The sequence below is a fragment of the Rhineura floridana genome, chromosome 10 (assembly GCF_030035675.1).
Source record: "Rhineura floridana isolate rRhiFlo1 chromosome 10, rRhiFlo1.hap2, whole genome shotgun sequence".
Classification (NCBI taxonomy): Eukaryota; Metazoa; Chordata; class Lepidosauria; order Squamata; family Rhineuridae; genus Rhineura; species Rhineura floridana.
In genome coordinates this window covers 64,180,922-64,298,318 of record NC_084489.1, presented here as the reverse complement: position 1 = coordinate 64,298,318, position 117,397 = coordinate 64,180,922, and the positions used below count along the sequence as shown (strand labels likewise).

The 117,397-nt window shown below is 41.3% G+C and overlaps 3 protein-coding genes across 9 annotated transcripts in view; 2 read left to right on the top strand and 1 right to left on the bottom strand.

The window, feature by feature from the left end:
- The first annotated feature begins 2,417 nt into the window (after positions 1–2,417).
- On the top strand, positions 2,418–31,503 carry MASTL (microtubule associated serine/threonine kinase like). The gene is made up of 12 exons (XM_061587566.1): positions 2,418–2,692; positions 7,875–8,012; positions 8,459–8,598; positions 9,553–9,641; positions 11,215–11,321; positions 11,777–11,921; positions 12,917–13,089; positions 14,807–16,048; positions 24,812–24,947; positions 28,601–28,714; positions 28,796–28,897; positions 29,708–31,503. The coding sequence occupies exons 1-12, from the start codon at positions 2,483–2,485 to the stop codon at positions 29,863–29,865; spliced, it is 2,754 nt and encodes a 917-aa protein (XP_061443550.1). The 5' UTR covers positions 2,418–2,482; the 3' UTR covers positions 29,866–31,503.
- A 604-nt stretch (positions 31,504–32,107) lies between these two features.
- ACBD5 (acyl-CoA binding domain containing 5) lies at positions 32,108–83,991 on the bottom strand. 4 transcript variants are annotated; one of them, XM_061587567.1, is made up of 14 exons: positions 83,904–83,991; positions 81,960–82,134; positions 75,901–76,021; positions 74,813–74,885; positions 71,079–71,190; positions 51,258–51,308; positions 49,910–50,035; positions 48,428–48,640; positions 47,249–47,343; positions 45,113–45,365; positions 44,780–44,979; positions 40,347–40,397; positions 38,763–38,872; positions 32,108–37,101 (listed from the first exon to the last, which is right to left on the bottom strand). In XM_061587567.1, exons 2-14 carry the CDS (start codon positions 82,048–82,050, stop codon positions 37,089–37,091), a joined length of 1,509 nt encoding a protein of 502 aa, XP_061443551.1. In that variant the 5' UTR covers positions 82,051–82,134; positions 83,904–83,991; the 3' UTR covers positions 32,108–37,088. The 4 variants fall into 4 exon arrangements, with proteins under 4 accessions (XP_061443551.1, XP_061443552.1, XP_061443554.1 ...); XM_061587568.1 differs by lacking the exon at positions 51,258–51,308; XM_061587570.1 differs by lacking the exon at positions 81,960–82,134 and having other exon boundaries at positions 83,904–83,966.
- Positions 83,992–109,002: 25,011 nt separating this feature from the next.
- The window catches only part of ABI1 (abl interactor 1), a 127,863-nt gene continuing 119,468 nt past the window's right edge, over positions 109,003–117,397 (top strand). For 2 of the 4 annotated variants that reach the window (XM_061585719.1, XM_061585718.1), the window contains exon 1: positions 109,004–109,319. In XM_061585719.1, coding sequence (XP_061441703.1) covers positions 109,203–109,319 — 117 coding nt within the window. In that variant the 5' untranslated portion in view covers positions 109,004–109,202. Of the gene's footprint in view, positions 109,320–117,397 lie in introns of all 4 variants that reach the window. The other 2 variants (XM_061585720.1, XM_061585717.1) reach the window with 2 other exon arrangements.

The following is a 117,397-nucleotide window of genomic DNA, read 5'->3' as shown; positions in this document are numbered from 1 at the left end:
GCACAGGAGTAAATTGCATTAAACTGAATAAGAATGCAAATAATCAAACCTGCCCTGCCCTGCTCTCTCCCTCCAGCCTTTCCTCTCCCTCCCTCTCCCTCATGGTCAGTTTCACCTATTCTAAGCAAGATTGCAGGGGAGTATATCCCACTGAATGCAATAAGCATGCAAATGATTGATCAATTCTCAGCAAATTTGCAGAGGATCCTATTTCTTACCTCCCAGATTAAAAAGCAGAGAAATTCACTAATAAACCCTTGCAGTTTAAGAACTTACCTATAACCAAATAAATATTTCTGTCAAACTTCAAAAAGCAGGGAAATTGAGAGGCTATAGTGAATGAACCAGGAGAGCAGGAAACCTGACCTCCTCTCTAAGATATTATACTGTCTTACAAGTTTGTAAAAATGCAAACACAATTTGTGTTGGTCTTTCACATTCCAAACCGCTTCCTATGTAGCTTGGAAGAATTTAGTAACATGTGTCTCTGAGCATATGGCGAGTGATGGTAACACCTGCAATCAGGGCTGCATCTCAAAAAATGGTGAATTACATTTTTTGTATGCTAGTTGGTGTTCTTACTTTTGTTCTTCCCTGTGTTACTACTGTTTCTACAGAGAAACTAACCTAGAAAATTATATTTCTCTCATCATTCATCCAAGAAATCTGTCAATTTAATTTTTATTAATTTCAAGGTCCTTTTATTGGTCAACGTTGTATTATTGTGAATACAGCCTTTTGTGTTTCAAACTGGAAGTTATATTCTATTTCTATTTTGGGTTGAATCTGAAACTACAGTTCTCATGTAAAATCCAACTGATTACAATATATTGCTACTTAAACAATGAATCTAGCTGTTGGAAAAAACAAACTTGGCCTGCCCAAGATGCATGTGTTCAGCCTGCTATGCTTAAACCACTCCACTGAAAGAAAGGTGGACAGGGATAATTAGAAACATAGAGCACACCTATAAATTTGCTAGAGTATATTTCACCTTCCACTGTTTTATCTTATGCAAACTGACATTCCTCATGTCCACTGGAGACTATTCTGCAGAATAGTCAGTGCTATTATTCCACAATTGTTCTTGGAGTTTTTTTTTACTGTAAATTATGCAAAATGTTGCAGTACTTCACATATTCACAAAAACATAAGCAAAAGAAAAATAATTTACCATAGGAAACGTCACTAAAATTGTGAAGTAAATCAAACATATTTAAACTATCAACTGTCTTAATGTTGTTGCTTCCTCCCTGCTAAAACAAGATCAGCATAGCACATGTCTTGTTTATGTTATTTGGGCTGATTGCAGGTCTCCTGCTCCCCTGGTGCATTTAACTATAGCTGCTCAATTTTCCTGCTTTTTAAAGTTTGATAGAAATATCTGTTGGCTTATAAGTACATTCTTAAACCATAAGGGTTTTTTTGCCTATTAGTGAATCATTATTAAAAGAGCCTGTCACAACAGGGTCTTTTCAAACTTTAATGACTAGGCTACAATCTGAAATCTGAGAATAAACCACATTTTGACCTGAACTCAATGGGACATTCTGAGTAACGAAGGACATAGCAAATGACACTGTTTATAAATGCCAAAACTTTATAAACAGATTTTATTTATGTAGCACACTCTGCAACTCATTTATTCTGTTATAACTTTTGTTGACTGCCGTTCACTTCGCATGAGATACCCTACAACGTTATCCTCATTTGGCAGGTATAGCGGTAAACAGTGAAGCTAAATGGTAATAGAATACAAGTAGTATATTCTGCAACAACTGCATTTCAGATTTGTTTACTACCAGATTGTTATTTTTACATTTCATTTCCATTTAACCGCACCCTTTACACTTTATAAAAACTTATACAAGTAGAAAATATGTTTCCAACAAGCTACCCCCGCTCCAGATTTCTTAACCTTTAACAAGCCCAGGTCAAACAGCAATTCAACAGGTTTCATTTAACTTAATGGTGGCATAAGACACCAGCATCTATTTAATTTCTACCTGTCGCGAACCCTTAAAGATAAAGGACGCCCACGGGAAGGAGGAAATCCTATTTCCACACACACACACCCCTTTGTTAACCATTCAGTCTGATGAAAAGTTCTGGAGAACTCCAAAGCTCGCATCTTATGATTTTAGCTAGACTTGTTTTCCTTCTCTTTGAATAAAGAGAGATAAGAATAAACAAACAAGCACATCCTGAAAAACTACATCCTTTGCTTTGGAAGTTAAACGGGGTGATAGCTGTGGGGGAAGAAGTCGATACTGAGCCGGAAGTGGTAGAGAAAACTACCGAGGATACGTGTGATTCCAGCCTATCTCTACGAGTTGGCCGGGAGTCAGGCTCGTGATGCGTTCCTTTCGGTTGACGTCTGGCGTCATCCGTACGCGGAGGCGGAGCTTAGTTTTGAATTCTCGCGGGGCGAAGCCGCTGCTGGGGTTACACAGGGCGGGGGGACGGGAGAGGGAGAAGGGCGATGGGGAAGATGGAAGCGGCGGCGCCCCAGGACAGCCTGGATGGAGACCCAGTGGCGGAGGGTGAGGAGAGGGGCCCCACTCAGGTCAGGCGCGTCGCTGTGCCCCGGCCGCCCTCCATCGAGGAGTTCGCCATTGTCAAGCCCATCAGCCGCGGCGCCTTCGGGAAGGTCTACCTGGGCCGTAAAGGAGAAAAGCTATACGCCGTCAAGGTGAGCGGCCCGCCGACTCAGCACTGCTGGCCTCCTTCCTGATTCCAGAGAGCGCGAGCGCGCGCGTTTTCTGTGGTGGCTCCTCGCCTTTACAATGCCTTCGCCAAGGACACACACACGAGATGTCACCTGCTATCGTTTAGGCGCCAGGCAAAAATAGTTTCCATTTCCCAAGGCTTTTAAGGACTTCTGATTTTCTTTAACTGCTGCAGTTTCTTTAGCTTGCTTTTCCCCACCTGCAGCCATTATATTAGTGCAAATATTCGTAGATTCGTGGTGACAGTTCTCTAAACCATCATCATATTGAATAGGCATATGAAGGTGGGCTTTCCATGATCTCATGTAGATGTGCTTTCCAGTTCTGTTCTCCGGGAAATTGCTTTTGAATGGAGATGCCAGTGTCTGAACCCAGAACCTTCTGCATGCAGAGCATGTTCTACACCAGGGATGGGAAACTGTGGCTCACCAGGAGGTGAGCCTGTGTGGCTGATGGTCAGGGATGATGGGAGCTGTAGCCCGAAAACATCAGTAGGACAGCAGAACCCCCATCCCTGTAATATACTATGGAGCCCCTCCTCACCTGGGGAGCTGCTGTGAGTTATCCAAAACGTGTTCTCTTACCCTGAACACTGACACTTTTCAAATCTATTGTATTCCATGTTAACTACTTTTCAAGATAAAGCCACTAATAGGCTAGGATGTCTAAAGTAGAAGTATGCATACCTGAACATCTCCATCTAATATATGTAAGGATTATATGTAAGAAAAACTACAGGTCTAATGGCTTAGATAAGTTAAAGAACACTTTTGGACTTGAAATGTTACCTGGAAAATGGAAAAGTATTGACTTCCGGGAAGGGTGACTTAGCCTGTGCCTGCTTTTGGGACGGGCTCCCGCCGCAAAAGAAGCTTATTCAGATATAAATCAGTCAAAACATTTTTTTTTTGACTGATGAAACTTCTCCCGGGCAGGGAGAAACGAAGAGATTAACCTCAAAGCCTATTTTTGTTGGGAGGACTAGATTTCATTGATTTATGAGACGAGGTCCAGCCAACAAGGAAGGACGGATTTTCAACAAGCTCTATCTGATAAAGCGACACGTTCATCTTTTCTTTAGAGAGAGAACGGACTAACAGGCAAGCACCCTTCTTTCTATATTTTTTTACTTGACTTAAACTGTTGCAGTAAAAGGAGATTTGCCAGATGGATCGGCTTTGGACATCTTTTCGGTGAGCTATAACTCTTCTCTGCTATGCACTAATTAACAGCTTATCTCTGTTTTTGTTGCAAAAAGCTGTCCTGGATTTGCATTCTAAAGATATACACAGAAGAGAGATTTCTATTCCTGATTTCTATTCTGAAGAATATTATATTGTCTGAGATTACTCTCTTTTTGGTTTATTTTATTTTGACGAATCTGTTTCCTGACGACGCCATTAATTGTTTCGATCCTGGGAACTACATTTTGTTTTCCTAAGCATAGTGAGATAAGGCTGGCTGTTCTGTTTATACTGTGATGTCATCAAGTTTGGAGTATTAACCCAATTGTTGCTGAAATAAGAAGTGGTTCTCTTATATTTTTCTTTTAAAATGGCAATCAAGAAAGTGGCTGAGAATCTGGAAGTAACTAGGTTTCAGAAAATAATGGATGAGATTGAGATAACGAAACGAACCCTGCGACAGGGTTGTAAGGAGCTGAAAATTGAATTGTGCAAAATGATCCAGGAGTTTAAAGAAATAGGGGTCCCTGTGAGAGAGGAGACCCTGGAGCCTGGAACAAACGTGGAACAGGAAAAAGATTTGGAATTTATGGATTTTAGAAATAAAATCTACTGTTTGGAATTCAATGTTATCTCTGAAGAAATTAATGAAGATATTGGAGATAAGGTTGTCAATGGCATGGATAATCTTCTGGACTGGAATGATGTGATGGAGCCTAATATGGAGAAGACCTATGGAATTAACTGCAGCCATGTGACAAGGGAAAAACTTTCAAGAGATGAGCCAGTACATTTTGTAAAAAAGAACAGAGATATGTTTTTACTGCAGTATTCCAGCAACCTATTCAGAATGGATGGCAAGAAAATATTTGGGATAGAGGAAATTCCCATTAGACTCTTACTATATGACTATGGTTATGACAGCAAGATTATTACGGAATACTGATAATGGAAGATTGGACACTGAAATTACTGGAGTTAACAAGACTATTGAAGATGGAAGATGGAAGATGGAACTAATAGGGATAATAGAATAATGGCTATTGAAATTATTGAACCTAATAGACTCTGATGAGGTGGATTAATCGAAATGTTTATTCTGACTATGGTTATGACAATAAGATTATTATAATTATTAATGAGATGGATTAATCGACATGCTTATCTGGAGAAAAATTGATAGATATATTTCTTAAAGAATTGAAACCTCTCTTTGACTTTTTGTGGAAAGAATAAAGTAATGTTTATGAGATTTGATGATTAAGTAAGATAACTACTGGAGGAAAGTGATTTTATAATATGATTTAAGAGACAGGATTGTTATACATTGTAGACTTATAACTGATTTGATCTGTGACAAATGGGAAGTTAATATTTCTATGGTTATGACAGCAAGATTATTACGGAATACTGATAATGGAAGATTGGACACTGAAATTACTGGACTTAACAAGACTATTGAAGATGGAAGATGGAAGATGGAACTAATAGGGATAATAGAATAATGGCTATTGAAATTATTGAACCTAACAGATTCTGATGAGATGGATTAATCGAAATGTTTATTTTGACTATGGTTATGACAATAAGATTATTATAATTATTAATGAGATGGATTAATCGACATGCTTTTCTGGAGAAAAATTGATAGATATATTTCTTAAAGAATTGAAACCTCTCTTTGACTTTTTGTGGAAAGAATAAAGTAATGTTTATGAGATTTGATGATTAAGTAAGATAACTACTGGAGGAAAGTGATTTTATAATATGATTTAAGAGACAGGATTGTTATACATTGTAGACCTATAACTGATTTGATCTGTGACAAATGGGAAGTCAATATTTTACTTTTTATTTTTTTTTGTCTAACTATTTTTGATTTTGTTTTTTGTCTTTGAATGTTTTATGGTTTTGTTTTGTATGTTTTATGAAAATCTGAATAAAAATTATTGTAAAAAAAAAAAGGAAAATGGAAAAGTATTTAGTATCTGTATTCCAAATTAAGTATGGTTTGGTGTTAAAAGTATGAATTGTCACAGTAGGTCTTGCTAAGCAGGAGCACCATTGTTAATGCTGTCACTGGGGTTTGCTGAGAATTCATAAAGCTAATGAGAACTGGACAACTGGAATATGAAAGAGACATTTTATCTTTCTCAGAGGGCTGCTATTTTTCCATAGTTCAGAGAATGAGGAACTAGGTTGTAGCTAGATAAACTGAAAGTAGTATTTTTGAATAGGAATTTGAGAACTACATGCATTATTTTTGACCATGTCCTCAAGACTTCTAACATTTATCCATGTCATAAAACAATGTCAAGTACTCTCAAAGCAGCTCATGTGCATTGTTACAACAACCCTGTAAGGTAGGTCAATACGATTGTTTCCATATTGCACATAGGGGTATTAGGCTGAGAGAATAGTGGCTTGCCTAAGACGGGTGGAGAACTTTTTGCCTGCAGGCTTAATTAGGTCTGGCACAGGCCCCAATTTGGCCTGTGAGGCCATTTCCCCCAAAACATGACCACTTGCTGTCATACATAATGTCAGGTGAGGAACCGGTGGAGATGTGACTACTAATGCACAATTGGGAGCCTTAAAGTGTACTCCCAATTGTGCAATGGCAGGGGAGGCTTTCTTGCACTGTCAACCATCTGATTGGTGTTGAGAGCAAGCCAGCTGGGATTGGCTGCAGTACTGAATTCCCATTGGCTCTTAGTCAATCAGTGCCAGCAGAAAAGTGGAGCTTGAAATCAGTGCCCATCCAGCTGTTAGGCACTAACTTCAAGTTTGCTGGGACCAGCTGCGCTGCCCCTGAAGAAAATTGAACTTGAAGTCAGTGTTGATCCATGAACTTCAAGCCCTACTTGACTGGCCTTGGATTTTCTTTTCTAGCTCAGTTTCCATCAGCATTTGAGAGAGTGTCACCACAGTAGTAATTACAGGAGTAAAGGCTTTGATAACACAGTGTGTTGTGCTAATGGGCCCATAATTCATTATTATTATAACACTTTTCAAATGAATATTCTATGCTAGCTTTCTAAGAGAGATCTTGAAAATGGCAAGGTACTTTAATGCTTGAATCAATTACAGGAATCTAAATAAACAACTGACAATATCAGAGTTAGATAGATTTTCAATGACTGGATTTTTAATCCAGATATTGAGTTTAATAACAGATTTTTGAGAGTTGGGGTGCTTTTGAGACCTGTATTCTAGTGAAATGGTCAAAGAAGAGTTTCTCAGGAATGTTCAACTTATTGGTCAGGTGGTTGTTGTTGTTATGTGCCTCCAAGTCGGCTACGACTTATGGCGACCCTATGAATCAGCGACCTCCAAGAGCGTCTGTCATGAACCACCCTGTTCAGATCTTGTAAGTTCAGGTGTGTGGCTTCCTTTATGGAATCAATCCATCTCTTGTTTGGCCTTCCTCTTTTTCTACTCCCTTCTGCTTTTCCCAGCATTATTATCTTTGAGAGCCTAATTGGCTGGATTGCCAGGTTGTGAGTGGTGGAAACCACATAATGGGATTTATTTTATTTATTTATTTATTACGTTTATATACCGCCCCATAGCCGAAGCTCTCTGGGCGGTTTACAGCAACTAAAACCATTAAAAACAAATATACCAATTGTAAAACACAAAAATACAATTTAAAAACACAATTTAAAACATTTAAAAACAACTTAAAAACTATAAACAAGGGTTGGTGGGTGATTTTCGTTAGGGTTAGACTCAGTGTGGAATTATGCTTGTACCTCTGGTGGTGGGGTTAAACACGGATAATATTCTGTGACCGATATTCATCTTGAGAAGATATGTACCACTGGTACAGAAAAATGATTATTTTTATAATAAGCTTGCTTATTTTTCTTCATATGTACCCTTTGAAATTAGTATTGGTAGAGAAAACTATTTCTCCCCCCCTCCTGGTGTATAATCCTATGTATGTATTGCTTTACAGGTGGTAAAAAAAGCTGATATGATCAATAAAAATATGGTCCATCAGGTGCAGGCAGAGAGAGATGCCTTGGCTCTCAGTAAAAGTCCATTCATTGTCCACTTGTACTATTCACTTCAGTCTGCCAACAATATCTATTTGGTGAGTAAACTGCTTTTAGCGCCTTAATGTAGCTTCCAAAATATGTACCTAGCCAGTTTTAGAAAAGCCTTTCTTCTTTAAAATATAGCTTTGCAGTTACTGGTTATTGTAGTCCTGTTCAGGTTGTTTTTCCTTTCCTGCTCTCTTTTTGACTACCACCTTTGACTTTTTCTTCAGATAGCCAGCTTGAGAAAGTCATACAGAGACCTCGTATCCCTCTGAGGGTAGCATTGATTTGGGTCCATTATTTTAAAGCTGTGTTGAATTTCTATTTCTGCCTGTATCATGACTTCTGGCATAGTTTCTCAAAAGCATTTTGCACATATTACAGACAAATACATGAAGAGGATCAGGAATTTCAACCAAACCCCAAGCATGGTATTATGCTGGATGCTTAAACCAAGATGGCAATGAATATGTTTTACAGTGATATTTGTCGCTGACAGGTCATGGAGTATCTGATTGGTGGAGATGTTAAATCTCTTCTTCACATATATGGTTATTTTGATGAAGAAATGGCAGTGAAGTATATCTCTGAAGGGGCGCTGGCTCTCGATTACCTTCACAGGCATGGGATAATCCATAGGTAAAATTGGTTTATGCTCTCTGTCCTGCTGCATTCCATCCGACTTTCAGTTTAGCCTAGGGGGGACTGCTAAAGTTTAAACAAGGCAACATTTATTTCCCCTCTCGCATCCTTCATGTCATTTAACATCAGTCCAGCTGCTCCCTTTGCGGTTCACCACAGCTCCTCAAGGATTCAGATATTATGTCTCTTGGCTTGACAAATTAAGCCTGTAGTCCTAATTGAACTCTGTTTTCTGGCAAGTGATTTAAACACAAACGCAAAACCTCACCAAAAGAGGAAAAAAATCCTATGCAACTTTTGGGGCATCTTAATTGAACACACTACAGTAGGGCCCTACTCATATGGTGGGTTACGTTCCGGACCCCCACTGTAAAGCAAAAACCGCTGTAAAACGGAACCCATTGAATAGAATGGTGTGCAATGCCCGAAAACCGCTGTAAAAGCGGAACAAGTGCCGTATGAGTGGGGCTTTAGTCTAATTGCGTCTAATTGAGACTGCCTTATTAGTGAACTGCTGTAAAGCGAATCGCTGTAAAGCGGGGCCCTACTGTACCTCCTTTTTCTTTGTATTGCAATTTGGAATGACATTTCAGGTGTCCAGGGAGGAAGCTGAGCAATAACCAATGCACCACTCTCAAATACAAAGTTGCATTGTAAAAAAAGGGGGTGGGGTAATGCTTTTTAAGAGCTGCTGCTACCATAGAACAAAGGTGCTCTCTTCCTTTGAAGCATCAGGAATTGTGCCTTTTGCATGCAGACCTAGTAGACAGGCCCATTTAACTGTATCCCAGCCATAGTGTGAGAAACCACTGACCAAGCATAGATGCATGTTCATTATATAGTATAAAACTGGTGGGAAGGGAGTAGTGACCTCTGTAAATGGTGCTTCAGCTTACAATAAGCCACCTATATCTGTACAGCTATTTTATTTTATTTTATTTATACCTGCAGAGACCTGAAGCCAGACAATATGCTGATATCTAATGAGGGTCACATTAAGTTGACAGACTTTGGGCTGTCCAGAGTTACTCTGAACAGAGGTGAGACATGCATACAACCCCAGCCCATATATGCATACATACAGTATGTGAGTGCGCACACACACGTGTATATATATGTACATATACATACATATGTCCACAACATATATATGCACACACATGTATGTGTGTGATGTATGCATGTATTATTTAATAGCTTTCCACATATTTTTCAAGCCAATGGGTATCAAACAGCTGCCTGGGATTCTTCCAAATACAGGTTAATGATTAGCATTAGTTTAGACTTGCAAATCTTCATCGTTAACAAGTCATTGCCTAGTCACCTGTGGTGTGTAATGATCACCTGCATCACTAAGGTGATCAGACTGTGAAATTTTTAAAGTTGCAGTTTGTTCTTTTTTCCTTCAGATTGCCTATGCCTAGCACTGCAGTTCTATAGACCATCTTTCCAGAACCTGATGTTCCCCACATATTGTGGACTATAACTTCTTTCATTTCTGACCATTGGCCCTAATGGGTGGGGCTGATAGGAGTTGTAGTCCAAAATGCCAGGTTGTGAAGGCTGCTGTATGCACTTGCAAGGGGCTGAGATCACTTAAATAGTGGAATCTGCTTCTTGATAAACAAGCACAGGAATGTGCTGTAAGTTAAGTATGTGTGAGCACATGTACAAGTCAATCATTTTTGCATATTAATAACTCTTATTGAAATATTTGCAATGTGTTTTAAGCATTTTTATGCATTTTCAGTATAACTGCCTTTTTTCTGTATGACTTCAGACTGGTTTACATATGATATTTTTCATACTCAATAGCAATCCTGACCTTCCCTAGGTGGATGTTCTCTCTGTAGGACACTGCCATTAGATCAAAATAAATTCCTTCAACTGTGATTTTTCCAATAGCCACAGTATGAGAATGGCTGCCAACTATATAAAAACAAACCTGTTTAATACATTATATTTTTTCATATTTGATTCAATATTTGGAGAAGATTGAGACTGTCTATGAAATGTGAATCAAGTAATATTTTGGGTCACAGTGACCTCTACTGGCTTGTGTAGATATAAATAGCTAAATAATGTGCTTAGATTTGCACCTTTTGATTAAATGATCCCCAGGGCATCTTATACAGGTTATAACAATTCAGTTCAATACAGTTAACTCATCTCTTTGGCAGACAAGAAAAACGGCAAGGGTGGGTGGAGGAAGGACTTGGATATAGAGCTGATTCACATATAACACTAAGCCAAACAAAGGCTTAGCATGAATGCATGCGCTTGAGAGCTCCTGGAGATTGTGGCTACTGTGCTCCTCCTCTGATCCTCTTGCTGCTGCACTGCCATGAGCTAAGCCACAGTTTGGCTTCAAATGTCACCTGCACCTGGGTTTGTGGTTTATCACTAAGCTTGGCTTAGTGCTGTATGTGAACCAGTGCATGATGTTAAAGCCTCTTCAAGCTTTCTGATGTTCTTATTGCATTTCTTTTGTCTTTATGGGGCTTACTGTAAGCCCCAGGAGAATCACGAGGGCTGAATATTTTCTTTGAGTGCACTTTAAAAAAAATTAATCAAATGACAATGTAGACCTTAATATTCTTACTGTTTTCTTAGAATTAAATATGATAGATATCCTCACTACACCATCCATGTCTAAACCCACGCAAGACTATTCACGCACTCCTGGACAAGTGTTGTCTCTCATCAGCTCCCTAGGTTTTGTAAGTAGTCAAAATAATTTACCATCTTCCAAATGATTAAAACATAGGCAGCTGCCTTATACCATTTAGCTCAGTACTGTCTACAGCGACTGGCAGCAGCCATCCAGACGGAGACAGAATGCCAGGGATTGACCCTGGGACTTTCTGCATGCAAAGCATGTTCTCCAGTAGTGAGCACCAATTCTTTCCCAATTCTGTTTAATTCCTGGAGAAAGTTCTTTATCTTTTGGGGAATTAGGCAGCCCCTATGTCTCATCTGACTCTGGTCTATACCTTGAGGTGTGTGATGTTCACTTTAAGGAATATTTTGCAGTCAGCTTGTTCCTTTCTCCCTGTAAAGCATGTTACAGGAACCTTTTGTTGCAAAGGTCCAGTTGTACCAAGTATGTGTGTGATCTGAAATCATAAAATGTTATAAAACGTGTATGTTTTACGAACTTTTCTCATTTTGGCAGCATACTCCAGTTGGAGGGATAGTGCATGCACCTAGTCCAAGCCCTCTTTGTCCAAAGACATCTCATTTTTCGCAAGGATTTGTTTCCCCCCTATCTATAAGCCACAAAGACTACAGTTCTACATCAAACAAGCTACTGAGAGCATGTAAGTATATAAAAAAGATCATGTATCTTCCTGTCCTATATGTGAAGATTCTTTCCAGAGGTCATATTGTGAGTGCCCTCACCATCAGAGATTTGGCAAGTGGTGATTGGGGAAAGGGCCTTCTTGGTGGTGGTGTCCACACCAAGGTTTGTTCAGTGTCTATTGTGATCTCATTCCACTTACAGAGCCTTTTAACTGTGAACTTTTAATCCCTGCTTGGTTTTAAGCTGCTGCTTGTGCAGCTTTGAGATAGGTGTGTAGTGGTGTTATATAACAATAATAATACTTTATTTCTGTATTGTTAGCTGCCCTGCAAAGGTTTCTGAAGGCTGAACCCAAAGAAATGCACATTTCCTGAATTAGGGTTCACATTGTTTTATTGACATAGCCTTTTAAACTATTAAACAGTGCTTTAGGGTAGTGGCTCATTGTTTCTGTATAAACCGGCAAAGCCAAATTGTTGTGTTGCTAGTGCAGTTTTACTTACCTGGATAGATAGGTGGGTGTTCTGCCTTGGTTTGTCTTATTTCTTTCCCTTTCATGATATATATGTATTGAGATGGTTTCTTTCCTCCAGATAAATGTTTAACCTTAGAGCCAATGCGATTTAGCAGCCACATGTTCTTCAACAGGAGAAACTCATGTTCACAGCCTTTACTTAGGGAAGTACTACATGTTACACACTAGTCCCATTTTCCCTTTCTTCTCTTGTGATCATATTTGAGTATGTTTTATAGTACTTGAAAGCAGACTTTGCCGTATTGAACTTGTTTTGCTTTACTGTCACTTAATTTACATTTATTGTATTCACATAGTATGCTGCAGTAAAATAATAAGGGCTTTTTTGAAATTGTGAGGGGGAAAAAACTTCTAAGACAGCAACTGACAGTCACATATTACATCTTGTCTTCCCTAATTTCCAGTGTTGATCATGTGGCCTGAAGCTGGTTACTCTTTATGTGCTTTCATAAAAACATGATCTGTTCTTTCTGAAGGCCTTGATTCTGTGGCAGTAACACCTGGAATGCCTGTGAAGAGTCTGACCCCAACTCTGCTTCAGTCCAGGAAAAGGTATGGGACCTCCAGTGCCAGTAGCCATTCCCGCACCCAGTTGTCCAGCATGGAATCAGAATGCTGCAGCAGCCCCAGGTGGGAAAAAGACATGCAGGTCAGGATTACTTTTTTTCTGATGGTTTTTCCTCTTCCTGACTTTCCATACATGAATGATTCAAATCTGCCCAGGAGTGTGTTTGTGTGCACGCATAACACTTCAAAATCTAGCAAAATTCTGCAAGATCTGGATACAATTTACTGATGAGGGGATGTACTTTTCTCTATTTTTTTCTCTGTTCTTGACTCTCCAGATGTCATGGGCTTTTCTATACAGGCACAAGCAGTTTCCGAAGTAGGAACGCAATAGTCCTAGGACTAGTTCAAATGATGGGAAAATGAGTCTCTGGGCTCGTCCAAACGACTGTTTAATCAGCGATATGATCGCTTTGTGTCTTTATTAATTTTCCATGGTCCATACGACGTTGCCCATTTTCACAGATGTTATAGCGTTTACATCTGCATCTGCAGTATCACAAAAAAAGCGATTTCCTTTTTTTAAACTTGGAATCACCCGCTTCAACATAGCGCTAGGATGCAATACCCCAGACTTTAGCGATGTAGGCGGTTCATGGGGGGTCCTTGGCTCTTTCCCCACACCCCTTCCATCATTCCTGTCCAATCACTTTTGCGCATGTGCGCAAATGTCCGCGGGGAAAAGCCTGGGAAAAGTGAACCAATCAGGAGCGGAGCTGGGAAAAAGCGAGAAGACGTACGGGTCCTCCCTGCTGTGTGTGCAGGTGCAAAAAAAGCATTGTTTTTATATCAGGAAAGAGCGAACAAACAGGCTAGTGGGGATTGTCAGATGACAAAGCGCATATGGAAAACATGGATTATCAAGGTCAGTTAGGACGAGCCCTCTGACATATCCTCCTCACATCTATGCTGCTGTATATAGAAGACAACTCTCCTGAACTAGGAGAAACCATGTTTGTTTGGACACAAGATCTTGGGCCAACAATTCAAGTTCTGCTTTCACATAGGGTCTAGACAGCAAGATTATGGTGCTCTTGTATTCAAATAAATGTGGTAAGTCTCAATGCAAGCAAGGTCCAAGTATAAGAATGAACAAACCTTAGATCCACTCCTGAACTTATTATGCATGAAAATTCTAGGGTGGGGGAAAAGGAGTATTCATCGGAACAGGCAAGACCTCTTTGCTCTACGATTTCACAACTCTTTCTTTCAAATGTGATGAAGTATGTATAACAGAGAGCATTGTTTGTGGAGTGTTTTATTTCAGCTTTTAAGTTTTCAGTATGGTGGATATGATTTTATGCATGGCTGTAAAAATGCACATTGGAAACCAGCATGATTAAGAACTGCTGGTTTCCATACAAACCTTGGGCACTCAAGTCAATAATGGGAAGCCCTGTTCTTTCTCTCTCCCCCCACCTCCCCAGTAGCCTTTCTGAAATATGGTGGATAGGTCACAAGACAGAACTTACTCAGTCATGCCTAGATTATGGAATATTCTTCCTAGAGAAGCCTGTTTGCCTTTTGGCAAGCAGCAAAGACCAAACACTTTCAGCTAGCTTTCCGATTAGAGGAAAACACATTTTTGTTGCTGTTCTATTCCTTTTAGTTGTGTGTGATTTTGTATTTTTGTTGCAGCCTATTTTATTTTATTCTATTGTGAATTTGATTGTTAGATTCTGTGTTAAGCTGTCTCGGAGAGAGGTCTTTGAACTGAAAGATGGGATAGGGAATAGTGTAATAAGGTCATATAATGGTTTAAAGATTTTCATAAACACTTGAAAGTACTTGATTTTCAGGAAGCAGAAGACATACTCTTCTCTGCTCCAGGCAAAGTGAATGAACCACAGAAGACCAAGAATACAGATTTGCTGCTTGTTAATGGTACTAAAGGCTTAAAGCGAAAGATGCTGGAGTCTGCCATCTCCCCTATTAGCAGCAATGATTCTGGGAACAGGCATGAAGGAAGAATTGAACATTTTGACCCCTGTGATACTTCTATAAGGATCTGTGATATGAAAGACTTGGTCCGAAAATGTCTTTCAGAATATAAAGAATGGGAAGAAAAGCTCTGTACAGAGCAATCTGCTCTGGCTAAGGAGGTAGCCAAATCTTCTAGTTGCCCCCTGCCCACTTTGGTCTTGGACAATCTTGTGAAAGAAAAGAAAGAGGAGGCAATGTTAGAGGTGCCAGGTGTCAAAAGATGCTTTGAATTAGTTGACACCAGCCCTTCTCAAGATCTGATCCTTGTAAAAAAAAGCAATGCAGTGTATAAGCGTGGCTGTAAAATCACTGAGATTCCGGAAAAACAAAGCACAGGTTTAACAACTGAAATCTGTTGCTTAAAACTTGATGGATGTCTGCAAGAGACCTGTACAAATGAAGATCAAGCAAAAGATTCCAGTTGCACTGAACAAAACAGGGGTGACAAACCAGCCACTCCTTTAATAGCAAAGAATCTTATGCACGATCTAGATGCAGACTGTGAAAAGGATGGGAAAAAGGAGCACATTAATTCCAGTTTCTTATGCATTGACGATGAAAAGCCTTTAGCAAGCATGAGTGTGGACTCTGATCTATCCCTTCCAGAAGTGTCTGCTGCAGGGAGTCACTTAGAAAAGCACTTTTCTGATTTAGACGGGAGTATTAAAGATGTCACCTTTGAGGAGCTAAAAACAGAGAATACATCAACAACTTCACCTTGTTGCCCAGATGCCTTGCCAAGACATGAGGAGGTTGCTGCTGTCCAGGAGAGCAAACCACTGTATCACAATCAGGACAAAAACTTGAAAGGTGTAGCTGAAATGCACACTGATATTCACTCTTGTTCATCTGCGGAGATGGTGAAGGCACTGCAACTCTTAAAGAAAAATGTGGTTGCTTTTCGGAGTTACAACAGTCAAATCAGTATGTCTAATACATCTGAACCATCAAGAATTAGCATGATGTCTGTAGAAGGAATGGATATCTCTGCTTGTAGTGGCTCCTATCCTATGACTGTTACACCTGCACAAAAGGGAACTCCATACAGAGTATATCAGGTAGGTACTAAACAGGTACATTTAGCATTTCAGTGCAAGGGCCCCTTGACATAAAAGGAATTATCTTACAGGGACAGAAGAGCTGGAGCTGCCTTTTCAGTTAACATTGCATTAAGCAGCATTAATGTTATTTAAGTAGATACAATGGTGTAAGACAACCTTAATGCTTGGTTATAAAGCAAGTATCTGAAATAAATTAGGAGAAATTAAATTTTCCCCAGTACTTTCCAATATGAAACTTTTTGGCCACACTCTTGAGACACATGAAAAATAGTTAAAGAATCATCCATGATCTTTTCTGGCAGAAGGAACAGGCTCTGGACCACTTCACATCACACTTATTTCCTACACATACGTAGAAGCTGTGTGTATCTTGTTATGTATTTAGGTGCAAACTTGGACAGTTGTTTTGCTACATAAACATACCATCAGGCATTTACTGCCAATCGATGATCTTCGCTATGTGGTGGCACAGATTCTGTGCATGCTTCTTGTATACCATTAATGCGAATAATTTCTTACACAGGAATGTCATTGTGAGTGACATGCGTGCAGGCTTGCTCTCTTCCAAAGGAAAAAAAGCCTTCTGATAGAGGAAGTTAAGCTGAAGAAAACTGGTCCAAATGTCTTCTTTTTGTTTCAAGAAAATTCAGTCCTTGCACCCAATCATTTGCACTGTAGACAGTTGGATTCAGACTAAGTTAATTGAATTTAGATCTCATTGACATGAATGGCATAAATTAGTTATGACTTAAGTACCATTGAAATCAGTGGGACAAGTGCAAGTCCTCTTTAAGCATATGAACATATAAAGGGACTCTCATGGAGAAGTGGGCTTATGCACACAATGGCCAAACCGCTAGCCATTTGGAGTGTAAATATATAGTGCTCTTTCTATGGGAACATGGACCCTGGCCATTCCAAATTTATGTCCCTGTGGAGGGAATCATATGCAGTTACATCCATGCATACATAGGGCCCGCTTCAGACTGATGTCAGTTGTGCATTGACTGTGGTAGTGATGCATGTCAACCATGCATGCCGGTATCTAGAAGGTGGGGTAGCCCATCTATGCATGAAAGCTGATTTGCATATTTGTACTGAATGCCTCAAGAGGGCTTTAGTCTGAATCCATTCCATTGTTTTTTTGACAGTCAAACTGTCTGCATTTTCTTCAGTATTGTTTTACAAAGATTATTGTTCTCTCTAAATCAACACAGTGCATCTTCATGAAATGGTACAGTTTAGCCTTAATGACACTTTTTTTAAAAATTGGAAAGTTTCTGCTGTCTGGATATGGGACAACAACCTAAACAGTGCCTATCAGATGTTTTAATGGATTGACTATAGTTACTGCTAAGAGCTGTGTATAAAACTGATCCATAGAGGGCAATGTTGAAACATACATCACTGCATTAAGGCTGGTAAATAAAAGTTGCTGATGGAACTATAGAAGAAGGTTAGAAGTTCCTAGGGAAGATCTTATATGGGGGGATGGAGGACACCCAGAGACACCTTTGTGTTTTCATTGAGTGTATCTCATTTATAGCTTCAGGGCTGCCCTTGAGAAAATGGACCATTGGTCTCACCTGAAGGGTGATTTTCATAGGAGAATGCCATCATGCTGGATTATAGCTCGTCCTATCGTCCAAAGGCAAGAATGTTTCTGAAGTCAAGACTAGGGCATCAGGCCCCTCCCACTCTCCAGTTCATTCGCAGCGAGTCCAAAGAGATATATCTAAACATGCAGGAAAAAAGGCCAACGGGCCTAGCAGCAAGAACATAACATAATAATAGTAACATTAACTAACCTAGCGAAAACAGTAATAGAAGTCTTGACTTCACTAGAGAATTAAAATTTAATGTAATATAATATAATATAATGACGAACTGTAATATATAAACCATCCCAAAAATTATGTAGTTATCCTCCAACTGGGAGGGTCATGATGGCATTCTCCTATGAAAATCACCCTTCAGGTGAGACCAATGGTCCATTTTCCATAGGAGGAATGCCATCATGCTGGATGTACCAAAGCAGCCCATAACCGGGAGGGACCACCCACATACTAGTCGTCATTAAGAACCTGTTGCAAAACTCGTCTGCCAAATGAGGCATCGGCAGAGGCATAACGATCTATTTTATAATGCCTTATGAACGAGTGTGGAGTAGACCAAACAGCAGCTCTAGAAATATCGGCAACAGGAGCGTTAGTAGCAAAAGCAGCCGAAGTGGCTGCTGATCTAGTGGAATGAGCTGTTATACTAGGCGGAACTGGAATCTTAAGGGACTCATAGGCTAAGGTAATACATGCACGCAACCAGCAGGATAAGGTGGAATTAGTTACTTTATGCCCCATAGACCTTGGATGAAAGGATACAAACAAAGACTCAGTCTGTCGTATATCCTGGGTCCTGGACAGGTAGGTCTTGAGAGCCCTCCGAACATCCAACGAATGCCAAGCCTTCTTGAGCGGATGAGTAGGATTCGGACAAAATGAAGGTAGAACAATGTCCTGGTTGCAATGGAAAACTGAATTGACCTTGGGACAGAATGAAGGATCAGTTTTCAGCACAACAGAATCCTTGTGAAAGACACAGAGGTGGCGAGCAGAAGACAATGCGCCCAGTTCCGAGACTCTTCTCGCCGATATAATCGCAATCAGGAACAGGACCTTGAAAGACAACAGACGTAAAGGCACAGTCCTGAGTGGCTCAAACGGAGGACGTTGTAAGGCCTGTAGAACCTTTGACAAACTCCATGATGGAAAACGGTGAGCTACAGCCGGCGAGCGTAGAGCAGTGCCTCTAAGGAAGCGTTTGATAAACGGATGTGAGGCAATAGGGGTGTCAGTGGAAGATACTGAAAGAATGGACGACAGGGTGGACGCATGTCGACGTAATGTGTTGGGTCTAAGTCCCAACATGAGGCCCCTATGAAGATATTGCAGCACTTGTACTGTAGCCTTGGAAGGATCGATGTGTTGAGACTGACACCACCTGGAGAACGCTACCCAAGTATGCTGATATATACGAGTGGTGGATGGTCTTCTCGAGGCCAAAATAATGTCAATAACAGCGTCTGACAGGCCGGCCGATCTCAAATGTCCCCGTTCAAATGCCACGCTGTTAGGTTGAGCCACTTGGGGTCCTGATGCCATACTGGGCCTTGTGATAAGAGATCTGGCCTGACTGGGAGTGGCCAGGGATCCGTCACCGACAGTGCCAGGAGATCCGAGAACCACGGTCGACGGGGCCAATATGGTGCTATCAGAACCAGCTGTGCCCTCTTGCGGCGTACCTTCCGCAAGGTTTTGGCTAATAGTTGTATTGGAGGGAAGGCGTATAATAGTCACTCCGGCCACGGCAATGACAGAGCATCCACCGCTTCCGCTGTCGTGTCCAGGTATCGAGCGAAGTACCTGGGTAGCTGGCAATTGCGACTGGAAGCAAAGAGGTCAACTGAGAAGGGGCCGAATCGACGCTGGAGAAGATGGAACACAGTCGGATGAAGTTTCCATTCTCCCGGAAAGACTTCTTGTCTGCTGAGCCAGTCTGCTGTGAAATTCCAAATTCCTCTGAGATGTTCTGCTTTGAGGGATTGCAGATGTTGTTCTGCCCAGTCGAATATGATGGAAGCTAGGCTCTGTAGAGGTCTGGACCTGGTACCTCCCTGTCTGTTTAAATGAGATTTGGCACACGTGTTGTCCGTTCGAATGAGGACATGGTCCAAGTGGAAGAGAGACTGAAAATGAAGCAGAGCTAAGTGGACAGCCTTTAGTTCCAGCCAGTTGATGTTTTGAGTTTGTTCTGCTGTGTTCCAAACTCCCTGAACGAACTGGGAGTTGCAGTGCGCTCCCCAACCCAGGAGACTGGCATCGGTGGTAATGACAGTCCGGTGGGGTTCTCTGAACGGAGTGCCTTGGGTGAGATGTTGTACCCTTGTCCACCAGCGGAAAGACAAGCGCAGTGTGGGACTCAGGGGGATTGCTCGATGGTTTGAGTTGGCAATGTCGTGTTGGAATGGCAACAGGGCCCACTGTAGCTGGCGCGTATGTGCCCGAGCCCATGGCACAATATGGATGGTGGATACCAACATTCCAAGAGCCCTGGCTAGAAGCATGACATCTGCAGAAGATTTGTGCATCAGAGACCTTGCGATGTCTGTGATAGCGGTGATGCGATCTGGGGACAGGAATACAGTCGCTTGCAGTGTGTCTAACATTGCCCCTAGATGCTGCAGGCGTTGGGTTGGTTGTAGATGGCTTTTGTCGAAGTTGACTAGCCAGCCTTGGGCCTGTAAGATATGGAGCGTGAGTGTTAGATGACGATGAGTAAGCTCCCTAGACCTTGCGCGTATTAGGAGATCGTCCAGATAGGGGTAGATATGGACCCCTTGAAGCCTGAGGTAAGCCGCTAGGGTAAGTAGCACCTTGGTAAATACTCTCGGGGCAGACGAGAGTCCGAACGGCATTGCTCGATATTGGAAGTGCTGGGAGCCAAAGGCAAAACGAAGGAATTTCCTGTGGGCTGTGCAAACAGGGACATGGAGATACGCTTCCTTTAGGTCGATAGAGACAAGGAAGTCACCTTCTTGCAGGCTGTCTGTAATGGAGTGGAGGGATTCCATTTTGAACCTGCGATACGTTACGAAACGGTTAATGAACTTGAGGTTCAAAACCGCCCTCCATGAGAGATCGCGTTTGGGCACAGCAAATAGGAGGGAGTACACCCCTTCCGACCTCTCTGCATTGGGGACTGGCTCTATCGCCTCTATGTCCAAAAGGTGCTGTATCGCAGTCTGCATGATGCAGCGCCTGTCTAGTGCCCTGGGACAAGGGGAAGGATGAAAATTGTTTGGAGGTATTGCCCAAAACTCAATTGCATATCCATAACAAAAGAGGTCTCTGATCCATGGGACCTGAGTCAGAGGTAGCCAAAGTTCGGCAAATAGAATCAATCTGCCCCCAACTGGTATTGCCTTAGTATTGTCTGCGTTGGCGAGACCCTCCCCTGTATGAGGACATTGAGTAGCCTCTGCGGCCCCGGTACTGACCTCTACTGGGGAAATGTCTATTCCAGCCTCCTCTGGTGGAGCGGAAGTCAAATGCTGGGAAGTCACGGCCTCGTCCCCCGGGCCGGGTTCCCCAAAAGGGCTGAGATGTGCGATATGAAGCGAAACGCCTAAAGGGTCTGCGCTTGACGTTTTTGATGGTGGCCAAGACAGGCTTTCGAGTGTCCTTAGAGTCGACAAGCACTGCCCTTAATGCCTCTTCCCCGAAAAGTAATGAGCCTGCATAAGGTGCTCATGAAAGATTAACTCTGGCAGTAGAGTCAGCCTGCCAGTGACGAAGCCAGAGGGTCTGTCTGGCAACGATCTGAGCCGCCAGGGCGCGTGCTGCTAGTTGATTCGCGTCCAAGGTGGCGTCGGCCACGAAAGCAGCTGTTTTACGCAGTTTTAGTAGCGATCTGCGCAGGGAGGCAGGATCTGGATTGTGGTCCTCGATGAGGCCGTCTAACCACATCATCACTGCCCTGGTGAAAATAGAGGCAGATGTGGATGCACGCATGGAAAAGGCAATGGCCTCATGGGTCTTGCGTAAAGCAAAGTCCAGTCTCCGTTCAGTGGCATCCTTTAGATGAGAGTCCCCTTCCCTCGGCAAGAGGGACCTGGAAACTAAACTGGAAATAGGCTCGTCGATGTTAGGGACAGCCAGTCTGGTAGAAAAGTCCGGGGCCAAAGGATAAAGTCTGTCCGCAATGTTATTAAATCGGCGTGCCTGTAAGGGGTGGGACCATTCGTCCTTGGCCAGTATAGCGATGGGGTCTGGGACAGGGAGGAAGTTTTCAGCTGGCGTAGGGGATTTCAAGACCCTGGCCCCTTTTAAAGCGGGAGTGGAAGCTGCAGTTGGAGTGGATTGAAGACCAAGGGCGTTCAAGACTCTGCGCGCCAGGGGCTGGTAATCTGAAGAGTCGAAGAGGCGATAGGAGGTTTCTGGCTCTGGTTCCGAATGGTCACTCCACTCGTCCGCTTGGTCTTGCAGCGCGAATGCGGACTCTGCATCAAAAGAGGCGTCATCAACGAACCTGCCCCTGGTAACGTCAAATGGGTCTGGAGAACCTGATGGGTTTGTCTCACTGTGTACACTTTGAACCCCGCTGTGTTGAGGGATAGCGGGAGGTTGTGAAGATGATTGACTCTGAGTAAAAAAGGACAGCATGTCCTGAAGTTGTGTAATGAACTCGTGGGAAAGCTGTAGTCCCGGAGATGTAGATGGTTGCTCTTGGATAGGCGGAACTGTAGACGGCCCCACAGGTAGTGAAGAAGAGCAAGCTCTGGGTTGGCTGGACGTTGGCTGTACAGGAAATCCAGGAAAGTCCTCCTCATCAGAGGAAGCCGCAGGAGAATGAAAGAGAGTAGTTAACTGTGCATGATTTGAGTCCTCTGGCACTGGAACAGAGACATAACGGGGCCGCTTGATTGTGCTGTGGCTAAGATGTTTGGTTTTGGCAACCGCTTTAGAGTGCTTATGTTTGACCGCCTTAGGAGGTTTAGGCTTGGTCATCTGGTTTGTCACAGTCTGTTGTATCGGCTTGGTTGCCTGGGTTGTCTCTGGCTGTTCTGCCATCATATAGATAATAAGGGTAGCTGTACACGGCACACGACTGGGGCAGAATGCACAGACCCGGGCAGGCACAGTACACGGCACACGACTGGGGCAGAATGCACTGGTAGATGGCAAAGTACACTGCCACGATGGGGCAGAATGTACGCTATGAACAGTCTTAGAACATGCACAGTACACGGCACACGACTGGGGCAGAATGCACTGGCTGATGGTAGGTACACTGTCACGATGGGGCAGAATGTACACTTGGAGGAAAGGTGATATTGCACAACTTGCACAGTATAGTCCAAATAGCTTTGTATATTTTCAATAGTCTTGCGCACTAACAGGTGGCCTGGTGCACTGTTATGGCAGTATTAGTAAATTTGATGAAAAGTCACATGTGCACAGTAGTTGCAGTGATTGTAGAAAGCCACAGTAACCCAGTGGTTGCCAGGGTCAGCCTCAGAGATGGGGTTGGTAAAGGAACTTATGTAGAGGTAAAAATCCTATCTGCAGCACATAAACAGGGAGCAGATCACACAGAGGGAGCTGACAAGAACCTGGGCTCTGCAAACCCCAACCCGTGAAGGAAAAAATCCCCTTTTGTAATACTAGTGGGTTCTCAAAAGGAACGGGAAAAAACGGCCACTAAAATGGCGCCCGTAAAAAGAGCGGGAAAATTCGAACAAAAATGACGGATACTTTGCCCAGCAACAACCGTTGTATGAAGAAATGAGCAAGGTGGGAAAAAATTTTAACTGTAAAAATGGAACCGCCCATGGTAGAAATACAGCCGCGGGACTAAGAAGGTAATCGCGGCTGAAAAAATTAGCCTGGAAAAAGACTTCGTGAAGGAGGCAGGACAGCTAGTGGACTTCCCGAAGCCGAAGAGAATCGGCCAACAGGCAAGCCGCAGCCGCGGGCTGAAGGGACTGACTCCGCGAGGAACCAAGCGCTGCAGATGATCGAGAGAGACAAGGCAGCCCAAACAAGAGAAGTCGCTAAAAAGGGGAAGGCAAAGAGCCGCAGACACCGGCTCCTGACGGGCGAATGAAGCGCCGCCCGTAAAAATGAACGACGAAGGGAGCCGCAGCCTCAGGCTCCCGATCGTCAAGGCACAAGGGGAAATGGCAAAAAGGACCGGAGAAAATAAAGTACGAAAGAAGCCGCAGCCACGGGGTCCTAATTGTCAGGGCACAAAAGGAGGATCGGTAGAACAAAAAAGGGGGGGGCGGAGGCTGCCGCCGCAGCTCCTGGCCCCGCTGAGGAAAGAGACCGCAGCCGAGGTCTCTGTAGTTTGGGAGTAAAAAACACACCCCCGGGAAAACAAGAAATTGACAAGGAAATTGACACACAACACACAAACCGTGGTAAGGGATGAGACAAAGGGAAGGAACGAGACGAAACAACGTACACAAAACTCCACCCTCTATCACACAAAGACAAAAAACTTATCTAGTCACTAGCTAAAGATCTTGCAGGAACGAAAGGCAAGAATGAACTGGAGAGTGGGAGGGGCCTGACGCCCTAGTCTTGACTTCAGAAACATTCTTGCCTTTGGACGATAGGACAAGCTATAATCCAGCATGATGGCATTCCTCCTATGGAAAATCCAGCAACATAGTGATTGGTCTAGCTCAGACTTTCCCAACCTTTAGGTTCCTGGATGTTGTTGGACTACAATCCCCACCATTCTTGACTGTTGGCTGATAGGAGTTGTAGTCTAACAGCATCTGGGGACCCAAAGGTGGATAACGACTTCACAATAGACTATAGAACTAAAGATTCAGAACCTCTCACTCCTTTCAGACTCACCACTTGTGTAGCAACAGGCACTGAGGTCTTCAAAATTCAAACATAATTTATTATTTAAAACAAAATATTTAAAACAGTAATATTCAAGGAATGCATTTTTAAGGGGATATGTGGAAGTTCTGACACAGAAGGGAGACAATCAGAAAAGCCTTTTGTTTGATAAGTCCTCATTAGAAAGAGATAGAAATGAACATTTTGGATTCATGGGAGGTTTACCGAATGCTTTTTCAGTTCCGTAACTCAAGTATCTGAGCCTACAACCTACAACCAGTCTGAAAGAAAAAACCTTTACCTTGTTTGATACTTGTCTGACATAATATCTATTCTTTGATGTCAGACCCCCCAGGGAAACACTGGTACACCCTACAGGACCCCCAAGAGTGTCCGAAGAGGAGCTGCCCCAGTAGAGGGAGAGCGCATTTTAGGAACCCCTGACTATTTGGCCCCTGAGCTCCTCTTAGCACAGGCTCATGGTAAGCAGATTAATTGCAGTATAATTTCATATATCTTTTGTACACATTTTCTTAGCTTTACAATGACATCTGACTCTGTTTAAGAGGACTTTGTTGTTTGACATTACTGAAGCCATGTTTTAATCTTATATAGTTAGTGGTATTTTTCTTCGTTATGTGTTTCCATTTCACTATTCAATTTTTCCCCTAAATTCAGTGTTCTCCTTGATAGGAGATAGAATGAGTGGGCCTTATGAGGATGAAAATTGGGAGGGGGATTTGAAGGTGCACTGCAGGTGATGGAAGAAATTGTGGCTATTGCAGCTTTTTTCAAAACATTAGCATTTATTTTCTTTGTTTTATATACCAAAACAAAGTGCTAATAACAACAAAACAATCTTAGTTGTGTTTCAAATATTCCAGAACTGGGGAAAGATCTTGAAAAACTGTTAGTATATAGACACAAGTTAGGTGATGTGATATTGTGGGTTATTGTTTTTGTTTCTGGAAAAAAAAGAGTGGGGAAATGAGTCCATGCTGATGAAGTTCATCATCATGAGCTTGTATGCAAAAAAGGGGTAAATTCTCTTCTTTCAGGGCTGGCACCAGACTGCAGCAGGCCCTTGAAGATGGTGGCAGTGATGTGGTGGCTTTACCACTGCCGCCACCTGAAATAGGCTTGGCCATGTCAGTGCACTGTGCGCACACCTACCATCAACCAAGATGTCAAGCATGTGCACACTGATGCAGTGATGCGGGAAGTGGTGTGGCCAGCCCGCACTGGTGGCAGGGGGGTGTTACCTACAAGGGCAGCTCCTACTCCGCAACCTGATGTCAGCATGAATCACGGTTTGATAGCCTGGTTTGTTTGCTGCCCTGGCTAGCTCTTCTTGGAGGGAAATCATATCACTGAATGGTCCTCTATGGTAAAATACTTTCTTCATATAAAAACATCTGAAAAGAAGGTTCTCCTTGGCATACTTTTTTTGTAAGCAGTTAGCTGTTTTATGCTGGTGCATTCAATTATGCAACCCTCAAATTGCATCCTGAAGCAGTATAGTTCACAAGTATTACCATTTGATTCCGCAGAATTTAGAAACTCTGTTAATCTCTGTTGGTAAGCGATGAATAGACAATGTAGCAAGCAATTGTGTGTTTATATAAATAAATTAACCATATTAAAGAAGGACAAGAGAGGATAGGTGGTATTCAATACTGCTCATAGTAGATGCACTGAAGTTAATTGACATGACTAACTTAGGTTCATTAATACCAATAGGATTTTTTTGAGTAGAACTTAGTTAAATACAATCTAATTAATACTTGTATTTGGAAAGATACCATTTGCTGGTGAATTTGCATGCAAAGTAATGTCATACATTTTTATACAGACATACCAAAATGTTTACCTGATTTTTTTTACAGGAATTCAGACTGCTGGTAAGTTTGATTATAGCACTTGACAGAACAGTTAATGTATAATTTAATCACACTGCTTAAGATAAAAGGTGAGGGTAAAAAAGCAGAGTGAGAGATCCACATAGGTTGGAATATACTTCCAAAGTGATAGCTGTACTAGCTTCTGTTGCAGCAAAACCAGTAACTTGTAGCATCTTAAATACTAACAAATGTAGTATGCCATAACACCCATCCCATGGAGGATCTTGGATTGCACTGTTCTTTCCAGAGCATGTTTGCCATAAACACAACATTGCTTCATCCTTCCTTTCTTTCTTACAAATCCCATGGTGTAATCCTAGCAGAGTGCAACATTCTTTTGTATTCTGAAGCTCTCTTTATTGAGCCTGTTGTAAAGGGAATGGGAGAATGGAAACACTAATTCCTTTTACCACTCTTGAACTGCAGTTTGCAGGTCTATTCTGCAAAGGTTAATAAGCAGTAGCAACAGACATAGAACTGATAATCTTGGAAGAGTCTGTGTACTTAATACTGGCTCCCAGCAGGAGGCAACCAAACCAACCAAATTATAATCCTGCTTTTGATAATCTGGTTAAACATTTTATTTTATAAAATAAAAACACTTACAAAACTAGAGCTGAGATGGGCATATTGGGGTGCATGTTTGTATGCAGAATCTGACCTATTCAAGGAACTCAACAGTGACCAGTCTACATTGGCACTTAAGTAAAGAAGTTGGTGTAATCTGCACAGATTCATCAGGAGGAAAGGACAGGTGGAGAGATGTAGAAGCAGAGTCCAAGGCTGAAAAGAGCAAGAGGAAAAGTGGTGATGCTAGGAGTTATGGGTGTCATTTATAAAGGGAGAATCTGATTTTGGTCTAGGCCTTACAGTGAAAATCTGCAAGCTTTGCTTGGAAAATGTGGCAGCTTTCCCCCCCATTTCCAATAGGATGCGATTTTATTAGATTTTGACAGTTTTATGCATCCCCTTCCCCCAAAAAACATCCACCTTTTTCTGAACTTATGAAATGCTGCTTGCTTCACTGTTTGCTGAATAGTGCCCACTGCAGAAAATCTTTCAAAATCAGGGGTAGTCAACATGGTGCCATCTAGACGTCATTGGGCTGCAACTCCCATCATCCTTGCTGATTGGCCATACTGGTTAGGGCTAATGGGAATTGTAGTCCAACAAAATTTGGAGAGCACTGTGTTGGCTACCCCAATCTAAATGAAATGAATCAGCTGGTTCATACATTACTTTGTGATATGTTTCTGACCATCCTGTTGAGTATTCATATATAGATGTAACGTTTGACCAAATGATGTGTCACTGGCTGGCAGCAATTTCTGCAATTACAGAAGTTACTGTGGAATAATAGCCTTTTGATTTTGTGGACTGAAGTAATTCAATTCATTTGTTGTATTTGTACCCAGCAGCACATACTCTGAGGTGCTGGTTTTATCGGCATGAACATAGAGCCATTACTGGGGGGAGGGACACACGAAAATGTATCTGCATCTGCAGTGCAAGCAAGTTTTCACAGCAAGTGCATCCTTTGTTCCTGACATGATGGGCTGGCTGGAGCTTTAGCAGTGTAGCAGCTCCAGGGTGCATGCTGCTCATTAATGGCTTGTGGTGCCTCAACAGCTTTGCCTGCTTGTTCTTGACTACACTTGTTTGATCAATATTGAGTTTCATGACCTGAAAGCTGTCAATGAGCAAGTAAGTGGAAGTTAACTATATGTTGTCCTAATTAGTATTAGCACAGCAGAGAACTTCTGTTGAGTTTCTCTCTTGTTGTGCCTATTTTTGCAGTACATGTACCCTTAAGCTTTTTTTAATATAACACCGTGGGTCTTTGCAGTCATTATCCAACTTGAAATTTAATGTTTTGAATATGAGGCTGTAAACAAAGTACTCGGTTCCTCTCTAAAGCTTGGGACTTTCAGCAGACTTTGCTGGTGGCTTTGCTTTGCTTACACAATTGGTCTTTGAAAGTCTCAAGTGTGCTGGAGATGTGAGATGACTTGTATCACTCTGCCTTCTGTCATGGAACATTTGGGTAACTATTAATATATTGGGAATAGCAGAAGGGGCAAAGGGTGATTAGAAAATAATTTCTACCTTGTATATTACTTTCATGAATAACAAGTGTTGGGTGCTCATCTTTCCAGTCCTTTTTCTTTCCTTGCCATACAGCTTTATCTAATATCTCTCATGGTGTAAATTTATGTGGACTGTCTTCATCTCAGGTCCTGCAGTAGACTGGTGGGCACTTGGAGTTTGCTTGTTTGAGTTTTTAACTGGAATTCCACCATTCAATGATGAAACACCACAACAAGTATTCCAGAATATTCTGAAAAGGGGTAATTACCTTATTTGTGATTAAAATTAAGTTCAACGGTTGTTTGTCTAGCATAAGTATTGAGTTTTTTCTGTGTTTCTAGATATTCCATGGCCTGAAGGTGAAGAGAAATTGTCAGATAGTGCTCAGAATGCAATAAATGTTCTTTTAACAATTGAGAGCACCAAGCGAGCTGGATTCAAGGGTTAGTATATATTATAGTTATTCTTTTCAAGTTACTATTACGATCTTCTATTAGAAGTTCAAAAACCTATAGCTTAAGTACATAATTTATGGGAGGGAAGAATAGCTAGTCGAGCCATTTCTGGTCATTAAGGCGTATGCATGAAGATGGTCAAAACATATCCCATTTTGTTACCTGCCAGGCTAACAAAAACCACAGGAAAAGATGAAAATCCAGTCAAAGATCCAACCTTTTCATTTACTTCTCCAAGGAGCTCAGGGCTGTGTATGTGTTTTCCCCCTCACTTTGATCCTTGTGGCAATCCAGTATATTGGAATAGGCTGAAAAAAGCCCAAGGTGTTTAGTGTGCTTCATAACTGAGCAGTGGCTTGAACCTTGGTTGCTCTGGTCCACAAGCTCATATTCTACTCCACTATATCACACTGACTTTTTGCTTCTAGTTTTTCTTTCTTGTGAATTTAGCCACTCTTCCATTACTGGATTGCTTAACCCTTGTTTACCAACTTCATACGTCATGGAACTGCTTCCTAGAGACGGTTTTCGTATTTTATGGAATGAGAGGACACACAAGTCTGCTTAGACATCTATTCTAGAAATAGAACTTTGCTCAATGTTTTGTAAAGACCTTATTTCAAGTCTATAAGGCCACGGAAAGATTAGTAAAGTATTAAGACTGGCATTTATTTTAACTTTCAGTCCTGAGACAGATTGACATGTTTATAGTCCTCGTTTAAGAGAAAATATATGAAAAATCTGCAAAGTTTGAGGTGTTCATGCAAAGTCTAATCTTTGTTTAAACTTTTATTCCAGAGTTGAAATGTCACCCCCTTTTTCATGGTGTGAACTGGGATAATTTGCATAATCAGACAATGCCCTTCATACCTCAGCCAAATGATGAAACTGATACTTCCTATTTTGAAGCTAGGAATAATGCTCAGCATCTAACAGTGTCTGGATTCAGTCTGTAGTACTGGAGAAAACAATTTTCCAGAGGATTGCACATTCATGACGCTTCCTAACACAGGTTTACTCTCAATTTTGAATATATTTTGTTTTAAAAACCTGATGTGCTTTTAACTGTATGTGTATATATATATATATATTCTTACAAGCTGTATTGAAACTTTTCATTCCAAACAGCTTCTCATCTGTTTTTTTTTATTCTAGTACCAGCACCTTATGTAAATCTTTAAGTATTATGAATTTAATGGTGGTATGACACTATCACACTGAACAAAATATCATTTTCTGTTGCATTACTGATGGTGGGAAAAAGCTGCTTTGCTATCTAGCATACCTGGGAGGTTGAATGTATAGTCATTATTTAGAGGTCTGTAGTTGTTATTTCATGGATTGAATGTAAAACTGGTTTTCAGATTATACTTTCAAGCTGCACTGGCAAAAAAAAAATCTTTATTTTCAGTGTAGCCCAAAGATGCTCCTATCCTTGTGTGCAAATCGTGAGGTACAAAAGATTTCAGACACTTTAGGTCATTTACATGCTGCCTGTTCTGCTTAAGCTATCAGTGTTCCAAATTGTCTCTAATGTAACTACTGAGGTCTGTTCTTCCACCCAGCTTACCTAAGAAAACTATAACAAAACAAAAGCCCACCCACAAAACCGAAGTAGGTTTTAAGTGTCCCATTCCAGTTTCTAGATGAAACTTTTTTAGTTTTTAAATACTGAAAACTGGAGGCTCCATGTATTACTGCCAACTGTTTAAGATAGCCTAATCAAACAAGTGTATAGTAAAGTCTGTATAACATATTTACAGTTCAGTAAAACTGAGAATGTCAGATGAGTTTTCAATAAATAATGAATTAACTAATTATGTATTTTAAATATTGAAAATAAAAATAGACATAGTTGGAGACATAGCTTGTCATTTTCTTTGAATTAAGGTTCTCCATCTCTGCCATATGTTGTTGGACTGCAATTCCTATAATCCTTGGGAATTGGTTGGGGCTGATGAGAATTGGAGTCCAATAACAGCTGGAGGGCTACAGGTAGAGTTTTAACTGTCCTGAAGTGGTTTCTTAATGGCATGGAACAGCTTCGGCTCACATATCTTTAGGGGTGGAGAACTGTATTTGCATGGAGAGCCAGATCATTATCTCTCCCAACCCCTCATGAACCAAGTTTGACTGATGAGTGGCTCTACCCACCTGTCAATCACCTGATGTCAACAATGTATCAGATGACTTTTTTGCTTGCAAGGGTCCTCAGAAGCCATTTCAAAGTGCTATCTTAATTTTTTTGGGGGGGTAGGTGCCCAGTGCTTTAGCCCGCATTGATGCCATCAAGCAGCCTAGTACCTAGGAACTACTATTTCTAGTCAACTATTCTTTTATATGCAATGTTCTATAAGTCTTCAACTCAAAACACTCTCATGTTCAAAATGAAGCTACTATTTGATCTAGCAATCATTATATAGTGTGTTTACCAACAGAGTGCCAGTTGTCTAGCTGTAGGCAGAAAGAGTAATTCAGCAAATAACACTGCACCACTGCCTGTCCCTAGCTAAGAGTAAATGCAATTAATAAATGCCAAAATTGTATAAATAGTATGAATGAATAACAGCGAAGAATAAAGAATTACAAAATCAGCTGTTATAGTGTGGCTATTCTGTAATATGTATAGAGCTTGTTACTTTGAAACAATGAGATATCAATGCAAATAAATAAAAACTGTGAGCCAGTTTGCCTTGGAAACTCCCAGTTAGTCTCGGGCTCCAAATTATCAATGGTGGTGACTTGGAGAACAGAATCTCAAAACCCAATTACCTGCTGAAGTACTTACCTGTTCAGGGGCCACTCTAGCTGATTTACGTGCTACTGTCACCCTCCAGCCTTTGGAGGAGACTTAACACTTACCACCTTCACAGCATTCCCCTCCTTCTCATGGCTTGCTCTGAAACTCCAAAGAAAGCCTGCTTGTGATACAGCAGGACATCTGCCCTTTTAAAAAAAGGTCCATTCTGAAACTGATTACCTTGAAGGGAATACAGGTCCTTAGAATAAATATTGGCCCAATTGTTCTTAACCAATTATTGTTTTGAGAACCTTGACATCTTAAACTTCAAACTGGCCTTATATACAATCATTCAGTTATAAAATGTCTTTGGTTATCTGCTCCTATCATTCTTTATTAAATGTTATTTCCAATAGATTAAAATGTACTAACTTTTAAAACTAAACTTCAAGAGCATGTTCTATTAAACAGGGCAGAAATTTTAATAACTGTAATTACATTTTTTATAGCATATAACAGATATGAAGGTGCTTTTCCATCTTTCAAGGCCATCAGAGCAGAAAACATTTCCCATTCTGAAGAGTTACACAGTGTAAAACATGTCACAATCCAGAAATTACTTACTCTAAAGTAGGTAATTGACTGCAGTATGCTCATGTAGGAGTAAGCATCTTCAGAGTTGCTGCTCTGTTTTCATGATCTGGCATAATACATTTTATTTTCACCATAGCATCTGAGAAACAATCACTTTAGGTTGATTTTTAATAACATACAAAGAAATGTGATGTTAATTAACTCTCATTTTCCATTAAAAAAGTTAATTCCAATTATATTTTTAGAGATGCTATCCCAAACATCATCAGCCTGTTACTCAAATAGGTATCTGTTTAATAAAAATATGAAGTAAAAATTTAATAAACTGACAATGCTAAAATTGTTTTGAAAGTGTTTACAGGAAAGTAAAGGTTATAAAGGGTAATGGCATGGGAAAAGGCCATAAATGGTAAAAATATTTAATTATTGCACTTAAGTTTTTAAAAGGAATAGACTGGGCACAGCAAACTCCAAAGACAGCAAATTGCCAATTGCTGCCTCAGAGTACTTATATGTGAACACACACACAGATGGCGTAGTCTAAGCTGACAGTGGTGATCAGTTGTTTTTTAAGCAGGAAGGGGCTAGCTGGACTGAGATAAGGGTCCAAATTGCACTGATGTGTGCTAAACCTGTGCCAGGACTGTTACAACAGCAGACAGGAGCTAATGCCTGTCCATGTTTTTTTAAATCCTCCATAAAGAAGTATATGAGAAGCTCTCTAATATAACCTTCCAGACTTTTATTACATATATGGAATTCCTGATATGGAGGAACATTAAGTCAATCATATAAGCCCTGCCTGTTGTATTTAGTAAAACAACCCAAAAAGTATGTCCCAACAAACTGAAATATAAAACAAGGAATTGGGAACCAAAAAATCTGACTCAAACTACTTATGATATGGATGTGAATGCTTTATAGAAAATTAAAAACACGTGGATAACTTGTACACATCTCATAGCTGAGTAAGCAAAAGTCAATATAGCCAGTATATACAAAAACAACCCCTGAAGTACAATATCAAAACATGATCAACCACATTTTGACAGTCTTCTTCAGTGGTCAATCAATGTACAAACAACAAATATGCAATTCAGCATAAATCTATGTAACAATTCACAGCACAACTCCATTAAAAAATGTAGAAATAAGATCTGTAGATTTCTTAAATACAACACCAAAATATATATATAGATGATACTATCCAATTATGTGAGCACTGTAAGGCTGTCTTCCTAATTTAAACCAATTTAATAAAATTATTTAGTTCTAAAGTTTACACAAGTATTTTAAAATGCTGTTAACTCAGAGTTCAATATACATCCCAATTCCAAAGAAAGGGGATCCTAGGGAATGCAGTAATTATGGAACTATTGCCTTAATATCCCATGCAAGTAAAGTAATGCTCAAGATTCTACAACAAAGGCTCTTACCATATATGTGTATACCCTGTACCAATTTGGTATTTCCAGCCAGCAAGTAGAGGCCTAAAGCAAGCTGTTATAGCCTTAAGTTAATCAATATATATTCAATATGTATTTGTTAGCAAAGCCTGGAGGCTTGTATTCCCCTTTCAGGCCCCAGCATCTTTGGGTATGTCAGATCACCTCATAGCCACCTGCAGTCTAATCTAGGTGTTTTAATGAGAATATTAAGGCTTGCCCAGTATGATGCTGGGAATGTACCTTGTTAGTTAAAGGAATATCAAAGGAGCTCAATTAGGCATAGATTCAAGAGTAAGCATGTTGTTTAGCATAGACAGGTGGATGGGTCGAAAGGACGGTCAATGAGCAGCTAGTGCAGCTAGTATACAAGTCAAGTAAAGGTCAATGATAAACTATGCTTGTTAGTAGAGATGAAGATAAAGATGATAGCTATGTTTGCCAAGGGAGGATACCAAGGCGCACCTGGGAAGATACTATAGTTTTCTAGCAATTAGTCTGCTTTGAAGGTGTTCTGTGAAAAGGTCAGAACAGCCAATTATATGCAACAGATGTCATTATATGTTACTTCAAAGTGTATACTCTCATCAATCATATATGTAACTGCATGTGTATGCCAATGAGATATGCCAAGATTTATGCTATATAAACCTGATCTGTGCCCGGTATGGGTGTTCAGTCTCTGACGTCCGCTACTGCAGAGCGGTGGGACTGATCCACTTTTATTGGGAATACTTGGCTGAATGCTGTAAGTTACTCAATAAATTTTAACTCTTTGTAAGCAAACCTCTTGTCTGCATTTCATCTCTGGTAATCCAAAACAACCCTGAAGGTATACAATATGGAGTGAGAAATTCCAGACGTCCAAGCTGGATTTAGAAAGGGAAGAGGTACCAGAGATCATATTGCAAACATACGTTGGATAACGGAACAGACCAAGGAATTTCAGAAGAAAATCACCCTGTGCTTTATAGATTACAGCAAAGCCTTTGATTGTGTAGATCATGAAAAACTATGGAATGCTCTAAAGGAAATAGGGGTGCCACAGCATCCGATTGTCCTGATGCGCAACCTATACTCTGGACAAGAGGATATTGTAAGGACAGAATATGGAGAAACCGACTGGTTCCCCATCGGAAAGGATGTGAGACTGGGTGTATTTTACCACCCTATTTGTTTAATCTATACACAGAACATATATAGAAAGCGGGAATGGACCAAGATGAAGGAGGTGTGAAAATTGGAGGGAGAAATATCAATAATTTAAGATATGCAAACAATACCATACTCTTAGCAGAAACCAGAAATGATTTCAAATGAACGCTGATGAAAGTTAAAGAGGAAAGCACAAAAGCAGGACTACAGCTGAATGTCAAGAAGATTAAAAGTAATGACAACAGATTTATGTAACTTTAAAGTTGACAATGAGGACGTTGAACTTGTCAAGGATTATCAATACCTTGGCACAGTCATTACCCAAAATGGTGACAATAGTCAAAAAATTAGAAGAAGGCTAGGACTGGAGAGGGCACCTGTGAGAGAACTAGAAAAGGTCCTCAAATGCAAAGATATATCACTGAACACTAAAGTCAGGATCATTCAGACCATGGTATACCTGATCTCTATGTATGGATTTGAAAGTTGGACAGTGAAAAAAGTGGGTAAGAGAAAAATCAACTCATTTGAAATGTGTTGGAGGAGAGCTTTGTGCATACCATGGACTGCGAAAAGGCCAATAATTGGGTATTAGAACAAATTAAACCAGAACTATCATTAGAAGCTAAAATGATGAAACTGAGTTTATCCTGCTTTGGACACATCATGAGAAGACATGATTCACTAGAAAAGACAATAATGCTGGGAAAACCATAAGGGAGTAGAAAAAGAGGAAGGCCAAAGAAGAGATGGATTGATTCCACAAAGGAATCCCACGTCCTGAACTTACAAGATCTGAACAGGATGATTTATAATGGAGGTCGCTGATTCATAGGGTCGCCATAAGCCAAAATCAACTTGAAGGCACCTAACAATAACAACATTGATTGACCACTGAAGAAGACTTTGTCAAAATGTGTTTGGTCATATGTTTTGATACTGCACTTCAGGGGTTGTTTTTGTATAAACTGGCTATATTGATTTTTGCTTACTCAGCTATGATAGATGTGTACAAGTTATCCACGTTTTTAATTTTCTATAAAGCATCCACACCCATATCATAGGCAGTTTGAGTCAGATTTATTGGTTCCCGATTCCTTGTTTTGTTGTATTTAGTAATAGAGCCCAGCTACAGGTTTATAACCTTAGTGAGAACATCCTATAGAATTTGGGCCTAGGCTGCAAAGGTAGCACAAGTTATCCACCTTTAGTTACTGGATGAAGAGTTCCCCTGCAGCAGCAGTCACTGGCATTGGCACTCAAGCCAATCCATGCACAAAAGCCTATTTCTACTGGGACAGAAATGTTGAGCTAGTTTTTGAGCACCTTCTAAGTGCATATGTAACTCAGCTAAAATTCAGCACCTTTTAAGTGAATATGTAAGCTATTTTCACTAAACTGTTAAGCACATTGCTGCCTTTTGATGCAATCTAGATGTACTTAAATTTTTATTCCATTGATTTCAATAAGCCACTGTACATTCACATCCTGCTGATTTCAATATGGCTTAGGGGTGCCAGGGTCATTCTATGTACTGTATTCTCTTTATTAAGTTGTTTTGAATCTATCACGCCATATTCAAACTCTGTCTGCTGTTTTAACATGTTAAGATGCCTGGCTAGCAAGAGCTTTTAAAAATAAAGGTGATGTTTGCTGTGGAAGTGTAGCCTCAAACATTTGATTTGTTTACCAAAAAGTTACCTCATCTATATAGCAGCAATTTCTGTCTTAAATATCTCAAAGCTATGATGTTAAGTGCAATCATACAATCCAATTACTTTGACTACTCTAGAGTTTACAGTTTCCTTTGCTTATTGCATGTTTTCTATGCCATGTGGAAAGTCTTGCATGACATTATAAAACAAACCATGTTAAAAGCAACAATTTTACTGGGGGATTTGTATTAGTTGAAGGAATGTCTTCATTCCAGCTTTGGAAAAAAGAAACACTCTTAGTAGGAGATGTAATATCATCTTTCAAACTCTACAGACAGCTTATCCAGAAAGTACAATCCAAAACAATTTAAGGTTCATGTGACTGCTGGATGGGATAAGTTGTGTTTATTCTATTTGAAAGCTAAGAAAAATGGATCATTCAAGTATGGTACGCCATGTAGTGCAAAAGGAAAAAAATAGAACGATGTAGCCATCCCAGCATCTGCAGTTCTTGTGGGTCTTTTGAATTATTTTACCTTCCAGAGTCTCTCCATATTAGTAGTCCTTAAGTAAAATCAGAAATTGACTCTTCAGTTCTGTTTTCTGAGAGGGGAGAAAAATACCAACTTACACTGCAATCTTATGTATTTCTACTTAGCAATCTATTGAGTTCAACAGGACTACCTCTGAACTAAGTATCTATAAGACTGCCATCTCAGTGTTTCCGCTTACACACAAAAATGGCCCATCCCTGATTAATACCATTTGTTGCTTCACTTTATGCACTTTAATATTAAAATGTATAAGGCTACTTTACACATTTCTTTAATGACATCTCTGTTGGTGAAATGTCCAGAAATTCAACAGATGCAAGGGCTCCTGAGCTTCATTATATAATCTTCAAGGAGACCAAATCAAGTGTTGGCTTGAACAAATGTTGAAGAAAATTTCAACATAAAAACAGTAATTCTGTTATTAATAGTTTGAATACATTTATAGCACACACCAGTTATTGGGCACATTAACAGTGTGAGTGTGCCCTTCTAAATTCCTGCCAAACAAGAAAAGTATTCCCCATCTTCAAGTGACATCAGGACAAATTCTCCATTTGTCTATCTGCTACTCTCATACTTGATAATGAGCCTGATGTTTTCATTATTTTCACCAGAAAAAAAATTGACACTAGACTAGTGAACAACACTGACTGCTAACAAACTATATGAAATGGTGCATGAAGTAGGTTGCCATAAGAGTCCACTTTGATTAACAAACTGTTCCAACAAATAGCTGTGAAAAGCTCTTTTCATAAAGTAAAATGGAATCTTTATGATCCTTATGAAAAACCCCTGTATGTTGACATAGATTATACTCAGCCACAGCAAAAAATGGAGAGAGAAGCCAGGATCCAAATGACTGCACAGACTCATGCATTAGTGGAGTATTATTTTCCTGCTCTGAACAGCTGATTTCCCACCTCCGCTATATTACAAGCTGCCTTTGTGGGGAGTGGGTTCAAAAGGAGGAAAACCAAATCATCTTTGGATCCTGGGGCAAAGTACTGAGCTTTCTGAAATATTTGTTTGTAACTGTGTGTGATGGGCAAGGACATTCTAAAAAAGCAGAGTTAGCCAAGGGAAGAATGAGAAAGCAAAAGAAGATATTTTAAGTGAAGGTTTTCTGGTTTCTAGATTCTCAGGACTGACAACATTTTAGAAATTTGTTACATCTGTTTCTTGTTTAAAGTTCTTTCACAACAACTGTCTTGGCACTTTCCACATTTTGAGTAAAATTACTACTTGAAGGAATATATGAAAGACCTCAGTGACACATATCTGAAAGTAAAAAGGAATGTACAGGCTAACAGCTGTATGAATGCCAGGGCAACTCTTAAAAAGACTCACTGCCAGATAAGCTGTTGGTGAAGTCTCCTATTATTCTGCTGGCACTTTAGATCGGTGGAACACATTAGTATATTCTTGCTACAGAGTCAGCCATTGGTCCATCTAATTCAGTATTGTCAGCACTGACTGGCAGCAACTCTTCAGAGTTTCAGACAAGCCTTTCCCAGCCTTACCTGGAGGTGCCGGGGATTGAGATTGGGACCTTCTGCAAACAAAGCATATTCTCCAACACTGAGCCTTTCCCCTTTGTTATCTATGGATGCAATCTCTTCCTTTACTTCATTCCCTTGACTCATTAGAACATGTACTAACTAAACTGTCCAACAGGTTCAAACAACTATTTGCATGCATGTAAAATCTCACCTTCTCCTCCTTTGAAGATACACATGTACCATCCACTGGGCAACAAAGGGCCATAAAACAGCAAAGAGTAAAGTACCAGGAGAAACCTCAAAGGGCCACCATGTTGGTCTCTAAACAACACATAAAAGAATGAATTTCTCAAGTTAAATGATAAGATATTGGTAAATGCTGGCACACACATAGGATTGTTGGGGATTATTGATTTGGAACTGTACATGTTCTGCCCCAACTGGGCACTTGTTGTGCCACTTACTATATTTCCCCCCTAGCATCTACATTTAGAGCTGCTTTAAATTTCCCCTCAGCAGATCTGTCAGCAACTGAACAGGCCTTATTATCTGTTACTATGCATTTACTGGTTGTTCCATCCCTGCCTAGACCAGTTTTTCTTCCTCAGAAAGAGGAAAAACTCCCTGGGACCTTATCTCTGCTGCCATTCTGAACTTCAGCCTGGAAGGCCCAGCCTTTTCTTTCCACCTCATATATACCATATTTTATACTTCAGTTAGATGTGACCTTCTATGTATCCTCCTATAGTTATATATTTAATCCTCTGTGTTTACTAGTTGCTTGCTGTTCAGGTGGTGTTATCAATAAAGTTGAAGATGGACTGGATAAAGTTTATATGGGATAGATATACAGCCTAAGGTGTGTTCAAGCTAGAACAGTGGTTAGTTCAGATGTCATTGTGGGTCTAATTAGACTCAAACCAAAACTGTATGCTGTTTTATTTCTCAGAGACCTCTTATATTATCTGTACACACAAAGTTCACTGGTGTAGTGGAGCAGGAACAAAAGCACCACCACTCATTTCATAGCAGTGGTGTAATCTCCTGGCATGCTATTTGCCAGTCCTCTGCATGTCAAATAAATAAGCATTTCGGAGAGAAGCCCACCAAATAGGATAAGTGGTGGGAGACATAGGTTACATTTACATGCATTGCTATGAGTTAAACTGCCTCTTTTATTTTGAAAAATGTCACAAAATAACGAGCAAGCATTTGAGTCCAACAGAACTATTAATAAGGCTGGATGTTAAGGAAACCAGGAGTGGTGTGTGTGAGAAAAAATCTGGTTTGGTATTGAAACCATGTATATCTACATTGGGCAAAAGTTCATTTGTATAGGGCATGGTTATGGGGGCTACCTGCACTTCAGAATTTACCATTACACCACTGACAAAGTTACAACTAATAAAGAAAGGCAGTGTTGTCACTGGCTGCCCTGCAACTTGGAAATTCTCCTCCTCTGTAGACTTGTGAATACTCAAACATTTTAATGCCTTTTACAATTTCTGCTAGCTTTTGGTTAAACCAGTGGGAGTTAAGATAAGACTGCAACTTTGTTTCATTCATTTTTGCTGGCAGTTTAATATGTTTTTGAACACTTGTGTGGAATCTTTGGGATAAAACAAGTTAATAAATAAATAAAACACAAATGGTTCATGTTAGCAGAAGAAGATAGCATGAAATATAAAGCGCTGTTCCAATATTTATACAGTCAAAGGAAAGGAAAGCCAACATGTTAAGCTCACCATAAAAAAAATCTAAACTGCTCTGTTGCTGAAAGTAGATAAAATCTTACCTTAGTATGTGAGGGAGGCTGATTATTTGAATGTACAGTTGCAGTTCTTGCCTGCAAATACAAATGTGTTTAACAAAGTAAACACATTTCAGATTTATACACACAGCTTCATATTGTATTCCTACTGTGGTTTCTGGAACGTAACATAGCATTGTTGCTGTCAGGGCTGGCGCCAGGCATGCTGGAACCCTTGGGTACCACTTTGCCCTGGGCCCCAGTGCGCGTGCAAGCATGTACATACACGCATGCCCCACCTACCTGTCTCTCCTATCTTTTGTGGCTGTGCATGCTGGGCAATCATTAACCAAGATGGCGGCCAAGGTTTCCCTAAGGGGCTGAAGCCTCCGCCGCCACCTTGGCTGATGCCACGCATGCATGCTACATGTGCGCATCCCTGCCATCAACAAAGATATCAGCAGGGGCATCATCACCTTAGGGAAACCTCAGCCGCCATCTTGGTTAATGGCAGCCCAGCCTGCGTAGCCGTAAAAGACAGGAGAGACAGGTAAGTGGAGCCAGCAAACGGGCAGGTGGCTGGGAAGCTCTCTCCCTGCAATCAACAGAAGTACTCTGCCGTAGATTGCGGATGGGGAGCGCTATTTCTCCCCCACCCTATCGAGGGGCCTCTGTGGCCCTCAGCCAGGGCCTGACCTGGCCGCCCTTTAGCGCCGCCCCTGGTTGCTCTCCTCTATTAACAATATGACATGAAATGTTTTTGCTTGCAGCCACAATTTTGCCGCCTTCCTTACCATCCATTGCCCCTCTTCTCATACCAGATATACCTATAAAAAGTTTCTCCAGAAATGTTCTTCCATGCACCAATTCCAAACTGGTCTGGACCTCCAAATTATTTGTAATTGTGACAAAATAGACACCTGTGGGATTGTTACAACTTTTATTCTTTTCCTTTCAAGAAAAAATGTTATATATGAAGCACTTCTTTGCTTGATAGTTTAGATCAGTGGTTCCCAACCTGGGGGCCATGACCTCCAGGGGGCTGTGAAGTAATCCAGAGGGGGCTGCAAACAGTAAAGAAATGAATTATTTATTTATTTATTTTAAAAGTCTTCACTCCCTGGACACTGTCTGCTCCCCACTGCAGCTGCAGATGACACCTCCCCCTTGCTCCAAATGAGAGGAAAGGACTTTGCTGAAGTGCCAGAGAGTCCTTCAGGTGCGCTGAAGGCAGGCATCAGGGGTGCAGTCGTTCAGGGTCTCGGGGGGTCTTAGACCCTTTACCTTTTTGGGAGCAGGGTCCCAGCAGGGTCCCAATGTCTCTAGCATCCTATGAGCCAATCAGCATGAAAGTGGAGTGTGGTGGCCACTGAGAAGTCTTCTAACATGCTTCTTTGTCCTTTCCTGCTGATTGGAGTCAATCAGAATGAAAAGAGGTGAGTCAGCCACTGAGAAGACTCTTCTCAGTAGCTAACACTCTTCCTTTTCATGCTTATTGGCTCGTAAGAGCATATGTTGCTGTGGGAGATGGTGTTAACTAGGATCTCATTCTGAACCCAGCAGCAAAAATAAGTAATAAAAGAAAAAGAATGAGAAGGTATGGTTGTGAGTATCATGAAGGGACCCTGAACTTCTGAATTTGCCCTTACATGCCTGGTAGGCATCTGCCTATACTACACATGGCAGATGCCAAAGGAGGCTGAGGGAGATGCTACCAGGAAGAAAAGGAGATATCCCGACTCCCATCTCCTCACACTGCCGCTGCTGCTGCTGCCCTTACTCAGAATGAGAGAAGCAGCCTTTTGTGAAGCAAAAAGAAGCAAGTCTGCAAGGAAAGGCTGCTTTTCTCCTTTCTTCCAGACAGCCAGCCTGCCTGCCTTTCTTGACTCCTGCTTTACCGCTACCTCCTTTAAAAAATTCTTATTTGTGAGGCTGCCCAGATCTCGCCTCGGCCTAGATGGAGCCAAGGAGCAGTGAGGAAGCTTAGGACTTGCTCGCCCCCCCCCATCTCTGAGGCTATGTGTGTGTGCCACTGTCCCCCCTTTCTTCCACTTACATTCCACCCCCCCAAGCTCTCTCCAAGATGCTGCAGCAGTTGAGGATTCCCCCTCATGCCCAAATGCATGCACGCCTGCAGATGCTTGCAGGAGGGGCAGGTGTGTTTGTGTGTGTGTGTGTATGCACTGATCTGTCTTCTGCTCCACTCTCATTCCCCAAGTGCACGCTAACCAAGTTGTAAGTTCTGAGGATCATCCCAAGGCTTAAAAGCACTAACCCCCCTCCTCAACCTATCCACCCTTCTGTCTTCACAATCTAGCATCCCCACCACTACCACATTGCTGCTTTTTGATGATGATGATTTTTAAAAAGCTCAGCAGGTTGGCTGAGGTCCACATACTTCAGCCGAAATGTATTTATTTATTTATTTATTATTATATTTATATCCCACCTTTCCTCCAAGTCACTCAAGGTGGTGCACATGATTTCCCTCCCCCCCCTTCCATTTTATCCTTGCACCAACCCTGTGAGGCAGGTCAGGCTGAGAGACTGTGTCTGGCCCAAAGTCACCCAGTGGGCTTCAGAGCCAGGTAGGGAGTTGAACCTGGATCTGAGCTCAACACTGTAAACTACTGGTGTTGGGAGACAGGACTGTACATCTTCAGACTGTTGGGGGGTGTCCCAATTTGACTGGACCTTTGCATTAAGAAAAGAAAGCAACACCTCCCTGTCTGCAGGGAGCTTTTTATGGAAAGGAATATTTGAAGATGTGATTCTGCCACACACCATTTTTTTAATTAACAAAGACTAAAATTACAACGGTGTGTGTCACAAAATCTTTTGAGCTTACAAAGGGGGTCCCACACTCATAAAGGTTGGAAACCACTGGTTTAGATAGTCTAGCTTGGCATGGATATAAATCTAATAATTAAATAAATAAATACATTAGAGCAACTAAACATGTTTGTTGATGTTATATGCCTTCAAGTCGATTACGACTCATGGCGACCCTATGAATCAGCGACTTCCAAGAGCATCTGTCATGAGCCACCCTGTTCGGATCTTGTAAGTTCAGGTCTGTGGCTTCCTTTATGGAATCAATCCATCTCTTGTTTGGCCTTCCTCTTTTTCTACTGTTTTTCCCAGCATTATTGTCTTTTCTAGTGAATCATGTCTTCTCATGATGTGTCCAAACTAGGATAACCTCAGTTTCATCATTTTAGCTTCTAGTGACAGTTCTGGTTTAATTTGTTCCAACACCCAAATATTTGTCTTTTTCGCAGTCCATGGTATCTGTAAAACTCTCCTCCAACACCACATTTCAAATGAGCTGATCTTTCTCTTAGCCTCTTTTTTCACTGTCCAACTTTCACACCCATATATAGAGATTGGGAATACCATGGTCTGAATGATCCTGACTTTAGTGTTCAGTGATACATCTTTGCATTTGAGGACCTTTTCTAGTTCTCTCACAGCTACCCTCCCCAGTCCTAGTCTTCTTCTTATTTCTTCACTATTGTCTCTATTTTGGTTAATGACTGTGCCACGGTATTGATAATCCTTTAAAGTTGACAATGAGGACGTTGAACTTTACAAGTTACATAAATCTGTTGTCATTACTTTTAATCTTCTTGACGTTCAGCTGTAGTCCTGCTTTTGTCCTTTCCTCTTTAACTTTCAACAGCATTCGTTTCAAATCATTACTGGTTTCTGCTAGTAATATGGTATCATCTGCATATCTTAAATTATTGATGTTTCTCCCTCCAATTTTAGATGCATACATTTCAAAATAATGTATGTGCCTCTCATATGTATATGTATATGAATAGCAATCTTTATTTAAAAAAGAGGAGCAACAAGTTGCAAAACATTTAATACTGAGGGCCACAGCCTGTTGGACTTATCTATAACAGCTATAGAGATGCCAACACATTCAATAGCATCGACTAAGAAGGAAAATTTCTGGATATACTCTCTGGATCCATTGGCACCACATCTGGAGGACAGCACAAACATCACTTAGCTTCTGCAAATGAAGCTCCTCTGAGCATTCCATCCTCAAAGCTCTGTAACTGCCATCTTGGTAACAGCATTTGTATGTTAGCACTGGATAAAGGCGGAAGCCGAAATGTTTTGCCAGTAAAATAAAACCTTCTGGTTTTGTTAATCACAATTACATGTATATATTTTTAGGTGATTAATGGAATCCTTACAGGAATCCAGAGCAAGCCTGAGTGAAGTTCTGTTTGTTGCTTTCAAACCTGTCCATATATATGAGAATATATATAAATATGAATGAAAGTTCTTTCAAGACCTAAAAAGAATCTTCTTCAGTAGGTTCTTGATTATGTGCTTTTTAAAATAAAGATTAAGGGCAATATCCAACTAAGTCATACTCAGAATAGGCCCCCTGAAGTCAAGTACGATTAATATTGGATATTGCCTTAACTTTCTAAGATACCAGTTCAGACAAGTTTTACCTGTGACGCTGTTAGTGTTTCCAGTGCATGTAATCTCTGAAGAACATTTTGCATATCTTCCTGTAACCGTATGAGCACTATTGCAATTTGTTCACTGAGGCTGCTCCTTGGTCCTCTGTCTGAACCCCATCGTTCTCCATCTCCTCCACTGCCCATTTGTCCACCTTGGGTACCATCACCCAAAGGGTTTATTCTATGTCCTAAAGTTAGAAGGGGAAAGAGAAACCCATTAGAAGTCATCATACTGTGAAAACAAGAAAATTGCAAAAAATATGACATTAAACTTGCTCATCTACATAAGACAACGTAGCAAAACAAATATTCCTACAGTACCTCTCCCTCTCCTGATTCCGTAGAAATCAACTTTTTCACCACCTTTCTTCTCTTTGTGAGGTCCTCCATCACTTGTCTTTCCATCCTCACCACCACACTTGACTTCACCTTTTCCTTCAGTTGCAGCCTCCTTTATACCTTCAGTCTTGTAGTTTCCAATTTCAAGAAAACCAGAAGCACCAAGAAGATGACTATGGTCTACTTCTGAGAAATGAAATGGATGTTTTGAAAATTCTTTGGTTGATTCCAAGATCTACAAGTTAACAAACACATCTATTATATTGTAGGTGAAACAGGTTTTCAAAAAGGACATAATATTTCCCCCTAAATTTGGAGTAACTAATATAACTAAAGAGTTGCTGTCTCCTGCCAGAGCAGCTCTAGTTATTCCTGCCTACGAGCCACCCCTGAAATGATTTGGGGGGGGCAGTATTAATTCTGCTAGTAATAGCAACAAGTTCTACTCCAAGCAAATCAAGTGCAAAGACACCAAGGAGGGAATGTTAGGAATGGACAAACACAACATGAATAGGCAGGTTCAGCAGGAGACATAAGGATTGAGCAGAACAGACAGAATATGGATAGAGCGGTACAGAATGTAATAAATTGGAGAAAAACACTGACAAGCAGGCAGTGAACATGGATTTTCCATGCACATGTTTTTCCTGTTTGGAAGAGGTATCTCAAAAACATTCACCAATGTAAACCATAATCAGGATGCACTGAGCTCTAAAAAATAAGCCACTTAATCAAAGTGAAACAATGACAAGCCTGAAAGAAGCCTCAGACTTTCATGCTCCCCCCACCCCCTCATCCTGTAGGGCTGGAGGAAGATTTTCACTGGAGTTTAGTATCACTTTCCACTAACCCTGGCTTGTCCTGCAATGTGAACCAGATTCCAGAACCAGGTACATTTCATAAGAAGCCAACTTCAAACCATGGGTTATGAAGCTGGCTTGTTTAACTAACCAGAGTTTTGTTTAAAACCAGAATATCAGAGGACAGGTCAGGATTAGCAGAAATTGAAAGTAAACATTAGCAGAGTCTTTTTCCTGGTTGCACAGGAGCAGGCAGCCTGCAAGGCGGGGGCTTAATTCAGGCTCATTCCAGCTCATGCATACACCAGTAAACCATGGTTTAGTATTATACATGAACTGGGCCAATATCAAACAGATACCTCATGGTTTAAGATCAACTACATTGTTAATTTCTACCAATATCACTGTCAATCATTTGGAAACTTAGGGCCAGTTTATTTATTTATTTAAAAATATTTATAGGTCACCTTTAGGAGCAGAACTCCTACAAAGTGTTTACACACAAGTAAAAATACAATTTTAAACAATAAGGTAAAATATAATACAAATCTTTCAATATAACCTCAACAATAATAAAACCAGCAATAATAAGTATACAACCAGCCCAGAAAAAAAGCAATTATAACAAATCTATCAACTGAAAGTAGCAAATAACAATGTGAAATATCACTTTGGACTGGAGTAAACCACAAAGATAAAGTGAGTTTTCAAGACCTTTTTGAAAACCTGGTGACACGACATTAAATATGTCTTTGCATTTAACATGCATGTCCTCAAAAGTGTAAATAACCATCACCAGTGGATTTCCTCTCTAAGTTTGAAATGGGTGATACTCATCAGGATCCCACATGATAAAAAAGGATTAAACTCACCCTTCCTGCCTCTTGCCATCTGAGTAGTTATCAACTCCCCTACTGACTGTTAGTTGCAATTTTTTTTACAAGTGCATGCTAAATACAAAAGACACATTTAACATCACGTCTTGGTTGGCCCTTAATACAAACTCTGCAAATGTTGTATTAGGTGTATCCTCTATTATTTCTTCAGCTCTAACCATCATCCTCTTATCAGGATCCAAAGAGCTGCTTGGGCTTACAGAAGACATTTATGCCCCCTGGAATTTTGGGCTTTGATATGGTTTTCATGCCATATATGAAACTCATTCCATCAGTCTGCCTTGCAGCATGGAAGCACTGCTGTTCAAGGAAACAAGTTTAAAGTTGTTGTAGGCCCACAGAACTGATTCCATGTCTCTGTGGACTCTGGTCATTTTACTTAACCTTTTCCATATACAAATACAAAACTTTACAAACTCTACCTCTTCTTGTCCAAACTGCTCCATAGAATCACAGTATATTTCACTATCTGAATCGCTTGTCAAGTGCTGAATGCCAGAGACCTCTTCGGTGGTATCTGTGTGTACAGGTAGAAGACTGAACACTTAATAAATGCTCATAGGCCAATTCTGACAAGAATAAAACAACTCTGTACTAAAGTACACTTTATCAGCTTAGCAATATTTCATCAGTTTAAACAATCAGCATATGGTTAGGGTACCACTATAAACAATTTAGTTTAGGGGTTAAAAAAAGCTTATCATTTAAGTGGTTTGTTTAAGAGCAAGTGGATTAATATATCATTATTTGAATGACCATTGACAATGGGGCAATATATATATATTAGTTTTGAGGTTAAATTTCCCTAATTACTTTGAAACCTACCTCTCTTCACCACATACGTAACACACTCTTCACATGGATGCTCACTGTGCAGGCACGTTATTTGTATGAATACCCCACCCCTTTCGTTGGGGGGAGGAAACATGTAAATCAGGTGACACACAACACTAGTGTTATGTGCATGGAGGACATGTTTAGACTGCTTCTACACCACATGAAGACCCAGTGGGTGTATGAACTGGGGACATACTATATTCAAATAAAGAAAATGTAATATAGCCACAGAAAATAGTAATAACTAGTCCTGAGTAGGGTTGCCAGGTTCATGGCCTGAGACTGATCCTGTGTCTTTAGGAGAAGAGAAAGTCAGCCAAGTGCAGGTGTTCTTGCAACCCTGTGATGGGAAAAACCACAAGGTGGAATTCTCCCTTCTCCCTGCACAACGTTTAAAGATACAGAAGACCTCTTGGAGGCTGGGCCTGGCAACCAAGAGGTCTTCTGTATCTTTAAAAGTTGTGCAGGGGGAAGAGAGAATTTCACCTTGTGGTTTTTCCCATTACAGTGTTGCAAGAACACCTGCACTTGGCTGACTTTCTCTTCTCCTAAAGATACAGGATCAGTCTCAGGCCATGAACCTGGCAACCCTAGTCCTGAGTAAAGTTTAAGTCTTCAATCTTTTCCCCTAGATCTTGGCACAAAATGGGAAAATAGTCTTTATAAACCAAACAGTAAATTCCTGGGTAGTCTTTACTAAAGGAATATTCCATTTGACAAACATTTAGGCAAATTTAGACAACAAATGCACATGGGGAAAGTACCTTGGTGAGAAGACCCAAAATTAGAAATGAGAGGTAGCTCAAGGCATTTGTCTCTCTTCTTTATTTCTTCATTCATATTTATGCCATTCAGAGCAGACTTAGTCTGTATGCTACTCTGGATTTCCAAATTAGGGACATCATCACAGCAGCCATTGGCATCAACACTGTCCAACTCTTTCGCAATGGTTGAATCTTGTTCCACACTCCCACCATCTGTAAAACCAAAAAGGGCACAACTTCACACAATAAAATATACTAGTTTCTATAGCTGTGTTTTTTGTTTGTTCACAGACATAATTTTTAGTTCAAAAATACGTATTACGCAACCTGATTAAAGATTTCAACTTTAAATATCAAGAAAGAAACAAGCTAGAAAAAGAGCATATGAAAGCCAATTCAGGCTGTAGACACATATTGCTTCAAAAGCAGCGAGAATAGTTTTTCTGGCTGTGTTTTGAAGTGACTCTGCCCTGTGCTGCACACACCTTCCTTCCCCACTGCTGACTTCAGTCCTTTCAGGACTGCCCACAGCAAAGTGTTGGGCAATCACTGTCTCTGCCAGAGGCTACAGCAAAGTGTTTGCATTGGCTACAACTTCAGAGGCAACGGGTTTATCTACCAATCAGTTGCGAAATCTGTCTGAAGCTGATTTTAAAACAAACAAACACTTGAGCTGATCCAACCAGGTTTGACAGTAAAAAGGGGTGGAGTTTGACTAGCATCATATGCCCCCATTTTCAGAGAAGAGAGGTGGAGATGCACTGGAACTGGCACAATAGAAAGTGTCTCTCTACTCTTAGGCTGCAACCCAACCCTTTTTGCACAGTGATATGGGGGGTGGATTGGGTGGAGGGAATCTCTGTCAGCCTCTGATGGTCTCTGCCTATGGAACTCCCTGGTGCCCACTGAATATGTGAAAGTCCCACTGGCAGGATCCCTGCTGGTAGCAGCATATGGAGAGGGGCAAGGTTGGCCTGGGATTTGCTGGATCCTGCATCAACTTCAGCTGGCACAGCAATTTGCCTATTCCCCATCTTCTGCCCCAGCCTGTGTGATGGCAAGGCTATGGATGTGGCAATGGCCCTGCTGCTCCATTGTCTGAGCAGTTACAAGACCTATCTATAAAAGGATAAAGCTTAAAATATACAAGCAACAGCCAGAAAGTACTATGGTTGATTCTCAGTATGCACCACTGTAATGTGTTTAACCTTCATTCTACAGACTCTGGTGGTATCATGGTTTGAAAAATGCTATTACTGAAATGCATATTTGTATTCATAAAATGCCTGTCAATTTTTAACACTGAATTTGGGGTGTGGGGAGGAGAGCTGCTTTTTGCACAGTTTAAACCCTATAATAATCACTGTAACATGGTTGGTCATGAATTTATGTTCCACAGCAACCAAGATTCACTTGAACAAGATTACAAAGATGCAAAAACCGCTCTGAAAAGGTGGATGCAAGTCAGAAATAAAGCTGTACCTTTTTCAGATTCCTTTAATTCTGTTATTTCTTCCTGATGTGGTTCTTCCTCTGACTCTGCTCCACTGTCACTGCTTTCAGATTTGCCATTCACAGCTGGCACAGACATTATGGCATATCCAGGTTCTATGAACAGAAAAGGGATATTTACTATAGAAGCTTTATAAAATAATTAAGGAGTTATTAAATATTTAACATTTTTGATTAATTCCAGTCATTTTTCACCTCTTGTGCTCAAATATAATTCTATAAGCATAGATATATTCTACAAACTTGCCTCCTGTGGCTCAGAATACAGAACATCTGTACCTGTAAGTAAAGTGTCCTTATCATGGCTTGAAACTAGACAAGGATTTTATTTTATTTTATAGGCTGACTACACCAAGGGTAAGAAATGTGTGGCCTTGCAGATGCTGGACTCTGACTTTCATATTCCCTGACCATGGACTATGCTGGTTGGGGCTGATAGAGTCCAACAACAGCTGGAAGCCCACAGATTCTCTACCCCTGAGCTGAACACATCATTATTTCTTTGTTATCAGTTCAGAATTCATTGCTGAACTCTCAAGGAAAGATTCATATGGTGATTCTGTTCCAATGCCATACTTCATGGCTTAGAAAGTTGGTTTTAGCAATGACACACTTCATATGCAAAGGCAAGTTTAATGATACAATATTTATTGCAAAGTGTTGCATGAGAACAGCAGATCAAAAACTTCTTCAGCTTTTATATTAATTACATTTATGTCAGTAAGCAATGTAAAGCTTTGCCTAAGTACACAGCTGCAGATACAGGAGTATGACATTGAATGTCATTATCAAAACCAACACTTTGTAAAAATCAACCCTTTTTCTCATATATTTGTGCTTTTAAAACTGGCAGAACATTCAATAGAAACTTCTTCCTGAAGCACTATAATTTGCACAAAAGTAAACATGTACAATAATCAGTTAGTGAGGGTACTAAAATGTGTCACTTCTTGACTTCAAGGATGAATCCTTCCAGAGTTGTGGCCTTAAACAATAGGAGGGCAACCCATTGTGTGTGCTCCTCTATCATTTCCATTCAATTCGGGAAGGTTTCTTTAATTACTTATTTTAGTCCAATTTCTGGAGGTCTATCAAGTGAGCCACAGTGAAATTAATGGATACTGATGGAGTGTGATCTGTACTGGTAAAACCTGTACTTGGAATGTCAAAACCCTGAGCATGTTAATCTTTAGGTTCAAGTTGCATATTGTGTAAACCACTACTTGGGACTCAAACAGGTTTTGCTTCTTTTTTTCTCTGCAAGGTAATTTACTATATGGTAAATTAAAGGATAGAAAGGCAGATTAGTTTTCCATACCTTTGTTCCAGGAACTGTCACTCAGCTGGATAATTTTCACAACACAGAACACTAAGGTGCCAGACAAGGAAATTTGTTTCATAAATAAAGCAGTCCCAGTGCAATACAGAAGCTCCACAAAAAGTATCATTTCCCCATAATAAACAACAATTTTGAAGATGTTTAAGAGAAAAATAGCTATTTTTATTTCCTCAGTCAATCATAAATATAATATGCAGCACTCTCTTAATGGCTCCCCTATGAAGTATCAGCAGAACCCTTGAAATTCCTTCCTTCACCACATAATGACTGAGGAAGAAGATCATGTGGGTATCCTATTACATAGATGTAGGAGCTCTGCTATTATGTCCAAGAAGAGCCCTACTCGGAGAAAATGTCTAGCCTCTATAGGCTACAGAAGTGCCATTCTTCAACTTGAAGCAAAATCATAGAATACAGTTGTTTAGACCAAAAAAATCTTGTGCCAAAGTTGACTCTCTCTCTCCCATCCCTGGCCCCTGATGCCCCTTTCTGGTTACTTCTCTTATGTTGCATCACTGAAAGCCAACCTGCATGTACTGTACCTCTAGACTGAGCAATGGATTTATTTTCTTCCTTTTCGTAATATGCATTGCTAGGTTAAAAGAACTTTTTCCAGATTGTACTTCAGGCTATTAAGCTATAAGTGGTAAAACAGCTTAAAGGCTTCTCAAACTGTACTCTAATGATGATAATAAAGGAAACATTTTGAAACCGTGTTTGATTAGAGTTTCCTCTATTCTTTGGACAGATGCCTGTAATGAGAATGGAAAAGGGCATTCTTATTTCCTCCATGAAAGTATAATAATTAGAAATCTATCTATAGCCAACCAATATAAAGCATTTTATATGTATGTTCATGTGCAACAACCTGATGTCTTTTTGCTGGGCACGCATATGACAAACATGCATGTTCATCATGCATGGATGATATACATGCATTTCCTACATGTGTGATGCTTTGGTGTAGAAAAATAATAATATGTGAGGTAGCTCTCATCTCCTTTCCACATCCATTAAAGTAGAACAACAAGGATCCTGTGGCACAGCAAAATAAGATATCATCTCTCAGAGCCATAGTTGCTCAAGCCCTCTCTCAGTAGATATGGAAATAAACAAAAGCAAATAGCATATATGAAAACATTTAGGTCAGGTTGAAAAATTGCATTCATTAAATAATGGATATGCAATTTAACCCTCCTCCTCTAGGATGCACACCTTAACATGGTGAGAGGGTTTGAGAGTGTTGAAGAAGCTGGGAGCAATGGCATCAGGAGTCTTAGACCAAGAGGCTAGACTCCTAGCAGGAGCACCCAAGGCAGAATGGTCAAAGCTGAGACACCAGACTAAGATGCATCCAAACTCAGAGGAAGGCAATGGTAAACCACCTCTGAATACCTCGTACCACAAAAACCCTATGAACAGAGTATCCAAAATGCAACATGAGGCAGATCTGGAAGATGAGAACCCCAGCTCAGAAAGGACTCAACGAGCTACTGGGGAAGAGCAACAGACAAGTACGAGTAGTGCTGTGACTAATGACACAGCTGGGTCAAAGCAGAAAGGAAGCCCAAAGACTGATGTGCACAAATGTGAAAGGAGAGTCCGGAGCTGTACGACACAAGCAATAGGAACATGGAATGTGAGAAGCATGAACCAGGGAAAGTTAGAGATTGTCAAGCAAGAAATGGAACGCATCAACATTACAATACTTGGCATGAGTGAATTGAAATGGACGGGAATGGGACATTTTCAATCAGGCAACTACAACATATTTTATGCAGGAAATGAGAAATTAAGATGAAATGGGGTTGCTTTAATAGTGAGAAGTGATGTAGCAAAAGTAATTAGGAACTATAATGCAAGGTCTGAGTGAGTTATATCAATGAGATTAAATGGGAAACCTATTAACATAGCCATCACCCAAGTCTACACTCCAATGGCAAACACAGAAGAAGAGGAATTGGAGAGATTTTACGCAGAAGTACAGAAAGAAATTGATCACACACCAAAACAAGATGTGCTGATAATGATGGGAGACTGGAATGCAAAAGTAGGGAACAGAGAAGAACTAGGAATTGTGGGAAAATGGGGCTTAGGAGATAGAAATGACGCAGGATAAAGACTTATTAAATTCTGTGAAACCAATAATTTGTTTCTTGCAAACACATTTTTTGAGCAACCAAAAAGATTACCGTACATGTGGACATCACCAAATGGTCAATATAGGAATCAAATTAATTATATAATTGGTAGCAAAAGATGGAGAAGTTCCATAATTTCTGTGGAAACAGACCAGGAGCAGACTGTGGTACACATCATGAATTGGTAATGTTGAAAATCAAAGTAAAGCTAAAGAAAAACAAAGCAATCATAATGCCAAAATACAATTTAAATAACATCCCAGAAGAATAAAAAGGTCAAATAAGGAACAGATTTGAGGCTTTAAACTTAGTGGATAGAGAACCAGAAGAACTATGGAGTGAAGTCAGAGACATTCTCAGGGAAGAATGCAAAAAGACAATACCTCTAGTTAAAAAGAGAACGACCTCAGTGGATGACTGAAGAAACTCTTAAAATGGTTAAAGAGAGAAGGAAAGCAAAAGTAAAAGCAGATAAAGCTAAATGCAACTATACAGCGACTAGCGTTTCCCAACTAGTGGGCCACCCATATTTCCTGACCATTGGCAATGCTGGCTGAGGCTGATGAGTGTTGTGGTCCAACAACATCTGGTGGCCTACTAGTTGGGAAAGGCTGGACGTAGGGACAAAGAGAACTATTACAATAATTATTGTACAGAAATATAAGAGGACAACAAAAAGGGTAGAACAAGAGCCCTATTCCAAAAGATTAGAGAAATTAAAGGGAAATTTAAACCAAGAGTAGAGATGTTAAATAATCCACACTGACTGACTGAGATAAAAGATGGATGCAATACACTGAAGAACTCTAGAAAAGAGATGCCAGGATGACAGATTCATTCACGGAGGAACCGTATGATGAAGAACCAGAAACTTTAGAATGTGAGGTGGAAGCTGCTCTTAAAATACTTGGAAGAAATCAATCACCAGGAACAGATGATATACCAATAGAGTCGCTACAAGCGACTGAAACTGAATCTGTCCAAATTTTGACAAAAATTGTCAACAAATATGGAAAACAAAACAATGGCCCATAGACTGGAAGCATTCAATGTACATCCCAGTTCCAAAGAAAGGGGATCCCAGGGAATGCAGTAATTATTGAACTATTGCCTTAATATCCCATGCAAGTAAAGTAATGCTCAAGATTCTACAACAAAGGCTCTTACCATATATGGAGCGAGAAATGCCAGATGTCCAAGCTGAATTTAGAAAGGGAAGAGGTACCAGAGATCATATCATAAACATACATTGGATAACGGAACAGACCAAGGAATTTCAGAAGAAATTCACCCTGTGCTTTATAGATTACAGCAAAGCCTTTGATTGTGTAGATCATGAAAAACGATGGAATGCTTTAAAAGAAATGGGGGTGCCACAATGAATGGGGGTATGAATGCTGATGAAAGTTAAAGAGGAAACCACAAAAGCAGGACTACAGCTGAACATCAAGACGACTAAAGTAATGACAGCAGAAGATTTGCCCTAGCAGCGCAAAAGTTACGGATAAAACACTCAGACATGGCAAACCAGCTAGGGTAATATCAGGCTTGGCCTCACAAGGTATGTGTCGGACAGCCGGATAGCTAGGCATAACTGTCATACTCTGCACTATTTTTAGCATGTTTAGTAGTTTGTATATTTGATGTATGTTTTAATAGATGTATGAAAATGATTGTTCGTCTGCGACGGCCTAAGGCCATGCAATAAATATTTGACTTGACTATGTAACTTTAAACTTTAAAGTTGACAATGAAGACATTGAACTTGTCAAGGATTATCAATACCTTGGCACAGTCATTAACCAAAATGGAGACAATAGTCAAGAAATCAGAAGAAGGCTAGGACTGGGGAGGGCAGCTGTGAGAGAACTAGAAAAGGTCCTCAAATGCAAAGATGTATCACTCAACACTAGTCAGGATCATTCAGATCATGGTATTCCCTATCTCTGTGTATGGATGTAAAAGTTGGACTTTGAGAAAAGCCGATAAGAGAAAAATCAACTCATTTGAAATGTGGTGTTGGAGGAGAGATTTGCGGGTACCATGGACCGTGAAAAAGACAAATAATTGGGTGTTAGAACAAATTAAACCAGAACTATCACTAGAAGCTAAAATGATGAAACTGAGGTTATCCTACTTTGGACACATCATGAGAAGACATGATTCACTAGAAAAGACAATAATGCTGGGAAAAACAGAAGGGAGTAGAAAAAAGAAGGCCAAACGAGATGGATTGATTCCATAAAGGAAACGACAGATCTGAACTTAAAAGATCTGAACAGGGTGGTTTATAACACATGCTACTGGAGGTCACTGATTCATAGGGCTTCCATAAGTCGAAATCGACTTGAAGGCACATAACAAAATGTAACCCTATGTGCCTTGGCAGAGTTATTTTATTTATTTTACAAAATGTATATACCGCTTGACTATAAAAAAACTTCTAAGCAGTTGTTACGCCAAAAGGCTCTTTACATCTGGAGGAAGCTTCAATAATCACCAGATGAGAAACCAGGATAAAAACAACACCTTTATTGATTGATTACCTATATCTTTTGCAAAAGAGAGACGAAGTATTCGGCTAACGCCAGAATCCTAGTCTGAAAGCATAGCTACACAGATTACATTGATATATGGCTCCAAATCCTCCTCACACACAGCCCCTCCCTTATTGCTTGTTAGCAACACTTGTCAGTGTGCTCCATTGTTCTGGCCTTTACAGCGTTCTAATCTTGAGCGCTCCCTGTGCTGTTCCTACCTCCCCCAGGCACAGCATATTCTAGCTTAGTCCCTATCTTCTTGGAAGGTGTCCCGTTACATGAGAAGAGCAAACTAGCATTTTAAGTATCAAAACAGCAACTGAGCATTTGGCCTTCTCAGGCACTTTTAGTATCCACAGAGGAATTTTGCTTTTCTGCTTCTAAGTTAATTCAGGTTAATCCATTTTCTGCTATGCCAAATCAACACTACATACTATAGTTCCCAAACTATATATCTCATTTATCACAATCCCCCCTCAAAAAGCAATTTTAGGGTTGAAACTTGATTGTTAGGGCTTGTTTCAACTCCCTAAATGCTTTTTCCATTAACTTAAGTCCATTTTCAATCCTTTAGCCCCTCCTTTGTCAGGGACTCATACAAAACAGCTGCTTTTACTCCGAACTCAGGGATCCATTGTCTGCAAAACCCCACTAGTCCCAAAAAAAGCTCTCAGTTCTTCTGGAGTTCTGGGGCTTGGCATATTGCTTCCCTTCTTTCAAGGCCCAAGGCCCTTTTTCCCTTTTTCCCACAGACCAGAGTATCATCCATCCTTCAGGAACTGTTGGATAAGGGGTTGGAGACCTTCTCGAACCTCGCACCTGAGGCAGGCTTATGTTGCATCACCCCCCTCAGGGCCATTTGATACGAAGAGCTACAACATTTAGGAATAGTGACTCTCATCAGGTTCCCTTGAAAGGAAATGAAAGCTTGCAGTTTTGTTAAAATGTCCCTGTCCAGTAAGGCAATAGGACAATTTTGGGGATACCAAAAATTCATGCTGTATATGTTCATCTCCAATTTTGACCAATTGAGGCCATGTGAAGTGAAGATTTTGCTTTATCTCATCAATGCCTTCCACCTTAACGTGGGAGCTTATTTGGTCAGGCTGTGCCCTTGGCAAAATCTTCTAAAATCTTCTTCATGCCCCATTCAAGCTGGCGAATTTCCCTGTATGCTTATGCTGCAATACCACTGCTGCTTTTTGACATGGACGGCCTACAATTTTTACCTTTACCAGTCCTTCTGGTATTTGAGTTACATCATACCAAAAAGGATCTGGGCAGTCCAATATCTTTGGGATTGTACGTCCCCAATCCACAAGCTTATGATACATGTATGTATATATCTTCATGTGTGTTTCTAATTGACACTAAAAAAACTAAGACTCTTTCTAACGAACAATGGGATTCACTGTGGGTGGGGGTGTATACACCAAGGAATAAAATAACATTTATGCAACAGCATTTAGCTCTGCCCTTGTTTTCCTTTGCACAAAACCTCTGGAACGCATCACCAGCCATACCATCAGGTGGGGGTGTGTGAGAGATGGGGTGGGAGTTATAGCTCTTGGCCTTACACCTCCTAGAGTCCACTTGAACTAACATGGGTTAGCCAAGCCATATCACTCCCCCCTCTTTGAAATGTAGATGTTAGGAACAAATTTAAATACCCCCTCCCTTCTCTGGAGGGGTGAGCAGGCGTATACCTTAATTCTAATTAGGCACACAAGCTCAATAATTTATTTTACCTGTTAGTGGTCCCACCAGATACCAAAAGTAAAGCAGACACACAGACAATTACTTGCTTGATCAAGAAAGGGTCTCTAACCATACAGACCACAGTCTGTCAGGAGAGAGAACAAACTTTATTAGCCCAAAGCTTCATTTATATAGGTTTCATAAGCAAAACAAGATGCAATGTTTACTAAAATCATAGAATAAAAATACAATATTACTGAATAAAACAAGCGCGTTTTCTTATCCTTTGTTACATTTCTCATAATTCTAAAAAGCGAGAGTTTGATAAATAATTCATACACATGTCAATCTAAGCAGCTTAATATGAGATAAGAACTGAGGAAATGCGAGTAAGAGGGTTAGATTGACATTTGGTGAAAAGGTAAACATGAGGCTTTAGTATGCTTGTGTCAGCAGTATGACGTAAAACTATGGATTCATTCTAGCAAAGTGTTTAGGAACACTTGTTCTGTTATGCTATTTAGCTACAATGTCAGGGTGTGTATGAAAAAATGAAGCAAGACAAGAGAAACTATCAACAATCAACTGGGATACATTTTATCTTTCCAAGATATTATTATTCCAGCCAGAGAGGCGCCTATGGGTGTTATTTCTCATGGGAAGAAACTGAACTTAGAGTTGTGTTTCTCTAGGGTCCAGAATTCTTTGCAACATTGGTTCTGACAGAAATGTAGGTTCTTTTAAACCACTCTTGACAACCCCAGGCAACTTTTTGTGGTCTAGAATAAATTTATTCCTAACATAGACGTATACGTCCTTTCACAGTTCTGCCCCCAGGCTCCGATGCTGACTTCCAATTGGTATAACTGTGCTATATGTGATGAAAACACATTCAAGGGCCAATTAGACAAAGATCCGAATTCTCTGGAAAACCAAAACTACCACAATGGGGTGCATTATAAGGTTGAAACTTCCTTGGCGTCCACATCCCAGCCAAACAGGGAAAGAGCTTATCTATGATCTGAGTGACTGCATGTTAATCATGTATTATCTGACGTGTATCTTGTACTCCTGAACATTGCACTATTCCTAACCATTGTTATGACAGAATGGGAAAGTAAACAAATGGGCCCAAAACTCTACACTGGTGAACTCCACATCTGAAATAGCCAAATTCTGTAAATCCCCTGTTACAAAATCACTCAGAAGAATTTGAAAAGCTAAAACAGCCATAACATATAAATTATGAAAGGAAAAATAGCAATGATCAACACATCCTTAAAGGAGAATTCATAAAACATTACATTCAATATTACAATGGAAATAAAACAAGTGTCAGGGTCTTGAATCATACCGCAGGGTGGCTTGTACAGAGTTCATCCTCTGGAAGCCAACTGGTCATGTTCAGTGTAAGCTGTAACTGAACTGTCCTGGAATGATGAAAAAAATAATCATTCCCTCCTCCCCCCGAGTGACTGTAACAAAGTTTGCAAACTTGCACAACATGAGACATCTGGCCAAAAGAAACAGCGGTATCCATTTCAGGTCAACGGCCAAGTAGACTTGTCAGTTTCCATAGCTGTGGAAGAATGAAGCAGGCCTCTATGCTGTTAGCACATGCTGGAGAATGGCACATCTGTTGCATAGCTATGTAAAGGCCCAGGGCGTTGGTACCAGCTTCATGTAAACCTACCTCTTTGCCCAGGCATTTTAAGCTTAATTTTAATTTTAAATTTAAACTGTAATTGTAATTTTTATTTCATTTTTATTCTAATTTTGTTCTTAAATATGTTTTATAATTGTATAGTGTTATCCACACTTGTTCGTATTTTAAAATGTGGTTTTATCTTGTTGTACACCGCCCTGAGAGCTTGTTGCTACAGGGCGGTTTAAAAGTGCAATTAAATAAATAAATAAATAAATAAAATGTGAGGCTCCAGTCAAAAATGCCTGCAATAAATCTCCTGTGTCTCACACAAAAAGAAAACGTTCCTTTGGGAGAAAATGCTTCAGTGCAGGAAAGAAAATATAAAAAATAAAACAACCATGGCCGCAGATGAGACTTCTGATCAAAAGTGGACAAAACCAAAATATTGTGTTGCAACAGACAGACACACAACAGGACTACACATTCTAAAAACCTTCGTGTTTCGCCAGCCTCTGATCATGTGCAGAGGTTGCCCATGCAAGTAGCCACGAAAAGCAGCCTTTAGGAAGAAAGGGGGGTTACTTTACAGCTTCTGCACAGACTGAAGAAAACAGCTTTAAGAAACTTTCTTAAATTACCAAAATATACTTATACTTTAAATCAGACAATAAAAAAACTTCTTAATTTCTTAACACTATACCAGAGTGACGTAAAGAGAGATCCAGGCGATTCTCCTCTATACCTATATAAAATCAAAACAAACATTGTAGCATATGCTTCTGCTCCATCCTATAATAAAAAAGGCAAATGAAATAAAAAGGATTAGGCTTCTTGATCATATACAAATGCATACAGAAGATATAATAAAATTATATCAGGCTGCATGGAGCTGCTTTGCTCTCTTGGCTGCTTGCCCACCAAGTGGGGGGGAAGAAGGAGGGGTTATAGACACACACATACCCAGAGAACGAGCTGCAGTGAGAACTAAACCCCGTACTGGATCAGAGGAAAAAAGACTAACATTATTCTTTTTTTCCCTTCTCCCTAAAAACAACCCACTAATTTACTCAAGACATTCCTTACCCATCACAAATAGTCACTGACTCTTGAACCTGTTCACTGTTTTTCTATGTATCTCAAAACCTTCTGTATACATCCTGTATGCCTCAATCTTAACAAACTACCCTTGTTCCTCCATAGAAACTGGGGTTCCTTCCACGTACCACCCTTCATTAAAGGTGATGTCACTATACTTTTGCCTGCTGTAAAGAAGCTTAAAACTTCCAGAATCATCTCTGTACTCCCTGTTCCAGTGCCTCAATCAAATGTAGGCACTCTATTTTAAATTTCTTATTCAAACCCTCACAATCATTTTTCCCCTTTACTTTTAACTCCAAACACTCTTTTTCAAAGGCTTCCTCTACCAAATCTGACAAATCCTGACATGCATTATAAAGTCCCCAAACAGCTGCAGCATTTTTCTTTGATTTGGAAGGCCTGCACTCTTTGCAATTCAAACCCTCATAGGCCTCAGTCATGGTTTTCATAGGGTCATCTGTCTTAAAACAATCATCATCCCACACATGCCTTCCTTTCTTAATCAACCATTTCTCTATTTTCAATAGGCACTCTACTGAACTCAAAAAGCGTTTTATTCCCTCACTATGGCTGCCACTTTTGCCATAGCTTAGAAATCTCCAACACCAAAAGCCAAATACAAAGAATGAAGCAGTGCACACACAAAACATTCAAACCTAGTTTCAAAATAAGTTCAGGGATAAGCCACCTTCAAATGCCACAATCCCAAATCAATTCACTTATAAGTAAAGCTGTTGTCACCAGCTTTTTCTCCCAGATTGACTCTCAAAAGAGAAAAACCAGAGGGGGGGTATCAGGAGTCAGGAACCAGTTAAAAGTCTCTGCCAGCCAGAGCACTGAACATTCCCAGTGCAAATCCTGTTTCCACCTTTTCCAAGTACCTAGCCCCACTGGCTCAAAATACTTACAAGGCGTCGTTTCCCCAGGACTCTTCGAAGGGAAGGGAGACACAAGTGTTATCAAGGGCTTTCAAAATGGATGGGACCCAGTTTAGGGAACCCCTTTCGTAGCTTAATGAGTTAACCTTCTCTCCAGTCTCAACGTTGGCTAATTGGTGTGTCACAATCACGGCCACCGCTTGCCAAAGCTTTGTTGCTAAGGACAGAAGGGGAGGGGGATAACAATGTGCCAGGGAATTTCTATACCTTAACCTCTGGATTTACCACAGCATTTTAAAGGACATTTCCCCACTCACGTTAAAACAAGAGACGTCAAAACATAGTAAGAAATGGAAATCACACTCATTCCAGTTACATTCAGAACTTGGCTACATGTGCTCTTGGGAACCTGAGTGTGTGCATTTGCCACCCTCATGTCCCATAAAGCACACCTTCTTGAGAGGAGGGGATCCACTGCTAGAGACAAAACAAACGCTTTGCCCTGGAATGTGCTCAAATGGTGCATATATTCAACCCAAGAAATGCAGGTCCAAACCAAACCAAAGCAAAGCCTGATTTTATTGAGAGAAAGAGTAAGAAAGCACCACAAAATTACTTGGGTGCGTGACAGCATCTATCATTAACATCCTGACTCATTCATAACTTTAAAGTTAAGAAATCAAAGGACCTTATTACTATAAGAGGTGAAAGGCAAATGAGATTACCTATCCTATGCCCGGACTGGGCAGTTGAATACAGCCGAAGCTATGCGGAAGAGCTCTGATCCAAAACCAGGAAGAAATCTCTTGGTCTCAAGGTTTTGCACCGAGACCCAGAGTCTCCCCGGCTCTCTCCCTGCAGTCCTTCATGCATTCCTTGAGAGTGTAGTACACATGTGTGTGGGAGCTCTGATGTTCCTCAACCTCCCTTCCTCTATCTCTCTTCAAGCCTTGGTTTTAAAATACTTTTTCCTCTCTCCCCCTCCTGCCAAGGAGGGTATGAAAGTCTGGCAAAAATCTCTTGTTCCTTTTCCTCTCTTCAAGCCTTGCTTTAAACAAACAAAGCAAATCTCTTCATACCAACTTAAAAGATTACTAAACGCTACTTAAGGAACAAATTAAATTCTTTGAATCCTGTGCCAAGCAAGGACATCAAACAGAAATAGTAGCATGGACAGCCGATCCACGCAGCAAGGAAAAACAACAACAACAACATATTTTAGGAAGTGACAATAAAGGGAAGAAAATTCCCTTCTAACATTCCCACAGACACTCAAAGAAACCTTCACACGTTCACACATATGGCCAACTCACACTTGAGTACTCAATTCACAAACATCCATTTAAACAAAATCATTCCTAATATCACTCTTATCTCCCAGGAAAATGCTACAACCTGCACACATAGGAGCCTAACAGCTGACTCCTATTCCAACCACATCTTGGGCTCAACCACCCCTCAGGCCATTCATTATTACAAAATTTAATCGAACTCCATTTAGTCATAAATGTTTTTAAAATCTTTAAAATTTCTCAAAAAAACATTCCAACGGGTTCTGTAGCTTCCTCCCATGACGCTCCTGCTCCCATTATGGGTTTTTCAACTGCCTGTTATAGGTCAGTTCCCTGGGCTTTTTAAACAGGCTCTCGTCCCATGGGTCTTTCGTGAAGTCACCCCTACTCCCGCTTCTGCAAGTGGACCTCTCAGTAGGTCTTTTGACTCTCACGACCACCACCACCTACAGCTTCCCGTTACTTCCTAAGGTGTTGGCTCTCTGGTTTCACTTATTGGAGTTCCGATATATACCGTTGTGTCCTCTGCTCTTCGCTCTCTTAGCCCCAAGGCAGGTTCAATCAACCTGGAGCGCTCACCTTGGCTGCTAGAGGCGACACGGGGAACCAACGGGTTGAACCAGACCTCCTGGCTGGCTCGCCAAAATTGTTACGCCAAAAGGCTCTTTACATCTGGAGGAAGCTTCAATAATCACCAGATGAGAAACCAGGATAAAAACAACACCTTTATTGATTGATTACCTATATCTTTTGCAAAAGAGAGACGAAGTATTCGGCTAACGCCAGAATCCTAGTCTGAAAGCATAGCTACACAGATTACATTGATATATGGCTCCAAATCCTCCTCACACACAGCCCCTCCCTTATTGCTGTTAGCAACACTTGTCAGTGTGCTCCATTGTTCTGGCCTTTACAGCGTTCTAATCTTGAGCGCTCCCTGTGCTGTTCCTACCTCCCCCAGGCACAGCATATTCTAGCTTAGTCCCTATCTTCTTGGAAGGTGTCCCGTTACATGAGAAGAGCAAACTAGCATTTTAAGTATCAAAACAGCAACTGAGCATTTGGCCTTCTCAGGCACTTTTAGTATCCACAGAGGAATTTTGCTTTTCTGCTTCTAAGTTAATTCAGGTTAATCCATTTTCTGCTATGCCAAATCAACACTACATATTATAGTTCCCAAACTATATATCTCATTTATCACACAGTTATAAGAAATATTAAAATTAATAAGAACAGTTTAAAATGTAATTAAAACAATTAAAACAGCAGTAGAGTAAACAGAGTTATACCAGATATTTAGGCTATCCAGTGTGTTGCAATGAGAGTACCTGGTCTTTAACTCTTAACCAAGATATTTTAATTTCAGGCGATATTCAACAGTTTCAAAACAAGTTATAGCATTCTTCAGTTCTTGCACAAACTTATTGTGCTATCTCACAGTTCAGTAATCTTCTCTGAATGCTGTTCCCTGCCCCATTTATTTCTAGTTATTTAAGTATTTCAAAATCATTTTATAAAGCTCTGGTAATCTTTGTAAAATTTTCTGATCTACTTAGAATAACCTGGGGCCCATTTTCACCACATATGCATCCTGTGACACCCATTTTAATTTATACCATGTTTGTGTCTGGTGGCAGTGCTCCTGGTATGACCCATCTTAGGTCAGGGACTCAGTTGTGAGTTCCAACCTGCTAGTCAAAGATCAATAGAATAGAAAATTGTCGAGTGAGTGTGGGAATAGAAAAGGCTCAAGAAAGTTGTAGAATTCTTTCCAGTTTTGCAATGGCCATGCAAAGTAAACTATATGTTCACATTTTCATACAGAATTTTTCCATAAATTCATAGTTCCGAGTAGTAAGAGTCTTTCCTATTTTTATACACTTTGGCATTGACAGATACAGAAATAACTCTGTTAAACACAGAATTGTGTTAAACGTGGACTGGACAAATAAGAAAGCCCTATTATATTTCTGAACTAGATAAACAACAGGAGTTCACAGGACCAGGCAACCATCACAAACTAGTTTCTATATTCTGAAGGGTGCCTCATAGAAAAATGGAGAAAACTTGTCTTCTACCTAATCTGGCAATGTTTTTCATAGGTAGGGCCAAAGTAGGAATAAAAGGGGTCCTGAAATAGACACCAGTGAGATAAACCAAGCTAAACAAAGAAAATAGACAATGCAGCATCACAAGCACACAAGCCTAGAAACAAAACTATGGGTACATTTTCAAAGCAAGAAGTTTTAAATTTTCTGCAACTTCTAACTGAAATATTGCAGAATTGCAACCACTGGGTTGGATCCAAAGGGTTTCCTTCCTTTGACAAAAAGAATATTTCTCTGCTAGAAAGTCTTCCCCCATCGAAAGGTCCCATGGGGGAAAAGAGCCTTTGGATCCAGTCCACTGTAAATCAAAATACAAAACAATTTTCTTTGAATAATAAATTCTGTAATAGTGACTTTCCAAGCAGGAATCAAGAGGCTCAGCAACATCAGTGGGAACTTCAGTAAATGCTATGCAGAAAATCTAGTTTTTGGAATCAGATAAGAAATGCTCATAAAACTGACACACACATATTGGCTAAGCTCCAGCTGAATAAAGATTTTTTTATTTAAGTTTTTTATTGCAATAATACAAATGAAGGACCAGATCACAAATGTCTTAGTCCCACCTGCCCCCCAACCTTTCCCAGTACAACCCTTCCCTTTGTCCACTCAACATACACACACATAATTAGAACAAAATATTCATGAAATAACAGAAGGGAGGAAAACCGAAGTCCAATCATGACATTGAAAATATTCTAGCTGGTACATTCCAGAGCTTGGAAAAGTTACTTTTTTTAAACTACAGCTCCCATCAGCCCCAGCCAGCATGGCCACTGGATTAGGCTGATGGGAGTTGTAGTTCAAAAAGGTAACTTTTCCAAGCTCTGATAAATTCCCAGCACTATTTGGGAAGTGGAGAAATGTGGTGAGCATTCCTCCAAATATTCTATAACACTCAGTAGTAAGCACTAAACTTCATACCAAGCTTCCAGATATAACATTTGGATACTACAAGGTATTTTTATTTGAAAAGCACAAAAATATGTCTCGGTTGTTTTTTTGTTGTGGTAGTTTAAAAGAAGCTAAGCAAATAGAAAACTATAATTTTAGGAAAGAGTTTCTGGATGTATACACTGATTATATGCAAATACTTCTTAAGGTTTATGCAAGAGCTTGTTGACTTTTTTCTTTACATTTCATTCCAATCACATGCTTTGCCATCTAGTGTGGAGGTGGAAGGGAGGGACGGCTGCTAATCAAGAAAAGCAAAGTCTCCTTGGGCTCATGGAACTAGGGTTATGGTATTCTGGATTTATTCATTTTATTTGTTCATTTTTGCCATTTATATACTGCCAAATTAACCATGTCCTCTGGGTAGTTCACAAATTTAAAATCAATAAAATAGAAACACAATCAAAATGGGGGGGGGTCAATACAAAAGAACTGTCACCAAAGCACCCCATATCCCCAGCATGTAACCATCACAAAGCAACACAAAGTCCATAAAAGCAATAAAAATCTGCAAAGGAGGAAACAAAATAGTTCAGTTATAGTGATGTGTAGTTTAATTCATTTATAATGAAGCTTCACACAAAGAAAGTCACTTGTTTATATACTGTCACCCAGTGGGCATCTTTATTACTTGGTCTCTCCTTTACAAAAAAAACTAGCCCTCAGCCCTACAAGTACGCAGTCCATGTTAATCTTTTCCTTCAGCCTCATCAGTGCAGCTGAACTGCCTGCACATAAAATACCATGACAGAAATGTTTCTGAAGAGCCTGACTCCATTTTGAATGGGAATGCCATTTGTTAGAAAGCAATGCAATTTAGCTTCCCAAGAAAGATTTGTCAGGTAAGGCCCTTGAACCTATTTTCCCCTTCAACGCCCCAAGAGCTTCAAGCAAGAAGTTGCCCAATCCCTTCTGCAGAACCCAGAAAATGCAAACGTGCTCCACATGCTTCTTCCAAGCCTACCCTATGTTCGTGCAGGCAGGCCTGGCCTCTTGCGCTGGATGTGGAAGCCACCTTCTTTCGAGTCTAGTGTTTTTTATGGACCTGAAAATAATATTTTGGTCAGCTACTGATAGAGTGGGTTCATATCTTGCAGAAAAGACTGTGCTCCTTTGCTTTGAAAATACAAGTGCACAAGATGAAGCCTTCAAAACAAACTTAGCACAACAATATTTTAAACAAACAATTCCCTAAGCTCCTCCCATCAACTCCTTGCACATATGCCTCACTTTTTACATGTTTAAAGACGGTAATCCAAGAATGAAATTCTTAACAATATTTCATACTTCTGAGCTATGTGAGTGCACTGGAATAACTGGTTTGGTTAAGAGCCTTTAAAAATTAACAACATGGTAAACAATGCTTTCTATTGCGTTAAGTTCTGGCAATAAGCATTAACAAGCCTCTAAACTTTACACACTTCTCTTCTCCACTCCACCTCAAGTATTTTTCTTAAGAGAATTATTATCTTTTAATTAAAAGGTAAGTTTTTTAAGTTTATTTTGCGTCAAAAGAGCAACTTTCATTGGTGGTACAAGACTTCAATTCTCTCACCAGCAGAACCCGATCCAATTAAACACATCATCATCCCTGTTCTGAGTGTGAATGAGGCTGTGCCATATTTATTTTTGTTTTTTGGAGCAATGAAAACTCCCGAATAGAGTCTGGAATACAATTTCTGCTGGCTTCCTGTACTTAGAATTGCTCTGCCTGAAGACTAACAGTGCAATGCTATATATGTCTACTCAGAAGTCAGTCCCAGGTTAGTGGGGCCTAAGCCTCCAATCCTATACCTGCTTACCCAGGAGTTAAGTCCCTTTGAACTCAAAGGGACTGACTTACAAGTAGACATATATAGACTATGAAAAAATGGAAATGGACTGCCTTCAAGTCGATTCCAACTTATGTTGACCCTATGAATAGGGTTTTCATGGTAAGAAGTATTCAGAGGTGGTTTACCGTTGCCTTCCTCTGAGGATGAGAGGCAGTGACTGGTCCAAGGTCACCCAGTGAGCTTCATGGCTGTGTGGGGATTCAAACCCTGGTCTGCCAGGTTGTAGTCCAACACCTTAACCACTACACCACACTGGCTCTCTCATAGACTATACTGTATGTAATCTCAGTTCATGATGTGCTACAACAGTTCTAGCAGCAGGCACAGAAACTTGTTTCCCTTCTTCCACTGCTCATTCAGACAACTGGCCTAAACACTTTACACAGATGTTCCACTGAATTATACTGAATTTTCCCATAGGAATTTATCAAATCTACAGTAAAAAGCCATCAATGGGAAATTGTTCAACCACATTTTGTAAGCAAAATATCCAATTAGGGACAGCAATCCTGAGGAAGAGACAGAACACCCCTTGGGAAGAGGAACTGGACTACATCACAAATAGGTAAACCTTTGTGCCGACAGATCTGGCTAGCAATTAAGGCCATCACCAGTTCCAGAAGCTCCCAGACACCACAGGATGTTAACATTTATAAAGAGCCACATACATGTGCTCTGAAAACAGAATCCTTTGCCTGCAACTTGTTTAAATTCAGACTAGATTTTGAATTTTGCCATTGACTTGTTCCAATACAGATATATCAATTTTGTCCTTTTCAAGAAAAAAATAAAGCCAATTTAATATCCATTATTCAGCATTTGCCATGAAGTACTGCACAGAAGTTCATTATTGAGGTTTTAGCTCAGCCATAATAGTTGAGAACCTGTCTATACCAAACTCACTGCAATACTGCAAAAGCCAGTTAGTATCTGCATGCATCATCATCATCATCATTTTTTTAATTTTTAGAGTAGTTCTTTGACCTAGGATATTTTAGTATGATTGACTAGAATAAGTCTTAAAGGCACAAGTAGTGTTTGGCATTCTGTAACAAGTGACAAGAATGTATGTTGATTAATGGTCTGGATTTGTAGCTAAAGTTACTATTTTCCCCATCAGGCATATTAGCATGTAGGAACATTTGGTACCAAACACATGTAATTTAAAGTGGTCTCTACACTTTCAAAGAATCTAGTTAAAAAAATACAAACAATGTTTTAAACCAATTAATGTCAGTCTATTTGCATAATAATGTAGTTGGGTATTTTGTAAATCTTCTGGTTATAGACTGCATTAGTTGTGCCTTAAGCGCAGAACCCAGTGTGCCACAGGTGTTCAATATGGGGCCACTTGACATGTTACCACTTGTATCTATTTGTGTGTTCAAATGTACATGTATTTATTTCACAACATGCACCTGCAGTGGAAAGCCATGGTCAATAGGGCATATGTTCAGACATCATGCTAAACCAGGGAAGGGGAACCTGTAGCCCTTCAGTTATTATTGGACTGGTGTCTGTTCTCTTCTTCACCTGCCACAGTCCAACTCTGACAGGTGGATGATCCCACCCACGTGTCAATCATCTAATATCATGATGAAATCAGGTGATTAACACCTTTCAATGTTCAAAGGAGGTCACTGTAGTGTAACCTCTTTTGAAGATGTGCTCCTGGTGCCAATCAAAGAGACTCCCTTTAATCAACAATCATCTAATAACCAGTTAGAGGGAGCCTTTGAAGTCTCTGCAGACAGGAATATGCTCCTAAAACTAGAGCATGTTCTCCTCCACAGAGAAGGCAGTTTGTATTTAAAGCACTTCCCTCAGCACTTTGAATACAAACTGCTTCCTTTAGAAATAATAAAAATGCTCCTTTTAAAAATGGAGTATTTTTTCTTCCCAAAGAAACGTGCAAAGCTGCTTGGGAAGTGGATGAACACAGGGCTCACAAAATACTTTGTGCAGTGCTTCCCAAATGCCCAGCAATCAGGTGGTTGACAGGCAGTTGGAAAACATACACAAGCAGCTTTGCAGGCACTGCTAAACGTGCCTACAAAGCCCTTTTTGACCAAGCCCTGTGTGATGTTCCTGTATTAATGTAAATATGGTAAGTGCTGTTTGTATAGAAGATACATGGTAAGTGGAATGAAAGAGGAGGGGGGAGTAGATGAGCAGTAGAATGCTGGATGATTGGCTGAGCATTTGAATGGCTGAGAGTATAAATGGAAGAATGACAGTTGAATCTGGGTGGGTTGTTTTGGTGGTGTTTGGAGGTGGGTGTTAGGTGGTGGATGTCAGGAGAGCGTGGAGAAAGAGGGAGTGGGAGTTCTAGTTAATGATAAGTCAAGTATCACAGGAATAGATGAAACCATAAGCTTAAGTACCATTAGAAAAGTAATCTTGTTATTTCTGTTATTTAATAAATACTATTTTGGTTTACCGAAGGCCTGATCCTTGGCTGGGGTTTCACAGACCAGAAGGGAGGGTAAGGTAATTACCAAGGCTGAAGGGCAACAGTAACAAATGGTGGCAGCGGTGAAGAGCAGAATAATAACATTACAAGTATCCAGAGCAACCCCGAGTTATATGAGTTATCTACATTGATACAAGGGGGTTGGGAACAGCATAAGCACGGAGTCACAAAAGTAACCAGACAGAGAGAGGCTCAGACAAAGTCTCTGGGAACATTGGTTATAGGACGTGACTGGTGGTGCTGCCTAGCAGGGGGATCTAGTGAGATCTGTGCTAGAGCGGAGAGAGAAACCATAAAAAAGGACAGTCCGGACTGGTGGAGTCCCTGGTGGTGTCTAGTGAAAGGTAGTAGCCACAAGCAGGTAGGAACCTGACAGGGAGAGCCAGGGAAGGGCGTCACACCCTGCTTTTACCTACTCCACATCTGATGTCATATATGGCATCAGGTGTAGGACAACCTTATGGGCCAAATGGGGAGGCCTGGTGGGTCAAATTAAGCCGATGGGACAGAGATTCCCCACTCTTAATGTAAATGTTTTAGACAAATAACAGACTCCTATCATTCCTGGCCAAACTATGTGTGGTTTATGGGACTTGGGAATCCAAAAACATCTGGATGCCTCAAGTTCACCAAACCCTGTACTAAACCCTGTGATATGAATAAGCCACATAGAGCCTTGGGCTCGTGCATTCTTCCTTCCTCCTCTAGCACTGTTGCGAGCGCTCAGAAGCTTTTGCTTTCATTTCTGCTTAACCGTGTGTTTTCAGTCATCCAAACCAACAAACTGTGGCTAATATTAATTATGGTTATCTGAAACCAGACAACTTAAAACCATGGTTTCAAACAACAGGGTTAGTTGGGCATATGCAAATATTTTAATATTAACAATGAAAGAACTAGCTATGGCAAGTCAGACTTGCAATGTATTTGCAGTTATAACATGTCAGGATAATTGAAACAGATGCCTTTCCGCAAGAGTTTTCTCACACCTATCTTTTAGATACCTAGCAAGGAATGTTGCATTTACCTATAAAATTATTGTTACCAGAAACTAAGCAAATTACAAAAACAAGTACAGTTTAATATAACCTGCAGTTAATTAAGATAGTGGATAAGTAGATTTTTATATCCCAACCTGCTATTATGCCAGATCCTCTGTTCTTTTTATCCTCTACGATTTCATAGAATGGGCCTAATACATGTAGTAGTTCTTCAACCTTGTCTGTCATTGGCATTGTCTCAAGAATCTGTAGGAATACAAAACAGTTATGAATTTTCTATTGGTTAATAGCAGGTTGGACAATCATTGCAATACTTCCACATGAACACAGCATTACATAAAATAAATCCTGTAACAGCTAATCCCATTTTCTACAAGCTTTAACTGCATCATCAAATTTCCCTGAGGATTGCCTTGCCCCATATACACTTGACTAACAATTATGTTCCTCTGTTGGGGCATTGTTAAGAGGTCCATATGCCCCAGAGATACTTGTGACATCAACTAAAAACCAGGGGTTGAATTCATTCATTTTTCCAAAGAAAAATCCTCGGATGGCAATGAAAATAATGAAAACCTCATGGAGGAGAGTGGGGACTTCCTCATTTGCAAACCTAATACAAGGCTTTTCAGCTTTGCCAATTAGCCTTTACGATCTCTAAATCTCAGAGCTTGGAAGTAACTAGTTACAAGTAACGAATTACTTGTAATTCATTACTTTTTTGAGTAACGAGTGGGTAATTCTTTTACATTTTGATTGTAATAGAACTAGGAGTAATTTTACTACTTTTGTGGAGTAATTGTAACGTTTCCAGAATTACTTTTGGGCATTACTTTGGGGGGGGACCAGGGGAAGTCTTCTGCTCCTCTGATTTGTGGATGAAAATCATGTGCCTCAAACTGGGCTTCTGTGCAGTGTCGCTCTTTCCTCATGCTCTGTGGATGGGCAGGTGGCGATGAGGGAGAAGGCGGAGAGTGAGACGGGGTGGAGAAAACAATTATTTAAAAAAACAGATAGTGGTGGTGAAGAATGGAGTGGAGGGGAAAAGGATCTGGAGGTCAAGAACATGGATAAAGGAGGAGACGGAGGCAGCAGCAGAATGGAGATAAAGAACTGTGGAGGTGAAAGATGGTGCGCGCGCGCGCATGAGAGAGAGAGAGAGAGAGAGAATACTGTGTTTGCACTTGGCACACAAAGTCGCCTCCACCACCCTCTCTGGCTACTGTGCTGCATTTGCAGTATTTTAACTTTTTTGCATCTCAGGGGAAAATGTTTGCTTGAGTGAGTGTCCCTTAGTTGGTGGCAGGGCAGGGTCCGGGAGGTGGTTAAGTGAGAGAGATTATGCTCTGTCTGAGTGGGGGGGAGTTTGCACTTGGTTTGGCATGCAAAGATCTGAGTAGTGGCCTCAGCCTCCCTCCCCACCACCCTTACCAGCGGAGAGACTACCATTGCTATCTTATGAATAAAAATAATTATTCTACTACCTCTGTATGTGTTTGTTTATTTTTAATGTTGTTTTAGGCTACTTAGATGTGCAGCAGCCAAGGCCAGCACCTTGTAGGCGGTTTTTTTTAAAGTAACGGAAATGTAATTGTAGTGATTACTTTGGAGGAAATTGTAATTGTAACAGTAATTACTACTTTTTTGGGCCATGTAACTGTAACTCTAATTTATTACTTTTTAAAAGTAATCTTCCAAGCTCTGCTAAATCTAACAAGAGTGGAACTCACTTGAAGAAAGGATGATAGTACTGGACCACTGTCGGGGTATCCATTTCTGCCTAATGGAAAATCCATTATTTCCCAGATTGCCAACCCCTTTACTCGATCAGCATTTCTCGTGTGGCAGAAACGGCACTCTAAACTATCCCCTATTTTCTCACCTATAACCCCCCAAAGCTCTTATCCAGGCCTAACTGATTGCACCCTTCATGATAGAATTAAACAATTCTTTTTGTACAGGAAGTCCAATCACAGAAGTAAAAATAGACTGATTTGTACTTGTTATGTATTCAAGGATTTGAATATGAAACCAAGCTGCAACTTGCTGGATAAAGAAGATGCACTCATAATTTTATAGATATATATTTGAATTCATTTCCTTTAAGGAAAATAACAAAAGTACCACTACCACAAAACTCTTGTTGATTCCCACTGCAATGAGTCTGTTGAAAACATCTCAGTTCAAACGTCTTCAGAAACTTAAAAGATCTGATCATATCCATATTTACTCAAAAGCAAGTCCCACTAAATTGGGACTTGCTTCCAAGTTACTCTGGACAGGATTTTGAACCAAAAGCAGGTTTTCCAGAGTTCCATTCTACCTCTTTTACTGAAAATCAAAGTATTACAGCCTTTACTCAGCATATTCATCCTTAATTGATCATTTCATTTCAAAAAAAGGAAATTTAACAGACAGAATAAAGCAAAATAAGTACAGGAAATAGAGAGAAACCAAATAAATTCATCAGCAAATAAGAGTCAGAATTTCTTCTTGCTGACTTCCATTCTGTTGTTTACTACTCTCAAAAAGAAAGACAGAGCTGTTAGACCTTTATCATGCTTAAGGAAGTTAAATCTATACCATGAAAGATGGTTTCAAAAAATGAAACATTAGGCAGCAAATAATAATGTGGCAACAATAATTTGGAAACATTTAACACATTTACTGGATTGATTTCAACAGAACCTACTTCTATGTAAGTACTGTTGAATTAAACATAACAATGACCCAAGTTACATTAGTAATCAGCCAACTCTACTCAATGTTAGCTTCAGTTTTTAAATATATTTAATAACTTAAATAGAATATGTTTCTGCTATTTCATGCTTAAGACAGCAGTTTCCATTCTACCCTGCTTACTCCAATACACAGCCTACTTAGTAAAGAGTAGCTCTACTGACTACCCTATAAATTGCATAATACTCTAGTCTTTAAAGCTTCTGTGCAAGCCTCAGAATTAATCAGTATTATACAACAACATTCAAAGTTATTGTTCAGCAACTTTTAGAGAAAGAATAGGTTTAGCTATGAAAACGTTATGAGTGTATGCAGCAAAGGTTTTTGAGCTAAAATGAATTTACATTATTTAATATTCCAAGTGAAAATTTGGGACTGAGTGACTGATTTCCCTACAGTTATTAGAAATCACAAATACAACAATAATTTTAAATGCATGATCATCTCCAACTGTACTCAATGTCTCCTACAGTTTTAGAGGAACAACTGTACAAAAAACATAAAGGCACATAATAAAGCTATCAAAGGAAGGTACATATTGTAATTTTTTCTTGAGTCTCAGAATAGGCACAGTAGATGCTCTCCCGATTAAAAGCAAAAATTAGAAATGCCAGCAACTAGGAACAATTTGCACAAGGAACATAGCAATTTTGCACAGCAAAATGGAAATCTTACTGGAAGTTTTATATAGGTAACCAAGGTTTAGCTTTTTGCATGCTCCAGTTTCAAGTTATATAGTACTCAGGTAATTTGTTTTTCTAAGAAACAGGAGAGCTGAAACTCTTCCAACATAAATTACGATTTTTTAAAAAAAGATCTTCCACAACCTAGTGCCATTCTTCCTCTCTAGTTTGCTGTGAATCAGCTCCACCTAGTCACAGCAAGCTGCTTACTATAAACTTTCATAATGCACTGCATAAGCATTGCTCATTTTTATTTCATGACAGAAGTATCCCTAAAGCTTTTAGCATTATGACAGCTAGGCTGCCTGGGGTAAAGTCCATCCAATAATTTGCAGAAATCCCTTTTGAAGCTTGCCTAGAAGCTAATCAAGTTTCAAGACTGAAGAGCGTAAAAATTAAATTACTGTGGAATATTTGCTTTCTTGGACATATCCAGCAACTCTTACCTTTTTCATTTCTTCAACATAGGCAATCATAGCATCTTCTTTGGGCATATTCCCTAATGCGCTCCATGCATCCCTACAATAAATATACAAATATCTTCAAGACATTCAAAATAAGTTTCCTATAAGGTTTAACTATGGATTCCTCTTAAGTATACATGTATATTATTCCTCTCCTATGATGGTTAATGGGTGAGCAGGGTTTGATTGCTCTAGGATTTCAAAAACACACGGAACTTATTTGACTAGAGACCATTGTAAGGCAAGAGAAATTAATGCACGTGCTTGCAGGCAACAATGCATCTGTCACAGGGATACCAGACTGCAGAACCCCTTGATCCAATTCTGCTTCCTCCAACATATGCAGCATGCATGCACAAGAATGGTGCTAACACTGCACATGCATCAGGTCTATAGCCAATGCTGTATGCACATTGCCATAATCTTTGTTAAGTAATTTTCCACCAGTGGGAGATTAGATTGGAAGGCAGAGACAGTTCACCCAAACTCAGTTTGTAGTTCACTGGTGGACCATAGTCAATGTAGTTCCTTTAAGTTTCTGAAAAGCCATAGTCTGCCGTACCCAAACTCTGGGCAGGCTATTGTCCTTTCACCACTCAAATTCCTCAACAAATCTCACTCTCTCAAAAATATCTTGCCCCTATCTTCTCACTGCTATTCAGTTATTCCCAAATTCTGTCTCACTTCTTTGTCAATCTCTGATCTCTCTACATCCCTCTCATGTCTATTTAGTATAGATTCCACTTCATAGCCTGCACTACGTCCATCTTAAAGAGAAACAGTTGGGAAAGTTGGCAGTACTAGAGTCATCATGACCTGTTTGGCAGACCAAGATATGAGACAGGATGTACATATCAATTCCCCGGGTGACAACAATAGCACACTTGGAGCCTGAATCTCAGAAATGATAGCAGGTTTCAGCTTTAAAAAAGAGAGACTGAGAACACACTACCAGTGACATGACACACATTTATCATCTATCTTTACTGCTATGGCCTTTGTCCATACAGCAGTCAGAACGCTTGTGTACATATAAACTTAAAACATCTCTTCTTGCATATCATATTTACCATTTGTATCTACCAATAGGATCCCAGAATCCAGGTCTTGGACTATTGCAAGGTCCTTGAGTTGCTTGTTTATAAAAGCTATAGAACTTGAGCATCATTTCATTTGTTGGCTGGAAAGAACCTAGAGAAAACAATTGAGAAATGCCATAAAAGACAGTAAATTCTAAACACATAATTTCTGTATGAACTCTAAAAGGGTGGATCTCAACTAGGTTAATTGAACTTAAGTCTTGTTGAAATCAACAGGGCATAACTTAAGGCTTAACATTGCTTACATTTATTTCAATGGGACCTAAGTTCAACTAACTTAAATCTGGATCCAATCTAAAATAAACAGAATACCTATTGCATGACTTTCAGCACCAGACTATTGGGAACTGACTATATCCATAAAAAGGACTAATGTTAAGATTTTGTTTGAGCCACACCAATTTCAAACAAAAAAGCCACACCTCCTGTCTATGTTTATTTTTATATTCAGAAAGGATACTCTAGTGATTAAATTTTCCTTGTGCAAACACATATGGTCACAATCATCAGGTAAAATTATATCATCACTGTTGCAGGTTCTCATAGTAGTGAAAGTAATGTGTCCTGAACAGGAAAAACATGACTGCTGGTATTTCTCATGCTAGCATTATGGTGGAATTGCCTCTACTAAATTACAGCTCCCACATATCCTGTGTTGAAGCCATGTTACAGTAATAAAGAAAGACCCAAAGAAATTCAAAGCTATATCAAGGATCCAAATACCACAGCAGATCCTCCTATGACAAAAAAGCTAAGTGTTTTACTCAACTTGACAAATCTATGGTTAGGATATTCCAGTCAAGCTGTTTCTAGTAGTGTCTGCCATAGGCCCTACTCCCATGGCCACCCCAACACTATTTGCCCTACTGAAACCCAAGTAAAGAGAAAATTTATCCACTGCTTATGCTGCCAATTGAGACCCTCAGTTGATGCTTAGGTCTTCGATTCATCTGCAGGGCCCTTACATATCTCTTCAGTATTAGCACAGCTCCTAATTTCAATTTGATAAATTAAAAAAAAAGATTTTGAAGTTACTATAGGAAGACAGAAAAGTATGTTTTAAAATACACACCATGAAAGATGCCTCTAATTTTCTAATATTAAGTCATAAATATGCTGGGTATGAGTCCAGTAAACTCAAATATCTCACAACAGATACATTTCTGTCTTTCCACATTTCACTTTTCGTCCCAAGAGTGACTTGTGAAAACAATTTCGTGACAAAATTGAATCAAAAAACACCCATGACTCCAAAATGTGTTTTAATTTAAAAAAAAACAAATATAAAACAAAACAGTAGAGCCATAAATTAACTGTCTAAGAAATAGTGATTCTTATTGTTAGAATTAGTTTGTACTGTTGTAAAGGAAAACTTTCTACTTCATAACTTGATAACCGATCTTTCAGCCCTCCACTCAATTATGACAACACCTTTACTTGATCTACATCTGCAAATTAAATGCTTGTTGTTTCAGTGACATGAATTCCTGTACCATGCGACTCCACCAATTTCACAAAAGGGTGGAGTACAAAGTGAAAGAACTTGAAAATCATATAGTTTACACCCATTAGCTGTCATCAAAATCAAGTGGGAACTTAACATGCTCAAGGCAAAAAACCTTCCTTGTTTGCAAAGCTAAGGATAATGTAGTTTTTAAAAATAAATAAATAAATAAAAGCAAGGAAAAAACAACAATTCTGAAGCAGAGTCAGCTGAACATTTCAACCTCTTAAATAGAGATGGAATGGAGGGGTTTCAAGAATTCTTAAGTGTCTCAGACTGACATTTTTTCTTTTTTTTTGCAACTAGGATATTTTAACCCTGTTCTCAGTTCAAGTTTAGCACCTTTTCATTGTAAATACTTATTAAACTCTCAGGATTACACATAAATACAAAACGTTTCGTTTTGGGGAAAGGAATATATGGGAGAGGACCCAATAATGCAAAGGGCAGCCCATCAATCCTACATACACATGTAAGTGTGTATAGTACTGAAATCTGGCTTACTTCAGAGCAATATACAGAATTGCACTGCAAAGACCATTAATTATTACCTGCCCTGGGACCTGCTGGTGAAGGCCAGGAAATGAAAACTATTATTCCCTCAGGAACCGAATACTATTATTCCCTCAGGAACCGGACAGGCCATTAAGATTTTTCTGCAGGGCCCCATGCTTCCATAAGGTGGGGTGGGCAGAGACCTTTAGGAATATAGGACATAGACTGAGTCAAGCCTTTGGTCCATCTACCTCAGTATTGTCTACACCAACAGGCAGTGACTCTCTAGGATTTCAGGCAGGGGTCTACCGGAGATGCCAGGGACTGAACCTGGGACCTTCTGCATGCAAGGCAGATGCTTCATAATAAGGCTTTTCTAGTTGTAGTAGCCCAATACTGAAGTGTATGTTCCTGAGAATGCGTGCCTGGCTCCAAATCTTTCTTTCTAGCGCTAGGTGAAACCTTTTTATTTGCCCTTATACATTTCTGGTATTTTATGCTTTCTTTTTTACCTGTCTCCAAGCTCTTCCCCCTCCTGCTGTTACTGTTTTTAAATTACTGACTACTGCATTTCATTGCTTTTACAGAACTCTTAGGTACTTTGGGATGCAGCCACCTGAGGAGTGGAATATGAATCCTCGAAACAAACAAACAAGCAAAAATGGATGCCAAGGCAGTAAAGGGGTAGAAACACCAAAGATGTCTCACTAATGGGAAAGAATATTCCCTAGCAGATTGTGCTTGGGGCATCCCTGGTTTTTGAAATAGTGATCTGATAGTCCCCTCCTTTATATCTCAGTAAATTTTCAAAAAGAGCAATTGGCTAGTGAATTCACATTCCTTCGGGACGTTCAGGGAGCTTGCTGACAAGAGAAGACCTCTTAGGAAAAAAGGCAAAGGTGTAGAAAAGGAAATAAAGAAAAGATGAGAGCCAGTGTGATGTAATGGTTAGAGTGCTGGATTTGACCAGTGTTCAAATCCCCCCTCAGCCATGAAGCTCACTGGATGAACTTAGGCCAGTCACTGTCTCTCAGGCTAACCTACCTCACATTGTTGTTGTGAGGATGAAATGGAGAATGGGAGAGCCATGCACATCCCTTTGAGCTCCTTGGATATATATTATACAGCAACAAGAGTGGCTGTATACTATAGTCAGCATGGATTTTTCGTGTTCCACAATGTTAAATTGAAAATACCCCCCATGCCATTCTGATCCTTCCCATAAACTCATTTCAAAACAAAACCTTACAGAACTTATAGTCCTTAAATCAGAAACGCTTGCTAAATAACCCTCTAAATTTTCATGGCAACACACAAAACAGAGAGAATCGAGAGTTCAAAGTGTAAAAAGAAAGAGAAAAAACAGACCCCTTTGGGACTTTTTTCTGTCAGAGTTCTCATAATCTGTTGAAATTAATTAAAAATCAGCCATGTTCACAAGTGTACCTATAATCCTATTCTTGACCTTGCCCCATACCCTGATCTCCATCTTCTCCAGTTTAAAAGTTAAAAAATGCCTGGCTGATTTTTAATTAATTTAAGAAATGTTGGCATGACCTCAATGATAATGTTGGGCATGCTCAGTAAGAACCAACTGCCAGTTTTTTTAAAAGCCAGACTCCCAGCTGCTGGGCTTGCCTAATCGGGGCCAGACCCACACCAGACTTTGATTTCACTTGAGACAGTCATGGCTTACCCCAGAGAATCCTGGGAAGTGTAGTTTGTGAAGGGTGCTCACAGGAGACTCATTCCCCTGACACAGCTCCAATAGCCAGAGTGGTTTAACAGTCAGCTGCTCTGATTAAAGCTCTGTGAGGGGAACAGGGCATCTACTAGCAACTCTCACTAACTACACTTCCCATGATACTTTGGGAGAAGCCATGGCTGCCTAAAGTGGAATAAAGGTCTGGTGTGGATGTGGCCAGGGATAGCTTTGGCTTAAATTTGGGTGGGAGGCTACATGTGCCTGCTGTAAAATGAAAAGGTGGAGGAAACCCTGAAAAAGAATGATACTGTTCACAATGTTTTCCTTTTGGAAAATATCTAAATCCCCCTCCCATTCCTGTCCTCCACCTCCCCTCCCTGGCCCTCCCCCAGGTCAGTTTCACCTATCCTAAGCACGATTGCACAGGAGTAAATCCCACTGAAATCAAAAAGCAAGCAAATGATCAAACCTGCCCTCCCCTCCTCCTCACCCCTCCCTCTTATTATTTATTTATTTATTTATTAAATTTATTAGTCGCCCATCTGGCTGGTTGTTCAGCCACTCTGGGCGACATAGAAGATAAAAAACAATACATTAAAATGTTTGAATGTTCAGTGTTGTTCAGCATTCAGTGTTGTTCAATGTTCACACAATTTAGGAAAACTGTAGTTGGAGGTATGATCTTCTGTCGAGATGCAAATGGCCGAAGCAGCTACTCCGGGACTGGAAGGATTTGCTGTGTTGTGCATCTCCTCCAGCAGCAGCAGAAGATGGTTTTCAGTCTTCATATCGAACTTTAACAGAAGGTCCTCCAGCTGAGCCTCCACTCCCAACAGGACTATCCTAGGACTATCACCTGGGAGACCAGGGTTCAAATCCACACACAGCCATGAAGCTCACTGGGTGACCTTGGGCCAGTCGCTGCCTCTCAGCCTCAGAGGAAGGCAAAAGTAAACCACCTCTGAATACCACTTACCATGAAAACCCTACTCATAGGGTCCCCATAAATCAGAATCAACTTGAAAGCAGTCCATTTCATTTTCAAGCATGATTGCATGGGAGTAAATCCCACAGAACTCAATAAGCATGCAAATGATCAAAACTGCCCTCCCCTCCTCCTCCCTCCCATCACCTCTCTTTTGCCCCTTCCCTCACTCTTCATTCACCCCTCCCCTGCCAATCCCCTTCTCCTCCCCTCCCCTCCTTCCCACTCCCACTCCTTCTGCTCCCCTCACCCTCATGGTCAGTTTTACCTATCCTAGTCATGATTGCACAGGAATAAGTCCCACTGAACTCAATAAGCATGCAAATGATCTGACCTGCCTTTCTCCTCCATCCCCTCTCCTCTCCCTTCCTCCTCCTCCCTCTCCTCCCCTCTTCCTTCCTTCTCCCCTGCCCACTCCAGACTTCCCTCCCCATGGTCAGTTTTACCAGTCCTAAGCACGACTGCATGGGAGTAAATCCCACTGAACTCAATAAATATGCAAATGATCAAACCTACCCTCCTCCTCCCCCTCCTCCCTGCTCCTCTCCCCCTCCTCCCCTCTCCATCCCCTGTGGTCAGTTTCATCTATTCTAAGCATGATTGCAGGGGAGTAAATCCCACTGAACTCAATAAGCATGCAAATCCATTCTCAGCAAACTTGCACAGGATCCCAGGGAAATTCACTAATAGGCCTTGCGGTTTAAGAAAGTACCTGTAGCCAACAGATATTTCTGTCAAACTTTAAAAAGCAGGGAAACTGGGCAGCTATAGTGAATGCACCAGGGGAGAAGGAGACCTGACCTCTTCTCTGAGATATTGTACTGCCCTACAAATTTGTCAAAACACAAACACAATTTGGGTTGATCTTTCACAGTTCAATCCACTTCCTGTGTAGCTTGGAAGAATTTGATAACATGTGCCTCTGAGCATATGGTGAGTGGTGGCAATACCTGGAATCAGCCCATATGACAGAAACAAGACATGTGCTGTGCTGATCTTGTTTTAGCAGGAAGCATTCTTAAACCGCAAGATTTTTTGCCTATTAGTGAATAAATGCATATAAATATAAGAGATATATAAACAAACAAATAGATCTTTCCCAGCGGTTACACTAGATGGGGATGGGATGGATACAAGTTCTAAGTGCCAAACCCCAATACAGGAAGATACTATAGTCACACACACACACACACACACACCCCTTTCAGAGTCATTGAAATGGGGTGGTGTTGCCCACTTCCTTGGGGAAGGGGGCTCTTTGTAGAACACAGGCAGCCACACCATCACCTTTCTCTACCCCCCCTTTCTTTACCATTTCCTTACCCCTCCAAAAAACTTACCATTTTTGGGCAGACTCTGAATCACCTTGACAGCTGCCTCAAACCGTGTCTCATGAACCGAGCTGCCGCCTCTGTTCTCCGTTTCCGCCATATCCCGCCTCTTCCCTCACTTGGGCCCGAATTGCGTCGCCCGGAATCGCGTCGTTGTTGCCGCTTCCCTTCGCCAAGAAGTACCCTGTAACCGAGTGAACCCAAGACATAGCGGGGTCTGGCGAAGGAGGTGGTGGTGGTGAAGGGGAGGCGAGGGCCGCGGCTGCCTCCGCCTCCTTTAGCCAGGGAAAGCGAGGGCAAGAAAAGCCCGCCTGAGCCAGTTTTTGCCTTCTGCGACTCTCCTCAAGCCCCACCGCGACGAAATCCTCCCTTCAGCCGAAACTCCCTCGTTCACTCCGTAGGTCCTGATGCCCCCCTAATGGCCTCTCAAAAACTACCATGTGAAGGAGTTGTGGGGGCGACGATGTTCTGTTGGGCCAGATCTCTCATTCACTCTCTCATACGCACTACGTTTCATCTCAATTCTCAGACCGCTGTCAGGAATACTTTCCCCCCCTTATTTTATTTATTTCCTTTATTAATCGCTCCCCGTAAAACATCCCGAAGCGAATTAACAATACAAAATGCATGCCCTCGTTGTTGGTCTTTCTCTGCTCCCCGTACCCACAATTGCCTGTATTGGTCGCAGGCGTAACGGAGGGAAGAAATCAATCTGTAACTAGATCAACCCAAAAATGCACAGTGGGCTGAAGCTCCCACTGAAAACAGTGCACCCGGCTTCGCCCCCAACCTGTCGTCATCACACACAACTCGTCGGTTTATCATTATTGATTTATATAGCTTCAGCTATATACGGGCTGCTGTTGAAAGAAGACGGGTCCCTGCCCCGAGAGGCTTACAATAGAAGACAGACACGAGGGAGGAAGGGGAGGGGGTAAATGGAAAATAATATATCTTTCGGTTATCCGGAGTAGATCCCATAAGGAATTGGGAGTAATTTGCTAGCCTTCTTTCTCTCATAAGTTTACTTATCTATATTTCAAGAACGTGGCCCAGATATTGAACACGTGTGGCCTGATCTTATGAATGCTTGCTTGGAACGTAAGCCCTGTCCCGCTGAGATCAATGGGGTTTGCTCCCAAATAATGATACCTAGGGGGATTAAAGACGTACTGCAATCCTCTGCACCTTTACTCAGAAGTAAGAGCCACTGTGGGCCATACCAGATCACCCTTTAGATTTTGGACTCATCTTCAAAGTGGATGAGAAGTGCCATTAACAATATGCGCTAAAAGAAAAAAGGATTTGGAAGGATAGAGTTAACCTTTTCAACTTTCTTTAGCCAGTCTATTCACGGAGTTTAAACCAGTGAGTTTAAAAGATTGTTATAGAGTAGCTGCTCTAAGTTACTCATGTATAAATTGGTACATCAGTCCTCTGTTACCTTCCACTTTGTCCTGCCTATTCTCAGGCCTATCAGGTCCCTTTTCCCTTCTAAGCGCTTGACGTAACCTGACAAGTACATCGCGCATCCCTCGTGCCCATTTAAGGCTAAACTAATAATTCAAAACATCCCAGCAACTTAATCTACACTCACCCCATCCTCCCTTACAATTTCAAGAGGCTTTTATATCAGCTTTGCAAAGCCAACCTCGGTGATTTCCTGTTCCGACTACACAACAATATACCATCACCCATTATTACTATTCATCTATTATTACACACTCGGGGGGGGGGCTTGCCAATACATACCCGACCCCACTCCCGCAATTGTAGGCCGAACCTGACAGTTGCAAGGAAAACAAAACCAAACCCTCAATTTTCTCTCCTCCAACTTTCTGAAGTAAAACGTCATCTCTAAGCAGACCAAGTGGCTGACGTTACCGAGGAGCGGCCACCTCATTTTCCAATAATAAAAGGTAACAAACCATATAAAGTGTTCCCCGCTTTTACCTTGGGGTGACAGACTTCGCTAACCTTTGTCCAAGGCTCGGGCTCTCCTGTTAATGTATTCCAACAGCAGCTATTAGCTCATTCTTGTCCCGCCTCTTAAGGAGCATGCTGGGAAATGTAGTCCACTGTCTACTTCCTGTCTCTGGCAACCCTACTCTGCCCTGCCATGACAACCTTTAACTGTTTTTACATAGACATAAGAATACACTCTTTCCCCCTCCCCTTTGTTATTTCCATTTTCAAGGAATAAACATATATGCTTTAGACTCCTTTGGGAATAGTAATGATTGATGCTCTATAACTAGAAGCAGAAAATTCAAGTTTTTGTCTATAAATTACTAAATATTTAAAATCACACTCAACATTAATATGATCAAAGCACAGTTACTATCACACACAAGTTGCCAAAAAAAGTTTCACAGATGCTCACCACCAGCAGAAATTCACTCTTGAATGTATTATTATTATTATTTCTACAAGTTTGCATGGTTCTTTAGAGAGTACAAAAATACAGGTTCCTTATATATGGTGTTCTCTGTACTATGTTTCACATTTGTACACCTACCACTCCATCTTCAAAAAACAACTTAGTTATCTTTACTGTATGACATTTTATTTATTTATTTATACTAAGGATTTAGATGCAACATTTCCAAATAAAAAATCCCCAAGACATCTTACAATCCATATAATAAAAGTATTTTAAAACCAGTATCGACTTTTTAAAACTAAAACAGCAGCATAAATTGATTCCTAATCCTGATCAATACAAGTTGCTTCAGTGAATGAGTTTGTGCATTCTTATTACTTTGGGTACATATGACCAGAGGTACCAGAGATCATGTAACAAACATACGTTGGATAATGGAACAGACCAAGTAATTTCAGAAGAAAATCACCCTGTGCTTTGTAGATTACAGCAAAGCCTTTGATTATGTAGATCATGAAAAACTATGGGATGCTTTAAAAGAAATGGGGGTGCCACAGCATCTGATTGTCCTGATGCGCAACCTATACTCAGGACAAGAGGCTGCTGTAAGGACAGAATATGGAGAAACTGGTTGGTTCCCCATCGGAAAGGGTGTGAGACAGGGGTGTATTTTATCACCCTATTTGTTTAATCTATATGCAGAACATATCTGACGGAAAGCGGGACTGGACCAAGATGAAGGAGGTGTGAAAACTGGAGGGAGAAATATCAATAATTTAAGATATGCAGATAATACCATACTACTAGCAGAAACCAGTGATGATTTGAAATGAATGCTGTTGAAAGTTAAAGAGGAAAGCACAACAGCAGAACTACAGCTGAACGTCAAGAAGACTAAAGTAAGGTAAATAGAAGATTTATGTAACTTTAAAGCTCACAATGAGCTTGACTGAACTAGTCAAGGATTATCAACACTTTGGCACAGTCATTAACCAAAATAGAGACAGTAGTCAAGAAATTAGAAGAAGGCTAGGACTAGGGAGGGCAGCTATGAGAGAACTAGAAAAGGTCCTCAAATGGAAATATTTATCACTGAACACTAAAGTCAGGATCATTCAAACCATGGTATTTCCAATCTCTATATATGGGTGTGAAAGCTGGACAGTGAAAAAAGAGGATAAGAGAAAAATCAACTCATTTGAAATGTGGTGTTGGAGGAGAGCTTTACAAATACAATGGACCGTGAAAAAGACAAATAATTGGGTGTTAGAACAAATTAAGCCAGAACTATCACTAGAAGCTAAAATGATGTAACTGAGGTTGTCTTAGTTTGGACACATCATGAGAAGACATGATTCACTAGAAAAGACAATAATGCTGGGAAAAACAGAAGGAAGTAGAAAAAGAGGAAGGGCATACAAGAGATAGATTGATTCCATAAGCAAAGCCACAGACCTGAACTTACAAGATCTGAACAGGGTGGTTTATAACAGATGCTATTAGAGGTCGCTGATTCATAGGGTCGCCATAAATCGAAATTGACCTGAAGGCACATAACAACATATGACCCCTCTGCAACAGTTTCACCTGAATATGTATCTTGCAGTCAACTGCTGCCAAAGGAGTTCCTCTTTGTGACACAAAATCCTCCTTAAATCCTGCCCCCTCTCCGTAATCACACAGTTGTTGCATACTGGTTCCAATACTTCTTTGATCCCTTGCATACTCCTTAATACTCTGGGTGCTACATCTATCACAAAGTCAATCCAGGAAAGAGACTGCTTCTTGAATTCCCACAATGTCATTCGATGGAAGACTGGAAAGTATCACAGGAATGTCTTCAACAGGTGGAGTCCCAAGGTAGGAAAGGGCTAGAGCTCAGTGCTAGACCATCTGCTTTGCATGCAAAAGGTCCCGGTTTCAGTCCTCAGCATCTGCAAGTAGGGCTGAGATAGATCTCTGTCTGAAACCCTGGATTGCCACCATCAGCCACTGCAGACAACAGTCAGCCAGATGGGACCAATAGCCTGGCATTGTATAAGGCAGCTTCCTACATTTCTAAGTATTGGCAAGGTCTGATCTGTTGCAGTCAGCAGCAGGGCCTTTACATCAGTTTATTTGTTTTAAATAAATCAGACCCCACTCGTCAGTACTGATCCTCCCAGGGTGGCTAGCAATCATATACAAAAGTTAAAACAATAATATTACATATCAAACAATATGAACAATAAAAGCATAGAAGTTAGAGCAACAGAATAAAAACATTTCAACTGTATCTAAAAAGATGTTGGAAAAGAATGTCCTTTGTGTTTACCCCACACACTGGAAAGAAATAAGAGTGGCTGACAGGTGAGCCACAAGACATAAAAGTGGGTGTCCCAGCCACAAAGGCCCCCTCCCCAGCATTGCCAGCTGCCTAACCTCTGACCACCAAGGACACCCAGAGAAGGGCTTTCAAAGATGATCCGGAGCTTACCAGCAGCTCATGTGGATAGAAGGAGGCATTCCAAGGTTGGGGAATGGTCTCTCTCCGCACCAGTACTATGTAACCCCCTCCCCTTTGCTAGCTACTAGTCATGGTGGCTATGTTTTACCTCCACTGTCAGAGGCAGTAATACCAGTTGTTGGGAATCACAAGTGAGGAGAGTGCTGTTGCACTCAGATCCTGCTTGTTGGCTTCTCATAGGCATCTGGTTAGTCACTACGAGGACAGGGTGCTGCACTAGATGGATCTTCAGTCTGATCCAGAAGGACTCTTCCTATGTTTGTATGTTTCGATGGCTAGACTGTTGTTGGATGGTTGTTCTGATTTGGGGGTTGTATTTATATTATATTTGAATGTGCTTTTACAGCTTTTATAACCCACCCTGAACTTGAGAAAGGTTACACATAAATGTTTAAAACCTATTATTTACTAGACACCATGAATGTGGGTTGCTACAAATAACATGACCCACCATCACCTAAAGTTTGAAGAAATATTGTGCAAAATTCTGTCACTTCATTCTATGCAATGTGCTGTGTGACAGCAGCTGAGAGCAGCACAGAGGTGACTGAGAAACACCAAAATATAATTGGAAATAGAAATCCTTCTCCTCACCTTGTTGTTGTTATTATTATATGCCTTCAATGTAATTACCACTTATGGTGACCTTACAAATCAGCGACCTCCAGTAGCATCTGTAATAAACCACCCTGTTCAGATCTTGTAAGTTCAGGTCTGTGGCTCCCTTTATGGAATCAATTCATCTCTTATTTGACCTTCCTCTTTTTCTACTCCCTTCTGTTTCTCCCAGCATTATTGTCTTTTCTAGTGAATCATGTCTTCTCCTTTTGTCTCCAAAGTATGATAACCTCAGTTTCATAATTTTAGCTTCTAGTAATAGTTCTGGCTTAATTTGTTCTAACACCCAGTTATTTGTCTTTTTTGCTACACCTGGGATTTTAAGTCATACGTCATTGTTATATATGCCTATACAGTAGCGTAGTGGCAAATTCAAAAGTACAGGGTCCCTTCATGATAGTCACACCATACCCCCTCACAGCCACCCCCTTTTCCATGTTCCCTCATCTCCTTTGCTCTCTATATCATCCTGAGTCCACAGACCACTACAACAGATGACTCTAGGAGCCAATCAGCATGAAAAAGGAGGCTATGTGTTAACTACTGAGAAGAGTCTTCTCAGTAGCTGACTCACCTCCTTTCACTTTGATTGGCTCTGATGACCATGAAAGGACAAGGACTCTTCTCAGTAGCTAACACACTCCTCTTTCATGATTAGTGGTTCATACAAAGGTACCTGGCTAGGACCCTGCTCCCAAAAAAGTAAGGGGTCTGCAAACCCCCGGGATCTGGACAACTATACTCTTGTATCTATACTGTTTATATGTGTTTATGCTGTATACATTATTTTGGAATATTATTTGTTTCTTATAGCAGTCTTTAAAAATAAACAGTTCCTTGTGAAAGCCTCTGCAGAAACAAAATCATATGTGGACAGAAGCATTGTTAGACGGGGCACTGAGCCCCAGATCTCCTGCCATCCATTTTAACCACATTCTCTTTAAACCTTGCTTACAGAGCATGCTGCAAAACTCAGTGCCAGTGTGACCCCAGTCACATGCCATTTTAAATTTGCTCAAAGGCAAATTTATGTCACAAATCTTTAGCTAGTGCCTAGCAACGCTCCTGTGAGTGGCGTTTGAAGATAAGTGGAGTAGATGAGATGTCAAAATCTGCTAATTGTCAGATCTTTTATTTCCAGCTTCTTAGAGCCTCAAGACAAGATGAAACCTGCAGTAATGCATATCATTTGGGGAGATAGACTCAGAGCTTCTCCACACATTACAAAAACAGCAGGCATACACACACAGTAGGTACCTGCCAAGTGTGTGAAACCTTACTTGCTTGCTTGGAACGGCATCAAGTGGCTTTGAGAGGCAATTGCAGCTGGAGAATGAAACTGTTGCTTGTCATGTTTAATTGGTTGTTACCTCCACACTGTAAAAATTAAAAAAGATCTCATGATGGAATACTGTGGCTCATCTGTGTTTAACAATGGCAGCGCTAAGAGAATTGAATCATGACAATTAAATATTATTAAAACATTTCAGCTCTTACTTTTATAATCTGATTACACTGGCTAAATCAGTGAAATGCAGCACACATTGAATTATAAGAATACGATTACTCAACGCACAAGTGTAATAGTCTGCTTTTTTGGTTAAGAAGTTCTTGGAAAATATAATTCCTCCTTTTCCTCAGATACAGGAAAGCTGCTGACATCCTCAACCAATTGCTTGAAGGTGATAACGGGATGGATGAGGCTTAATAAATGGACGCTTAATCCAGTTAAGACAAAAGTGTTCCTGGTCAGGAGAGAGAGACTGTGGAAGAGGGTTTCGGCATGTTTTTGGATGGGATTGTACCTCCTTTGAAAAATCAGGTTTGCTGTGTGTGGGTACTCCTGGACCCAGCTTTGCATCTGAATGCTCAGACAGCAGTTGTGGCCAGAATTGCCAGCTGCATCCATTCCTCATAAAATCAGAAATGGTCATGGTAACGCATGCTTTAGGAACATCCATGCTAGATGTAAAATTAGCTTTATTATAATGGTATTGTTATCATTTGAAGAACCTTGAAACATTAGTTGGTCCAGAATTTGGCAGGAAATATGCTACCTGGTGCTAACCCAGGGGATGATATTACACCTGCAGTGGTAGTACTGGTTGCCACTTTGTTTCTAGGCACAATTCAGTTTTAAAGCCCAATATGGCTTTATGGTTCCAGAATACCTGAGGGACGGTCTGTCTCCTTCCATATCGACCTGCCTGCTCCATAAGATGTATTGGACAGATGCTTCTCTGTGTCCTGTACATGGGTGAGGAATGACTTGTTGCTGTTGTTAGATTTGTTACTTGCCCTTCACCTGATGGTCCCAGGGCAGGTCACAGACTCACAACAATGTAAAATACAATGTTAAAAATGTAGGAACATAGGAAGCCGCCTTATATTGAGTCAGACCATTGGTCCATCCGGTTCAGTCCTTGTATAATTCACCAGGTAGGATTATAGGGACAAAACTAGAATTAATTGGTTCAACCAACCATTGGCTCTGAATCCACCTACAATTGGCCACCCTGCCTTCTACCCTACCAATCCAAATGGACACCAGCTACTATTGGTAGCCATGCTGCTTCTGAACCCTTTAAAAAACAGCTGGGTGTATTGCCCTTGCCCAGGAGGAGAAAAGCAAACCATCTCAAAACAACTCAAAAGTTGTATTAGTGGGAAAGATTGGCCTTCGAATTTTGTACTTCAGTTACCAAAATGTCCTTGGCCAGTCACCATAAAAAGTATTGATGAAGCCTATGCAGTTTGAGGACTGAACCAAAGTCTCCTGCTTTACCACACCTATTACATTCTCCCTGGGGAGCATTCAACCTTTTACGTACAAGAAATCCTTTTGTGGTAATTAAGGTGCAGCTCTTACTTTTTACATTGTGCTTTAAGAGGCAATGTTGGCTGAAATGAGTGATGGATTACATTTACAACAAAGCTGAATTCTGAGACAGTGACCTTATTATACAGCAAAACACATTAAAATGAAATATTTGTTCCTTTGTATGTATTCTACCAGTCATCCCATCCTCTGTTTTTCTTGTTTTGCTAGTAACGGTGTGTAATCATAAGGTCATTGTGAAATGGGATTGCAGGGCCCCTCCATCTGCTCTGCTGAAAGACCAGCAACTTTTGGTTCCTCCTCTCCTTGAATTCTGTCCATCCCAGCTGCCCATTTATAAGAACACTGTAACTAAGAAATAGTGTCTGAGGCTTCTTTTTTCCTCCTCTTCTCTCATTCTCTTTTCCTTTTGTGTGGTACCTTTTAGGTTGTAAGCCTGAGGGCAGGGACTGTCTAATCACTGGCATTTGCAATTCACTCTGGGACCCTTTTTGACTGAAATTTGGATTTAAAAAAAGCCTTGAAATAAATAAATATTCAGAGAATCCATATTTCTTATAAGGTCTCTAGTACTGTTGGAGATGGATAATGTTCAATTAATCTACCTTATTTGGAGATGAAATGCATTTTCTGTATATTTGCCACTATGGGAAGAGAGTACTGGATTTGTTTCATGAAGAGGCTTGGTATTGATCACAAACTTAGAGCCACTGTTCACCCTCAAGCAAACTCTGCAGTCATTGGGAACTTCCCCACAGCTCATTGGCAGGACTGATCCAAATCCTTAATGCAGCCTTCCCAAACCTTCAATCCCACTCAGATGTTGTTGGACTACAACTCCCATTATCCCAAGCCAGCACGGTCAATGGACAAGAATGACCAGAGTTGTAGTCCAATTATATCTGGGGTTCCAGAGTTGGGGAAGGCTGCCTTAATGGATCATTAGTTTACCCTTAATGTATTCCTTGACTGTTTGGTTAGGATTGGTAGGTAACCACTCCTTTCTCGGTCCAATTTCTGGTTCAGAATTGCTCATGTTTCATTCACAGCAACTAATGATTAGAAGGCAGTTGTGACCACCATAGTGCCAGTGACCTATTGCCACACAATACATGAAATAATGCCCATACAGGGAAAACTAATTCAGTGACCCCATACTCTTGTCTCTTACTTTTTGGCCCAAAATTCTGTCTAGAGTCAAAGTGCACATTTCAAACATTGATAGAGTTTGAGCAGACCTCAAAGATCATATAATCCAACCCAATGTTGATGTAGTACATGAAATCCACAGCCACACCATCTCTGCTAGGCATTCATCCCACCTCTGCTAAAAATCTCTAACAAAAAAGATTCCATCACCTTCCAACACAATCTGTTCCACTGTCAAACAGCTTGTAACACCAGGAAAGTCTTTCTAATGTTTTGTCACCAAAATCCACTGTCTTATAATTTAAACCCATTGATCTGGGCCCTGCCCTCCGGAACATCAGAAAATAAACTTGCTTTGTCATCTGTGTGACAGCCCTTCAGATATTTGGGGGGGAAACCTACCCAATTTCTCCAGCCTGTTAGAAGCAGCAGTCAGAAATGCCAACCTGTTTAAAATTCCCTTTTATCTCTGATAAAAATTAGTGACGTTTCTTGCACCTGAGGCCCCATCAGCACTATCGCTATTAAAGCGGTATCATGCCACCAGTAGTGTAGTGGCAAATTTAGAAGTCCATGGTCATGAATCATCAGGATCGGCCTCACAGGCCAAATTTGACAGGGTACTGGGGGCACCCACCTGCTAATCACATTACATCATTATCCAACCCACATATCAAAACCCCTTGCAGGGGGTTCCCAAGCCACAACATCTTGCTGGCAATCAGGTGCTGGAAATAGCTGCACATTCAGCATTTAGTAGCACTGTGCTTGGCATTTCCCAAAGCACCAAACACAGAGGTACCAAAGTGGTTGTTTTTCCCTTCTCCATGGGGGGTGGGGGGGAAAGCTGGTATTTTACAGGCATTGCTGCCTGCAAGAAAGGTCCTTTCACATCTTCCTGCTGCATTTTGCATATCAGCTGAGAGAAGGACTTCTCTCATGTACATGATGCTTGTAAAATACAGGGAGCATTGCTTGACAAGTGTTTCTTTCCCCTTGCACAAACTCACTGCAGCCAAAACAGAGGGAGAGAGAGAGAAAGAGGGCTAAGAAGAGTGAGAGTGGCATTTCCTCACAAATAAGGGGGCAAAGGAAGACTGAAGAAAGAAAGAGGCAAAGTGCCTCTAAAACAAGGGGAACTGCTTCTAAAGCAGTTCGTTTTCCCTCAGTTGTGCTTTTTGCAGATTGTCTGTGAGAAAATGGAGAGGGTGGGAGAGAGCGCATCATGGAGAGCAGGGGAAGACAGAAAGGGCTAAGAAGAATTAGGCTGCCTGAATTTTAGAAAGGGAAGAAACCTGCTTTTTGTAAATCAGCTGTGAGAAGTTCTATCCTGCAGTGATGTCTGTAAAATACCCCACTCTTCTTAGCCCTTTTCCACACACGCACACAAACACACATTCCCAATCTGCAAAAAGCACCATTGAGAGAGAGAAAAATGCTTTAAAAGCAATTGCACCTTGTATTTTACAAGCAGCCTTCCTTCTTTCAGCTTTCCGTCCTTCGTCCCCCTTCTCTGTGAGAAAACGTTGCTTTGCCTTACTCTTAGCCCCATCTTCCCTCCCCTGCCCCAGTGTGGCTGTCTTCACCTACCCTCCCTGTTGGCTACTATGAGTCTGCATGGGACTGTTTGAAAGCCCTTTGTTTTAGTACGATTTTGATGCAAACCTCAACTTAAATAAGGTTTGGCTGTCCCTCCTCCTCTCAGTAAACTTCCCTGGCTTTACTCTTGTTGACTTTCTCCCTCCTTATGTTTCTCTCCTCCCCACAACAATAGATGGTCGGAGCCAATTATCATGCAAGAGAGTCATCCTGGCTGCTGATTAGCTGTAGTAACTCCTGACCTTGCTGGATTCTCCAGCTCTCCTAAGACAGACAGAGGGACTCCAGGAGGGGACTGGCTGCAAAAAAAAAAAAAAAGTACGGGGTCTGTCTGTGTCCCAGAACATCCCCCCAGGAAAACATAACTTCATGCAACTTTAAACAGTCATGGCTTCCCCCAAAGGATCCTAGTTTGCTATGGGTGCTGAGAATTGTTGAAAAAATGGAAACGGACAGCCTTCAAGTTGATTCCGACTTATGACGACCCTATGAATAGGGTTTTCTTGGTAAGAGGTATTCAGAGGGGGTTCACCATTGCCTTCCTCTGAGGCTGAGAGGCAGTGACTGGCCCAAGGTCACCCAGTGTGCTTCATGGCTGGTGGGGATTTGAACCCTGGTCTCCCAGGTCGTAGTCCAACACCTTAACCACTACACCACACTGTTAGGAGGCCCCTATTTCCCCCCACAGAGCTATACCCCGGAGCTGAGAGTGATGAAGCAAGAGAGGAGGAGGCTCGAGTGCAGATGGAGGCGGATTCCTGACGGATGCAATCATGCCTTGGTAAGAGCTTCCACTAAACGGTATATAGAAGCGGTGAGGGCAGCAAAAAAGCGATATTTTGCTGCCACTATTAAATCATCTCTCAACCGCCCAGCGGAGCTCTTTAAAGTTGTCCGAGGGCTTCTTCACTCTAGCCCTCCGGATATCTTAGAACCATCTCAAACCCGCTGCAATGAGTTTGCTGGGCACTTCCAAGATAAAATCTCATGCATCCGCCGGGACTTAGACTCCAATATTATGGCAGTTGAACCTAATGAGGTATCCGGAGCACGGTCTTGTCCTCACTTATTGGATGAATTTCAGTTGGTACAGCTTGAGGACGTTGACAAGGTACTTGGACTGGTGCGTGCAACCACTTCTGTACTGGATCCTTGCCCCTCTTGGCTAGTGAAAGCTGCCAGGGTTGGAACAGCCGGCTGGGCCAGGGAAGTGATAGATGCCTCCTTGAGAGAGGGAGTGGTCCCCTGCTGTCTGAAAGAGGCGGTGGTGAGACCACTCCTGAAGAAGTCTTCCCTGGACCCAGATAATCTGAACAACTATAGACCGGTCGCGAACATCCCATTTTTGGGCAAGGTTCTAGAGCGTGTGGTTGCCAACCAGCTCCAGGTACTCTTGGATGAAACCGATTATCTGGATCCATTTCAATCCAGTTTTAGACTCGGTTTCGGCACCGAAACAGCCTTGGTCGCCCTGTATGATGACCTATGTCGGGAGAGAGACGGGGGGAGTGTAACCCTGTTGATTCTGTTTGACCTCTCAGCTGCTTTTGATACCATCGACCATGGTATCCTTCTGGAGAGATTCACGGAATTGGGAGTTGGAGGTACCGCTTGGCGGTGGCTCCACTCCTACTTGGTGGATCGTCTCCAGAAGGTAGGGCTTGGGGAACATTACTCGATGCCCTGGACTCTCCATTGTGGAGTCCCGCAGGGATTGGTCCTGTCCCCTATGCTCTTTAACATCTACATGAAGCCGCTGGGAGCGGTCATCAGGAGCTTTGGAGTGCGTTGTCACCAGTATGCTGATGACACGCAACTCTATTTCTCCTTTTCATCTTCTTCAGGTGAGGCTGTTAACGTGCTGAACCGTTGCCTAGCCGCGATAATGGACTGGATGAGAGCTAACAAACTGAAGCTCAATTCTGACAAGACTGAGACGCTGTTGGTGGGTGCCTTCTCGACCCAGGTGGTGGATGTTCAACCTGTTCTGGATGGGGTTACACTCCCCCTGAAGGAACAGGTTCGTAGCTTGGGGGTCCTTTTCGATCCATTACTGTCTCTTGAGGCTCAAGTGGCCTCTGTGGCACGGAATGCGTTCTACCATCTTCGGTTGGTAGCCCAGCTGCGCCCCTATCTGGATAATGATGACCTCGCCTCAATCGTCCATGCTCTGGTAACCTCGAGATTGGACTACTGCAATGCACTCTACGTGGGGCTGCCTTTGAAGACAATTCGGAAACTACAGCTAGTGCAAAACGCAGCAGCCAGACTGCTGACGAGGACCAGACGGTCCGCACATATAACACCTGTTCTGGCGTGTTTGCACTGGCTACCTATTTGTTTCCGGGCCAGATTCAAAGTGCTAGTTTTGACTTATAAAGCCTTACACAGTGCGGGACCACAATACCTTGCGGAACGCCTCTCCCGCTATGAACCTACCCGCTCACTACGTTCAACATCTAAGGCCCTCCTCCGAGTCCCGTCCCATAGGGAAGCTCGGAGGGCTGTTACTAGATCCAGGGCCTTTTCAGTAGTGGCCCCCGAATTATGGAACAGTCTGTGTGATGAGGTGCGCCTGGCGCCTACTCTTCTATCTTTTCGGCGCCAGGTTAAAACCTTTTTATTCTCCCAGGCATTTTAATTGCTTAATGTTAAGTTAATTTTATATCAAGTTGTTAAATGCTTAAGCTGTCTTTTTTTAGGGATTTTATCTGATGTCTGTTTTATTGTATTGTATTTTATTCCTTGCTGTGAACCGCCCAGAGAGCCATTGACTAGGGGCGGTATAGAAATGGAATGAAATAAAATAAATAAATAAATAAATAAAATTATCAGAGTGGCTTAACAGTCAATCCCTCTTCCCAGGGAGCTTTGTGAGGGGGAATAGGGGTCTCCTAATAACTCTCAGTACCCGTCACAAACTACAGTTCCTAGGATTCTTTGGGGGAAATGATGACTATTTCAAGTGATATGATACTGCTTTCAAGGTATGGTGTAGATGGGGCCTGAGTTTTCCTCACTATCTGATTCAGTGGCTATACACATTACTCTCCAACAGGATTGGGGAACCTGTAGCCCTCCTGATGTTGCTGGACAACAACTCCCACATCCCTGACCAGTGGCCATGCTGGCTGGGGCTGATGGGAGCTGGAGTACAACAGCATCCAGGGGGGTACTGGTTCCCCATCCCTGCTCTCTAATAAAGCATGGAACCTCAACTCCTTAGTTTCTTGACATGGTATTTCCAGACATAAAACGTTCCTCCAGACCGTATATTTCAGAAGAAAGAAAGAAAAAAAACCGAAGAGTCTGCAGGCTGATATTTATGTAGGTTTTTATTTTTTAAAGAGAAATCTAGAAGAGAAAAAGATGGGAACAGAGAGGATAAACAATTACAATATTCATTGATTAGGAAAGAGCAGGCGAGTTACATAATGAAGTGCTGCCATGCAGCTTATTCCTGCTCTTTCTTTTTTGTTCTTTCTCAGACCAGCAATCTTCCGTTTATTTTTGGGCTCCCCACAAGCTTTGGCTGCCTAGCAATGCCTGGCTGGAGTGTGCTTGCTCCTGCTCCTGCAAAATGCTACAGGTTGCCTAGCAACAGGCAATCGGAGTGGGCTGTGCTGCCCTTTTAGGAAACACACCCGGCAGGAAGTCGGAAAAGGTGGGCTCCTCCTCCAGGCGGGTGACTCACCTTGAATAAATGGAGGCTCTTAGTGTACTAGAACCCAAATCTCTGCAGGTAAAGGCCCTGGGGTGGGGGAGAGCTAGCGAAGAAGCACTGATAGCCTCACCAATACACACTCTGGTCGGCAGCATTTATCAGATGAAAACACATGCATCTTGCTTGACATTTCAAGAAAAATTGGAAAAAACAGGCAGGGCCAAGCTGCTTCCACAGGAACATAGGGCGCTGTCTTATACTGAGTCAGAGAACACTGGTCCATCTAGCTCAGTATAGTCTGCAGCAGGGGTTGCCAAACTACACACACACGGTGGTCTCGGTGGGCCATTTAATGTTTTTTCCCCTATTGTAGCAATTATATGCTGTGCTAGATGCTGTATGATTTCCATAGAATTATTTAATAAGAAATAAAAGATGCAATAAAATGCAACTAGAAATGAAAATGAATATTTAACGTGAGGGATGTGTCTCCCATCTTCAACCGCATATCTAGTACCGGCACACTGTGGACCACCTGAATGAAGCTTGTGGGCCACAGATCACAATTTGGGACCCCTGGTCTACACTGACTGGCAGCGGCTCTCCAGGCCAGGGACTGAACCTGGGACCATCTGCCGAAGGCAGATGCTCAGCAGGTGAGCTCTGACCCTTCCCCTATAGGATGTAAGAACATATCCCCTATAGGAAGGAGGAACATAGGAATCTGCCTTATACTGAGGCAGACCATTGGACCATCTTGCTCAGTATTGTCTACACGCAGTCTGTTCCAACTGGCAGCAGTTCTCTGGGGTTTCAGACAAGAGACATTAAGAGATTCCCAGCCCTACCCTGTAAATACTAGGGAGTGAAACTGGTATCTTCTGCATGCAAAGCATACAGAGCTATGGCTCTTCCCCTTTCACTGGATCCTGTGGCTGATACAACCAGTGAAAAAATTTGGGTCCTCTTCATATCAAAATATAGTCTTTCCTATTTTCTGATGTTAATATTGTTACGTGTAGCTATGACAAGTGGGACCTGCAACAAAATGTTGTAGTGTAAAATGATCCTGTTCAGGGTTCAGGTCAGCCAGCTTGCTCCCAAGTTGTTATGCATCCTCTGCTCACCTAACTGGCTGATTTAATAAGATCCCACTTAGCGAATTACTTTGGGTGTTTCCAGACTGTCACTATTTCCAAGTGGGATTCAATCATACACCTGCAAATTCAAGTTACGCAGTTCAAGCTCATTTGGAGCTCTTGCGTAACAAATCTGTCCCTCCCCCAATTAGACTTCTTGTGATTAGTAAGGTGATAGGAAAATGCACTGGCAAGTGTGGGAAAACGATTGCTTGACACAATGTCATATAATCTCTCCACCAATAAGAATGAATCCAATAAATAGCCAATGTCAGCTGACCTCTCTGCAAACTTTGTGCAAACTAATCAGGATGAATGCTTATTAAACAGGTCATCTGGAAGCAGCCTTTATCCTCGTGAATCTGGATATATTTCTGTTGTTCATGCCCCTTTATACTGCAATTAATATTATAAGAGGCTGATTCTTCCTTTAGTAAGAACTCCTCCTGGAAGATCCACTGAAACTTGGATATCTTTCTGTTTAATTTATTACTCTATTTATGTTACTGATAAGGTTAGCTACATTCCTTCAATGCAAATTAAGACGCATTAAGAACTCCCATTTGGTTACCCCAAATTTCTCTGTATTCCTTTTATGTGTTCTGTTCAGATCAAATTTTATTGGTCTGTGACAGGAATAAATTAATTCATTCAGTTGCAGGTTTTGATGTGTCTTTGGATTACTGTTGCATTTTCCAGACTTTATATTCCAGCTGCAGTAATCCAACAGCACACCACAGTATATGGTTTCAAACCAGAGCACCACTTGGGTAGGACGAGGAGCAGCTATAGCCTATGCCTGTGTTTCATGCCATGTGTAATTAGGCTTCATGAGTACCTGTATCAAGCATTGTTCCCAGCTATTCAGTTGGCCCCTGTAGTTGTACTTTTAATTGTGGCACAATCTGAAGGAATCAGCAGTGAAGCTTTCTACAATTTGGAAATAATAATTATAATTGCAAGCTTCTCCAGGATCAACCAACTGTTAAAAGCAAAGTTGCAGGGTCCAGCTGAAAGTTGGCAACCTTGGGGTTGTGTCCAGTGTTAGTCATACTTAGAGTAATTGAAAGTAATAGACAGGATTAGTTTAGGACCATTTGTTTCAATGAGTCTACTCTGATTAGGACACAGCTGGATACTACCCCTTATTTGTATCTCTAATATTCCACTGGTTTTATATACTGAGTGGCTCAATGTTGCCCTACCTACCCTGGATCAGCATCTGGGGTCAGCATTACTGGGCAGCTGCTGAGACCCACACCACAACAGCAGCCCACTGTCAATCTCTGGAATCACCTGATCCTGATGCTCCTCTGTGCTCTCACTGGCAGTTCACCTGTCCCCTCTAAGCAAGTGAACAGGATGGAGAGAATGAGAGAGAGCAAGAGAGAGGGAGGAAGCAGTATTGTGCACTTGTCTTGCCTTTTCCCTCTGAGCAGCTGTGTAAACGGTACCCAAAGAGAGAGGGCAAGTGAAGAGAAATAAGGTGGGCTCAGGAGCGACCCTACTGAGAGCATTGTGCCCAAGCATCCTCCAAAACTTGGAGCTAGCTAGGGATGTGGGAGAAAATCAATTCAATTTGCATTTAAAGGCAATCTCACTGAATGTGCACTTTCTGGAACAATATGCAACTTAAACACAGCCATCCTTCAAAATTCACACTTCTCTGAATTTTGCAGTGCAGTCCTCCTGCCAAGTAATGTATACCAAACTGCATATATTAGGGTAAAGTGTTAATATAAATGTACATATTTGTGAAAATAATATACAAAATGCATTATGTTAGGGGAAATTGCTTTTTAAAATGTGTACAGTAGGAGAAATTGCATACAAAGATGTGTATATTAGGAGAAATTTGCATTAAAATGCTGATGAATTTTCATGGGGACTTTAAAAATATCACACAAACTGATGTGGAAATGTGGAGAACTGAATTTAAGATTAGAAAAATTAGAAACTGAAATGGACATATTCTCTTATCCTTAGAACCAGCGCTGCTGCATCCACCAATTAAAATCTGAAATGATCCTCCTTAAATGTCCTGCAACATTTAAGGAGGGTACATTGAGATCTGTGTGGCACATTATTATCATATTTGCAGTTAGCACTAATTGCCATTCTTGCTGGTGTCTTCTGCAGAAAAAAGCAGAGAGTTCTGTGAATGCCTTGAAATGGAATGTCCTGTCACGATCCCTTTGATGTTCTCTCCATATGAAAATCAATCAGCATGAAGCCATAAGCAAAGCAGATGGTGAGGTTTCATAATCAAGGCTTCCATGCTAAAATGCATTTGTGCCAGCTATGGAGAAAGGAGATGCTTTGCTATAAAGTCCTCTAATGATGTTATGAGTGTCAGGATCCTTAATGTTCTCCTTCCTTCTTTCCTTCATGAAGATAACATTTTATATCTTAGCCTTTTGGTATTATTTCTGCCCTTCACACTTTTATAATAATTATTATTATTATTAAATTGCATTTATATTCCGCCCTATAGCCAAAGCTCTCTGGGCAGTTTACAACAATTAAAAAAAATATACAAATTTAAAAACACATTTTTTAAAAGCAATTTAAAAACACATGCTAAAATGTCTGGGAGAAGAGGAAAGTCTTGACCTGGCACCGAAAAGTGTTAGCGCCAGGCACACCTCATCAGAAAAATAATTCCATAATTTGGGGGCCACCACTGAGAAGGCCTTCTCCCTTATTGTCAGCCTCCCAGCTTCCCTCGGTGTAGGCACCTGGAGGAGGACTTTTGATGTTGAGCGTAGTATACAGGTGGGTTCGTGTCGAGAGAGGCATTCCATCAGGTATTGTGGTCCCATGCCATGTAAGGCTTTATAGGTTAAAACCAGCACCTTGAATTGAGCTCAGAAACATACAGGCAGCCAATGCAAGCGGGCCAGAATCAGTTTCATATGTTTGGACAGTCTGGTCCCTGTTACCAATCTGGCTGCTGCATTTTGCACAAGCTGCAGTTTCCGAACTGTCTTAAAAGGCAGCCCCACGTACAGTGCATTGCAGTAATCTAACTTGAAGGTTACCAGAGCATGGGCAGCTGAAGTGAGGTTATCCCTGTCCAGATAGGAGCATAGCTGGGCCACCAATTGAAGTTGGTAGAAGGCATTCTGTGCTACCGAGGCTACCTGACCCTCAAGTGACAGAGATGGTTCTAGGAGTGCAACCCCATCTAGAACAGGTTGGACATCCACCATCCGGTCAGAAGAACCACCTACTAACAGCATCTCAGTCTTGTCTGGATTGAGCCTCAGTTTATTAGCCCTCATCGTCCATTGTCGAAGCCAGGCACCAGTTCAGCACATTGACTGCCTCACCTGAAGAGAATGAAAAGGAGTAACAGAGTTGCGTGTCATCAGCATACTGATGGCAACACACTCCAAAACTCCAGATGACCGCACCCAACTGTTTCATGTTGAACAGCATGGGGGACAGAACTAACCCCTGTGGAACCCCATACTGAAGAATCCAGGGCAATGTTCCCCAAGCACCGCCTTCTGGAGCTGACCTGCCAAATAGGAGTGGAACCACTGCCATGCAGTCCCTCCCACTCCCAACTCAGCCAGCCTTCCCAGAAGGATACCATGGTCGATGGTATCGAAAGCCGCTGAGAGATCAAGAAGAATCAACAGAGGCACACTCCCCGTCTCTCTCCTGACAAAGGTCATCATACAGGGAGACCAAGGCTGTTTCCATGCCAAAACCAGGCCTGAAACCCTACTGAAATGGATCCAGATAATTGGTCTCATCCAAGAGTGTCTGGAGCTGGCCTGCCACCACTTGTTCAAGGACCTTGCCCAGGAATGGAACATTTGCTACCAGCCTATAGTTATTAAGATTTTCTGGGTCCAGGAAGGGTCTCTTCAGGAGTGGTCTCACTACCGCCTCTTTCAGGTGGCCAGGGACCACTCCCTCTTGCAGAGAGGCATTAATCACTTCCCAGCCAGCTGTTCCATCCCTGCTAGCATTTATTAGCTAGGAAGGGCAAGGATCCAGCACTGAAGTGGTTGCACGAACCTGTCCAAGCACCTTGTCAACGTCCTCAAGCTGTACCAACTGAAACTCATCCAAGAAATCGGGACAAGTCTGTGCTCTGGATACCCCGCTTGATTCACCTGCTATAACACTGGAGTCTAAGTCCTGGCGGATGCTAAAGATTTTATCCTGGAAGTGCCTAGCAAATTCATTACAGCGGGCCAAATCCCTCAATTGAGGCCGAATCCCTCAATAAAAGCTACAGCAGGAATGGCAGCTTCTAGATCCTGGAGGGCACTGATGAAGACACTGGTATGAACTGGGGTCAAAAGGTTTCTGGGGACAGAGCAAATTAAATTCTGAAATAACGAAAAGGATGTCCAACAATTATTCAGAAAAAGAATCTGTTAAAGCTGAAGTAATATTGAATTGGAACTAGCCATTTAGCATGGAATTGGGAAAAAGCACTAGTGGGTAAGAAAGTTATCTTATGACCTGTCACATCAGGTAGCTAGCAGTCAACATAAATCTGTCACTGATTTCTAGCCTATAGCACTCCTTTCTTTCCATGGGAAGTGAATGCTATTGGGAGTAGGTGATACTTGTCAGAGATACTTCTAGCACTTGGGTTCTTTAACTCAAACCCTGTTCAAGAGACCAAGAGCTAGAAGGTATCACTGGCAGGCTGGTCCTTAGTTAAGATATGGTTAGCTTTACATAATACATTATTGCCCTTCTGCTAAGGTACAAACTTGTAGATTGGAACAGGTGGGTCTCTGAATGACCAGACGAGGCACATGAAATATAGAAAAGGAACATGGCATCCTTCTGGGTCTCACCCTTTGCATGTCTAATGTTCACAGGATAATAGGAGTGACTCCACTAGGCAAAGCAAGACTCAGAGACAAGAGACTGCAATCCCAGCTCCATGTTTCTCTGCCCACTCACCTCCACTGTTTTCTCTGGCCTGAAAACAAGGCTGCAGTATATCCACAGTGCCTATTAACTTTTCTTTTTGCTAGGCATCTCACATTTGGGTTACAAATTCCTACGCTTCATTTAATGGAGCATACTTCCAATAAAACATATATAGGTTGTGAATGAATGTGTCTGACAACCTTAAGGTTTATGGAAACTTGTAAGATTGCATAAAGCCATGGCAAAATCACAGAAAATGTGATTTAGATAGAATATATTCCTAATGCAAATCAGAGTGAAAATCTTATCTTATCTGATATCCCCTCATTGGATAATCAACAGGGGCACTTCCAAATGACCTGTTTATTGAGCATTCATCCTGATTTGTTTGCAGGGTGGTTAGACAGCATTGGTTATTTAGTGAACATTCATCACGATTTGTTGTGGGGAGGTAAGACAACATTGCATCAAGCATTATTTCACACTTTTCAGTGCATTTTCCTGTAACTTTCCTTATTGCAAAAAGATCAGTCTTTGGGGAAATGAGTTTGTTGTGCAAGAGCTCCCAATCAACTAATTATGCAACCTGAATTTGCCAGTATGTGACTGAATTCGACTTGAAAACAGTGACAACCTGGAAGCACCCTAGTACTAGCCTCTGAGTAAAGTCCTATATGGGTTAGACCAGCCTTTCCCAACTAGTGGGCCACCAGGTGTTGTTGGACCACAACTCCCATCAGCCTCAGCCAGCATTGCCAATGGTCAGGAAAGATGGGAATTGTGGTCCAACAACATCTGGTGGCCCACTAGTTGGGAAAGGCTGGGTTAGACTGATAGTCTTAAATGTATGTTGCAATCAGAGCTTGGAAAAGTTACTTTTTTGAACTACAACTCCCATCAGTTCCAAGCTCTGGTTGCAATCCTGCGCATTTAGGATGTGACCTGGGGAGGGTCTCAAGGACCAGACAGAGAGGCCTGGACAGCCACATTTGTTTCCTGGGCCTGAAGTTCTCCACCCCCTTCTTTACATGTTATCCTCAACTAACAGGTATAGATATACATGGGCACAGAGAAGAGAGAGAAATTGTAAACAGTGGGTTCAAATGGCACTGAAATAAAAAGAGTAGTTTGTAGCAAGTACGTGCAGGGCCGGCCCCAGGCATGCCAGGGCCCTTGAGTATCAGCTTGCCCTGGGCCCTGGTGTGTGCACATGTGTGTGTGTGGAGCCCCCCCACCTACCTGTGTCTGCTCCCCTTCACCCCACGCCCCCCACTTACCTGTCTCCGCTTCCCCTTTCCCTGGAGCTACAGAGGCCCCTAACGGGCCGCTCTGCTCTCCTTCCGTGATCTGCGGGAACAGCTGCGGATCGCAGGGCATGAGATTCCGCCTGCCCACCATTCTCTCGCCCCACCTACCTGTTTCCTGTCTTTTAGTATTCCCATTAACCAAGATAACGGACACAGTTTCCCTAAGGGGATGAAGCCTCCACCACCATCTTGGTTGATGGCATGCATATCTCTGCCATCAACCAAGATGGTGGCAGGGGCTTCAGCACCTTAGGGAAACCTCGGCCGCCATCTTCATTAAGGGCAATGCTAAAAGACAGGACACAGGTAGGTGGGGTGAGAGAATGGTGGGCAGGTGGAAACTCCTCTCTGCGATCTGTGGCTGTTGCTGCGGATTGCGGAAGGTGAGTGGAGGGGCCCCTCAGCAGCCCCTGTAGCTACAGGAGCCCTTGGGCCAGTGCCCCACCTGCCCGCCCTTTAGAACCGGCCCTGATATGTACAGTGTAAGGTAAGGGAAGTGACCATTCACAGCAGAAGTAATGATAGCGTAATAATTCTAGCATTGCTGAGCTAATTAATACTTGTGGTGGGATAAGAAATCACTTCCTCAATTCAAGCCTAAAGAGGTAAATTCAAACTTCTTAAATTCAGATTTTCTTCCTCAGGTCAACATGGCTACCTCTTTGGCAGGAGTTTCACCTGGGAATCACAAGTGGAGAGAGTACTGTTGCACTGAGGTCCTGCTTGAGGGCTTGAAATCGGCATCTGGTTGGCCACTAGATGGGCCTTTGGCCTAATCCAGCAGGGCTCTCCTTATGTGCGAAACCATTTTGCACAGAGAGAATTAGATCGAAAGGGTATGATCTGTCATAGTTGTATTAATGTTCATCATCCATCTGTACTGGTTTAACAATATGCCTCATATTCCTAATAAGAATTATTTTACTGCCATGTCTGTTAGTGTCTTTATAATTAACCCATGACACACCAAAGAAATTAAATGGTCCTTCTGGGCCCCATGATTTTAAATAGCATTTTGTATCTGGTTAAACATGCATTTGAATACAAGAATGTGTTTGGGTTTGTACCAGTACAATATTTCACCAGTTTAATTCAGACTGCAGTTCTATACATGCTTACCTGCACAGAATTGCACTGTTAGGGTTTTGTTTCAATTCAATAATTGCCATATTTGGGGCATAAGTCAGTGGTAGAGCATCTGCTTTGTATGTAGAAGGTCCTGGGTTAAATCCCCAACATCTCCAGGCACAGCTTGGAGAGAACCAGACTGAAATCTTGGAGAGCTGCTGTTAGGCAGTGTAGATGATACTGAGCTAGATGGACCAATGGTCTGACTAGGTAAAAGGCAGCTTCCTATGTCTCTTTATTGGTCACATCTCTTACTCACCCATGTTTTATCACCTTCTGCTTTTACAACACCTTTTTAAAAAAGACTCTGTGTGGTTTTCAATTTTAATTGGTCAGATATGGATCCTTACGCTTTATGTACTGTATTGTCTGTACATTAATGGGATAGTTTCTGCTACCTGGCCCTCTCCCTCACCATGCAAGCATTTGTGAGGATGGTGGACAATCACTGAGCTTGCAGGTGAGAGATGATAATGCAAAGGAGATGTTTGGATGTATTGTTCCGCTGCTTCCATGGCAAGTGTGTGCTATAAAGTGGTTGCTGCAAATTGTGGCACTGTAATTTTTGTGACAAAGCAAAAAAAAAAAAGGCCACTTTAATCATGAAAATAATGACAGCCATTGTACAGTTTCTGCATGTAGGCATTAATTCATAAAATAGTATTTCCTGTGTGTGAGCACCCAGGCAGTGATCAAATTATGTACACACCATGCATTTGAAGCACATTTAAAGCACATTATTCCCCCCAAAGAATCCTGGGAACTGTAGTTTATCCCTCACAAAGCTACAATTCCCAGCACCCTGCCTTAAAAAACTACAGTTCTGAGGATTATTAGGGGGAAATAATATGCTTAAATGTATCATATAAATGTAGCATAGTGGATAGCTTGATGAAGATGTCAATCCTGTGTGTGGAAGCTGTGAAAAAGGCAATTTCCATGTTAGGGAACGTGAGTAAAAGGTTTGGAAATAAAACTGCCAATATAACGTTATACAAATTTATGATGTGGCCACACTTGGAATATTGTTTTAAGTTCTAGTTGCCTCACCTCAAAAAGGGTATTGTAGAGTTGGAAAAGTTTAAGAAAAGGGCAACCAAAATGATCATGGGGCTGGAGCAGCTCCCCTGTGAGGTAAGGTTACAACGTTTGGGAATTTTTAGTTTGGGGGGGGGGGAAACAAGTATGAGTGGACATAAGCCTAGAACTCAGGACCATCTAATGAAGCTGATTGTTAGAAGAGTCAGAAAAGACAAAAGAAAGTCCTTCTTCATATCCTGCATAGTTAAACTATGGAATTTGCTACCACAAGATGTAGCGATGGCACCTAATATGGATGTATTTAAAAGAGGATTAGACAGATTTATAAAAGACAGGGTTATTGATGGCAACTAGCCATGATGGCTACATTCTCCCTTCACTGTTGAAGGCAGTATGTCTCTGAGAACCAGCTGCTGAGAACCACAAATGGGGGGAGCATAGTTGTACTTAGGTCCTGCTTGTGGGCTTCCCATAGACATGTGGTTGGCCACTGTGAGAATAGGATGCTGGACTATATGGGCTTTTGGTCTGATCGAGAAGGGTGCTTCTTCTGCTCTTATGGTAACCAATATAAACAAGTGTAAAATTATGCATATTGGAGCAAAAAAGCTTAATTTCACATATATGCTCATGGGGTCTGAACTGGCGGTAACCAACCAGGAGAGGGACCTCGGGGTTGTAGTGGACAGCACAATTAAAATGTCGACCCAGTGTGCGGCAGCTGTGAAAAAGGCAAATTCCATGCTAGGGATAATTAGGAAAGGTATTGAAAATAAAACAGCCGATATCATAATGCCGTTGTATAAATCTATGGTGTGGCCGCATTTGGAATACTGTGTACAGTTCTGGTCGCCTCATCTCAAAAAGGATATTCTAGAGTTGGAAAAGGTTCAGAAGAGGGCAACCAGAATGATCAAGGGGATGGAGCGACTCCCTTATGAGGAAAGGTTGCAGCATTTGGGGCTTTTTAGTTTAGAGAAAAGGCAGGTCAGAGGAGACATGATAGAAGTGTATAAAATTATGCATGGCATTGAGAAAGTGGATAGAGACAAGTTTTTCTCCCTCTCTCATAATACTAGAACTCGTGGACATTCAAAGAAGCTGAATGTTGGAAGATTCAGGACAGACAAAAGGAACTCAGCGCATAGTGAAACTATGGAATTTGCTTCCACAAGACGCAGTAATGGCCACCAGCTTGGATGTCTTTAAAAGATTAGACAAATTCATGGAGGACAGGGCTATCAATGGCTACTAGCCATGATGGCTGTGCTCTGCCACCCTAATCAGAGGCAACATGCTTCTGAAAACCAGTTGCCGGAAGCCTCAGGAGGGGAGTGTTCTTGCACTCGGGTCCTGCTTGCGGGCTTCCCCCAGGCACCTGGTTGGCCACTGTGAGAACAGGATGCTGGACTAGATGGGCCACTGGCCTGATCCAGCAGGCTCTTCTTATGTTCTTATGTTAACCTATTCCCAATGAATAGGAACTAGAATCCAATCTACCATGCCCCCGCAGGTACATTTAGCCACTCTCTTCCAATAAAAGCCCCCTGCTTTCCTCCTCAAAAAACATCCCTGAAGCTTTGGTAACCTGAACCTTTCATGAAATCTGGGTACTGCTCCTAAAGTGGAAAATGGCACCCTTCATGTGCACACTGGACTTCTTTGGGATCTTGCCCAGAATGCATATAGCTATCTTGTTTCCAAAATTGTCTTTGGAAATCTCAGTGTGTGCTCTCTGCTCAGTTTTCTACGGCTGGTGAGGTTGGATCCACTTGGGAGCTCTGAAATGGATTTGACTCTATCCAAAAGCAGTGTGTGGCTTGCATTCAATTTAAACAATGCTGAACGCAAACTGTGCTTGCAAAGGAACAACGAGGAGGGCACTCTTAAGGCTCCTGGTTGTTCCTTTGCAACCAAGGTTTTACCTGTCACTCACCTGCCACCATATGATGTCAGGTGAGTGAGAGGTGGGTGTGACTGGAATGAAATATCCTGGCAGGCCAATTAGGCTGGAGGTTTCCTATCCATGCTCTAAAACAAACAGAGATGCTATTTGTATTTTTTGGGTGTACTCCATCTACTTTGCAGAATGAGGTGGCCTGATGTCAACAGGCTTGGGCTTGCCTAATTCTGCTGCTCCATGTACATACTTTTAAAATATGGCTTTGAAAACCTAACCCTAGGAGGTTTGGGTTGGTGTACCAAGACCCCCAGTGGCGGCTGGTGGCCTCGTGTCAGTACAGCAGTGGAATCTATTCTGGGTTTTACTAAGAACTTTCAATTGGTTCAGCACATAGGACAGCTCCTTCACAGTTCAGACTAAAACCTGGAGTGGATTCCACTGCCCCACTGAAATGGAGCCACCAGCCACCACTGCCTAGCTCTATGCATTAAAGGAGTTGTCATCATTTCTGTAATCATAAGGACTAGAACACTTTTAATGGATAGAACATTATCTGACTTTCTCTCCCCCCCCCTTTTGTTTCTTTCGCATAATTTGTGGGAGGCTGGAGGTGAATACTTCTATTTTACCACACTTGAGGAAAAGGTCAGAATATTTCTGGTATACGTATGACAGAATTTAAAGCTTTCTATCTCTAATCCTGGGAAACCCTTTGGGGTTTGGCCGTGCGGGTCTAGAAGAAACGAAGCCACGCAGGAGTGCAAGGAACTGTTGATGGTCGTTTCGTGTGGCAAAGAAAGAAGGAAGGGTCATAACTACAACTCCCAGCGTGCCTTGCGACCATCTTTTCCTGTGGAGAGAGGAGGAGGAGGAGAGGAGGAGGAGGGCGGCTGGGAGGAAGGAAGGCGGAAAGCAAGGTACAGCAGGCGAGGGTGGGTGCGGAAAGCAAAGTCTCCCTGGCGAAAGCGAGACGAGGAGGAATCCCACAATACCAGGCGGGTTGGTGAGAGCTTGTGAAGCTCCCGCTGTCTCTTTAACACAAGAGGAAGCGATGCGGAGGGGTGGAAAATGGCAGAGCTGCAGATGTTATTAGAAGAGGAAATCCCTTCTGGAAAGCGGGCTTTGCTCGAGAGCTACCAGAACCTCACCAGGGTAGCCGACTACTGCGAGAACAACTACATCCAGGTAAGAGACCGGGCTGGCAAACGCGGCGTGCCCGGGGGGCGGGGAGGGTTTGTCTTCTTCCCTCGCCTTAATGGCAGGGGAAGAGGAAAAAGGACCGTTTCTCTCTTACACACATACACACAAACACAACGCACGGTTACAGGAAGTGGGGAACGACTGTTGCAACGGCGAGAGACACCCGGCCAGCCAGGGCAGCTGCCTCTCGGATACATTGCCGCGCCAGCAGAGACTCCGAGACGTTGTATCGCTCTTTTTCCCCGACCCGCACCCCCTCTGTCCTCCTCACATGCACACCTCCCTCGGCTTTTTCCTTTAAACTTTTGAACCAAGCGAGGGCTTCATCTCCTCCTCCTCCACCACCACCAAGGCAGCTCCGCCTCAGTCTGTATTCCCTAAAAAGCGACTAAACGGGGGGGGATGGCAGGTGATTACTTTGTCTGTTCAAATCGGAGGGTGTGTGTCTGTAAGGGTATTTATTATGAGGCACGCTATAAAGACCTCCCTGTGTTTTTGTGTATGTCTGAAGGCAGGGGGTGGGGAGAGAAATGCTTCACGGGTTTAGTAAGAGGTTGCATAGCTACCTATTCCCCTTCAGCCAGATTTCCTCATATTCTCTCTCTCTCTCTCTCTCTCTCTCTCTGTGTGTGTGTGTGTGTGTGTGTGTGCCTCTTCCCATTAGTTTCCTTTTGGGGTTCTGATAATGTCTTAATCTGCATGTGTGTGTTTAAAAAGAAGAAAACTGGACTCCAGATGGAAATAGAGACCATTACATCAGACTTCTCTCTGGGCTTTTTGGGAGGGTGGTAGTGGCATGGTGGGAGGTATATTATTCCCCCTCAAGTATGTCAAAATACATGTAGTGAAAGGGCTCTCACCTGAGCAGTGAAGACTTGTTGGGCTTGCTAATGTAGTAATGTGACAATCCTAAAACTGTGAAGGGGAGGGGACCCCATCTCATGCTTCTGCATGCATGCTCATGCACACACTTATAAATGACTTCATGTAATTTAATAATGGAATTGAATTCTCTGTGGATATTGTTTATTTAATATTTGGTGTGTAATTCTTACCAAGGCTAAATGAACTGTGCTCCTGGAGTGATGCTACGTTGCTGAAGTTATCAGCAATGTAAGAGAGAGAATGTTGTGAGAGGAGTGAACTGCAGGTATACAGCCAGGAAAAGTAAAGAATTTTTGTTCATAATATGCACTGATTTCCCTATAATTGGCTGGGCCTGGCTTATTTCATTATTAAAACATTATATAATGATATGTCTGAGAGAACTTAAGTCTTAGTGTTACTTAGGAAAGGAATCTTATTATTCTTAACTACTTCTAGTCTCAGTCTGTAGTATAATTTTGTGTGTGTGAGTGCGTCAAATCTATTTTTACCTTTTTAAACAATCTTCGTAATTCTCCAGGTATATATGGTAGCTCTAATGGACTTACACATCACAGTCCTTTATGTATGTATTTATTTATTATTTGATTTACATCCCACCCTTCCTCCCAGTTAGGAGCCTAGGGCAGCAATGTATGTGTATCTGTGTGTCTTGGGAAATAAGTCCCACTGAGTGAAATGAGACCCCTAGGTAAGTGTGCATAGGATTATAGCCATAGTCCCCATAGTTTATTTTCACACATTTCTATGGGGTAATATTTAGGAAAAGGTTATATCAACTTCATTATTTTGATCTAGATAAAAGTAGCATAGGACCTGTTGCATGCTGATGCTATATATGTTTGTCTGGCTACAGTCTATTCTTCACACAGCTTATTTCCAAATACTTTTGTCTTCAGCATTAACTACCCTCCCAGCTTCTGCATGCAAAGTTTTGTAGTGATCAGATTGCTGATCCCTCCACAATATTCCCACAGCATGCACTGAATTTGGGTTGGTGGTGGTGGATAATATGACATGCCCTCAATTCTGATGGGAAAAAAGCCTATCTCATTGCTCTTTGCATTGTCTTTACTTAGAATATTTCTCTGTATCCCTGTAGCCTTTTTTGTTGAAAATATAAGGGTCAAATTAAATTACAAATCCATGTGCTTAAATGTAGAACGAGGGTGTGTGTGGGGGTTGATGTTTGAACAGTAAATGTAGTGCATGGATGAATGTAGAAGGTACGTCTGCTTGCCTGCCTCATTACAATTTGCCCTCCTCTGATGCCAATGTGTGCTTGGCTAGAAGAAAAGTGTGGAGAGAGAGGGTGTGTGGTAGGGATGGATGAGGAATCTGTTTTAAATGGGCTTGAATGTGAACTTTGCCTACATCAGACCACTTCTTGCATCAAGTACTATTTATATCTGAGCTACTTGTGCATTGTGTTCTTTAAAACACTGTATAATTATTTACAAAAACATGTATGTTGTATGCAATATGTACAAAAGAGTCAAATGTGTATTTTTATACAGTTATATATAACAATGTATCTGCTTATGTGCTGGTTACTTTAGGAAATCTGAAGTGTATATCCATATAATATTATATGCATATTTGTATAATAGTGCATATTTTTAGCAGAACTGGTAAAAGAATAACTTATCAAGATCAAGGAGAGGGATGGAATTTAGAAATAAAAATCTGCTCAGATAAACTTGATACAGTATTGAGATTTTCAGAAAATCTCATCCCTAGCTCAGTGAAATGGGCATGGGGAGAGTGCATTCCCCATCAGTGCACTAACAGTGCACAGAACCCACCCTTTCTTGATGTTTGGTGAGATCCATGCTTAAACACAACAATCCACTGTCACCGCTAGTTTAAGGACTAAAAAATTGAATGTGGGCTTCTTTGTGATATGTTCTTCCCCCTTCATGTGGCTGAACATAATGCTTCCCCCCCCCCCCCGTCAAGTGAGGGCAGGCAGCAAAAATGTATGAAGCTTCCATTGAATCTACATGATTTTGTTCGCTATACATTGTGTGATATATTCTAAAAGGAAGGGCTGACTCTAAGTAAGTGACTTCAGATATTACTCATCAGCACTGCCAGCTTAGTGTTGGTGCCCCCCCCCAAAAGAAAACAAAAAAACTGTGGCACTTTTTGGTAACATCCAAAGGGGAACTTCTGTAGGAAACTTTGTATAGGCTGCGTTTGCATCTGACATAGCCCAGTGATCAAGCGAGTGAGCTCTTACTGACAAAGTCTCTGGTTAAAATCTTACCCCCACTGTGATTTCATTGGGGCCTCTTGGGTAAAATCTTATTTCTTGGTCTTAACCCCCCTCCCCATTCTGTAATATGGGGATATGGGCTTGCTTTATGTCTTTGTTACAGAGATTACTGAGGTAATTTTGTGGAACACTTATGGAAAAGTACTATATCAGTGGGTCCCAATCCCCCCCCTGACCACTTGAAAATTGCTGAGGGTCTTGGTAGACCACGTAATGGTTTTTCCTGCCTGTTGTAGCAATTGTGACATGCTGTGCTAGATGCGGTATGATTTTAAATTGTATATTTATTGCTGCTTTTATTGTATTGTGTTACAGTTTGAATTCTATAGAATTCCCATTGCAAGTGTTCCTCACAGGTATACCATGGACCACTTGAATGCAATTCATGGAACGTTGGTGGTCTGCAGACCACAGTTTGGGAACCCCTGCACTGTATAAATATAAAGTAATATTGTTAGAAGTGGGAAAATGTGTTTTGAGTATCATTCCTGTTGTCCTGAGCACTTGTGGTAGGAGGGGTTATAGTCATAATCAATTTATTTATTGACATTTTTTCTCCTGAGGATTTTTCACAAAAATGTTATTAATTTGGAGATCCAATCAACTCTAGTGCATACCATGCCAAGTCCTGGGCAATGCACCATCACTGTGTGTGACCTTCACTCAGGATCTGGATTGTGCTCAAATCAGTTTGTATAAAAAAAAAATTCAGACTTAGAGAAGGCCACCTTGCCTCAGATAGTTAAGAATTACTTTTAGGTGAGTAAGATGCCAGACCTTCTCTTCAAGCTACACTGTGACATGCGGATGCATGGTTCTATGTAAGTTTTGGTAGGTTTTTGTAATGCTTCTCTGTACAGCTTCTATAACTGAGCATGGCTCTCCTGAGGAAGAGCTCACAATGCATTGGGACTCCTTGGATAATTATTGTTTTGCACCATTTCATAGTTCCCCTTCCCCTGCTTTTCTGCTGCTTTTATAAATCCTCAGGAGAAAATAATTCTAACATTATGCTTCATAACTTCTAAACTTTTCCAGCAACTAAAAGCCTGGAGAGAGCCTTCACAGTGCCTCATGTGAACATGGTTCTTGAAAGAATACATACATGCAGGAAAGATTTACCCGTGGGTACTTGCAACCCCACAGGCTAGGCTGAAAACAGATTACAGGGATGGCTCCCTCCCCAAAGGAACAGAAAGCACTTTTTCATAATGCTGACGTGCCTGCCGTATGAACTTAGCATGGATCCTTCTCAGGATTGCCTGGAATTTGCTGCACATTTTTTCCACTTTAGTTTAACATGGATCTAATTTAGGATGTGTGGAAATCCTACGGGGGTAGGGCAGCGTAAGCAGTAGGCCTTGATGGCAAACTGTCCTTGCAGATGTACCCACAAATATTAATTTGTAAAATTATATTAACTAGCAACCTTCACAGTATGCAGATTTGATTTCCCAATAATTCTGCAAAAAAGAAAAAGTTGTCTTCCTTAGAGATTACCCAACTTCACATGTAGTCTGAATATTATTTTGCATGTTGTTCCTGTTTAGGAGTATGTTGGAATTTACACATGAAGTGGGCAAAGGAGGACAGGTTTTAACTTTTGGCCCTCCCAGCAGCCAAAAGTTTGAGCTCCCTTTCCATATCTTTGTAACCATAAGGGTCAAACTCCCCCCCCCCCCGCTTCTTAGTTTTCTTATTCCACCCAAACAAAGCTGCTGATACAAATGCTTGAAAAAGGCGAGGTTGCTTTTGGTTTTACTCACGGGAAATATGACAAATACAGTGGTGTGGTAACTGTAGTGCATGTTTTGACCTGTTGGTTGGTGTATGTGTGGTTTCCCTTTCCCTCCCTGTATTTGACTAAATTTGTGGCAAACCTGTACAGCATTAGTATGGTGTTTTCAAATAGCTTTAAGTACATTTACCCCAGTGTGGAAAAGATCTTTTTTTGTAACTAGCATTAGCTCGCATAATGTGCTTTTAAAGCAAAGCTGTATGTTAACAACTTATGAATAAGAAAAAAGGTATCTTGTGTTAAGGTGTACAAGGAAGAACTCAGTGGCTTTTTTTAAGGCTAATTCCTAATTTTGTTTTTATGTGGGCTTAGCCCAATTCACTCTAAAGTGATAAACAAGTTGATAATACTTTGATTTTTTGTGTAAGACAGAATTGTACCAGCAGTTGTACAAAGCCATCTGCTCTGCACTTGAACTAGAGAATGTGACACACAAGACAATGTTGATCTCTCTCTCTCTCTCTCTCTCTCTGTATGTGTGTGTGCATGTGCGTGTGTGCGCGTGCGTGTGCGCATGTGCACGCACGTGCACGCACGCACGCATGCATGCACGCACACATGCTGGGGGCTAGGAAGGAAACCCCAGCCTTTGGTGGTTGCATCTCTTTCAACTGAGTTTCAGTGCTTGTTGATTTACAAGGGCATTATTTAAAAACTGATCCTTGTGCACCCCTATGGGAAGCAGTAAAGCAGCTCAAGATGCAGTGCTATAAAAAGAGATTTGAAGGAGATGCTTGATTACAGAATAAATGTATTATTACATTTGTATACCGCCCCATAGCCGAAGCTCTCTGGGCAGTTTACAACAATTAAAAACATTAAAAACAAATATACACATTTTAAAACACTTAAAAAAACAGTTTAAAAACATATCCTAAAATGCCTGGGAGAAGAGGAAAGTCTTGACGGAAAAGATAACAGTATTGGCGCCAGGTGCACCTTGTCAGGGAGATCATTCCATAATTTGGGGGCCACCACTGAGAAAGTCCTCTCCCTTGTTGCCATTCTCTGAGCTTCCCTCGGAGTAGGCACCTGGAGGACAGCCTTGGATGTTGAGCGTAGTGTAAGGGTGGGTTCGTGACAGGAGAGGCGTTCCATCAGGTATTGTGGTCCCAATATTTTTTTACAAAATGCTTTGCTGCTACCTCATTTTTTAAAATATATGCCTACAAAAATGTAAGTGTGAATTCAACAAACATAAGACTTTGGGCCTTAGTTGTTAGACTGTTTGGATTTAGACTGAGGAAGCTCACACTCAGATCCATGCTTGGCAGTGAAGCTCACCAGGTGACCTTGGTCATTCAAATTCTCAGCCTAATTTACCAGAAGAATTTCCATGGTTGAGGCATTAGAGCAGGGATGGGGAGCCTCTGACCCTCCATCAACGTCAGCCAGCATGACTAATGGTCAGGAATGATGGGAGTTGTAATCCCAACAACACCTGGAGAGCTGTAGGTTCCCTATATCTGCCTAAGAGCTCTCAAAATCATGACACACTATCTGGCAAAGAAAGTGCGGAGTGCATCCTGCTAGAGAAGGCTGGCTATCTTCTGTTACCAACTCCATATTGGTAAATGGGATATGGAACAGGTTTTGTCTCTGTGATCAGAACACATGGGAGTTCTGCTTGGAGGCACCTAATCCTGAAAGAGCCATTTGACATCTTTTTTTTTCTTAAATCAGGCTGCCTGTTCTCATTCTGAAAATCCAAATTTAATCAGTATAAAATACAAAGGGTTATGTCCAAATCTTCCGGATTTGAATCATTTTTTCTGTCTTTTTTGCCTCTGACTGCTGGAGATGTAGCTGCCAATATTGTATTGTACTGGAAAGTAGCTTCTGGCTACCACATGCAGTGATGCAAACAGCAGCCAAACCAAATTCTAGATAGTAGTCTATCATAGCCCTCTGGGTCAGATAAGCCTTCTAGGTAATCATCAGCACTTAATCTGAGAGGAATGAACAGGGAATGTTGGTGGAAGAGATTTGAAAGGAGCTAGTGAGGTTCAAAGAATCTGCAGCACTGAGGAAATTAGAAGTGTGTGACAGCTACTGGAAGTGTGAAGGCATGAGGAACTGAATATAAATAAAGGGAAGCTAATGCAAATATTGTGGGGATTTTAGGATTTGACTAATAGGGGGAAGATTGTACAGCTGAATTATTGTAAATCTGTCTTAAAATTTCCAAATCTTGTTTTTATAGGTTTTGCTACTGTGAAAACAGATACAAACTTATCTGGATAAAATGAAGTGTATGTATAGGAGAGAAAAAAGTGGATGCCTTCATTAGTTTTTCTACACTCTCCATTAGGACTTAAGTCTGACATAGGAAGCTGCCTTATACTGGAGTAAGACCACTGGTCCATCTAGCTCAGTATCATCTACGCTGACTGGCAGTGGCTCTCCAAGGGTTCAGGCAGGAGTATACCTGGAGATGCTGGGGATTGGGTCTGGGACCCTTCTCTATGCAAGATAGATGCTCTGCCAATGAATTATGGCCCCTTTTCGCTTGTGTGATATATCCTCTTATATGGATGTATTCTGGCTCGATGCATGCAAAAGGCATGATCTTAACTCTCTGCTTTCTGGGCAGGGTATACAGCTGCCGAGTCCCCTGTGTCCAATCTGATTTGGAGGGGAGGTGGCAGACTGATGGCTCAGCTGAGTAGCAGTAATCCTAGAAGGCAGCATGGCCCAATATCCTCATTTGAGGAGCTGCTGTGCAGGCCTTTCTACCCTGTACTTTTTGTTGTTTGGCCTCCAGTTATGTAAACGAGGATTTCTAGCCTCTGGTTCAACCTGATGGTGGCCACCTCCCCGGATAGATCACAACCCAGCAGCATGGAGTGGCGGAGAAAGGCATCTTGCTCTTCTATGGCCAGGGGTGCTCTGGAGGCATACAAGGGCTGGATCAGGAAAGATGTGTGCTGCTGTCCCTATCTTTCTCTCTGTCTTCTTGAGCATATGTGAGGCCTCCATGCCCAACTGGCATTAGCTGGATTCTGTACTTTTAGTAGCAGTTATAGCTCTATACCAGAAGTGTTGTTTAATTCCTATTGTGCAAGTTTATATTCAGACAAGGACTGCATCAGTGAATGTCCT

Excerpts from the sequence above, each read along its gene's own strand:
- MASTL (XM_061587566.1), top strand. The coding sequence starts at position 2,483 with ATGGGGAAGATGGAAGCGGCGGCGCCCCAGGACAGCCTGGATGGAGAC. Across the intron at positions 8,013-8,458 it reads CTGCCAACAATATCTATTTG|GTCATGGAGTATCTGATTGG; the intron begins GTGAGTAAACTG and ends TGTCGCTGACAG. Across the intron at positions 11,322-11,776 it reads TCATCAGCTCCCTAGGTTTT|CATACTCCAGTTGGAGGGAT; the intron begins GTAAGTAGTCAA and ends TCATTTTGGCAG.
- ACBD5 (XM_061587567.1), bottom strand. The coding sequence starts at position 82,050 with ATGGCGGAAACGGAGAACAGAGGCGGCAGCTCGGTTCATGAGACACGG. Across the intron at positions 74,886-75,900 it reads CCTATTGGTAGATACAAATG|GGATGCATGGAGCGCATTAG; the intron begins GTAAATATGATA and ends TATTTATTGTAG. Across the intron at positions 48,641-49,909 it reads ATTAAAGGAATCTGAAAAAG|ATGGTGGGAGTGTGGAACAA; the intron begins GTACAGCTTTAT and ends TTGGTTTTACAG.